General features: G+C 35.9%; 3 protein-coding genes across 5 annotated transcripts; 1 reads left to right on the top strand and 2 right to left on the bottom strand.

The window, feature by feature from the left end:
* Positions 1–3,998: 3,998 nt before the first annotated feature.
* On the bottom strand, positions 3,999–26,676 carry LOC138711038 (uncharacterized). 2 transcript variants are annotated; one of them, XM_069842328.1, is made up of 6 exons: positions 26,494–26,676; positions 20,979–21,026; positions 10,156–10,242; positions 9,959–10,044; positions 7,156–7,319; positions 3,999–5,025 (listed from the first exon to the last, which is right to left on the bottom strand). In XM_069842328.1, exons 2-6 carry the CDS (start codon positions 20,979–20,981, stop codon positions 4,964–4,966), a joined length of 402 nt encoding a protein of 133 aa, XP_069698429.1. In that variant the 5' UTR covers positions 20,982–21,026; positions 26,494–26,676; the 3' UTR covers positions 3,999–4,963. The 2 variants fall into 2 exon arrangements, with proteins under 2 accessions (XP_069698429.1, XP_069698430.1); XM_069842329.1 differs by lacking the exon at positions 20,979–21,026.
* A 129-nt stretch (positions 26,677–26,805) lies between these two features.
* LOC138709990 (uncharacterized) lies at positions 26,806–75,919 on the bottom strand. Its single transcript, XM_069840669.1, has 11 exons — positions 75,736–75,919; positions 61,246–61,528; positions 55,928–56,096; positions 45,370–45,848; positions 41,433–41,568; positions 37,122–37,258; positions 34,917–35,112; positions 30,728–30,893; positions 30,283–30,532; positions 29,862–30,112; positions 26,806–26,929 (listed from the first exon to the last, which is right to left on the bottom strand). Exons 2-11 carry the CDS (start codon positions 61,498–61,500, stop codon positions 26,806–26,808), a joined length of 2,163 nt encoding a protein of 720 aa, XP_069696770.1. The 5' UTR covers positions 61,501–61,528; positions 75,736–75,919.
* A 97-nt stretch (positions 75,920–76,016) lies between these two features.
* Positions 76,017–108,174, top strand: LOC138711037 (la protein homolog). Of its 2 annotated transcripts, none has more exons than XM_069842327.1 (9): positions 76,017–76,118; positions 84,334–84,424; positions 86,456–86,626; positions 89,251–89,433; positions 90,581–90,726; positions 90,963–91,062; positions 92,076–92,252; positions 94,115–94,277; positions 102,997–108,174. In XM_069842327.1, exons 2-9 carry the CDS (start codon positions 84,347–84,349, stop codon positions 103,143–103,145), a joined length of 1,167 nt encoding a protein of 388 aa, XP_069698428.1. In that variant the 5' UTR covers positions 76,017–76,118; positions 84,334–84,346; the 3' UTR covers positions 103,146–108,174. The 2 variants fall into 2 exon arrangements, with proteins under 2 accessions (XP_069698428.1, XP_069698427.1); XM_069842326.1 differs by lacking the exon at positions 76,017–76,118 and adding an exon at positions 83,965–84,138.
* Positions 108,175–121,896: the final 13,722 nt, after the last annotated feature.

Genomic DNA, 121,896 nt, shown 5'->3' with positions numbered 1-121,896 from the left:
ATTTAATAACATTTGAAATAGCATTTAATAACACGTGATTATTTTACAAAAAAAATTATTTTGGACTGCTTTCTTTTCTTTGCTTCTAAGGAATAAACCATCCCTTCAAATTGCGATAACTGTTCCGTAATTCGTTCAGTTACATCGTGGTGTGTTACCAAATGTTTCACTGTTCCTAAAACAGTAACAGCATCATTAAAGGTTTCAAGTTTGGTGGCAGTTGGCCCATCATCTTACTCGCACAACTCCTGCTGAATGTCTTCAACAATTTCGGAGATTGCCATGGCTTCAGTGTTGGTGACGTCTATCGGCATCAGCGTCACAATCATGTACTTTTTTGCATTCATACATTTTCACAGCAAACCTAATTTCGAGTAAAACTGATTTAGAACGCATAAATGACGTTTCAAATCTCCTGGAGTTTATAAGTGTAAAAAAAAAAACGAAAAATGTATATCCGAAATACACTGGTCAAAAAAAGTTAAGCATATTTCCAGTTTACCCAATAATACCTGATATTTATGTTTCTTTTGGTTTTATGTGGCACGTATTATGTTTACCAATTCAAACTCTTTCATTTGTTTTATTCTGCATCACTAGTAACGTCCAAATTGCGGCTAGTAAACAAAGTCTGTAATTCGAGCAAAGTTCAATCAGTGTTGTTTTGCTTCATAGTGCAGTACAATGGCTCGGAACACCCTTACAATGGCAGACCGCATCAAAATCATCACTTTGATGGAACAAATCATGAGACAAGTTGATGTTGCTAACATCCTTCATGTGAATCAGAGTATTGTCTCCAGACTGTGGAGAAAGTTCCAGGAAACCCAGTCAATAGCAGATCGACCTCGCAAGGGCCGTCCATGCAAAACAACACCAGGTCAGGACCGGTATGTAAGGTTATCTGCACGTAGGAACCCTATAGCCTCAGCTACAACTCTGCGCCATGACCTGCGCGAAGCCACTGGTGTTGTTATAAGTAGCCAAACTGTGCACAATAGACTTCATGACATAGGGTTGTATGCTCGAAGACCACTCAAGACTCCAGCACTCCGTCCACATCACAGGGGTGCTCGCGCAAGGTGGGCTAGAGCACATGAGAATTGGACACGAGACCAATGGACCAGAACTTTATTCTCAGACGAAGTGAGAATGGGCCTACACCCTGACAACAACTCTATTCGCATATGGAGACGAACAGGGGAACGAAATCATCCCTCTATGACCGTGGAACGTCACCAACAGTTTGGTGGTTCAATCTTGTTTTGGGCAGGTGTCATGTTTGGCCGCCGCACACCACTGGTTTCAATAGAGGGAAACATGACTGCTGCCGTGTATGAGAACAACATCCTCCAACCCATAGTAAGTGGTTTTGCAGAGACTGTAGGAGAAGGGTTCACTCTACAGGACGATAATGCTCGGCCTCATCGTGCTCCTAGTGTGCAGCAGTATCTGGTAGAACATGGGATCCGAAGAATGGATTGGCCAGCATGCTCACCGGATATGAACTGCATAGAGCATGCATGGAGCTTTCTCAGGAGAGCCATTTCCAATCGTCCACATCACCCATTAACGATTCAAGAACTCAGGAATGCTGCCTTGGAAGAATGGGACAATTTGCCTCAGGAGAGCTTAGATGCGTTGGTACTGAGTATGCCCCGCCGCATACAAGAGTGCCTCAGGGTTCGTGGAGGACCAACACGTTATTAAACAGGGTACTGAAAGCACCATTTCCTTTTCTTTGATGATGTACGAATTTCAACTTCCCTTATCTTTTCCGTTGTTTCCAAACAATGCAACTTTTTCATTTCATATTGAGTCCATTGTTAACAAATAGTGTATTTCTACTTTTAAGTTTATTCTGTGGAACCAAGAAACCCAATTATAATTTATCTATTTTATTTTAATTAATAAAAACCGTTATATGCCTAATTATGCTTAACTTTTTTTGACCAGTGTAAATTAACATGGAAAATGCAGGAATTCTGCCAGAACCTCAGAAAAAACTGAATAGGTGAGAAACATATGACAGAAGTTTCTGTAGTAATTATCTGAGACAACTGTGAGTGGATTTTGTTAAAAATAAACAAAGAAAAAATTGGTTACTTCCTCTCCCACCCTCCCAAGATTTCTTTTTTTAATATTCTGAAAAAGTTGTAAATTTTGTGGTTACCTTGAAGAATGTATTGGTTGGGATGCCTGTCATTAGACCTGAAGTCCACAGGTTGAAACCCAATTGCGAGTGATCCAGTTTTTTAAATAATCCTCAGCTTGGTTTTCTCTTGAAAATAAGTAAAGTTAATACTAGAATCCATGGCTGTGGAGTAATGGTCAGCATGTCTGGCTATGAAACGAGCGGGCCGGGTTCAAATCCTGGTTGGGATTTTTTCCGGGGTTTTCCCTCAACCTCAAGCAGAATTGCTGGGTAATTTTCGGCATTGGACCTCGGACTCATTTCACCATCATTAATTCACATATCATCACACATACAATAGCCTGGGTTAAGTTCACAGTGCGGCGTGCTGTACTTGTACAAGACTGCAGCCGTTCAACTACCCAACCATTCACAGAACAGGAGTGATAAGCACAATAAGCCTCAGGCTGCAGTGCAAGCCTTCGGGTCCCTCCTCCATGCAAAAAGAAAGAAAAAAAAAAGTTGATGCAATGGAAAAAAAATTCGGTCCTTGATTGAGAGGGCCATAAACAAATTACAGTGAAACCTCTCCTTACGGACACCCCCAAGATACGGACAGATTTTTATGTCCCAACTGAAATAAGATAGAAATAATGATAAATTAAACTCTCTTTTTACGGACACTCTCAGACATGGACACGGACAGCTGTTTCACAGTCCTAAAGCTTGCTTTACCTCCTGACTGCGGACAGAACTTGGATTTCAAGATCTAATGTGTTACAAAAATGGAAAATTTAGTTTTGAGAACTGTACAGAAATTCCTTAACATGAAAGAAGACAATGAGGGGCTCGTAGGTTACCACTAGCCCAGCTGGCTATCCCTTCTTAGTTGGAAGCGGGTGGATAAACTAAGTCATAAAATTTAACCTCTCTGATGAGTCCAAGATTTCCGCGATCGTGAAATTGTATTCGACACATGATAGGTTAGTAGGATTACTCACTTCAGTTCAATCAGTTGTTTTGTTTCGAGAGACATGGCACCTGAACGTAAAGGTTAAGTTGAAAACTGTAAATTACAGTATTGCATAACTGTAGACCTAGAATAAAATTCCATCGCACAGTACTATATTTTTCTTTTTCGGTCTTACGTACTGCAGTGCAAAGTTGCAAAGAATTTACTGTAGTACAGTATACTGTATTTAGAATTAAACTACAGTAATACATTTCATTTAAAGCGTGAAGGGATACATAATGCATATTATAAATTTGCTGTTAGATTGGGGAGCCTCCCTCCCAATAAAGGACACCTCCCATTGCGGACAGATTGTTACGTCCCTTCGATGTCCATAAATGAGAGGTTTCACTGTACTAGCCAGCTACTTCTTGCCAAGCTTAATGTTTTGCAGACAGATGACTACACTGGCAAAGATCTGAACTTATTCAGTCTGTTCTGTGTAATGCTCTCCCTTTAACAACAAAGTTATTCTCTTTCTTGCTTCCCAGTATTTTGATATCAGATCATGATGCATCTTAAGAACTCCACAGATTTCTGTGTGAGAATATGGCACAGCACACAGTTTGGTGTGGTTGTTATTCCAATCCTTGCAGGTGTTTGCTTAGACAACCTAAACTTGGCTACGGCTGATTTACGAGGTGCTTCTGGTATCAATCCAAGATCCTAGAGTATTTTCCTACATTTTCATGAATTAATTTGAAATTGAATAATTTCAAGGGAAAAATTGTTCCGGGGCCGGGTATCGATCCCAGGACCTCTGGTTGAACGTACCAGCACTCTACCAACTGAGCTACCCGGGAACTCCACCCGACACCGTCAAAACTTTTCGGGTGGAGTTCCCGGGTAGCTTAGTTGGTAGAGTGCTGGTACGTTCAACCAGAGGTCCCGGGATCGATACCCGGCCCCGGAACAATTTTTCCCTTGAAATTATTCAAATCTGCTTTACAGGGAGCTTTACCTGAAAGACTAGATTTGCATAATTTGAAATTGTAATTACAGGCGATTTGCTTTTTTATGATTTGTTTTATAGATCCATATGAAAACTTAAGTATTATTTGATGACAAATTTTTTAATCTTTTTTTGCTAACATGCCAGCTTTCTCATTTCCATTTATGCCACAATGTACTGGAATCCATCGTAAAGCTATAGTTTTACCTCAATTTTAAATCTGTTTTATTATGTTAAGAATTTCCTTAATTTTTTCCCATTTTTGGACATATGACAGTTGCTATGGCTTGAATCATATAACATTATAACATTACAATTTTCTTGCAATGTTGCAACAACAGAGTTACTGTTTAAGGACGTCCTGTTGTTTGGGCATTTGACGTTATTTGAATTTAAACCATAAAATATAGTAGGGCTTCGTACGTCATTTGCAATGTGAGCATTTTAGTAAGTGTGTGTGTGTGTGTGTGTGTGTGTGTGGACATTTGCATTCTGGAGCTCTGTGTATAACTGACAACACTGTAGTTATCACAGATGCACGATGTTATGGGGACAAGCTAGAATGTTAGCTGTGTTTCTCTTCTGGTAATGGTTGAATGTTCCTTAAAGCTACTTGAATAAGTGTCTTTTAATGCCACAATCAAAGAGAGTTGGAGGGCTGCTGCTCACGAGAGAGGGACGGAAGCGAACACAAAGTAACGAGTTTACACAGCAATTAAATGAACCAGCGTCGGTACAACACAAACATCGAGAAGTGACAGTGACCGGTTTCCACATGGAATGTTAATGAGGGGCAAAGCAGTGCTGACGCGGTGTACTGTGGACATTGCACTCCCTGTTAGCAAGGTACAACGACGAGACGACCTCAGTGACAGTCCTCCAGCTCCAGATCGAAGTCCTCTTCGTCAAATAAAACTTCATCCAGTACTGAAAATAAAAACAAATTGCAGATTATGAAACCAAGCAGATGTGAAGCACTGTCTTTGGGGCTGCTAAGATATTGAACAGCTTACATATGAGGAGGTGGCGAACAAAACGAATTTAGTCACAAAATCTTTTTTGATTTAAGGATATTTTTTCGTTAGGTTGGTATTTCCTACAATGTGTTCACATTAAAGTTGATCAAAAGAAATTTTATCCCATTAAATCTCTATTGTAAAGATTACAAGATTATTAAAAAAGAATTTAGTCCACTACATATGGTCAATCAGAAAAGAACAAGTCACAATCAACCAATCATGAAGCCGCGACCATAGCACATTGTTTGGGGCAGAAACATGGACATTACGACGAAGTGAAGAGAAGTGAATAGAAGCATTTGAAATGTGGATATGGAGAAGAATGGAGCGTGTGCAGTGGACAGACAGAATAAGAAATGAAGCTGTTTTGGAAAGAGTGGGTGAAGAAAGAATGATGCTGAAACTGATCAGGAAGAGGAAACGTGATTGGTCGGGTAACTGATTGAAGAGAAACTGCCTATTGAAGGATGCACTGGAAGGAATGGTGAATGGAAGAAAAGTTCGGGGCAGAAGAAGATATCAGATGATAGACAACATTAAGATATGTGGATCATATGAGGAGACAAAGAGGAAGGCAGAAAATAGGAAAGATTGGAGAATGCTCAGTTTGCAGTGAAGGATCTGCCCTTGGGCTGAAAATTATGAATGAATGAACCACCCAATGTGTAAAAGCCATCTTGAAAGAGAGGGTCATTCTATGAATGACTTTCCTGTTCATGTTGAATCCATCAGATATTTCACTGTAATGAATCCCTTCATATCTCAGCACACACGTCAGCTTAACTGAGTTTTGTTCAGCCATTATTGTTAACATTCTGCAACCAGTTAGGGGACTTAGAGCTTGACTATCAGAAGTACAGGATTATCTTTGTAGTCTTTCATACTACAGAGTGATTTATATAGAACTGACACATTTCTTTCATTAATTGTTTCAAAACGAATTGTGCTAGCGACAACTTATTATACCTAAAATGTAGAGGAATTTTGGGAGATTATTTACCTCTATAGCAAATGTTGTCCGGCGTTGTCAAATCCGGAGATCTCGGTGGCCACAGGTTCCTGGAAATTATTCGGTCGTCACATAATCGGATAAATAGAACCATGCTTAATCTGTGAACTATGTGATGGACAATATGGCAGGATTTTGCACAATGAACGTCTGAAACCAACGACAATAATTCAATCTTTTATCCTTATCTGGTTCCTGTAGCTGATGAACAACCGTAACACTATATGGCTTTGGGCTCTCTGACACATTGAGTAGGTGTACCCTGTCTCCTGCGACAAACATCTTAATGATTTTTTTGGGTGACTGCTCCAGTCGTGCTCTTACGTCAACAACAACCGTGGGAAGCTTAGATGAACGATGCTTGCCCTTTTCACTCAACAGAGATCCAGTTGTTTCCAATTTGTTTACCAGTCCCAGTATTGTGTTTCTTTTGGGAGGATTGCGAACACCAAATTCTCTCTGGTATGCCCTTTGAGTAGCTGTAATTGACGGAGCAGTCACCCAAAAAATCATTCAGACGTTTGTCGCAGGAGACAGGGTACACCTACTCAATGTGTCAGAGAGCCTAAAGCCATATAGGGTTACGGTTGTTCATCAGCTACAGGAACCAGATAAGGGTAAAAGACTGAATTATTGTCGTTGGTTTCAGACGTTCACTGTGCAAAATCCTGCCGTATTGTCCATCACATGGTTCACAGATGAAGCATGGTTCCATTTATCCGGTTATGTGACGACCGAATAATTTCCAGGAACCTGTGGCCACCGAGATCTCCGGATTTGACAACGCCGGACAACATTTGCTATAGAGGTAAATAATCTCCCAAAATTCCTCTACATTTTAGGTATAATAAGTTGTCGTTAGCACAATTCGTTTTGAAACAATTAATGAAAGAAATGTGTCAGTTCTATATAAATCACTCTGTATCTCACGTGAGAGCAGTATTTGCTTTCAAAGCATTCGCAAAATGTTATTTGACACATCGTTGCAAAGCCAACCTAGGTCAGGTTATAATCTGATGCCTTGGTTACCTTTAAACACGTTCTCCATTCGCTTCAAGTTCTTCAGGGTTCCCGACAGCTCTTTGGATGGACTTTTGGTTTGTGGTGAGCTGGGTGTGGCGGACGAGCTCTCCAGCACCTCGATCACAGCAGTCAGCTTGTCCGCCCGCTCACTGTCCTCCTCGTACAGGTATCTGCAGTGTCACAATGCACAAACTGAACGTAATCTTTGGCAAACCACAGGATTTACCTTGTTTACACATAGTGTAAATGTAACAATTTTCTCCTCAATTTCCTATACGAGAGAGAGAGTGAATGTGTGTGTCCAAAATTGTTCGTGTGAGTGAAATTATCATCTACAGAATTTTCTGTCTCATGGAAATGTAAGAGGAACATGTTGAGAATTGTACATGCTCACAGAACTTGACAGCACTCTTCACTGATCTATATCCTTGGAGGAGGAGGAATAGCAGGCAGAAATCTCATAGCAGTGGGGGCTTCGTGACTTTGGTAAAGAAAGAAATCTGTCACAATGTGATTGTGCATCATTTGACAATGCTTCACTTAAAGGGAAATAATGGTGAAAAATTAAGAAAATTCACTTAAAAATTTATTGTGACTCTCTACGATGCGTGTTCTTAAAGTAAGTTCCAAAAGGGTGTAGTAAGTAAACGGGAAGATATTTACAAACCATTTTTGTTGCATTGTATTCCCCACACTTCAATTACTTCTCAACATAATCTCCACCATTATTGAGGCATTTATCGAGTCATGGCACAAGTCTTTCTATCTCCTCATTGTAGAATTCGCGATGCGAACCACTCCTGCACTGTTTTCACTTCATCGTCGCCATCAAAACGTTGACCAACGAGGAACTTCTTGAGGTGCAGGAAGAGATGAAAGTCACTCGGAGCAAACTACGGGCTGTAGGGGGGGATGGTCAATTTGTTCCCAGCCAAATTTCGAGATGAGATTTTGGGTGTCACGAGCTGTGTGGCTGAGCGTTGTCATGAAGCAACACAACTCCGTCGGTCAGCATCCCATGTCTCTTGTTCTGAATTGCTCAACGGAGCTTCTTCAAGGTCTGACAATAGGTTTCTCTATTAATGGTTTCACCCCGAGGTAAGAATTCGATGAGTAGGACTCCTTTTATGTCCCAAAAAACAGTGCACATGATCTTGCATGTTGACATGGTTTGTTTGAAATTTTTTTTCCTTGGCGATGCAGTGTGCCTCCATTCCATGGACTGCTGCTTCGACTCAGGTGTCATGTGAGACACCCAAGTCTCGTCACCTGTCACGATATGGTCAAGAAACTCGTCATCTTTGCTCACTGTAACGTGTGAGAAAGCTCAATGCACTGGAAGATCGTTTGGTTTTGTGTTCCTTGGTGAGCATCTTGGGTACCCATCATGAGCACAATTTTCGATATCGTAATCGATCTGTCATAATTTTGTAGAGAACAGTCCGCAACATTTGTGGAAAATTCAAGGAAAGCGAAGAAATTGTGAACCTCCTGTCCTCATGAATTTTTTCATCGACAGCACGCACCAAATCATCACTGATCAAAGATGGCCGACCGGTACGCTGCTCGTCATGCACAGAGACGCAGCCCTCGTTGAACTTCCTAACCCATCTCCTGACCATTCCATCACTAATGGCATCATCACCATACACCTCACAAAGTTGACGATGAATGTCAGCTGGTTTGATGTTCCTCGCATTCAAGAAACGGATAACAGACCGCATCTCACAGTCGGCAGGGTGCTCGATCATGTTCAACATTTCAACTGATCACAACTAACCACACATGGACTGAAGCTCTGAAACTGCATGCATAGCTTGCCTGAGGACTGAAGAAGAAAACACGCATGCGCAAAATAACGACTGCAGCGATGAGACAGCTATAATTGAAAATGGAACTTACTTTAAGAACACGCCTCGTATTAAAGAGCATTATTCTCTTCTGAACAATTTTCTATAATTTACATACATATTCCGAGAACTTTTGTATTCAATAAATGCATTTATCTGAATCATGGCGCCTTAATTATCAGTAATGTACGCATAATTTTAAATGCTGTTTTCCGAAACCTACATTTTCCAAGTTATTAGTGCACTTCATAGGAAAACCATTTGAGCTAGTCTTACGAAATTTTCAGGCAATCATACCAGATGTATAGTAATGCTACCCTGCCAGATTTATTGAAATACATTACTATTATTCTGACCTACATTTCATTATGTGAGAGAAAAATATATTTTTTAATTATTAAAAATTCAAATATGCCCCAGACCATAATATTTAAAGGATACTTATTATTTCTGCCATCAGTGCCTTCTATTACGTCTAGATGTATATGGTTAAAATTTCTTTAAAATATGAAATGTAGTAAAAGAGAAAATTGTAGCTATTGATGTGCATGTATTGTAATTATTAATGAAAACTTAAGTTATTACTTTTTTTTTCAAGAAGTAAAGCAATGAATTAGAACTTCTAGTACATATTTGAAGACTAAAAATAGGTTATAATTCCCATGGCTGAACAACCCTGAAGTTCTAACATAGGAGATTAAGATGAGGTCTGAATTATTAGTTGAACCTTTGATACCAGCGTCGTGTATCACAATAATAAAATGAAAATGGTAACAAAGAAAAAGGTGATGAGCAAAAAGTATGCATCCACGCAAAGGGTATGGGTGCTGACTGAACAGCTATGTGGACTCCAAGCCCGTGGTTCACTTGTCTCAATAAGAGATACATTGTCCCACTGACGGCATCTTAAGGAAAAGATGGAAAGTGATGAATATTGTTATACAGTTAAGTGTCTTCACCTGAGTTTCTTTAATAAATTGCACGAACTCCCGCGTAATTTATTTGACAAACCACACATGGCTGCCATCACTAGACTATCCAGGGCCTGCAACAAATAATAATAATAATCAGACATTGCAACAACTGGTCAAAAACACACATGGAAGCTTTAAAGCTGTACATGGTAGATAGGTAGCTCAAGACCATAGAAACTAACCTCTAATTTGTTTCTTCCTCTGAGTGATGAGTTTGAAGCATTACTGTAGAGAGAAGCTCGACTTCCAAAAGCACCTTCCATTGACGCCTATGCAAGGAAGAACACTTCACATGAATTGACATGACAATGCAACACATGATAAACCTCTGCACCAGTATGGCTAGTGTTAGTTGTCTGGGAAACTACATGAACAAACGAACATCGGTTAGCAGTGCGACACAACACGAGAGGGCTCCACAGTGCTGAACAGTTACAGGTGGCTATCTTGCTTGCTTTGGAAGGGAAGTAAATCCGGGGAAGACAAGATTTACAGCGTGTGCAAGTAACAGAAATCTCATGACTAGAGCTCGGATTTCTATAACATGGCATATTTTTATCCTGGTTTCTTTTTACAAATTAAAATTAAATTAAACGCATTCCTACCTTCACTGAACAGAAATGATACGGTTTTTAGTGGTCATATAAATGCATATTTATCAAGTCATATTTGATCAAATAAATGGTAGAAAGCATATTTTTGGTCATATTACAATAATGTTAACAATTCTGGAATTATTATTCACATGTTTTGTGTCAGTAATAGCAAGAGATTATGTTTGTGTTTGGTTATTTATTTTGAATTTCCTTTCCTTATAAGTATTTTGTAGTTATAGTCCTGTTGCTCTAATTTCCGGCAGCCAATCACATTGCAGGTCAGCTACATTTAAACGTGTGCGTCTTGTGATTCGCTGATGAAGATGTTAAGCATTTCCTAAGGCTGGATAAATACTTAATATAATCGCCCGCCATTTTGGCTCTTTCGTTTGCGTTCGCAGAAAGGACACGAGGACGTTATTTGCCGCTCAATTATTTGCTGAATTACAGTGCGTTTGATTTATTATCATAGGAGCTACGACATGATAATATTTAACGGTGTGGCAAATAGATTCCTCGTCTGGTAGCTTGGCAACGAAAGAACAAAAATGGCGAACGATACTACCTACCTAGACTTTATAGAGCCTTGACTTCCTCAGACGTAAGCAAAGAGGAGTCACGCTGGGAGTAAGGGAGTAACAGCGTCGCGACTATAGTCACGCAGAGGAGATGTTGACTATACAAGGGAGTTAATGTTCACAAAAACAATTTTGTAAAATGGTGAATAAAAAAAAAGTTTTGTAAGTAACTTTTGGACAAAATTTAGTTTGCTTTGTCTCGTATTTCCATAGCTTTTATGTCATAGAAATCCAAGCCCTACATCTTTAATTGCTGTAAGTTTTGCAGTTGGTGTTTTTAAATATAACATTGCTGCTCAATCGTGATACACTACAGGACATATCGTGTTTTTCTGGATATAGGACTTCATAAGAAACCTATGTATGAAAACAATGTTTTAGACCACACACTGATATTCCTTGGCCACCATTAAGTCGAACCAGCGTGGAGGTAGGAACATCTAATAAGCAGAGTGCAATTGATGTGGCTACTTAAGCGACCGACGATTAAAGCTGATTGGCTTATGATGCCACGTGACTATGCATGTGACAATCACTGTAGTACAGTCCATGAGGATCTTGGTGTAAACAAGCATACATATACACATAATTGTTCAGCCACTGTGAAGCCTTCTTTTATCCCACATACCATTAACCATGTTAGAAGTACAAACATTTCTGTGAGGCATATCTGAATGGCAAGTTGGGCTCAGAATTTAACCAGTCTTGTATTTAAATTTCCATCTCTCTTAAAAAGTTATTAATAGAATACTTTCACGTCAGCTTTTTTTCAACAACATGGAGCAACAGTAAGTAATAAGTTTTCCATTTAACATTTAACGTTCCCCATACTATCCAAACGTATTTTAATTCATGCAGCATTTTACACTTAATAATGTCATGCCAAAAGTGTTGTGCATTTATGTACAGCTATATGTAGACTTGTGTAATAATCAATGTATACCTTTGTACTGAAGTGCTGCGTTAATGTGCCAAATAGCATACATCATTCTATGGGATATTAAGTAATCAAGTACTGTAATTACAATAAACTTCTTTCATATTTAATTTACAATTCATGTTGGAAAATGTCCAGCTAAGCCTCGTGTTAATAACATATATCAAAATATGATTAATTATTTATTCCGTCAATATGGCTTAAGCATTGAATTACATATGAAAGAAAATATTGATGTGTTACATTCTATTTAATCTGTTGTTGTTGTTATCTAATGCCGGGCTTTGGCAACGAAGCCATTAGCGTTCTTGCTCTCCAATATTTCTCTGTGGTGGATCCATCAGGTAGAACTTCACAGATTATGAGATGATCTTCAGTCATTTCTTCTTCTTTGTTGCATAGAGGGCAATTTGGATTTGTGTAAATTCCTATTTTATTCAAGTGTTTGGCCAAATAATCGTGTTCTGTAAGCAGTCTGAATTTTGCTACTGCAGATTTACGTGGGATTTCTGGAATAATTTCTGTTTTTTTTTTATTAAAATGCTCCATTTTTTATCTTTGACTTTGGTACATAGTGCTTGGTTTTGCTTGATTTTATATTTATTTTTAATTAGTCTTTTGATGGATGTAAAAGGTAGGCTTGTATTTGTATTCTGAATTAAATTGGATCCTTTTTTGGCAAGAAAGTCAGCAGTTTCATTTCCAGCAATTCCGCAATGTGCAGGTATCCATTGCAATTGAATTCTTTTCTGTAGTTTTTGAAGTTGTTGGATCATTTTGTGACATTCTTTAATTTGGATTGGCATCATTTTATATGAATTTATTGCATATAATGCTGCTTTAGAATCAGAGAGAATGACAGTATTTTGAAATTTATCTATTCTGTATAGTAGGTGTTGGAGTGAGATATGAATAGCCATTATTTCCGCATCAAAATTTGTTGTATGATGTCCTGCTGGTTGATAAAATGAGAATAACGCACACGTAATTCCTGATCCTGAGTTGTTATCGATAGTAGACCCATCTGTGTAGATATGTAACCATTCTTCTGGTGGGTATCTATTGTTCACAGCTTCTAATGCCAGCGCTTTTAGTACAGGTTTGGAAGTTTCAGATTTTGTAACTGGTTCTTCTAAATCTAGTTGAATGTTAATTGGTTCGAAGTTTAGAGGATTTTCTCTGCTTAAAATGTTTTCTTTAGATTTAGGGAGATTCAATTCTGTTTTTATTTCCGTGACTTTGGACAGGAAACTTGTTTGTGTTTTCAACTTGGTTGGTTGTAACAGTCTTTTTTCCCATTTTGTTGTTGTTAACCATAGCATTTTTTCATGGTGTGTTAGTGCCTGCTCCTCTAGAGTGAGATATATTGGAGGGTTCTGGGTTAGGGCTTGCATTGCCGTGATTGGGGTTGATTTTGCTGCACCAGTTATTAGTCGCAGGGCCTGATTTTGGCATACTTCTAGTCGATTCAGGTTGAAATTATTTGCTGTAATTAATACCTCCGTATTGTAGAGAAGTATTGGCTTGATGAATGTTTTGTACGTAATGTTCAAAGTCTGCCGATTACTACCCCACTTGGCTCCAGCTAATCTCTTTAAAATTGGAAGTCTTTTTGTTGATTTGTTTACTACTGCTTCAATATGATTTTTCCAAGATAATTTTGAATCAAAAATTGCCCATAAATATTTCGTTTCATATGTTTGTCTCAGGTTTGTTTTCTTGAATTGTAGATTTAGTTTTGGCATTTTCAAAATATGTATTGTAATTGATTTTAGATGATACTTATATCTTGTACCTGAAGATGCCCCATCAGGGGCGAAAACGTTAGTATCAAGATTAAATAGGATGTAACACATCAATATTTTCTTTCATATGTAATTCAATGCTTAAGCCATATTGACGGAATAAATAATTAATCATATTTTGATATATATTATTCTTTCATATGTTTCGCACTTACGCAGTTTTCACACTTATTCGCTTTTTTTTCTAAGGTTACAGCAAGATTCCTATACTTTCCATGTTAATTGATTCTGGATATACTTTTTTCTGTTTATTCGTTATTTTACATTTATGTGATCATATTTCAAACCCTAGGAGATACGAAATGTCATACGTTCTAAATCAATTTTGTTCGAAATTAGGTTTGCCACGAAAATGTAAGAACGTGAAAATACAACACGTGTTCATTGTTAAGATGCGGCCCACTTTGAAATCCGTGGAAATTCGAAACTGTTCATGCTTTTCTGGCACATGTTAGCTTCAGTCAACTAGTTATGCATGAATGGGAGAATCCATTCAGAAGGGGAGAGAAGTATGTGAGCGAACTTTCACTTCACAGCTTGTTGGAGTCACACAGAGGGAAGAAACGGAGCATTTTAAACAATAAGGATCTGGTGCCAAAGCTATGATGACATTGAATACAGCTACCCTAATACCTGCCAAACTGAAAATATTTCGACAGTAGAGTCAACCTGGTATGACGAGAAGGTTGCTGATTGATTTTTGAATTCTGATTTCTTTGTTTCATTTCACTCCAGTGTTACCATATTTAGCGATAAGACGCTAAATCTAGGGAATTTTGAATCAGTCTCGGCGACAAATTTTGTAAAATACGATTAGTGACTTTTCTGCTGATTTTCATATTCTTCCACCTTTTTCTTTGTTTTAAGTTAAAACATTCTACTGAAATCATACACTTCTTAGTTTTAGCAGAGGCATGGGTGCATGACTGAGTAGTCTAATGATTCATACGTGAAAGCCCATCTCATATATTTGTGATCAGGGATGAAAGATGCTGATTCAATGATTCTCACGGGTTAGATTTCGCTCTCAATGCTACTGCTCCAACACAGATAAACGGTGGCAACTTTGATTGACACTGACGAGTCGTGAGCTGCAGCTGATGTAATTTTGGTTCTTCTCCGCAATGCGGAGATTTTCCACTCCGAACCGACCCGAGGGAATTGAGTTTTGGAATTTTGTGCCGACAGTTTGTTGAAGCAAATGAGACTGTAGTTTTTGCTGGTTTTAATATAATGTACTATATATATTTAAAAAGTGTCAAATTTCACAAAACAATTTGTGGTCAAATGCTTAAGTGTAAATTTTCACATTTACAATTTGCCAGAAAGTGTAGTGTCAATGATTGGATCAAGTGCAGTGTATTCACAATCAGCTGTTCCCACACCTTTCACCTCAACATCACAGCTGTCAACAACACAACCAGATTCCGTGGAAGAGGGCGATGACGAGGAAAATATATTTTTATCCGCATATGTATGTTTTTCTTATTTTTATTTGGTGATATTTATTATTAATTTTTAGCGACATTTCTAGGGATTTTTTAACAAACATTGAAGAGATTTAGCTACTTTTTGTTGAAAAGTTAGTGAGATTGGAGGGCGATATGTAGGCAACAGTGTTTCACTCTCACTGTAAGGTATGATCAGTCATCACTGGATTGTTGCTTCTGATGTACTGAAGTTTGTGACTATGCAAAATGGGGGAAAAAGAAGAAAGAGAGTTACATTGCCCAGGGTGGGTGGGGGACTAAAATACTGATGGTTATAAAAGAAAGCAGCAATAAGAAACGAGTTGATATTGCCAAAGCAGCAAGTTTCAAATGTAATATGTCAGCCAGCTTTGGCTCTAGGCACCTAAGATTTCCTACAATTTTGTGTACTTTATTCAAATACAGATCAGTTATATCTCACGTGCACCTTTCCTCAATAAATTGGCTCGTACATACAAGGAGAGGACACGCTCTGTATATCACCGAATTAAATCAGATTTTGTGATATGAAAGTACAAGACACACTGTTTAAAGTCATACCTGGTATGGGTGGCCAATGACCCCTCGTTTTGGAAATATTGGCTATTGTTTGTGACATACTTCTGTTAGGTGCCTAATAGGGAAGCATTAGACTGTGTAACGGCATAGCTCATGTGGTTGGATGCTGAGTTGTCATCCAGGCAACCCGAGTTCAAATCCTAATGCCTTCTCATTTTTTAAAGCTTTATTAGTATTATTATTATTATTATTATTATTATTATTTTAATGGGGCCAAGGGAGTAGAAGAGGTAGTACCTTTGTTTGAGTTGAATTAAACACTGGTCCTCGCTACTACCAGGGTTTGAGCTGAAGAGATATGCAAGACCTTTATCTCTGATGAAGCTGCAAACCAAGACCGTCCGTACGTGGCGAAAAACCACACCCTGCACGAGGTGGCCCTGCTAATACGAAATACGGCGGATCTAGACTTGGCAGTCGATAAAATACCCCAACACATATTACCCAATATGTGAGATCTTGGTGAGGGCGTAGGAGAAGGAAATCTCCGAAAATCAACCCGGGAAGAGGACTCTCGTTAGCCATGTAAGGCAACCATCTAAGGGAAGGAGACCCTAACAGAAAATCTCCCTCTCCTGAGGATAATAGGTTGCTCGGAGGGTTGGTAGCCCACCAGTGTAAAAAAAAATCTTACTCATAATCTCCATAGCGAATATAGCCGGACTGATTTTCCCACTATCACAGAATATAGGAATAAATGGCATGAACATATATGTAGGATGGAACCAACTCGCATTCCATACCGACTACACCATTATAAACCCCAAGGGAGAAGACGAATCGGACGCTCTAGAAAACGCTGGAAAGACCAATTTTAATATTGCTATGGAGACGAAACGGGCCAATGGGCCCAAATCGTATTGTTGATGATGATGATGATTATTATTTTAATTCACTTTCAGTTGTCAGTTCCTATATTCAAAGCCATGTTGAAATATGCGTGGTATGCATTAAAATTGATAAACGAACGAGAAGTGTTTGTGAATGTGAAGGATATCTGTTTCGCAGCAGAAGTGCGGAAAAATGTATGTGACTGTGGACAACCTTCTTTCATTTGCTGTGCATGGTGCAGGAAATATGTATGTTTTGTGTGTTTTTATGACATGATAATGAATCAGGTACAAAATGAAATGGAATAGCTGCTACAGAAATGGAACAGACACCAGTGATACATCTTACCTTCCTACGTAAGCAGTATTTCATTGTTTATCCTTTACAATATAATGTTAGTTAATTAGTAATTTGTTTAAAACATGATGAAGCATTCAATACATTGAGGAATATGATACAGATATGTAAATAGATAACTGTGATCACAATATTAATCATTATTAAAAGAAAAAAATATAGAACCAATTAAGATTCGAACTCAGGTTGCCTGGATAACAACTTAGCATCCAACCATATGGGCTACGCTGTTACACAGTCTAATGCTTCTCTATTGAGCACCTAACAGAAGTATGTCACAAACAATAGCCAATATTTCCAAAACGAGGGGTCATTGGCCACCCATACCAGGTATGACTTTAAACAGTACGTCTTGTACTTTCATCTCACACAATCTTATTCCATTCGGTGATATACAGAGCGTGTCCTCTCCTTGTTAGTATAAACAAAATTCCCCAATAGCTTTAGATAAATATTGCTTCACACTGAAAAACATGCCAAAATAATTTTTTCATTATCCAGGATATTAAAAACGTGAATTATTTCCGTGAATGTCTCGAAATCTGTTATATTTTATATAATAACAGTCTTACTAATAAAAACTCTATATACAGACGTTTAACTGTCTTATACTTATACAATAAGTAGCTCGTTTATAAGTCGTGTGTAAATTCCTTACTAATAATCACTACATACGTCGTGTATAACAGTATAACTGTTACACAGCTACGTCATAGTTTCGTCATTACTTCGTTACGAAAGGTAATAGAATATCTGAGGTTCTCTATTGCATCCGTTAGAGCGCTCTAGTGTGGCGTGTTAAATATCGATAGTACAACTGGCTCTAATCGATTACCATACATTTTGGTCAAAGAGTACAAGCTACAGCAATATTATTCTAATAATTCTATGATCTTTGGTTTGTTCTTCTGTGGTTACAAGGCATCCATCATCATAAAATGACAGTCGATACGAACAGCTGTTAGAGGGGCGGCCATTTTTTCGCTATATACAACGCTTAAACAAGGGGTTTCGTGTATATAACTACTGCAGAGCAATTCCCATTGTATAGTTACAGCCTGTTTATACATCCATAGCTTATTCACGGTTTATTAGTAACGTTTTCTGTCTCAACTCTGCATAAGTCTCGTATAAAAACTATACACTGTTTATTAGTAAGACTGTAAGAAATTACAAACATACAATGGAATGTAAAATAATGAAAACTTGTACAGTCAGCACTCATGGACATAACAAACAGAAACTTCCTCTTGCGCCATATAATCCAGTTGCAATATCTGTCAGATCAAAGGTTTTAAAAACTGATAGCAATGCAGCAAACGCTCATTGATTGCAGGAACTGAATTCACATGATATGTGCATGCAGCAAATAATCTGAATTTCTGTAATATTTCTTAAAAATGCTTCCAGCCTTAACCCAAGTGATCGCTCTCACATGCAGATTTGCAGCATTCAGTTGTCGCATGTTCTCTCAGAGATCCGGACCAGTTGCCATCAGATAGCCTTGCATTACTCTACTTGCTGCTAAGCGGTGTGTGGCTCTATTCAGACTGTACAGCAGTTCACAGCCTGGCTTTCATTTCAAATTTCCTAGTCTAACTAACTATTCATTTCCATTAAATTTAATTTAAACAAAAAAAGCGTCAATGAGATATTGAGGGTGAAGTTTAAAACCACATTGCACCCTATGGTTCACCTCCATCTCCTTTGAAATTTCAAATGGCACACCTATATTACTATACTTAAATTTGAAACAGTATTCACTTGTTCATACAGCTCATTTGTTTCACATCTTTTGTTTTCTATCGTCGCCTGGCAACCTGATTGTTGTTATTGATGATTACAGTTTATTTCAGGCAGTAACACAATAGTACATTATGCAACGAGCCTATAATGGTAGTAATTAAGACGCGAGTATGTTTATGAAACGAGCCTCGTTTCATAATTTTCATACGAGCGTCTCAATTACCATTATAGTCAAGTTTCATACGACTTTTTATGCTAACCTGAAATTATTCATAAGTATTCATGTTATTCTTATCTGACTGGGGAGCGGAGCTGACCTTGTGCAATACCTCGTAAATTGTGAGATGTGCGCAGTCGCGAAAGTATTGATTTTTTCCAGGAAACAAATGTCGACATTGACCTTGATATAATCTAGAGAGTAAAATAAACATTAATCTTGATATAACCTTGAAATTGAATTAGACATTGAAAAACGAGATGACAAATTGAATTTATTTGAATATTATTTACAATTAACACTAATTATTATAGTAACAGAACTAGTTGTCTTTCGATTGCATATCCAAGAATAATCGATATTTGCGCTTTCATATTGCTTCAGTGGTATTTTCTGATTGGTGGAACACCTGAACTTTAATGAATAGGTGTACTTTAATGAGGTCCATTAAAGGGCTGCTATCAGGTGTATAATTACTACATTTCGGCATGGTCGAGCATAAACGTTATTTATGTATGGTCAGTGCTGCATGCAAATCAAACAGCAAGACGGTATTAAACTTTTTAATTAAATTAATTGGAAGCTTTGTTTTTCGTGGTGTGGTAGTCTGTAAATAAATTTTTAACAGAAAAAAAGCTAGTATGTAAAATATGCTATACTTCTCACTATAAGCATTTCTTGCTTTTATATGGTTGTCACTCTACATATACTGGATTCAGACATAAAATGACTTAAGTTGACAATAGTGGCTTCCTCACACATCCTGCTTCAGTATTGTGAACTGAATGGAGTTAGGTGCAATACCTAGGAAACTGTCCTACAAATTCATGCCAGTTTATACTAACGTCTATATAACTATAGGTGAGGAAAGAATGGCACAAACAAATATCCAAATGTGTTTAGAGACTACTGTTACGTCATTCTGAAGAAATAATAATATGCGTTACAAGAGCGGTATGTTGAAGTTCTCATGTTCGAGGAAAAGTTTGAAAAAGCAAAACGTAGTTGAGCTTTTTCAATTTCCGGGAATTGAAAGAAAACATACCGCTCGTGTATTGTATATTATTTTATGCGAAAATCATTTATTACATACCTGAAAGAGGAATTTCTAATTGCAATGAAATCTCCATCTTGGTTTCTGTTCAATGACGGCAAATTTGCAAAACAAAAATATCTATCTTCAACATTGTTGCTTTAAAATGTTTTCTGTGTTTACTATACTCCAGCAGGCCATGATATACGTCTGTCTTTTTTTCCCCCCCAGTCTATGATGAGTCTGGAATCTTGTTGATTTTTTCACGGCTTCCTTAATGTTACTTGCATCACAAATGCAGTAACTTTAGTGGAGTTGTAGAGTTTACTTAATTTTTGCAAATATTTAAAAAAAATAATTAACAGTGCAATTTAGGTCAAATTGCAATGGTAAGTTTCCAATTTATAATTATTACTATACTGAACGTCTCTAAAAATAATATGTTAAAAGCCTAAAGCAGTAAAATCAATATGTCACTTAAGCGGTGAGAAGAGGGAAATTGTTATGTGTGTTAGGTTGGGAATACTGAATGTGGAATTTTAGACTTTCCGTGGATTGGTTTTGTGCGGAAACCAAGCAAATACGCACGATCTCGCACAAAATAATGTGCAGCCATAGTGTTTGAAGCTATTTATCAAAGCGTGTTTACATTTACTTCTGTTGTATGATGTCAATAACTTGCCTGTAGCTGCCTCACATACCACACTAGTTTGACACAAAAATTACCCTTCCTTTTTGAATTACCCTCGTAAGATAAGGACATGAACTGCGTACAAGTCTGATCACACACTATCGGTTATGTATAGCCAAGCAGCCTACTGAAGACAGATGCGGTGTATATACGTATATCTGGTTACCATGTAATTTCCCCTTGCACGCGTGAAAGTCTGGTACCTCTCTGCTCTCTGGAAAAGGTGCAACATGCTCGTGCGAGCATTACTTGTGTGTGAAACTACAACACATCTTAAAACAACCCAGCAGAGTATCGAATCACTGTTTCCAGTATGAGACTCGAACCTGATCCCTCATACCTTCTCATTATACATGTCAAACTACGTCACTGCAGAAATCATCACGTGTGACACAATCTACAGCCAGCCAGTAAGAGTACAGCTGACACAGTTCCCATCAGAACTTGTGTGCAAACTTGACTCTTATTTACTATTACCAGCTGTACTGGAATCTTTAAGAGTTAGGAAGAGGTTGCAGGCAACATACCGACCGCTACTTTTCTAGCGTCACGAATGTTAAATCGCATGTCGAAATCTACAGCGTGTTCAGTAAAAGCGTGCAAAGATTAAACAGGAAATATGGGATGCTGTACAGAACATTTTGAGATAGGGAACTTTGGGTCTGTGAAGCCAGATTAAGGAAATATGAACTTAAACATGTCTATTGCTATCAATTATTGTTTTCTGTATTATCTATATTTATTTGTATTTTTAAATTCTTTTCTTATTATTTATAAATGTCAGTTAACGTACCATTTTGTACCATACAACAGGTGCACCAAAATGACGGCCACCAATATTTAGTATTTACATTTTTGTTTGTTACATTTAAATTTACTATTTACATTGTTATTTATATATAGGCAATCCATCATGTTTTATTTGTTTACCTATCGTCCACCAGGTGGTTCTGTCCTATCGTATTTACAATAAAACATGATATGAGTTAATGACAGATCCTTTCATACCATCCAAGAGTTAATCACAGTATGTACAGCACGTTGTTAACTCAGATTTGTAAATGATATGAAAATGATTTCAAAGTGAAAATAATAAATATACATAATATGGAAAAACAGTAAGTGATGGTTAAGCTCATATCTCCTTAATCTGGTTTCACAGACCCCAAGTTTCCTATCTGAAAATGTTCTGTAGAGCATCCACTATTTCTTGTGTAATTTTGCATTGTTTTACTGAATCACTCTGTATAAATCGATCTTTGCATAATCACAACACCCTGTATAATGAGAAAGTAAAAGATGACACAAAATCGCCCAAAATTGTAAAAATGTTGATTAATATACATAATCTCATATCAGATAATTCTGATACAGAAATCTAAAATTTAAACACAAGTATGCAATGATAGATCATCAATAGCTCTTACACGTTTTTTATCAGTAGTATGCAATGGTCTGTGCTCACCCAATTTGCTGAAAGTATCGCAAATTTTGTATGATGGAGGAAGATACAATGTGTTAAAAGCAACATTCGGTAGTAAATGTAGTCAAACTGTGTAATCCCCATTATGAAGATTTTTTTTTTTTTCATTTTTTCTTCTGTAGAGTTCACTATTTTTCTCAGGGTGGTACAGAACAATATCCTTAAAGTAAAATCATTTGCGATGAATTTTATTATAATGAAAACAAAATCATCATATAGGGAAAATACAGTTCAGTGTAATGTGATACAATGTTGAGTAGAATTGTGGACTATAATTATTATGTACACTTCCCAGAAAGAACAAGAAGCATAGGATATTAAAAATATGGATACAAGGAATTACAGTAAAACCTCGATAAGACGCGCCCGCTTATTACGCTATCCCGTGTAATACGCTTTTTTTGTCCAGCCCCTGCACATTTCATACATAACGCCTTTATAAAATACCCCATTTTTTGTGCTCAAGTCCTGCTGTTTTTGTAGAATATTTTCGATGTAATTTTCAACAATGTACTGTGAAAGCAATGAAACATCTTGATCATTGAACTCACTGGTGCCATTAACCTGAAAAGTAGTGATATTCGATCCTTTATCTGAGCATTTAAACCTTCATACTATACAATACCCCAACCTCTTGTTACACTCTTCTATTCGACTCTTTACCTGCGCGCTTAAAGCCTACATACAGTTACAATACCCCACCCTCTTGCTAACCCTCTCGCTCAAACAGCATTCCTCACTCGGCCGTAATAAAATTCTGGAAATTTTTGCTGGGCAATTTGTTGTCCTTTAGTGTATTGAAGTGTTTGTGAATGTCATTACAATGAGTGTTAAACGAAAAGCGCTTTCTGTGTCGGAAAAATTGGAAATCTTACAAAAGTACGAAGAGATCAGTACTCTTACTCAGAAACAACTCTCTGATTCATTAGGAATCCCATCATTGATATTAAGAACGATAATAAAAAATCGCGACTCAATCACTACAGTTGCGACGTCTGGAGGAAACTGAAGTGTGGTAAACATGAGGACTTGGAGAACACACAAGGCACACAACTATAAATGACTTTTTTCGAAAGAATTAAGTACAGTACATATTGTAAATGTCTTTGACGTACAGTACAGTAATTACATAATTGAGTAATACTATATTACCTTTCATGACTCGTATATTTCAATAAAGAAAAATGCTAATGGATACTGTATATAAGTCAAAATGAATATACCCGCCTAATACGTGGTTTACACCTGGTCCCTTGCACAGCGTCTCATCAGGGTTTTACTGTATAACATACGAAAGTTTATACAGTGCGAGGCATGTATATACAACTTACTGGCATTATAACCAGTCATAGTGGGTAGATCCGACCACTATGTCACCCGGAAAAAAGATGAATGAGCAATGAGTGGCGGTGATCTAGGCCTATAGTCCCGTACAAATAATGCACTGGTAGGAGTATTAAGAAAACGTTACGTTGATCTTACCTTATATATATATATTTTTTTAATCCAATGCCACCAGGTTGTCTTTTCGACATTTCTGGTCTTCTCTCCTGGCTGTGGCTTAGTTGTAACCCACTTCTGAGGTTGGGGCGCCTGGAAGGCGGAGTTACATTACCCCGATGATGTGATAGGATGATTATGATAATGTGGTGCCAGGAGAGGTCTTAAATCTAAACTTAACCTAAATTCCAGACCATGGACGAACACAGGAATAATCCCCTTATATAATTACCTTATATAAAAGCATATGTTGAAAATGATGTCCACCTTTCTGGATGTAAGAATCACATCAGTATAGAAAATTCTGAAACACCTTCTGCAATACTTTATCTCTAATTTTACTCTGCATTTACCTGGTTTCATTCTCCAGTTCTTCAAGAGCGTGTGGATTGTTCACATGAACTTCCTGTTTTAAATTTCCCCACAGATAAAAATACAAACATTTCAAACTGGAGAACAAGCTGGCCAATGTCCGCGAATAATTATGTGATCATCAAACACTTCTCCTAATGCTTCTACTGATATAGTGGCTGTATGTGCAGTGGTGTTATCCTGCTGGAAGTAAGCATACTGTTTTTCATCTTCAGTTAATACAGTGAAACCTGTTCAAGACGGAAGTGACATGGTCCTAATTTTTTTTCCGTTGTGGACAGGTTTCCGTATTATTCAGGTGTGACATTAAAATGGAATATTTTGTCATTCATATACATGAAAAACAAAATGGCATGCCGCAAATTACAAGAAGTACAAATATTCCATTTAACACTAATCACATTAAATCAGCTTTCTGTCGCTTATTACGTTGGTGAATCATCTTGATTAAAATCTCATTTTCTGTTTAAATATTATCGTAACTCACTCATTAGTTATTAAACATTACTAAAGTTTACTAATCTCATTCTATTTAATATCTAACACTATACTCTAATACTATACTGCATATCACTGCACATTATTAATTAATTGGACTAGGAGCCATCTATTAGAAGCCTTGAATTCTGGTTTATTTAATTTCTTTCCCAGTTCAATAGCTTGCTTTGCAGAACAGATCCAGAAATTGGCTTGTTCTTTGAAAGGTCATGAAGAACTCACTCTCACAACAGTTAATTTATTTTCACATAAACAGTTGCTTTCTGGTTTCTTTTTTGTCACCAATATTGGTCTCAAGCCGCTCACTCATTATAATCTTTAATTTTTAAAGTGTTACACCTGAGTTTTCCACTGAACTTCAACATTAATTCACATAGACTTTGTTTCTAATTTTCCTTTATCTCGATAACATTTACTTCATCACTTAATGTAAACGCCACATTTTATGCAACTTTTTTTTTAACTTGAAAATCACTACACTTGCGCTCTATTTAGCTACGACAGTACACGGGTGTGAAGCATTGAAAATTTTTGAAGGGACTCGTCTGCCTAGTCAACAGGGTAATACAATTTATGACCGCCAGGCCAACACACCCTCGTACCCTCTAAAATTTTGCAAAGAAAAGTTGTTTTTATCTTAATGACCTACGTATTTCGTATATTCCTTGAAATTACACGCTGTTTCAAAATATAGTTACAAAATATAGTGTGGTCAAAATATTGTTTCCGTTTTGAAGAGTAGCAGACAGTTTCCCTTTCCGCGTTGGACAGTTTCCGTTTTATTCAGGAAAAATTACACATAATACATACAAATTTCGCCAGGACCAATAAATTGTTCCGAAATAGACAGGATTCCGGATTATTCAGGTTCCGATTTGAACAGGTTTCACTGTATTGGGGAAAAAAAAACCACAGTGTGTCTCGCACATAACATTGTGAGTTGACTGTATTGTAAAAGGAAATGGGGCCAATTATCCTGTGTGCAGTAATGCCACACCACACACTCACTTTCTGATCGTGAAGAGGAATTTCATGCACTAAATGAGGGTATTCATGTCCCAGTGCCTTGTATTCTGAAGCATTTTCAGCCCTCTTCTAGCTGATATTTGTAACATGTCGCATTCTTGTGCTAATTGGGTGAAGATTTCCTTGGACTTAGCTGTATTCCTGCATGAATATCTGCAAAATTTCTCAAATGTGATTCTTGCAGCCAAAAAGGTGGATATCTTTTCAATATATGTCTTGATAAAAGGTAAGATGAACATAACATTTTCTTAATACCTCTTAATCGGATCTCTTCACTAAACACATGCATTGTAACTGGTTATAGTGCCGCGCAGTGTAGCATACTTCTGAACTGTCCGTGGGTGAGGCACATACTGGACCAGATCTTTTCTGGTCGGCAGAAGAAGGAGAATAACATGGAAGAGGAGAAACAGAAGACAAAAAGGAGGGGAAACACATGAAGAGCTGAATGAGCAGGTAACGAAGTAGAGTACAAGAAGAGAATGAGGAGGAAGGCAGAAAATAGGGTAAGGTAAAAAAAGGAAAGGAAGAAGAAACAAAAAAAGAGGAAAGAGAGTATAAGATAATAAACAGGAGAAGAAGAGAAACAATAATTGAACATAAACAAAAACTGTATCATACAAAACTGGATACAATACCAACAGAAGGTTAATATATTAGTGTTGAATTGTATCATTGTCATTCCTCTTACTTAAAAAAAAGTAGCAATATTCGAGTTTTTACACATATTCGAAAATAAAAAAACAAAAACAGGGAGTGAAAGATGAATAACAGAATGTTTGTCAAGTTGTTGTGACAGTACCTTGGAAGGCGAATGTGGTGCGGCAAGCAGCAGGGGCTGTCCAGACACCGGTGAATCCTCGTCTGCAGACAACGTCACTTCCTCTTCTTCCGAGGAGATGTACTTGGGAGTCAAGCCTGCTGTGCCGTGGAAAGAAGCTGACCGCAGCACCGGGTTCTGCAGACTGTAAGTTTACGACATAACGATAATCTGTGATGTGGCATACTGTGTTCATGTTGTGACACAGATATCCTTAAGCTTTACTAGAGACCTGAAAATTTCACATTTGCGAAATCCGCGAATTTTAGATTGTGGGGTACAAAGTATTTTTCTTCATCTGTAAGGTGAATCCTCGTCTGCAGACAACGTCACTTCCTCTTCTTCCGAGGAGATGTACTTGGGAGTCAAGCCTGCTGTGCCGTGGAAAGAAGCTGACCGCAGCACCGGGTTCTGCAGACTGTAAGTTTATGACATAACGATAATCTGTGATGTGGCATACTGTGTTCATGTTGTGACACAGATATCCTTAAGCTTTACTAGAGACCTGAACATTTCACATTTGCGAAATCCGCGAAATTTAGATTGTGGGGTAGAAAGTATTTTTCTTTATCTGTAAGGTGATTTAGCATGATTTTCTAGCAGAACTGAAAGTGCGAAAAATGCGAATTTCCTATCAAATTGCAAAATCACGAGAAAATTGCTATTTAATAGCCATTTATCAGTAAAACGTTATTTTTCACAAGCAAAAAGCACATAGTATGTATAGAAAAATTAAAGGCACTTTTTAAATACTCAAAACATGTCGATCGATTATCTCTATATCAATTATTGTCTGCTTGATTCGATAAATTCATATACTGATAATGAAGGCCAGATGACTGATATACATATTGTAACATTGATTATCAAGTTCTCTATTTGATATGGTCTTGGCTAAAATGCGTTGCGTCGGTTTACTCAGCCATTTGCTTTTGAGATTACAGCAGAGTTGGATAGTTATTCCAATTATATTGAAAGAGTTGGTTGAATTTGTGAGACACGGGCTCCTTCGTAAAATGGGGCAAACAACTATAACTGCTCATGAAAGAGCCCAGCAGTATTCCATTCATGGACTGTATGCTTCAGACGCTAAGACAGTTTTTCGTAAATTTTGCAATTGCCGCATTGGAGAATAAAGCATTTTCAGAATGTTGTTTGCAAGTATTGTGGACACCAACAGTGTTGACAGTGAAAGTGTTTTATCACAGTATAGTGCTGTTGTTTCAGACAGACGTTGTAATCTGAAGGAAGAAAATGCTGAACCGTTCACAATGTTATTGTTTGTGAAATGAAAGGTAGAATGCACAAAGTTTCCTTTGGAAAAAAATTAAATGCTAAAAATTGAGGTCCCTACTGATTACTATTAAAGCTTGATATTACAGACAATAATAGTAGCATTTCAATAAAATGAATGGATTTAAAGTTATTTAGATAATGGGTCTCTCAGAAGTACACCAATGCGATGTCAGTTAAATGCGAGATTTTTTATAAATACGTCATGAGCAGGGTTCGGAAGTTGATGGAATATCATCTTTTTTCTGAGACATCACAGTCAATGCAGGATGCAATATAAACTTGTTTCACTTCAACACGAACTAATATAGCCTACAATATAATATTTTATTACTCAGTCAATGACAAATCAATGTAAAAAATGACTTATTTTATAGTCATTAAGTTTATATACATGAATTACAAAATTGCGAACGTTTTCGCCTATTCAGGCATCCTCAGGCAGAGTTATACAATATCTCAATGTTACATACGTAGCTATTGGTGGTGAGTACTATTTGAATTGATAATGTACAAGCCATCTCCATTATTAAAATGTAATATTACAGGTAGTAAACTTAATAATGTTAAAATGTTAAAAACCATTTAGTAATTAAACTTCATAATATGTGGAACATAACATTTTAACATTATTAAGTTTACTACCTGTAATATTACATTTTAATAATGGAGATGGCTTGTACATTATCAATTCAAATAGTACTCACCACCAATAGCTACGTATGTGACATTGAGATATTGTATAACTCTGCCTGAGGATGCCTGAATAGGCGAAAACGTTCGCAATTTTGTAATTCATGTATATAAACTTAATGACTATAAAATAAGTCATTTTTTACATTGATTTGTCATTGACTGAGTAATAAAATATTATATTGTATTCATTTATAGAAATTGACAATCTGAATATTCCATCATGCTTTCCAAGTTAATATAGCCTACTTTTATTTTGCATCTTTTGTTGCATTTTTCGGTCTTTCATTGTCTACTGGTCATTTTTAGGAAATGTTCTACTTTTTGTTGCATTTTTGCCCTTTTCTGCTTATGAATGGACATTTTTATGGAGTAGTCATAATGTATATTCCATAATTTATTGCAGATTGCTTATGCAATTCAACTGCGTCTTACAAGAATTTTCCTTACAAGTGCATCAGCCTTGACTACCATTCAGTGCAACAGAACAAATACTGCAGCCACAGTGTCCACAGTCAGTATATCGTATCTCCCAAGTGAGTCATCTAGAATCAAACTGCACTTTATCAAAAAATCTGATTTGTCAGAAAATATGAAAAAGTAATGTAGTTAGACTCCACACAGTGATTTTATTACTGAAGTTAAGGCAGATAAATTGCAGTTTGACTCCAGACGAATTACATTCCCTGCAAAATTCTGTTTGTATTTCACTATTAAAGTCACAGTCTTTTTTTGTTAAATTTTAATGTCATATTTTCAGACATTTAAGATCATTTTTCTGTGATTTTTAGGTCATCAACTTCCGAGCCCTAATCATCAGTGGTTTTGTTTTAGGTAAGCCAGTAAATTGTCATAATGGTAGGGCACAATATGGGCACAATATTACGACAGCAACAATAGAGTACAATTTTATTAATATCATGAAAAGCTAAATGCAAACATTTAAAAAAAAATCAAGCAATGAGCAGGACTCGAACACGGTAACTTTTGTTTCGTAGGTAGTCAAACATTTTCAAGCCTTTGCCTGTGTCCATTCTATATGTATGCGTGGTGAACATTATGGCTACCTGAAAACTTATTCATTGTTAAATTCATGTATTTGGAAGTTCCGTGAGTTATATCATTATTTAAATAAGAACAGATAATGACGCAACAGGGTCAGGTTATTCTGAAGTCGTGGGAGGGAAAATATTAGTGGAAACATAAAGATAGTATGAAGAAAAAATGTCGGTTGCTGCATGGCCCTCATGAAAACGTCTCTAAGTTAGTCTTTTTCTTCTTTCCATGTGTGTACAAAGTATTAGGACAGTCACAGTACAGTTGGCAGTTAAATGCGAAGTGGTTGACCTGTACCACATACATACCTTGGAGGAGACACTTCTGAAGGTACAATAGAGGACTGTGTCATGCTGTTGCTCATTGTTGCTTTCTTCGCAGCCTCCTTCTTCTTTCCTTCGGCAGCTGCCTTCATGGGGTCGTAGCTTTTTCTTCGCTTCCAGTTCTGGAATTCTACTTCCCTGGAAGACAGGGTTGAGTTGCTACGTCCACCTGCACCCCCTGGCTTCTTGCTCAGATCCTTTTTCACAGATGTAGGAGGCTTTGGTGCGTGTGATGTCTGAAAAGTGAAATATATTCTCAAGTGTTACACTTGGCATTTCATTACGAGTAGTCACTATACCTGCAGGTTGAAACCCAGCTGAGGGCAATTATATTATTTCCTAAGATCCACAAAAAGGTTCCCATATCACAGTAGCTGCTGAACGCAGGGCAACGCGACGTCCTTACCTGAGAAGTGCCTTTGGGTGCGCGCACGCTGAACCTGCCGCAGTCTGTCCGTGAGAAAGCTTCCGACTTCGGACTCTTCGCCTTGGCAGCATTTCTGGCCTGAACACTTTTGGCGGGCTCCACATTCTTCTTGGCTTTGCCGCTCAGATTTGAAACTGAGGGCGGTGCGGCATCTGATTTCTTTTTCCGAGCGTCTCCTGCAGTTGCAGCTACTGCAGGCTCCTCAGTGTCCAGTCGAGCACGACGCAAGCTGCACAACAAATACAAGATCATTCACTGCTTCTAAATCAGACTGACGAGCTAGATAAACATGAACTGAAAAATGTTGCAAGAGGAAAAATCATCATCACCAGCAACAGCATCACCACCATTACTCATATTATCAGTTACGAGAATCAATAATAAATTACTCGCCAAAAAATACAAGTTACTTTGAAAGTTATACCTGAATGCCCTGTTGTACCTCATTTGAGGTGCAGACGCAGGAACAACTGAAGAAGGGGTGTCCTTGTGCTTTGTTTTGGAGTCAGTGCCCCCACCCCCTGTATCACTGCTGCTATCTGACCTTGCCGTGGTGCTCGGTCTCCTGAATGTGAGGTGCCTGTCTCCACCTGAAAACAAGCAACTCACACACTTCACAATGCGCTCAGTGGAGAAATAACATCTGTACTCTGTGACAGTTATTAACATAAGGTTTCCTGGGATATTTTAAGTTGTGTTGAATTCTCTAAATACTGGGGATACTGCTAAAGAGATGGCTGGAAAATGTGACAGATCACAAAGGGACAGGAGGAGATAAGTGTGTAACCCACCACAAATGGCAGTGGATTTCTTGAGGAACCAAAGTCCGTGGATGTATTAGAGTAGCTAGTTGGTCGCCATTGTTATTCCATTTCAGTGCGCTTGGGATAAGAACATTTAAAATCAAACTGAATTCAGGCCAGTGTCCGTGACCCTTAAAATTTAAAATATTTAACTCTGATTTAGGCTACATTCATTTCTTACACAACTGTATACGGAAAATAGCACACGCTGGAATAACAATGGCTGATTTGTCGGCATTTTCGGCGGTTCTCTGGATATTCACGGACTCTGTGACCAACAGTATCCCTAGTCTTTTATGTTGTCTTTTTGTACTGCTAACAGAAATTTTAAATCTGTAGGTACCGGTACTGTATTACTCTATGCTTGGTGGGTCTGTAAAATATAGAATGCTGAAGAAAAGCAGAAAGGGGTGAAGTGTTGTCTCGACATTATCCAGTATCTTCAGAGAGATGAAACAAAACGTTTGTAGAGATATGTTACTGTGAACAAAACCATTACTCAAATGCTAAGAACGTTGGATTTTCTCAATTTATTTTCTAATATGCCAGTAAACATGTTTGTCTGAAATATTGGTGGCTTTGCAGTTTAGTATGTGCTGCAAGCTCATAACTGAATCTTCTCTGCAGAACCTTTTTTATTATTATTTAATATTAATCACTATTTCAATGCAACAACTCTGTCGGTAAATTGGTCTACATAACTGACTTCATGTGGGTAATGACAAACAGTCAAGTATCCAGCATTAGCAAAGAATAGAAGAATATTGATATGTCTTAAGACTCATTCATATTGCATATTAAGTATTCTGAAAATGTTTTTTTATGATTGAAAATGTTGAACATTACAAATATTTTTTTATATGATGGTAATGAAGATATAAGATCCTCTGTTCCTCAGACTGTAACATCTGCCTCCTAAACATGTGTGAAAAAATATTCACACTTCTGCCTATGATAATTTTTTTAGAAAAGGTACATTAAAAACTAATGCTTTGAGTTATGGAAAAAAAAAGTAATTTAAAAAAAAACTCATCAATACAGGGTGTTTAAAAAATACGGGGCATAATTTCAGGTATGTATTTCCCACATGTAGACAATCAAAATAGTTCATTACAACATGTGTCCAGAAATGCTTTATTTCCGAGTTATGGCCTTCACAACATTGAAATTCACCGGAACGTTTTTCTTTCCGCAGGTCGTTGCCGTCAAAGGAGACATTAAGAGGGCACTCTGACAGTTCATTCCGAGGCGAAGGTTACATTCAGTGTTGTGTAAGTGTTAGACTGTGCGACATGTATTCAAATCAAGAGCTGGCAGAGATACACTTCATGTACGGTAAGGCGGATGGCAATGCCGCGCTGGCTCATTGTTTGTACCAGGAGAGGTACCCACAGCGACAATGTCCAGATCGGAAGACATTTGTACGTCTCCATTACCGTCTGTGCGAGTATGGAAAATTTAACTCTCCTGGTTTGGGAAGGGGATGACCAAGATCTACAACTCCAGAAGTACAGGAGGAGATACTGGAGGCTGTGAACATGACTCCTTCTATCAGCACACGAATGGTAGCGTTGCAAGTCAATGTTCCTCATACGACTGTCTGGAGACTGTTGAAAGAGTATCAATTTGTATCCTTATCATTTGCAACGTGTATAGGCCCTGTCACCAGCAGATTACCCTGCACGAGTTAGGCTCTGTCAGTGGTTCTTGCAGCAGTGTGGTGTAAATCCGAACTTTCCTGCCTTAGTATTATTTACAGACGAAGCACAGTTCACACGAGATGGCATAACAAATTTCCACAATCAGCATGTATGGGCGTATGAAAACCCATGTGCAACTGTTCCATCTCATCACCAGGTGCGGCTCTCCCTCAACATGTGGGCCGGTGTCATTGGTGATCGATTAGTTGGACCCCATGTACTTGTAAACAGACTTACGGGGCAGGCGTACACAAACTTCCTGGAAAACACCATACCTCATGTTTTAGAAGACACTCCACTGATCAATCGTCAACACATTCACTCCTTGCATGATGGCGCTCCTGCACACTTCAGTTGTATGGCTCACCGGTACTTGGATCGAAGGTTTCCTGATCGATGGTTAGGTAGAGGTGGCCCAATTGCTTGGCCTCCATGCTCACCGATCTGAACCCTCTCGATTTCTACTTGTGGAGCCATTTAAAATCATTGGTTTATTCGTCTCCAGTGCCTGATTTGGAATCCCTTCGGAATTGAATTGTGGCATGTTCTGAGGACATACGCAATACTCCTGGAGTTTGGGATCATGTTCGCAGGTCAATGAGACATCGATGTGAGGTCTGTATTCAAGCAGGAGGTGGACATTTTGAACATCTTCTGTAATGACAACGACCTGCGGAAAGAAAAACGTTCCGGCGAATTTCAATGTTGTTGTTGTTGTTTTCTAATGCCAGGCGTTTGACAATAAAGTCATTTGACCTCTTGCACTCCAATATTTTTCAAAGATATTATCATGACCAGCCACTGAAGCACAGATTTTGAGGTGTTCCGAATCCATTTCTTGGTTTGAGTTGCACAATGGACAGTTAGGGGACTGATATATTCCAATTCTATGCAGGTGTTTGGCCAAACAATCATGGCCTGTTGCCAATCTAAATGCAGCTACAGACGATTTTCGTGGTAAATCGGGAATTAACTGTGGATTTTGATGCAGAGAGTTCCATTTTTTCCCTTGGGATTGTGTTATCAAATTTTGTTTGTTGAAGTCTAAGTATGTAGATTTAATAAATCTTTTCACAGAGAAATACATAGATTTATTAACAGGTCTGTAAGTAGCAGTGCTGCCCTTCTTTGCTAAAGCATCCGCATTCTCGTTTCCCAGGATTCCACAATTGGATGGTATCCATTGGAATACAATTATTTTATTGAGTGATATTAATTGAGAGAGCATTTTAGTTATTTCTGCTGTTTGAGATGAAGGTGTGTGTTTAGAGACTATTGATAGAATAGCTGCTTTGGAGTCTGACAATATAACTGCATTTTTAAATTTACTGATGTGGCATAGAAGATTCCTGAGACTTTCACTTATTGCAATGATTTCTCCATCAAAACTTGTTGTTCCATACCCAAGAGATCTATAAAGTGAGAAGAGACAGCACGTAACACCTGCACCGGCACCTTGTTCTCTGGAGATCAAGGATCCGTTGGTGTATAAATGAAGCCAGTTTTGTGGAGAGTATCTAATATTAATTGTCTCTAAAGACAATTGTTTCAGTATTTCAGTGTTTACTTCTGATTTCAGTATTTCTTCTGTTAAACTTAGATTATATTCTATATTTAATAGAGTTAAAGGGTTTGGTTTAATTTGTAGGTTTTCTTTTAAATTCGGGATATTGATTTTCTGTTTTAATTCTTGAATAATGGATATGAAACTTTTTTGAGTTTTCAATCTACAGAGAGGACTGTATGAATGCCAATTGTTTCATGGTAATCTAATAAGTTTTTCATATTGAATCAGTGCTTTTTCTTCTATTGTCATTTTGATGCTGTTAATATTAGCGAGGAATCTCATAGAATCTATTGGAGTTGTTTTGATTCCACCAGTAATGAGTCTGAGAGCTTGGTTTTGAAGCATTTCAATGTTGTGAAGGCCATAACTTGGAAATGAAGCATTTCCGGACACATGTTGTAATGAACTATTTCGATTGTCTACATGTGGGAAATACATACCTGAAATTATGCCCCGTATTTTTTAAACACCCTGTATAGCTAAGCAGTTCATTCAATCAGAAAGAAATTCATGTTACATGTGTAAGGCACGGTCTTGCCATACCTGAGCCGCCAGTCGTGGAGCTCGGGGGTGCCTGGTAACTGTGACTCGTGTCCACGTCTGACTCTCCTCCGGAATCCATCGACAGGCTCATCCGCGCCTGCATGGCCGTGACGACGGATTCCGTAGCCCGGAGGAATGACTCGGTCTCCAGACTGCTGTCGCTGTGCCGCTCAATGTTGCAGACGTCTCCGGCCTCCTGCAACGCACATCAAGCATATAGTAGAACCCCGCTTTTACACTCCCACTATTTACATTTTCCCGCCATTTACACTATTATTTTTCAGTCCCCTGTATTGTAAAAGAAAATCTGTAAACTGCAATATTTATCAACAAGTATAATAAAATGAATGTATCAGCATTTTCACATATCTAGTCAGTGCCATGCGTACCATAGATTGAATACCACTGCCTTAGAGCAAGATGCTATGACACAAGATAGTCTGCTTAAAAATCTATTGATTGCCTTTCTGAACTCATCTTTTCTGAAATTAAAATCAATAAGCTTGAACAATAAAATTATTTTTTTTTTATTTTTTATTATTTTTTTTTTAATCCAATGCCACCAGGTTGTCTTTTCGACATTTCTGGTCTTCTCTCCTGGCCGTGGCTTAGTTGTAACCCACTTCTGAGGTTGGGGCGCCTGGAAGGCGGAGTTACATTACCCCGATGATGTGATAGGATGATTATGATAATGTGGTGCCAGGAGAGGTCTTAAATCTAAACTTAACCTAAATTCCAGACCATGGACGAACACAGGAATAATCCCCTTTAAGGAAAAATTCCTGTGCTCTAACCGGGAATCGAACCCAGGACCTCATGAACTATAGCCAGAAGCTCTGACCACTAGACCATGAGGCTGGTCACAATAAAATTATTGAAATGTTAATTTACCATTAAGACAGCAAAAAATGTTCACAAAGACAAGTTTAAACCATACACAGAATTAGTCTAGGATCCAGATCATATAACTCCATAATCAAATGCACGCTAAATTTTAAATATTTTCTGTTATTAAGTTAAAAAAAAAATCGAACATATGCTTATAAAATGCATTTAAATTGATTTTATATTCAGGGTGTCCGGGAAAGGCCTGACGAAAAATAAATAACTATATCTCTGAAACTATTTCATTTATTGTCGTGAAGTTTTCACACTTACGAAGAGAAACACAATAAGTTTTAATGTACCTCTATATGAGCACTATTTTTGACCAGGGCTATGTCCAGGTGATACTCAATCTCTTGCCACACATACGAAAGCATCTCCGGTGTAACTAGTCTTATTGCTTTGTAGATTCGGCCACGTAACTCACGCCCTTCAAAAAACCCCCAGAGAGAAATCCAGTGGGGTCATGTCCGGCGACCGTGATGGCCATGGTGTAGGTCCACCTCTTCCAATTCAACGGTCAGGAAACGTATCATCGATGGAAGCGCGCACAGCATTAGCATAGTTTGAGGGGGCTCTGTCCTGTTGAAACACGGTTTCTGGTGGTAGTTGTGGGACAGCGTAATTTTGCAGCATATCCAGGTATGTGTTGCCTGTCACTGTGAGCTCTTGTCCGTTTGGAAACGACGTTGTACACGCTTGACTGACTTCAATTAAGCCAGCCATAAAACGCATTCTGCTTTTTCTACTGTGGTGAACATTGTTCGGCTGTTCACTTGGTACACGCACAACTTGCATTTCCAGCTCTGAGAGCAAGGCTGTCTATATACGCTGCGCAGAACGAGCTTTTTCTCGTTTTCTCCTAGCGCGTGTAACATGCTGCTAGATAACAAAGCTTATTGAGTTTCTCTTTCTAACTGTGAAAACATTGAGGTAATAACTGTGACAGTTTCAGATATATAATTACTTCTTTTTCGTCAGTTCTTTCCCGGACACCCTGTATAATTGTTTTTATTTATCTCTTATTTAATTATTATTTACATCTATATTTATTTATTTAGTTATTTATTTATTGTTTTTTGTTTCACGTATATTTCTGTATATTAACTTTCGTACTATTTCTTGTATGTAGATGGAACTTCACCCGAACATGGACTTCGCTCATAACAGCGTTCCTTATTGTTTATATCTCCTACATAATTGAGTATAAATAAACATATAATTTCTGATATATACTTAGTTTTACATCATTACTTCCATCCCAAACAGATCCATCAAATTTGATGATTCTAATGTGCATAAGTGTTACTGTGAACTCACTTGTGCAGGCAATGGATTCAGAGGGGAGTGCATGGTCCTGGAAGCTGTGTGCTGTGGAGACGAGTGCAGCTTGCGTCCCGAAGGCTGACTGAGCACGGGGGATGGTATCCTAGTCAGGATCACCTGCCCCACCTGACCTGTTGGTATGTAATCCATTAGTACCAGGATGGAATACAGCATCTCAGATGGCACAAGTGCATAGAAAATGACGTCGACTTTGTAGAGAAATAAAAGGATGTTTATGAGATGTAGGAATACTTCAGTTAAATGTTATAAGATTAGCAATTAAAGATTTTGAGAAAAAATTAGGAGGCAAAATTTTCGTACCGATGTATTCTTATATTACCATTTCATTTAATAGTACATTATGCAACGAGCTTATAATGGTAGTAATTAAGTCGCGAGTATGTTTGTTTATGAAACGAGCGCAAGAGAGTTTCATAATTTTCATACGAGCGTCTTAATTACCATTATAGGCAAGTTTCATACGACTTTTTATGCTCGACCATATTTCTAACTTGAAATTATTCATAACTATTCATGTTATGGTTATGTAAGTGAGGAACGGAACTGACCTTCTAAATTGTGAGATGTGCGCAGACGCGAAAGTATTGATTTTTTTCGAGGAACGAATGTCATTGACCTTGATATAATCTAGAGAATAACATGAACATTAATTTTGATATAACCTGGAAATTGATTTAGAATTGAAAAACGAGATGACAAATTGAACTTATTTGAATATTATTTACAATTAACACCTTCTGCGACAGTATTGGATTTCCATCCTCCGTGATGTTTCGCTAACTGTCTTTCAATTGCATATCCGAGAATAATCGATACTTGCGCTTTTAAAATGCTACAATAGTGATTTCTCATTGGCTGAACGACTGTACTTTAATGAATAGGTGTACTTTAATGAAGTGCATTAAAGGGCTACTACCAGGTGTATAATTACATTTCGGCATGGTCGAGCATAAAATGTATTTATCGCTTGCACAGGAGAGAGAATAACCGAGATTGTTAAATAAATCAGAAAAATGATGTATACAGAAATTTATAATTAACATCAAAAGACTGATACAGTTTCCAACATTAAAGCAAAACTTTTCAAGTGTATAATCTTTTCGCTGTAAGAAAAATCCTAATGTAAACAATAGCACGTGACTGAAGTGAGGCTTCATTGGCCACTGTTTGGCGCCATAGATTCTCAGTACATGTTCCCGCCTACTGTTGTACATTCTGTTTCATGTTAAACATTTCCCATTACTCGTCAAGTAGGCCTAACCTCACTACTATGCATTCGTTTGCTTAGGAAACATTTACTTTATAATTACTGTAATTAAAACTCACTTAACTTATTATATACATTTAAGACTCTTTGTTTTTCACCGCTTTTCAGAGGATTTCCACTCCTATGTTTAATAACCACACACACCGAGGATGCAGAAGCCATACTTCAGTACCACGTGCTTACGTGACGCCAGCTTGTTACAAGAACAGACTACCTCGGTATTACTATTGGTATTCATCCGCGTTAATAGTACGTAACAAAATATAAAAGTAGCTTTCTTTTACATAGAGTATTACATATGACTGAAGTTATATGTTTCATCGTATTTAACGACTAGAATTCAATTTTTTATTGTCAAATAAAACAAGATTATGGTTTCCAAATACGAACTATATTTTCCTGCGTCATGCGAGTGTTTCGACTGGGAGCCAATCACGGGTATGATAGCAACGTGCTTATGTTTACATTAGGATTTTTCTTACAGCGAAAACAGTATAGTGGTTGTCATGTACAAAAGTATGCGACACCAGTGTGTCCAGCAACTCACACAATATTCCTTGTCGCTTGGTTTAGGATATTTCTACTCTTCTTCAACATCTTGCAGGCATCCTAAATGATTTTAGAGCACCCAAAGGAGAATAATAATAATAATTGTCAAAGAATCAAGTGTTCATATCGGAGCAATGAAAATGCAGGAAGTAAACATTTTGATTTATCAGTAGAAGATATTCTACACATCCACTAAATGAAAGAAGATAATTATATAGAAACTAGTGGCTTGTGCAGCAAATCCTGCAAACTAAGTTCATTAGACGTTCAAATAAACATTTTTCACATTTATTTTAAATGAAGAATACCAGACATTCTGAAAGTTATTTGCTTCCATAATAATGAAACATGCTCCCTCTGAATGGTTTTTTTATGCCAAATACTTTTTCTTGAACCTATCCACCTTCAATTTTTCAGTTTCAACGTGAAAATGCAAGTAACAATGTCAGGACGATCAGTGGGTTTTTCATGTGGGAATAAATAAATAGTTATTTCAGGTCATTGTGGATTATAGGCGAAAGTTAAAAAAAATGTCAGGTTTGCTATGCTTTCGAACAATAGATATAGCATCTTAGTATAGCTGCTGCATGGAGAGCTTGAAATGTAGAGGGTAAAATCATTTTATCCTATCCTGCTAAGTGATCTTGCTGAAATGATCAGGAAACTACAAAATTTTCTAGCGCTCTTATTTTATCAGTAAGTACGAGTAATAGCTTGTGGTCTTTCCTTAGGAACTGAAATTTTTGCACTCTCTCGAGCCAATACTGAAGAGAATGACGCATATAAATATCTACACCACACTGCCATTAAGTATGTAGTCGCCACTCAGTAAATTATAGAAATGAAGATCTAATTTAAGATATTTCTCTCCAAAACGTTTCACTTTCATATCAATATAGCATTAATATGTATAATTAATGAAAAATAATCACATCATGGCATTAACTATAATAATTTCTAATAGTAATAATGTCATCAAACCACCTCAAGTTTTGTAGATTTTAATATCCAATACACAGCTGTACTCAGAAAATTACACACCGCAGAATCACACCTGTAAATTATTTTTTATACGTTATCAAAAAATTACACAAATGAAGATCGACATATTGGCATTATGATGTGAAAAATCTGAGCCATCTGAACTCTATGTCAGCAATCCTGTAGGTCATGGCCTTCGTGTAACAGTCTATTGTTTATTGTAGTGTGTGTGTTTTGTTTTATTCTGAAATGCAATTAATTAGTTCTCAAAACTGACGAAAGATGGATTTTGGAAAATAGGAAAATGATGTAGGAAAATTGACATTTCATTGAAAACTACTATTTTTCTGAAAAACTTTGGGTCCCAAGCTTCAAAATGAGGGTTCATTTATTTAAATCCGTTCAGCCGTTTTCCCGTAATTTCCATTACCAGTTCAAATTATATATATATATATCAGCTACTATGGGTGTAAGGGGTAGTGATGCGCCTCCTATAGCCTTTCCTACCCAATTCTCAGCCTCAACCTGCCCGTGGTACACCCTGCTTTTAACAGATGAGGATCTGGGGACCGAGTCACAGCGGTATAACTGTTTCATCTAAAATGGAGGAAATGCCATTTACATATGTGCTGGCCTATCACAGCACAACAGCGTCCCTCAGCGGCACATGAGGGAAAGGTCGGTGGATCTAAATAACATCTATTTAGTCCTCCCGGCTAGGTCCGAAGGACCCGTTGACCAACGACAGGTGCAGTCCCCCTTGCATAATGGGGGTTTAATCGGGTGATGTAACTGCCACATTGTAAAAACTGGTGCCCGTTAAGAAAACAGTTACATGAAAGCCACAACATACATGAGTATGAGTCCTAAAGATAAACATTCCGGAGTTAAAACTATCCCCCAATCGGATCTCTGGGTGGGGATATCTTTAGGAAAATCTCACCATATTTGTATTGTTGTAGGCTATTTGCTGTTCAAAAGTATTGGAAAGCACGACTGCTAATGGCTTCATTGCCAGATGCAAGGCACTAGACAACAACAACAACAACAACATATCAGCTACTAGGTTCAAGGTTAACATATTCTAAATACTTATAAAGTTGAGCCTATTTCTCATCCCAAAGCTTATCTAGTATAAATCCATTGTGATGTCATTGGTTGTTCTGATCCCATAACGTATCATGAATAAATTTACAACTGATCAATTTGTCAGTATCCATGATAATTAATTTAATATGCCGAAATAATCATAAATCGATTAATACTCGGATATACTGTATTGATAACCACCAGTCATTATACAGATTAATGTGATCTTAATCAGAGATAATATGAATGGTAAGAGCGAAGAAAATGGAATTTTTCTTTTTCGTCACTTTTATCATTACTCCAATATGCACACCTCAATGACAATACATGCTTCAGTTCTCTCTGATACAGCATTGCTGCTTCTTTTACCGCGCCATTACATTTGTGCTTGCTCTCACCTTGATGTTTTGTGATCGGAAGAGGGGGCAGGCCTCCCAGGGATGGCTTCTCCAAGTTGCTCTTGTGGTTATGCTTTGCCACTTGTGTCGCCCACTCATTGATCCAGTTGGAGCCGTCTCGATACAAGCTGCTCATCTGCAACACAGAGTCAGTGGTTCGATGCTTGTCAGTACATCCAAGGTCAGCAGTTCAAATCCGGCACAGGGTATTAAACATCCTTAGCCTCCTTTTGGAAGGAAAATAAAACGAAGGCCTTGTATTTTATATCAGCGCCATGGTGCAATTCAAAGAGTTTAGACTTCATTGTCCAAGAACTAAATTCCTAGCTGAAGGGCTTGTGCTTCATCCTGGCTTAGACGAAATTATCAGTTATTCACATTTTAGGCCAGACAGGAAAGGAAGCTTAAATTAAAAAAATGAAGAATTAAGATCATGGGGGAAAAGGTTGTAGTCACAGGGACTCATATCAGATAATACGGAGAATGCTCTACTCTCCAGTTCCACATGTTAAGTAAATTAACCACTAGGGCAGCCACGTGACAACAAGCACCATCGAGAAGCACAGTGGGGTGGTATTCAAGAGATTTCGGTGCTTCCAATGCCTTGCTGGTCGTAAATGCTGTTCCAAAAAGTGACTAATATGCAGCATCCACGAGCATTCCAATTGAAACAGATTGAGTGATTAATAATAATAATAATAATAATACTGGTTTATTTAACCTGGCAGAGTTAAGGCCATACGGCCTTCTCTAAAGGCTGGTTCACAATAAAGCAGAAACGAGAATTGGAATGGAAACGAAAACGGTAAAATTGTTAAAATGTGTACATTTAAATGTGAGCATTCACAATTAACGAAAAGCTTGCCGAAGCCGGGGATCAGGAACGGAGAGTTGGCCAAGTTTCAACTTTGGCATTCACGTTTTCGATCACAGCCCACTAGATTCATTCTATTGCCATCTGAAAGCTATTTTGTCGTCGTATATTTTGTAGCAAGAAGACCGTGACATAACCTATGCATTATTTTGTTCTGTGCTGTGCATCATGGAGCAAGTTTTATTTGATGAGATTCTAATATTGAGTGTTGAGGAAAATCCTCGCGTTTACGATAAGCGGCGCGCCTCGTATAAAGATGAGAAAATGAAGGAGAATACGTGGCTTTCAATAGCTGCATCTTTGAACACCGATCGTAAGTGAATCATATTTTATTACTGTATTGGTTGTATTACACATTACATATTCATGCTTCAATTCAATGACTACTATTGTGTTCATTTTTGTTCTATTACAAGTGTTTCTTCTCTAATTATTTTACGTTATGGTAGACTTAAAATAGGTTGTGATAATAAAGATGCATGGGCATATTTATAGTACCGTTGAAATTTCGAAGTTGGTTAACCTGCGTTTATGTTGGCTGCCTTGTACTCATGAGAGAACACCATTGGTCAATTATACACAAATAACATCAGAATGCGTAATGTCGACTTTACATATCGTTATTGACATGCATATTGATATGTATAGTTGTCTACGTTCTCGGTTTATTGTGAATCAAAAATTGTCATATTCACGTCCTCTGCTTCTCGTTTTCACTCTGGTTCTCGTTCCCTGTTTATTGTGAACCAGCCTTAACATTCAACCAGGAGTAAAACTGCAATACAAAAACACTACAAATTTACAAAGTACAGAACACACACACACAAAACTGAAGTAGATAATCATAATACAGTGTAAACAAGTCAGTAGAAATAAGATATAACATATAGAAAGAAAGGAAATGACATAATAAAATGCACCTTCATAATCTTAAACGACAATAAACATTTCAGTGGGTCTTGCTCTTGTCTACATTTGTTTAGCCTTAGGGCATAACAGTGTTGTTATTACAATCACTGCATACAGAGTATAAATGAGGTTATTACCCTGGATAACACACATCAGGAACCACTCCTTCTCATACCACTCTGCCAGCTTACATTAGTAACCACTAGGGGAGCTGAAAACTAGCAGTGTTGTCACTAATTTTCGAATGATAACTAGGGCTAGGATTTTGATGAAATTGCATCTTTTTTCTAGTAAGCCAGAAACATAGCTGCTTTAGTATTTATATGTTATGTAATAAACTGAGTGACATATTTGTTAGGGCATTTTTTCACATTTTTTGCATCTTTTGTTTTATTCGGTCATTTTTTAGGCATTTTCATTTAATTTTGGCCATAAATCCCAATTATTAATGTAAAATAATGTATATTTACTTTGATAGTTTCTTTACATATTTTGTCTATTACTTACTTACTTACTTACTTACTTACTTACTTACTTACTTTTAAGGAATCCGGAGGTTCATTGCCACCCTCACATAAGCCCGCCATTGGTCCCTATTCTGAGCAAGATTAATCCAGTCTCTACCATCATATCCCACCTCCCTCAAATCCATTTTAATATTATCTTCCCATCTACATCTCGGCCTCCCCAAAGGTCTTTTTCCCTCCGGCTTCCAACTAACACTCTATATGCATTTCTGGATATGCCCATACGTGCTACATGCCCTGCCCATCTCAAACGTCTGGATTTAATGTTCCTAATTATGTTAGGTGAAGTATACAATGCGTGCAGCTCTGCATTGTGTAACTTTCTCCATTCTCCTGTAACCTCATCCCTCTTAGCCCCAAACATTTTTCTAAGAACCTTATTCTCAAACACCCTTAATCTCTGTTCCTCTCTCAAAGTGAGAGTCCAAGTTTCACAACCATACAGAACAACCGGTAATATAACTGTTTTATAAATTCTAACTTTCAGACTTTTTGACAGAAGACTAGATGACAAAAGCTTCTCAACCAAATAATAACAGGCATTTCCCATATTTAGTCTGCGTTTAATTTCCTCCCGAGTGTCATTTATATTTGTTACTGTTGCTCCAAGATATTTGAATTTTTCCACCTCTTCAAAGGATAAATCTCCAATTTTTATAGTTCCATTTCGTAGAATATTCTGGTCACGAGACATAATCATATACTTAGTCTTTTCGGGATTTACTTCCAACCCTATCGCTTTACTTGCTTCAACTAGAATTTCCGCGTTTTCCCTAATCGTTTGTGGATTTTCTCCTAACATATTCACGTCATCCGCATAGACAAGAAGCTGATGTAACCCGTTCAATTCCAAACCCTCTGTGTTATCCTGAACTTTCCTAATGGCATATACATATTTTGTCCATTAATACTCATTATTTTGTATAATATTTTAATCATTTTTCTACACAAATATTGCCATTTTAACGTAGTACACCCCATGTAATGGATCAGTCCAACCACCCCTTCAATATAGACTCCTCTATACCTGCTAATTCAGGATAAGAGTGGCCTTGTGGTAGACTACACGGAAACTAAAAGTAAAGTAAATCCATGGTGCTACAGCCCATGAAGGGCCAAGACCGACCAGCCGACTGCTGACCTCACGTCCACAAGCCAACGCAGAGGTGAACGATCATACAAGGAAACTACATCAGATAAAATAATTAATTAAAGTGTACTACTTAGAAAAAATTATGTAAAATTTAATTTAATTACTAGTTTAAATATTAAGTAGCACAAAATCTCTTTTCCTACTAAGCCAATTATGTAAGATCAATTTTTAGGGCATTTTTGAAAGATTTTTAGGGCATTTTTTCATGATTTATAGGTCATCAAAATCCTAGCCCTAATGATAAAGATAATGATAACCTACCATGTCCTGTGAAGGGCAAAGGTCTCCTGCTAGAGGAAAAGCTTTAACTATTCCAACGTGGTAAGCTAAGGTATTAAAAACTTCGTATACAGAAAATTCACAAAACTGATACTTAATAACTGTCAGTTTATATGGTGCAAAGAATGCAAGACAAAACCTTAAAAATACAAAAGATGTGAGACATACAAGAGATTCTGCAGCTCACATATTTACCTTGAAGTTGTCTTCCTGACTGTCTTCGGGCACGTCCACCCCCTTCTCCCTCCTCTCTATGACTCTCTCTATCTCCAGCCTCGCCTGCTCCACGTCGGGACACGGAGCATCCTTGTCGATGGTGTACGTGCCCGCTTCACTCACGGTGTCATTGGAGGAATCATTCTTCCCGTCCACCATGTCGAGGTCGTTGAATTCGTCCACCATGTTTTGTGCTTCGAGCTCTTCATCATCGCTCGCTCCAGTGACGAGCCAGTCTTCCTTGGTGAGCACATCTTCAGGCTTCAGTGCGGTCAGGTTGTTCAGTGACGTGTTGTGCCTCTTGCTGTCCACACCGGCCTCGTCGTACGTGATCTTCCTCAGGGCCTCCTCTTCTGGAAAGTCACCAAACTCGTAACTCTCAGCCTGTGTGGAGTTCAGTACTTTGTTTTGATCGGCCATGATCTTCTTTTCTTGTGCTAAATTGGTAGCTCGCAAGCCTTAGGAGAAATACAATCAAGGGTCATTATGACTGTACAAATGTTGGTGCTAGGTTCTTGGAGATGAAGAAACAGCCAACGTTTTGGAGCTCTTTCATCTGTTACAAACAACTATTCAACTGATAGCTTCCTCTGTCCTTGCTTTGCCTTATAACGGAGCAGACATTTATCTCCGAAACGCTGGATCTTTCTTCATACAAAAAGAACTTCGTATGGCACTCAACACCACTAAAGCCTTAAATACTACAAGACAGAACTCAATTTTCTAGTCGTATTCATATAGTGGGGAACAGCCAGTTGATATCTGATGTTCTAAACTCCTGCTAAAGGACACAATTTTACATTACATTATAAACAGGCCATCACGTGTTTACTTGCATTATTTTGCATGTTAAGTCCTACCAGTCAGGTACCAGCTCCCGCTAGCACAAGTTACATTGCAACTTTGAAAAAGAAAATCTTAAGTTGTATTATAAGATCTCGGATTTTAGGTAAAAACTTATTTTGTTCCTCATGCAATAGATGAAAATGAGTTCGTATACACGATTTATGGAAATACATCATCGAAATAGCTGGTCCTACAGTGCCTAAAAATACCCAAATTGATGTTAGAATTTATTTTTACCTATTTTATTTTTTCTTTGCAAAAATTCATATTGGTATGTAAAGTTTATAATAAAATTGTTTTAAAATATGACATAGCCCCAATATAATTATTTATATATAATTTTATATACATGCATACAGTCAACTGTACATTTAGTGAAGTCGGTTATAGTGAACATTCAGCTGTAGTGAACTTAAATTACTGGTCTTGTCAAATTGCAAATTAAAGAATAAATTAAAAATGCAAAATAAATATAAACATTAAAATTTCTAAAAATCATCAAACAAAATTGATTAGCAGTCTTTTAGCTTTCATTTAAGACAATATTTGTGATTCTGTGATACTCTTGAGAGCAGATATAATATAATATTATAATACTGCATTTTTTATATCTGTGACTGTATCATAAAGGACAAAAGTGAAAATATTATATTTGAAAGACTTCATACATTGATATGAAACTATGTTAGGGAAATAGAGGCTCTACTTAAAATAATATGAGAAAAGAGATTTCCTGTAGGACCTTCCCCTTAATAACCATTTGCATCAACATACTTATGTGAGAATGTATTTCCTGCTTTAGTCTTCTTGAAGAACGCATAAAGAAGTTCTAAACTCTAAATTTATTACATTATAGTTAGCTTATCGGAAAATCAAAACAAGATGAAATTTCTAAATTTAATGTTAAGCTAGACTTGCGACTTTGACAATTGAGTCAGGCAGCTGCAGTAACATAACCATCCCGTTGAGACCTTACAGTACGTTTGAAAAAACTGGTTTCATTTTCCACAGCAAAGACATGATAGTTCCTAAAATAAGTCTGTACAGTATTTATGCATTTTTTGAGGTTACATACAAAATGCTAAAGTTAAAATTTAATATCGTTATCAATTTATTGTGCAAATATTTTATCAGTAGAACAAGTTTACAAGCCTTATGCCAAAAATTTAGGGGATTTGCCAAAACGAAGTGAACCCTAAGAGTTCAGTGACAGTCAAAAGGTAGGGAACCACTGCCTTAAGATTTCCTACGTTTTCTTATCTTAATGTTTTTTCTTTTTCTTTCCAAGTGTCACAAAATTGTTTTGTTTACTTATTATTCTTTATGAATTGATTAGTAGGCCGATCTATCGAACCCTTATTTAGGGCGGCTTTTGTTTCTACAAATTATCTGGGAAGGTTAATTGTGCATCTTGCCAGTGTGGCAACCTCTAGTACCGGTTCAAGGGCGCATTTCAGGTCTATGATTACTTAAAAAAGTGTTTATGTTTGTTTCTTCCATCACCCATAGTGACCCTGTAGAGTACTTGTATATTCTGGCACAAACTGTAAGTGTGAAGTTCTCACAGACGTAAGAATATTGCAATAAAGTTTGTAATTACTAGCATTCTTCCTGCAGACGAGTTCATATCAACTTACAATAACATAAATATTTACATTGCATCTGAAGTACAACCAAACAGTTCATGTGAGTTATCTGAAGAAGGATAAGTGAACATGAGTGCCCTTTGATCACTGATAACCAATGCTGTTTTATATCATATTTAATATTTATAGGAATTTGTTTACATTTAGTTATGTTTCAAAATTATTTTATACACACATGTAAAAACGTACGCAGATTATTAAACTAAAATGTAAATATTTACAATCCTGCGTATTATGAGACATTTGGGTGGCATGAGAACATTGGTTGAGTGCAAGGAGATTTCCCCCAGTACCAGACTTTTTACCTGCACCTACTTGTATGTTAATAGCATAACACTTTAATTAATGTTCATGAGCAGATTTCATTTTACCACGTTTTCATAAAATATAACATCTTTGACCGTGACATATTAAGAGATGCATTGCTAATTCCTGTAATAATTTAACTGACTTTAAAAGCCCATATTTGAAATAAAGTTTCCTCAAAGCTTGCTGTGGCCAAAATTGAATATGAAGCTGATATAGTTTAAGTCCGATTTTCTGAGTTGTATAAACAATATCTACACAAGGAAAGCTTGTAACAGGCCTTCACGAGCAAGTCAGTACAAATATAAAAGGTTATTTAACGACGTTGTGTCAACTACTGGGTTATTTAGCATTGATGGAATTGGTGGTAGCGAGAATATTTATGTTTAAGAAGATTTTGTTTGATATTTAACAAGATGAGGCCGAGAATTCGCCATAGATTACCTGACATTTGTCTTACAGTTGGAGAAAACCTCGGAAAAAACCAGCCAGGTAATCTGCTCAAGAAGGAATCGAACCCACGCCCGAGTTAAAATCCAGTTAAGAATAACATCTGTCAAAAACATAATCAGACACACACAATCAAGAAAAGCAGAAAGGCTTTTTTTCCCCTGAAGAGACATGAGTTGAGTGAATCAAATACTTATCAAATAAAGTACGCAATCTTGGCAGACATAGCTTCAGATAATGGTTAAGAAACAAGTACGACAAACTTTGTCATACAATGTCTACAGCCTAAGAGATATATGATATTTCCAAGAATTCGTCGTTGAACAATTCACATCATTTATAGTTCACTTCTGTGAACGATTCCATTATCTATTGTTACACAACATTTTCAAGATGGATGCTAATGCTAATGTTGCGCTATAAATCAATTTTCGGCAACCTAATGTAAAAGACTGCCTACAAATATTTGGAAAGTTTCAGAGAAAATACATAAATTCAATCTTCTAACACGATTTTTTTGTTTTTAAATTAAGTAATTTGCTGGGAGACATCGTTAGATATAGGTCACTCTTACACTAAACCTGGAGTAATATAAGCTTATTAATCAAATAAGTGATTCCACTTACTGTTTTTATATGCTCACCTGTATGTAATTTCTATTTCATACATATTTCATTGTTATTTTCCATCAAAAGATCATTAAGAACGATGAATATTACTTAATATCTCCTATCTTTCTTCAAGTAGTATTTATATGCCATGTTAATTTTCATTTGTTTTCATAAGTTAACAATGATGCACATTAGAAGCAACATATAAGAAATTATTTTCCTACACAATCCACGCTATATTCACGTTGTTTTGAAATGATTAATCGAAGATGGTTTGCTTATTGTTTATTACACGCACATTTGTATGTAATTTCTATTCCATACGTTTTTTTTCTATCCCCCGATCATTAAGAATGGTGAATATTATTCATGCTTGTTTCCTGTATTTCTTAAAATAATGTTATGTGGCATGTTAGTTTTTATTTGTCGTTATTTACGTAAAAATAATGCGCCAAAAAATAAAAAATAATAATAATTTCGTCCTCACTCCACATCCTATTTATTCACATTTGTTTTTCTGTGATTTATTAAAGAATGTACTGGTATTTAAAAGATTCATAATTTAGAAACATGTTACATAAATCATCCTTGTGCCAAAAGAGAATGCTCCCTGGACCAAATTGTCGTATTTTGCAGTGGTCGTCAGTACTCGCTGAAATGGGTAATAATAATATAATAAAATAATGTTGTACGTAGCATTTAGAAACATGTTACATAAATCATCCTTGTGCCAAAAGAGAATGCTCCCTGGACCAAATTGTCGTATTTTGCAATGGTCGTCAGTACTCGCTGAAATGGGTAATAATAATATAATAAAATAATGTTGTACGTAGCATTTAGAAACATGTTACATAAATCATCCTTGTGCCAAAAGAGAATGCTCCCTGGACCAAATTGTCGTATTTTGCAGTGGTCGTCAGCACTCGCTGAAATGGGTAATAATAATATAATAAAATAATGTTGTACGTAGCATTTAGAAACATGTTACATAAATCATCCTTGTGCCAAAAGACAATGCTTCCTGGACCAAATTATCGTATTTTGCAGTGGTCGTCAGTACTCGCTGAAATGGGTAATAATATAATATAATTATGTTGTACGTAGCAAGATCGATTATTCAATTGAAAGGATATTTTATGAGGTTGTCATGACTGAGATATCTATTGTCAATTGCTTTTATTTGTCAGAAGGCCTTGACTGACGGGTATATAAGGACCGGCGCTCTTAGGGATGGAGGTCGGGTTTAGGATGGCCCACAAGTAACAAGGGAGAGAGACACCTAGTATTTTAAAGATTTATATCGTTCACTAGATGAGTTGATTCAACTAACCTGGAAATAATGTGAATCGTTCAGCGACGACTTCTTGGAAATAACCGAAAGTGGTGTCAATTTTAAATTGTACTATACAACACAATATTCTGAACAACGAGTCACTAGTATAACTAATTTCTTGTATCGTTTCAGATGTAGGCCTGTAGTGTTCATTTTATTCCTCTTCCTCCTCTCCCATGGAGAGCATAGAGGAAGTGTTATGATACTTCAAAAATGTCCATTGAGATTCTTGTGGAAAACAACTTCCACAATTCCTGATGTCGATAAATGATTATCGTAAATCAGCTTACTATCATGGTGGCTTTATGTGCTACCAGTTACGAAATTACAATCAATATTGTACAGACGCCATTTCTTGCTGTATCCCCAAAACAGCTAGGCTTGCAATAATTTTCAAAGTAGTTCATGTAAAGGATAAGCCTTAAAATTAATAAGTTTTCAAAATGGCATAACTCAACTTTCCTGACACATTTTTGTATGTGCAGTCTACTATCTACACCATTTTTTTTTTTTTGTATAAGATAAACTTCTCATTGAAAATCGTTTGTAGCTGATTTTCAGTGATCTCCATTTTGTTATTTTTTTCATTCAGTAAAAATTGATTAACTGATTCAGAGACACTGCATATGAATTAAAATTGTCAAATACCCAGTGTTCAATTCTGACATTTGTTTCTACATTCATGATATCATAGGCCTATGTTTGTTTGCTGGGCCTAACCAAAGATAAACGATTTCACTGATTTAATAATCTGTGGTACTTTTGCATGTCTGTAATTTACACTTAATATTTTACATTTTGTAAATCATGTCAGTTTTAAAAACATGTATTATTTTGTCATGTGAACAAGAAGATACTAAATTTACCTGTTACGAAATCTGTCGAAGTTGCTACAATTGTGGTCAATTGGCCAGAAATTCATTTGCACAATGATCAACATCAAAACGATATTGCTTTTCAATTAAAATTCCTGTGTGGAAGTAAGTTTCAAGAATAAATTTGTAATGCTATGTTGTAACATTAATTTCGCACTGAAGAAATATTTTTTAAAATTATTTAAAGTTTGGTTGTAATAATAACATGAATGAAATTTATTTCTTGTTTTTATTACAGGGCTGCATTAATTTGTTTATAGAACAAAACAATATCCAATGTCAACAACAGACATGGCCTACATCGTTTATCTATGCTTTGAGGATTAAATTCTCTCCGTGATGATCTTCTGGATATATACAAGTCAGATTCAGAATTGAACATGGGGTAGTTTAGGAGAAATTGCTGTGTACAGGCAGGTGGTATGCACAAAAAATTGTGTGTTTTTGTGAAAGTCATTACATTGTTTGTTTTTGCACTGTCATAATAATATAATGAATAAGTAAAAACTGAGACACAAAAGTTTACAAAAGTAGATCTTATGTTGGTCCCCTTAACCTGATGGTGGCAGCACTTCTGTGAAAGCTTTATATTAATTGCTCGTGAAGGCTATTAGATAAGTGAATGATGAAAACCGCTGTTGATATATTTTATGTAACCTTACACCAGTCAATGTTCTACAGGCAATCAGATACAAAGGAAAGGCGTGGAGTTTTAATTCCAAGTTATTTTAAATTCTCATATCATTAATGTAAAATACTGTATATACAAAAGCAAGGAAATAATGGTTTTAAACACACATATTACGGCAAGCCTGGAGAGTTAAACCTACGTAATATTGGATAAAGGTTCGTTAAATAATGTAAAATGGTAAACAATGACATACAAAACTTTGGAATGCTTCAAAAGCTTACTTCAGGTATACTATATAATTGGTAGTGAGGAATTTACTTAATTATTATTGTTTAATCTGTAAGCATACCTTCACCTCATGGAAAACTTGCATTGCTTTGCTGGAATCGTCCTCGCCATTATATCTGAAGTTCACAGGTTCAGACCCAACCAAGGCTAATGACTTTTTAAGAAGATAGAGATCCACACTATGATTTTCTTTCCAAGTCAGGGTGTCAACATATTAAACTATCTTTGAGTAAGAGAGAGCTAGGCAAAACTTCCTGGCCAGTTACTTCTCGTTCACTAAATTTCTTGCTCTAGATGTCTCTACACATCAACATCTCGATTAAGACCGCAGATGTCTCTGACAAAATCTTGAGAGATTGCAAAGGCTTCTGACAGATAAAGTTTTAAAATGCTGAGTTGAAAACAGTGAATGGCTCTTTCCGACTGTTTTTACATTTTCAATTTGTGTTCCTCATACACTTATACTGATATACAGTGCTTTTGGGGGGGGGGGGGGAATTGAACATAGGGATTTAACATTGCCTTACGAAACCCATGTATAAAAACAATCGAGCAAGTTGGCTCAGACAGTATCTTTTGAGACTCGTATTTGGAAAGTCCCGGGTTCAAATCCTGCCGATCTCACTGGTTTTTTTTATGATTTCCTTCAGTTAACAAATGCAAATGCCGGATTGAAAATTTACATATCATGATTCGTCACCAATATCATATACATTAATCATAAATCTAAAATCAGTTAAGGCTGGTTCACAATAAACCGGAAACGAGAATCGGAACGAAAACGAAAACAGTAAAATTGTTAAAATGTGTACATTTAAATGTGAGCATTCACAATTAACGAAAAGCTTCCCGGAGCCCAGGATCGTGAACGGAGAGTTGGCAAAGTTTCAACTTTGGCGTTCACGTTTCCGATCATAGCCCACTAGATTCATTCTATTGCCATCTAAAAGCTATTTTGTCGTCGTATATTTTGTAGCAAGAAGGCCGTGACATAACCTATGCATTATTTTGTTCTGTGCTGTGCATCATGGAGCAAGTTTTATTTGATGAGATTCTAATATTGAGTGTTGAGGAAAATCCTCACGTTTACGACAAGCGGCGCACCTCGTATAAAGATGAGAAAATGAAGGAGAATACGTGGCTTTCAATAGCTGCATCTTTGAACACCGATCGTAAGTGAATCATATTTTATTACTGTATTGGTTTTATTACACATTACATGTTCATGCTTCAATTCAACAACTACTGTTGTGTTCATTTTTGTTCTATTACAAATGTTTCTTCTGTAATTATTTTACGTTATGGTAGACTTAAAATAGGTTGTGATAATAAAGATGCATGGGCATATTTATAGTACCGTACCTAATGAAATGTTTCAGTTGAAATTTCGAAGTTGGTTAATCTGTGTTTATGTTGGCTGCCTTGTACTCATGAGAGAACGCCATTGGTCAATTATATACAAATAACTTCAGAATGCGTAATATCGACTTTACATATCGTTATTGACATACATATCGATATGCATAGTCGTCTACGTTCTCGGTTTATTGTGAATCAAAAATTTTCATATTCACGTCCTCTGCTTCTCGTTTTCATTCTGGTTCTCGTTCCCTGTTTATTGTAAACCAGCCTTTAGATGAACACAAGCCATCTACAACACACGACAATAGAAAGAGAAATTCAATAATAGCAAAAATGGTCTACTCTTATACCCAAAGATCCTAAACACGCAATATGACTACAGATGGTAAGGTGTGTATAACTTAACAAAAAAAAAAACCATTGGAGAAATAAGTTAATCAGTGGGTCATGTTTAGAAATTAGCAGGCTTTGACAGTTTATAAAACAAGAGAACGTCATTTATGGTTACTACGTCAAAGCCTGATGTTCTCTTGTTTTACAAATTGTCAAAGCCTGCTAATTTCTAAACATGGCCCACTGATTAAGTTATTTCTTCATTGTTTTTATATATAGGTTTCTTATGACAATATTAAATCCCTGTGTTCCATACCCAGAAAAACACACTGAGTATTGTTACGAAAAAAATAAGTGGAACATTGAGATTTCAAATCGACACTCACTCTTCCTACCAGAGGCCTCTATAAAATGTTATCAGAAGTTTAGACGAGATTTTTGGCGGGTCTGGACATAGAACTTCATCTTTTCCATATTACTCCATAGACATGGAAATCTTTTATCTGCAATAAATATACAGGGACATCATTTTATTTTTACTTCAATTTTTATTGTACCTGAGTTTTTGAATGTACTTCACTCCCACCCCTTCTACTAATGAAGTTCAACCATCTTCCACACAGATCCAAGACCGCATATACAATCATAGTAGCCTTACCGTCACAGTACGTTCCAAAAATATGTTCGAGTTTTCCAATGAGGAAAGAGCTTTCAATATTAAATCATTTTCGCACAGGTACTGTCGTCCATTTACCTACGTCGCATTCCGGTTTTCCCCACCAGCTTCTATTCGCCTCTCTGTAAAGGCTAGTGGCTGGGCTGTCTTAGCTCTTTTCTGAGAACATTAATTTCTGTTAGGAATTGGACATCTACGTAATATTATACCCATACAACTGTTTCAAATAACTTAAATAAAAGGGCCTCGTTAAGTAATTAACTGTCACGTGATTTCCCTCCTTTCTACGATCCTGCGACATAACCACTTGGACGGACTGTAGATAGCATGTCTGAGTAATTTTATCTTTTCAGATCGAGCAGAAGTGAAGATTGAATTTACAGTACGTAAGGTACTCTTTTACAGAGTAGGTACAGAATTAATTCAACATGAGTTACTAGTATGAAGGACGAAACTGGTAATTGGAATTACATACATTAGAACTGAAGCCTGTATCGAAATGAACGGCCACCATTTTGAAAAATGTGTTTCAATATCCATATTATGATTATTTTTCAATTTAACTTCATTCTCTATAGTGTACGCTTATGTGCTGTAGACAGTATAATATACACTGCATAATGAATACGTCCACATGGACAGCTCAGTTCGTGAGTAAAAACACGTACTGTTAATACTGTACTGTATTTTGATTAAACAAAAACCTAATGAAAATGATCAAACTCAAAAGTGTGATATTTCATAGTTTACGTAAATGGATGAATTACTTTTCTTCCCTCCTATACCTAGTAAAGTTATTTGTTTGTATATTACGCCATCGAACTCCAGTCGTGGAAGGGGATAGCAACCGTTGATTCAAAGGTATAGCCAGGTTAATATCAGAAATGTTAGTAAAAATAAAATGATGTCCCTGTACTAACGAGTTTGTGTTTGAAAGAAAATCACAGGACTTTTCTTCCTAAAAGCCATTACCCTCAGCTAGAATTGAGCTCACATACCATGAGCACTAGACCATCAGCTTGAGGTCAATTAGTGCAAGTAGAGAGAAAGAAGATATCTTTTTCCAAAGTAAGATGTTCCTCTCTAACAAAACGGTGCTTATATTTACACTTCTCCAAAAAGTGCTGCCAACCTAGATCACACGATGGATCCAGGATGTGTGCATGCCAACTGTATCTACCTTTCTCAAGGTTCTTGAATTTCTTGACAAAGAAGTCAGTCCTGCCCCTCAAATCCTCTTCCTGATCGCTGGAGAAGTAGCCCTCGGAGTGATAGCCAGCCCGTCGGGCAGCAATACATTTCCTCATGGGCAAGGGGGAGAGACCTACAGCTTGCACTGCATTTGCTTTCTAGCACAAGAAACAACAAACAAGAGTTGCTTGGTCACACTGTAACGGGCTCACTACGACCCAACATGCTCCTGGCCTTGCTCTGGGTACACCTGGTGGCTGCACCACACACTTTCAAGTGGATTTATATATATATAAAAGGAAACTTATAAATTAAACCAAACCCTTTAACTCTATTAAATATATAATATAATCGAAATTTAACAGAAGAAATACTGAAATCAGAAGTAAACACTGAAATAATGAAACAATTGTCTTTAGAGACAATTAATATTAGGTGCCCTCCACAAAACTGGCTTCATTTATACACCGACGGATCCTTGATCTCCAGAGAACAAGGTGCCGGTGCAGGTGTTACGTGCTGTCTCTTCTCACTTTATAGATCTCTTGGGTATGGAACAAGTTTTGATGGAGAAATCATTGCAATAAGTGAAAGTCTCAGGAATCTTCTATGCCACATCAGTAAATTTAAAAATGCAGTTATATTGTCAGACTCTAAAGCAGCTATTCTATCAATAGTCTCTAAACACACACCTTCATCTCAAACAGCAGAAATAACTAAAATGCTCTCTCAATTAATATCACTCAATAATTCCAATGGATACCATCCCATTGTGGAATCCTGGGAAACGAGAATGCGGATGCTTTAGCAAAGAAGGGCAGCACTGCTACTTACAGATCTGTTACTAAATCTACGTATTACTCTGTGAAGAGATTTATTAAATCTACATACTTAGACTTCAACAAACAAAATTTGATAACACAATCCCAAGGGAAAAAATGGAACTCTCTGCATCAAAATCCACAGTTAATTCCCGATTTACCACGAAAATCGTCTGTAGCTGCATTTAGATTGGCAACAGGCCATGATTGTTTGGCCAAACACCTGCATAGAATTGGAATATATCAGTCCTCTAACTGCCCATTGTGCAACTCAAACCAAGAAATGGATTCGGAACACCTCAAAATCTGTGCTTCAGTGGCTGACCATGATAATATCTTTGAAAAATATTGGAGTGCAAGAGTTCAAATGACTTTATTGTCAAACGCCTGGCATTAGAAAACAACATATATATACAAAAGGCAAACCTCAAATTTTGGATGTGTCGTACTAGAGCACTTTATTATACAAGCAGAACAATCCGCCATTTTGAATCCCACAGTCAAGCCGACATAACAATTTTAACATGAGATCGTGTATAAGCACAAGATGCATGTTTGAGGTTGGGAGGCAGTAAGCTTTCACTATAGTTGCCTGTGAAATAAGCAAATTCAATGTTAAAGTAAATCCATGTGAATGAATCAAAGCTCGAAAGAATATTAAAAATATAAAGTAAAGTAAATCCTAAGTGCATTAATTTAAGTGAAAATTAATGACGTAATTAATTAAAAAATATAAAATAAAGTAGACCACATTACTTCAATACCTCGAGGTAACAAGAATTTCAATAAATTTGTGACAACTGGACCAGATTTTCTAAAAAATTCCGTTGATATTCAACAGCTGCTTATTAGCATATAGATAAATTCAGAGACTTCATTTTCATTGTTTGAGTTATCATGGTATTGTGAAGAGAGTATGAAAATTTACTAATTTCTAACCTACAAGTATTCATATACTGTGTTGCAGGTAATGAAGACGTGCTGTTCGGAACAAAAGGGGATCTCCAATCTTCCCTACTGAACCAGAATCCATACACACTGGATTCAGAGCAAGAAAAGATTTTTTTTAGTAGGTTATTTAACGATGCTGTATCAACTGCTAAGTTATTTAGCATCGATGAGATTGGTGATTGCGAGATGGTATTTCGCAACATGAGGCCGAGGATTCGCCATAGATTACCTGGAATCCACCTTAAGGTTGGGGAAAACCTCGGAAAAAGCCCAACCAGGTAACCAGCCCAAGCGGGGATCGAACCTGCGCCGGAGCGCAACTTCAGACCGGCAGGCAAGTGCCTTAACTGACTGAGCCACGCCGGTGGCTAAGAAAAGATTACCTATCTCCTTACGAAATTGTGAAAGGCATCATTACCTCTAGCCTTAGACACAACTTTGCTTTGACAGATGACGGAAAACAATGGATAAAAATTCTTTTGTACAATATGATTTACAGAAAGTGAATCTAACATCAGCACAGGATGTTTCCCTGATAATGCTTTCGAATGACTCTTTGCTTAAAACTGGTGTTTCATGAGACTAGTTTAATCTCATTTTGGATTAAAGTGAGAAGTAAATATCCAAAAATATCGAAAATTGCTTTAAAGTACTTGATGGGGATTGGAACAAAATATTTCGTGTGAGTATCTTTTCAACCTTGGTGTACTTCAAAAATAAAAATATAGACACAAACTGTCGGTAAACAGTGATATGAAATTGAAACTTACTTCCCTCAATCCTGATATATAGCTACAGTAGAACTTGATTATAGCGACCTCGTTTTGTGCGACACCTCGCCTATAACGTCAAATATTCTGTGGTCCCAACTAGTTCCCCATAAGACATATGCTTTCCTACCTTGCTTAATACGACAAACGTATATGCGTCTACCTCGTATATAACGTCATTTTCAACCTCAGTTTGGAATAAAATTTTCTACGTACCAAAGTATTTTAAGAAATATTTTGTTGAAATCTGACCCTGACAAATTCTTTATAGTCTCCTTCTGTCATAGACCTCTGGAATGCAGGCGGATTCCCCACTCCATTATAACCTGCCCAAATTCATGCAGTATTAGATCAGTTTCGACAGGAAGTTTTCACTAAGTACACGCATTTTAACGCAGTATGGCGACTAAAAGAAGTGAGTGACGTTTTAGAAGTCATTAGAATTATGAACATGTTCTATGAAATAACTACTGAAGCTTTCCTGGCGACGTGATAATTCGAAATTTTCTCGGGCTTCCAGCCAGGTCATAAGTTGGTGATCCACCGACGTTTCGAGGATGTTCATCTTCCTCATCTTCAGGGTTAAGTGATATCTGAGGGTACCTAGCTCCTTAATTTATAGTGCCAGAGGGAGTCAGTCCCACCGATGTTTCGAGGATGTTCATCTTCCTCATCTTCAGGGTTAAGTGATATCTGAGGGTACCTAGCTCCTTAATTTATAGTGCCAGAGGGAGTCAGTCCCTCTGGCACTATAAATTAAGGAGCTAGGTACCCTCAGATATCACTTAACCCTGAAGATGAGGAAGATGAACATCCTCGAAACGTCGGTGGATCACCAACTTATGACCTGGCTGGAAGCCCGAGAAAATTTCGAATTATGTTCTATGAAGCTAGGGAAGGGGGCAGTGAAATTGCAACTGAAATTGTGAACATAGAACGTAATTTAGCCCTAGAAAGTGTGTATTGGGCAAGTAGAAGACAACAGAGTAAAATAACTGATTACATCACTTCTATGTAAAGTAGTTTGGTGAGTACTGAACAAACTGTTTTAATACAAAATACTGTATTTATAATTGTAGGCCTACGTGTATTTTATTATGTTCATTGTAGGCTTAAAAGTCAATACATAAATCCAAAATAAGTCTAATTAAGTTTGTTATTTTTCATTTTCCACCTTACTAGATTGATAATATGAATCTCGGTTACTACGACACTCGTTTATAACAACATAATTTTTAAGGTCCCTTGGATGTTGTTATAACCAAGTTCTACTGTACTTACTGATTGAAAGTAGTGTCACAAACCACAATGACATTATTTTATTAGGTTTTGTACAACATTCATAAACACAGCTCTTTCGAGTTCTATGTCTTATGTTTATTATTGAAATATCTTCTTTTTTTTTTGCTTCGTTATTTAATTACTCTTTATCAACTACTAGGTTATTTACCGTCAATGGGATTGGCGATAATGAGATGGTATTTGGCAAAATTAGGTCGAGGATTCGCCACAGATTACCTGACATTTGCCTTTGGCTGAGGAAAACCTCGGAAAAAACCCAACGAGGTAATCAGTCCAAGCAGGAATCGAACCCACGCCCAACTACAGCTCCAGATCATCAGGCAAATGTGCTACTACCTGAGCTACACTGATGGTTATTAAAATATTACTAGTATGCTAGGTCAATAAGTAACTTTTTAATATATATATTATTTTAATGTACCGAAGTACATATGATATTTCCATGCAGATATTCTGCATCATCATACGATGTAAGAGTAATGGAATGGAGAAAAATTCTCTCCGGCGCCGGGATTTGAACCCGGGTTTTCAGCTCTACATGCTGATGCTTTATCCACTACGCCACACCGGATACCACCCCGGCGTCGGACAGAATCGTCTCAGATTAAGCTCCAACTCTTGGGTTCCCTCTAGTGGCCGCCCTCTGCACTACGTCATAGATGTCTATGAACGTAGGACCGAAGTCCACACATGTGCTGAGGTGCACTCACTATGAGTGACTAGTTGGCCGGGATCAGACGGAACTCATAACGAGTGCACCTCAGCACATGTGTGGACTTCGGTCCTACGTTCATAAACATCTATGACGTAGTGTAGAGGGCGGCCACTAGAGGGAACCGAAGAGTTGGAGCTTAATCTGAGACGATTCTGTCCGACGCCGGGGTGGTATCCGGTGTGGTTTAGTGGATAAAGCATCAGCACGTAGAGCTGAAAACCCGGGTTCAAATCCCGGCACCGGAGAGAATTTTTCTCCGTTCCATTACTCTTACATCGTAACTTTTTAATAGCCTAATGTGGAGGAGCTGAAATAATACAAAAGAATAGAGAGTAAAAACTTAAGTAAGTATAAAGTAGTTCGCGAAAAAATGTGGAAGATTTTGGTCGGTTCCATGTTATTAAAGTTTGGGAACTGTTGGTCTACTACATTTCAGAGCGAAAACTTCACTTGCTGCATATGGCTCAACTGCATTCAAGCAACACACTTCTTACCACCTCATAAATGTGTTGCTACACCAGTTACCCAGAGCAACGCCATGTTGTTTAAGCATATGTTTAATGGAGACTCATGGAAATCAATTCTACTATCAAACCACCAATTTTAAGTTTAAAATGTTAGATTCTGTTAAGTAACTACTCTTTACAAGGTTTAGCAATTTGGATAATATCAACTTCCTTCTACACATAAAGGGTTCCTTTACCACCACATGCTTGTAAGGCAATGTAGAATCCTGTGTTACCATTACCTTATTTTCCTCAACGTTTGGTAGTGAAGGAATTCTTCTATGTCTTACAGCATATTTGCTAAAATTCTCTGGCAGTTTTGGTGAAGTAACATCCTTGTTATCAGCGAAATGAATTGTGAAGGCCATAGGTTGCAGCTTTGAAGACTCTGTTGGGGGAGATTCATCACTGTTTTTTTCCGAGACATCACTCGCTTCCATGACAAGAGAACCAAGGATGGGAACAGCGTCCTTGTGGTGGCTGTCCACCGACATCATTCATCCGTGCACGACTCACATACACCACCTGAAAATAAAACAAAACATGATTGTTATTAAATTGTAATTGTTATACTGTGTTAAATAAAGCTTATATCAAGTTATCTGCAAGCAGTTTCTTACAAATTCCTTTCTTTTCCAAACTCACGAGGTTTGCTAGTGTTGCAGACCATTCTTCTCCAGCCCCTGTCCTTGTTTCTGATCTCCACTTCAATTCCAAGTCTCGATTATAAAACACGGACAACCTGCTTCACTATGTCTTTTTTTTAACTACTGTATCAACTACTGGATTATTTCGTATCAATGGAATTGGTGATAGTGAGGTGGTATTTGCCAAGAAGAGGCCGAGGATTCGCTATAGATCACCTGACATTCGCCTCACTGTGGAAGAAAAACCTCGGGAAAAACCCAAGCAGCAACTGAACCCACCCTTTTTTTTTTCGTTTGGAGGAAGCACTTCAGCCTTAGGCTTATTGTACAACCTCCTTATATGGCATGATTTTTTAATCCTTAGGCTTGCTCATCAAGCACGTGATTCATTGTGTGATGCCATCTTATCGAATCAGCCACAGCATCCACGTGAACAAAAACATTCCTCTGCCTCCCTGTGATGTTCCTCTGCTGCATCCTTAACCAGAGGGATATATTGCCGTTGATTCCACGACTCACCAAGCTGCAATCTATCTGAGGGAGTTACACTCCCCCTGTCTGCTGCAGACCAGTAATTGAAGCCCCTGTAGCTTCTCTGGGATATGTGCAGCTCCCGCAGACAGATGCCATCTGTAGGTGAATCCTAGAACGACGTCCGCCATGTCCTCCTGGCAGGATTGCCAGATTCTCTCGTCAGGAATCCAGGACAATTTCCTTTTCCAAGTTACAATTATTGACTCTTTCCATTGTTCTGGTACAATTTTCTTTTCCAAAATAGCAAATACAAGCTCTTGACAAAATATGATCATTTCCTGTTTTGTAGAAAAATATTCCTATTTGTGACGTAGGCCTGTATGTGGCAGTGAGGTTAAAGTTTTATGTTGTCGACCAAAAAACATGAATGTTTAAGCAATGGCTAAAACTCGAACGCAAGTGAACAAAATGAAATCTAATCTACCCTAACTAGAAAAATTAGCATGTTTACAGCAAGAATAATATTAAGTGCACTAGTCCGTATGACGCTATGATGACAATCGACGAATGCTGTCAACAGGGTTGGCCGTGTAAATTACATCATACTTATTTTACGTAAATTAGGTGTAATTACGTATAAAACTATTATTTTACACAATTTTCTATGCAATGTAATAAATTATTTTCATAGAAGTAAATGAATAAGTTACATACTCTACTATTACCTCTGATTGAGGTTTCTGCTAAGCTCTGTGCATCAGTGGTGGATTTTAGGCGACCAGCGAGAGCTGAAAGTTCGTACAAGCCTGATACAATCCGTCACTGACCTTCCTGTCCGCTCGTACCGTACCAAAATATTACTGTCTCAGCCGGGGAAGGTGAAATGAGGAGTTACAGGGTGGTATACTATGACACAATCGAGCTAATAGCACCCAGGACTGTGTAATATGTAGCTAGTCGGCGATGTATGCAATGGAGGGAGAAAGAAACTGGCCACCCTACCCCATTATCTCCTGGTTTAGTTGCCTCATAAGTGGTTCTTTGTTGGTATCACTTGTGAGCTTCAGACATGTCTTCGGACAGTTGACAACAACGTACTTTATGTGCTTGAAGGAGCTGTGTTGTGTTTTTAATCAAAATATGTATTTTGGTCAATTTTTGTTTTGATGTTTTGTGTGAATAAAACCAAGTTCGTCATGTTTGCTATGCAAAAGTCTTCCTGCGTACGATATGTCTTCTTCAACTGTAATACAGGATCTTACTAACTTCACAATCACTGATTATAAACTCTTAGTGAACCCTTCAGAACTATGCTGTGAACTGAAGATGATTGTCATTACATTCTTTTCAACTTCTAGACTATCAGATCACAATATGATCACGAACAATCTAGAAGTGTGTAGTAAAATTCAAATGTGCCGCTTCTAGGAAAGTTCCCACAGAGAATTCTCAAAGGGACAACAAATTTTGTGTTTTCTCTTTTAGTACTGACCTCTGTGAACAGAACTTCTTTGGCCAGCGGATAAAGGAAAATATACGAAGTAATAGTACGCACAAAGACAGTATGCATTACCACAATGATATAAGAAGTTCGACAGAAAATATAAAGACAAAAGATGCCGTGGGAAACAATGACAAAATAATGAAAACTGTCAGCAGCCTTTGATGACTAATAAACACTAGAATCTATTTCTATATCACAGCGAGTAGCTAGACATCATGCAGAAACTGTGTTGTGTCGGCGTATCGTTTCAAAGGATAGAAGAAATGCAGCCTTAATATGAAGAGCTCGAATGAATTACCAGAAGTAATGCACGTTGGTAGTCTGGAAACTGAAATAACGATTTAACACTTTGTTTATGTAATGTATTACATCAAATTTTTAATTTATTGCATTTTTTACATTTATAACATGAACTACGCATTTTATGAGTTGAGACATTGGCTGACCTTTTTCTGATTGGCTGGAACCAGTTATGACTTTCATTAATTTATTAATAAGTAAATCTAATCACACATAAATAATATTAATAGCTGGGTCGATGAAGCAATAAATTATTCTTTTCTCTAACAAAATCATATCCATTTTGCATTGAAAAGGTGAAATATTTATCTGATCGCATCATCGATTAACATAAGTAATGATTTAATAGCATGAAATAATTAGAAAACGGAAAAAAAAAAAGCATACCACCCATCAGAAGTAAAACGATATTATAATATATACATATTAAACAAATTTGATAGATTATTCAACTTAAAGGATGAATTTGCGATACTGGCCAATAACGTTTTGGAACCGCCTTAAAATCAACAAATCACAGTTGTGTTTCTTGATAAGACGCCTCATACAATACTTCAGTGTCAATCACAGAAAATCAAGAAATGCCAACAAAATTTAACTTTGAAAATTGTGTTTTCAATAACTGTAACTTAAAGTAATAAATAAATGTCTGCAAAAACCTTTCGTGTTTTTATTCTATTAATGTAACATTTCAGCTTATCTTACTTTTGAGGTTAAGTATTGTTGTTTCGTATTTCCGCTCTGAGTAGTTGGCAATAGTATTTAGTATGCCGTGATAGATAGCAGTTTATTTTTTAACTTCACTACGGGGAAACATTATAATCGTTCCGATGGCAAACGTCCAGATGGCTTAACTTTAACACCATGGTCCAAAGGCAAATCGCTTTTATGGGCTGCCACTTGTTATAACACCTTCGCTTCTTCTTATTTGCCCAAAACTTCCAAACTCGCTGGGTCAGCCACTGCATCTGCTGTGACAATTAAACGCAATAAGTATCTCGATCTTCTGGATAGATATTATTTTGTTGTTTTCGCCGTAGAATCTATGGGCCCATGGTGTTCCGAGACGAAGTTGTTAACTTCTGATATCGGCAAGTATTTATCAGCACTTAACGGTGACTCTCGCTGTACGGCTTTCCTCCGCCAAAGAATTAGTATTGCTATTCAACGAGGGAACGCTATAAGAGTTATGGGGACTTTTTCACAATCTAAATCGTTGGAAGAAATATTTTATTTCGTGTAGAGCTGTAGAGAGTATTTCGCATCCTTTAGTTTTGTTGCTAATTTTTCGTAATATAGTATATTAAAAACATATTCATGTATCACACCCTTGAGAAATCTATGAGCAATGCATAAACGACCATAAACGATCAGCTGAATCATTACTGTGCCCCATTCTCACGCGTCCCGAACTTTGTTCTTTACAGTTGTTTGTAACTTGGTTTGTAACATTACAGCGACACTACAGGTTGTCAGTGTCTTGTGTTTATTATTAGTGCTTCAAATCAATTTGAAATAGTGATCGATAACATAATAGAAGGTCAGAAAACAGACAACTAGCACTGTAACTTTTCAATATTCTAATGTATATGTACTTATATTTATTGTCATCAAAATCATGTACAATTTGTGTATCATCCGTTATTATATCAGCTATCTATCATAAGTCATAATGATAATAGCAACAATGTAAACAGAGAGGTTTATAATTATATAGGATATTATGTTGTAAAAAAATGATATAAAAAATGTTATACATTATAATGTCTTATTGCTGTGTTTTATAATTATTATCATTTACTTAAGTAATTCGGTTTTGCAAGTTATTTAATTTTATTCGTTGAATAATCTTATTAAATTGCACTCGTGCAATTACTACAGATATTTATGATATATTCTTGTAGAATAAGGAAGCTTTTTAATATAAAAAGGAGCATCTTCTGTGCACTTCTGGAAAAAGAACTAAGGAAGAGACTAGTGAAGTGCTTTGTGTGGAGTGTCATTGTATATGGCAGGAACATGGACATTACGACGAAGTGAAGACAAATGACGGAATCATTTAAAATGTGGATATGAAGAAGAATGGGACGTGTGAAAATGGACAGACAAGATAACAAAAGAGGTGTGCTAGAAAGAGTGGGTGAAGAAAGAATAATGCTGAAACTGATCAGGAAGAGAAAAAGGAATTGGCTGGGTCACTGGCTCTAAGAATGCCTACTGAAGGATGCACTGGAAGGAATGATGAACTGGAGAAGAGTTCAGAGCAGAAGAAGATATCAGATGATTGACTTTAACATACATGATTCGTTTGTGGGGACTAAGAGGAAGACGGAAAAGAGGGAAGATTGGAGAATGCTGGATTTGCAGTGAAAGACCTGTCTTTGAGTAGAAAAATATAAATAATGAATGAATGAAAAAATATTCTCCGCGCACGAAAACTGATAAAGACAGTCGGAGTGACAAAGGGCTGGATGCGAGTACATACTGAAACCTAACTGTTCAGACATCGTCTCCGTTAGCCAGTGGTGTACACGACGTATAAGGATTCAATAGAAGGCAGCGCGCGTATTTGGAATAGAAAAGTCGCACAATCAAGCAGTGACGTAGCTAGCCGCATGTATATGAGCAGAGCCCGGACTGTCTGGTTTTGATCCAGTTCGTTCCTTATCATTACATTTAAATTAGATATTTAAAACTCTTGTACATTTCACATGCAGGGGAGTAAACAAGGTGAATTTTATTGGCTCTAAAAGTGATGTCATACATAAACAATTACTTTTAAACTAAGGGCATATTTTGTTCTTATTTCTCTGAATTAAACAATATCGTACCGGTATTACATTACAAAAATTTCACACAGACAGATGTGTGTAGCAATGCATTCTTGTCACAAAGATTTAACTGTCGATGAAGAGTAGGGAATTAATAAAATTGTTGCGTCGCATCTTCGATTTCATTCCCTGGGTTTGTACACATACGAGAATTTCGGTGGTTTGTACGAGACACGGGAACAGAGTTGTCTTGTGTGCCAAATGTACGAGAATTTCACCCAAACGATAATGTTTGATAATTATAAACTCTGATTACATACACAGCTTTTACTACTTTTAAATATGACAGTAATAGTAATAATAATAATCATAATAATAATAATAATAATAATAATAATTATTATTATTATTATTATTATTATTATTATTATTATTATTATTATTATTATAACCAAAATCCTCAGAGTCCATGTAATTGTTAAAGGTACCGGAATTGATCCGTACGCCACGTTCGGATTTTTATTCTTTGCATTATTTTAAATGGAGCATCGCTCACTTGGCCGTATCGCCTTTTTCCGCATGAATGGATTTCGACCAGAATTCTGAACGAATTTCCGTACGGTCCAAGATCAAAATATAGAATGTCAATTATATCGATTGCAAGGCCTCCAATCGCGGTAATATTGAAGGTATAGGTTATTTTATTAAGTTCAACAGTAAGAAGAGCTTTATGAAATTGGAATTAAAGCAATGTAAATATGGATAAAGAACATATGGGATGAGATTGGGAAAATACTAAATTAACCAGGTATGTCCTTCATAGTTTAAATTACAGAGCTATTCATTTTATTTCCAGGTTCAGTTCAGAATACTACAATGAAATAATGTGCTCTAGCGGTAAATTACAGCACTATTTGATTATTCACAGTTATTCAATCGGAAATGCGGACAATGAGCGATACTATAAACAAAAATCCGAACGCAACAAAAGAATGTTTTCCGGTAAGTGAGCTATAATTAGTAATCATTTGTACCCAACAAAATTTTTATTGTAAATCATTTCCTACGTTTTCTTATCTTAATGTTTTTTTCTTTTTCTTTCCAAGTGTCACAAAATTGTTTTGTTTACTTATTATTCTTTATGAATTGATTAGTAGGCCGATCTATCGAACCCTTATTTAGGGCGGCTTTTGTTTCTACAAATTATCTTCGATCCCTGGTGCACCTCACCGATTTATAATTTCGGCATTAAAAATGTACTGGATCAGCCATAGAGGCATTCTCCGCGTAGCCAACAATAGGTATGTGCATTCATTGCCCATCGTTTTGCTAAGTGATGTTGTTATTAATATTTTTGTCACGATTTTATATACTTTTAAGTATGATCAAAGGTATTTGGTATGGTAGGAGTGAGGAATCTTTTCATGCCGGGACGATATTTCTTACACACAGCTTGGAGGGAATCTAGATTCAAGAAATGTGATAACATTGACTCCATGTGCTCTTAGCATGACTTTTATCACGAAGGGAATGAGTTGGAAGGTCCGTGTCGTAGATGTAGTATTTGTGTATTTCAATAAAACGGAAAAATATTGCAAGATAAATAGGTTAACTATCCAATTGTAAAAATTTGAGGAATTTCAGCATCAAAAACAGCAGTAAAATTAATATATTGGTAATACAAAATTGCCCAGAAAACAGAACTTTTTTTTGTAAAACTAGTATATTAAATCTAATTTATCTGTTCCTATTTAATGTTGTATAACGAAGTATAGGCGTACACTTAAATAATTAAGAAGTATTACCGAAGCTGTGAAATAAATTGATTGATTCACTTCGTTTCTAAGTGATACCAGAATAGAATAGAATGTTTTATTTTCGCTCGCAGAGTTAAGATCATAAGGCCTTCTCTTCCACTCAATCAGCCTTAACCTCCTAAGTCCTAAGAGTAAAGTATACTATACTATGTTTCATACATGATTATGATATAAGATGTATGTGCAGAGACCCAAAGTAATATAGTATAATATACCTGCATTTGTGCCCTAACTGTAACCTGCAGAATTTTTTCAGCAATTTTCCTCATGTCAATGACTTTTGTGCGAGATCGTGCGTATTTGCTTGTTTTCCGCACGGAACCAATACGCGGTAAGTGTGAAATACCACATTCAGTATTCCCAACGTAACACACATAACAATTTCCCTCTTCTTACCGCTTAAGTGACATATTGATTTTACTGCTTTAGGCTTTTAACATATTATTTTTAGAGACGTTTAACATAGTAATAATTATAAATTGGAAACTTACCACTGCAATTTCACCTAAATTGCAATGTTAATTATTCTTTTTAAATATTTGCAAAAATTAAGTAAAGTCTACTACTCCACGAAACTTATTGCATTCCTGATACAAGTAACATTAAGGAAGCCGTGAAAAAATCAACAAGATTCCAGATGCCGATGTTATTACTGCAATATGTTATATAAATAACATTGTTAAAATATTAAAATGAAAAATAAATCATTACATAACCTTACCGTTTGTTTTAAGTTCGCATTTATAGACTGGGGGAGGAAAAAGACAGACGTATATCACGGCCTGCTGGAGTATAGTAAACACAGAAAACATTTTATAGCAACAATGTTGAAGAAAGATATTTTGGTTTTCCGAAGTTGCCGTCATTAAACAGAAACCAACATGGAGATTTCATTGCAACTAATTAGAAATTCGTCTTTCAGGTATGTAATAAACGATCTTCGCACAAAATAATGTACGATACACGAGCGGTATGTTTGTTTTCATGTTCTCGGAAATTAAAAAAGCTCAACTACGTTTCGCTTTTTCAATCTTTTCCTCGACCATGAAAACGTCAACATACCGCTCTTGTAACGTATATTACTATTTTTAATGTAGAATTATACTGAACTTTAAAAATAACAGACGTCTCAAGAGTCGCCAACCAACGTTTACGAACATTCTATCAACCAGCATGACGTGGTCCAAGAAAATCAACTTGTAATTACTAACAGTGTGTGCTATACTATGTCTTGCTCTATTTCTCTAATAGAGTAAACTTAATTTTTCAAAGTACGAATAATCACGCCATGAAAGTTTTGTATGAAGTGTTGCATTGAAGACATAACGCTAAAGTTGTCAATCTCTGACAGAAAACATTTCACGAGACATGCATTCTATACTACTGCATTTAACTCTTCCGTACGAAAGAAAATTTCGAGAACAAATCGTTAAGTCGTTTTTAGTGAAAATGATTAAACCTGCCCTATTCAGAGACAGGCATACATACATCGAGGGATTAATCAATTTATATGAACGATGGGTGCAAAAAACATTAACTAAGTAGATCTTACGTTTTTATATAGCTTCGTAATGGTTGATATAACAAGAACGTGAAAAGTTTATCCTATTGTACACCAAAAGGATATTGAAAAGAACGCGATTTCACGTATGAAGGGATTTTCATATGAATCACTTCGCAGATATGAGTAGGATCTACAGATACGTATGTATACTATTACTCTGTGTATCACGTTATCTGATATCAGATGACAGATTGAAAGCGAAAAAATTAGCAAGTTTTCAAGTGTCAAAACAGATTGCATACACACGAAGGCTCCTATGGTTTCTGTACGTAATAAATCGACAAAGAACATGAATAATACAGTAGTTCTGTAGTAGTTTGTTTATAATGATGCAATCTATTTATCAGGGAATGATGTACATGAAATATAATAATTTTAGTACTAGTCTGTCTGTGTGCAGCGATTTCTACTAAACTATTGGACGGATTTTGTTCATATTCAGTATCTACGAGTCAATTTATCAGGGAATGATGCACATGAAATATAATAATTTTAGTACTAGTCTGTCTGTGTACAGCGATTTCTACTAAACTATTGGACGGATTTTGTTCATATTCAGTATCTACGAGTAAATTTATCAGGGAATGATGTACATGAAATATAATAATTTTAGTACTAGTCTGTCTGTGTACAGCGATTTCTACTAAACTACTGGACGGATTTTGTTCATATTCAGTATCTACGAGTCAATTTATCAGGGAATGATGTACATGAAATATAATAATTTTAGTACTAGTCTGTCTGTGTACAGCGATTTCTACTAAACTATTGGACTGATTTTGTTCATATTCAGTATCTACGAGTAAATTTATCAGGGAATGATGTACATGAAATATAATAATTTTAGTACTAGTCTGTCTGTGTACAGCGATTTCTACTAAACTACTGGACGGATTTTGTTCATATTCAGTATCTATGAGTCAATTTATCAGGGAATGATGTAGCCTACATGAAATAAAATAATTTTAGTACTAGTCTGTCTGTGTACAGCGATTTCTACTAAACTACTGGACGGATTTTGTTCATATTCAGTATCTACGAGTAAATTTATCAGGGAATGATGTACATGAAATATAATAATTTTAGTACTAGTCTGTCTGTGTACAGCGATTTCTACTAAACTATTGGACTGATTTTGTTCATATTCAGTATCTACGAGTAAATTTATCAGGGAATGATGTACATGAAATATAATAATTTTAGTACTAGTCTGTCTGTGTACAGCGATTTCTACTAAACTATTGGACTGATTTTGTTCATATTCATCTACGAGTAAATTTATCAGGGAATGATGTACATGAAATATAATAATTTTAGTACTAGTCTGTCTGTGTACAGCGATTTCTACTAAACTACTGGACGGATTTTGTTCATATTCAGTATCTACGAGTCAGTTTATCAGGGAATGATGTACATGAAATATAATAATTTTAGTGCTAGTCTGTCTGTGTACAGCGATTTCTACTAAACTATTGGATGGATTTTGTTCATATTCAGTATCTACGAGTCAACTTATCAGCACATGAAATATAATAATTTTTATTTAAAAAATATGGGTCTTTATTTGAAATCAAAAACACGTTGCACTCAGCTTCATTTTTCTCGTGATTTTTTTTTATTACGTAGAATAAACTTACATTCTTACACAAGTTTATTTACACTTTACTAGACAATGTAACTGATATATACGTGTAATGTCAATATCAAGCTTTGTTTATACATTTGGTACGCTGTTGCAACGATACAAATAAAATACGTCACCACGCAGTATTTTAGTGAGTGACTACTTCAAAACTAAAATCACGTTTTGTTAGAGTCTATCATCGTGCCCTTTATATCTGATTGTCTTCATATACATAACCTCTCAGAATAATGGGACTCATATCGCGAATTCCTGTTGTCGAAACTATATTTACTTCCTTCCCGGAAACAGCCATGTTAACGATTTTATTGTCCTTGACTGGGTTTGAACCCAGGAACCTAGCCACCGGCGCGTAGCTTACGCGGTAGCGCGTCTGTCTGCTGATCCGGAATTGCGTCGAGCGTGGGTTCGATTCCCGCTTGGACTGAATACCTGGTTGGGTTTTTTCAGAGGTTTTCCACAACCGTAAGGCGAATGTCAGGTAATCTATGACGAATCCTCGGCCTCATCTCGCCAAATATCGTCTCGCTATCGCCAATTCCACCGACGCTAACTAATCGCGAAGTTGATACAGCGTCGTTAAATAACCAAGTAAAGAAAACAAGTGCCTCGGGTCCAACTGTACGATTACTTCGTAAGTTCTTTCCTGAATTAGTTAGCCTACCCCTACTCTAACAGCTTTACTTTAGTTTATTAGTAGCCTACGTGTATGGATAAATAATAATAATAATAATAATAATAATAATATAATAATAATAATAATAATAATAATAAATGAAATTTAAGAACAATAAGTAAGATTGTATAAAGACATGATGCGTATAGACAACAAAATACCTAACAGATATTAAACTGAATGTCACAGGGAAGAATGAAGCCAGCACATGGATGGGAGGACTTAGAGACAGCATGTGACAGAGAAATTTAAATAATGAAAATTATTTTGATATGTTATTATGGATAAGTAAAATTATATCTGTATATCAGGCGTTCAGAAGTCAACATGATTAACTCCTTTTCCAAAGATTTTCAGATATTCAAGGTTAAAGTTAAATACACATAATTAATTCTGTGATGTAATGAAGAAGAATACTGCATTTTGTGGGTTTTTTTTATTGAACTGTATAATACATTTAATACATTGCCAACTTAGAAATAACCAAAAGTGGAGTTAATCATGTTGACTTCTGAACGCCTCATATTATTGTATCTTCATGCTGAGGAAAACCATGCACTGATGAAGAAAATCCTAATATAATAAATAAATAAATAAATAAATAATAATAATAATAATAATAATAATAATAATAACAACAATAATATAGCTAACAATCAAGGGGTAATAGTTAACCGCAGACGATTTGTATTTTTCTAATTTGTCTATATTTTTAAATGTGTATTTTCCATTTTATTCCGATCAGTGTTGAATTTAGGCACTTTCCTTGAGGAGCCAAAGGAATAAATTCACGCAGAATTGATTATGGATTATGAACTAAAATGACTGTACTGAAATATAATGCAATAAACTCGACGCAACATTCACTAATTAATTTTAAGCCAGAACTAAATCTATTAAGACGTGTGCTCAACAGTATTATTACAATAATTTTATAGTCAGTCTCCTTTGTTAATGTTCAGTTAAGAAATACATATCGAGCCAATTTCTGTAGGACATAATAATAATAATAATAATAATAATAATAATAATAATAATAATAATAATAATAATAATAACAATAACAATAACAATAATGTTTTATTTTCGCTGGCAGAGTTAAGGCCATAAGGCCTTCTCTTCCACTCAATCAGCCTTAATCAATACAATACATCAATTTAAATTACAAATATTTACACTACACTTAAAAGGTTCTCCAGCAATATTCTTCACTACATATTTATTTAAATTTAGATAAATCTATAAGGTAAAGTAGTAACTTAATTTATGAGCTAATGGTGGTAGTAGTAGTAGTAGTAATAATAATAATAATAATAATAATAATAATAATAATAATAATGGACAGATGTTAGTTTCATTATAAGTAACAAATATTAATCAGCAATTAATCTGTTAAGTAAGAATTTATGTAATTTTGACCTAAATGAAGTTATTGTCCAACAACATACAGAACTAAACACTCAAAACTTAAACTCTTAGATGTCTTTGCAAGTCATCGTCAAAGTTATACAACACGTAACTGAAAAAGAATACACTTTTTTGTTATCGATACTGAAAGTGGTACCGGTAACAAGAATAATCGAAAGGACACGGTTGTATTGTAAGTGCCATTAGATATATGGCTGTTTATTAGTCCATGTAATTACATATTTTGTAAGTACGGGAAAAAGGATATTTTTATCATAGTTCAATATAATTATTTTTGAGGGTCTTTTAAAGGGGAAGCTCCGAGTTAATTTTATTGTTGACTTCATGATATGCGAATGAATTCATCACTGAACACGTATGAATATCGCCATCCGATACCAAGTTTTTATAGTAGGCTATAACATCTTCTTAAAGTAAAAATTATTCATGTCCAATTTTGTAAACAGATGAGTTAGCTATCTACAGTATGTCTACGACTGCAATCAGTCACGTACAATATAAAATTGTAAAACCTGTTGTGTAATATTAAAAAAAGGTTGAAAAATTCAACACACACATATTGAATATTTCGCGATTATAGTGTGAGTTTTCGTTACTGTGTTTCTCAGTTTTCGCTTCAGAAATGTTTAACAGCGGTCAGTGAGACCCATTTGAATATCACCTCCGAACATCAGACAAGAGATTCCTACCAGTAGCTCAGAAGACAGAGACAGTCTTGTGGATACCGGTATCTACTACTAGCCAAGTGCTAATCACAAGAGGTTCTTATTTCTTCACACCACAACTTGGAGGCGTTTGATAAGGGTTCGACAGAACTGGTGATTGGTGTTTGAAATAAGGACAATTTCTTGATTAAAATAGCCTATTAAATTGTTGTTTCTTCTTGTTATAGTAAACTCCCATTTCTTTACGTACAAATTGGAAAATCTAAAAATGTACCAAAATTACGACCATTTGAAAATGGGAACTTACTTTAGAATAACATTATACATTAGCAACAACTGTATAATATAGGTCTAATATTACTCTAGTTTCTGACAACAGATTTGTATTGTAAATAGACAATCATTTCATGCAGTAAGTATTCTATAAAACAATTAATATTCAGAACATTTCTTCGTGGATTTTCTTGGTATAATATACATCACGATATAGACTAGGGTTATCATATGATTTTTTTCTGGTTGTAACATTGTTCAGTATTTTTAATATAGTGATCGAAGTTCATTAAGGCATATAGCGAATGACGCTGGTTTTCCTTTTTGAAAAAGCATCTAGTCATTCACAGTGGTTTCCTGGAATATTCGGTTTGACTTACTGTAGACTTCTGGTCGTCATTTTTCTCTTTGTCACAATTTCAACACTTTCGCGTTTTAAGTACTTATTCCGAGCCCATCACATATTTCACATAGTCTGTCAGTAAAAACAAGTAATGAACAGTTCGGCAACTTTAGGAATAACCCATTACACGCAATAAAATTTTCCATGCGATTAAATTCATAGCCTATTGGATTAGAAGTGGTCAAATCTGATAGATAATAAAACCACAGTCTTCTCTCATTTATGTCTAGGTTGGAGGAAACCATATTATTAAAGGTTAACATGCAAAAATATATTCCAAGACCAAATAGGGCCTATTGTGACCCACCCTTATGAAGACGTAACATCTGGTTTCGTTGAATACAAGCCTATACGTCAATAATTATTATCATACTAAACATTATTCGCACTATGTTAAAAGACATTACCGACTTAACTCAATTTTATGTAATAAAACGGCACTGCTATAGCACAACAGGAAATTAAAACTAAATAAAAATGCACGCTTCGACAGACGAGTTCAACACACTTCATCGAAACTTCTCTATATTTAATATTCATGAAAGTAAATTTAATATGTAATTCCTACCACATAATAAGGTTTCTTGAACATGCTAAAAACTCAGCTATCCTCTTCACAATCCTGCCATTCTTAAATTTGTGGAAACGGACATGATGCTAAGGACACAACACGATCTATGTCAACACCACTGTCACTTTGATCATGGTTCGCAACAGACGGCCAGCGAGGTGTAACATTCTACACTCGCGTCCGTCACGACATAGCCTTCGGGTAGTGACTCACGCAACCAGCATCCTACACACATGATTGTCATAGTAAGAAGATTCGTAGGTATGATGTATTTTTTATCTGTCCTATAAGGAAGTGTGAAATTGTGCAATCGACTAATGTGGCGCAGTAAACCATCACCTTGAACAGTCTTCTACGGTACTAGACAAGCAGTCTACCAGGTACATGCTGCGGTAATGTTTTTTATCCCAGTCGGTTTAATAAGCACTAGATATAAACACATAATATTGTCAATGATGCGTCTATCCCATTTAACTCAGCCAAATGCTTTCTAATTTATGAGATGTTATTAATACTACTATTCTCAACAAATAGTCCTGTATTATTGTTAGCTATGCTCTGTCTGTAATAGGAGCCTATTTCTTTTAAATTTGTCATATTAATATTTGTAAAATTGTATTGTTAAAACAACCAATTGTTTGTTATCCTCTGTGTTGTAGTGGCAGCCCGTAAATTCGGGGGTAGTTATTGTTCAACACACACACACACACACACACATATATATATATATATATATATATATATATATATATATATACACACACACACACACAAATAACTAATTTATATATTGTAACGCTTGTGCTTCCTTTCAAGAATCTGTCGTTTTTAACACGCGTGGAGGTAAACTTTCAGCGTAGATTATTATTATTATTATTATTATTATTATTATTATTATCATCATCATCATTTGTGTTGGGCAAGCCCATGGTCCAGGCAACAGGGTTTTTTCTCAGAGTATTCCGATTCCCCTATGACATCACAACAGTTCTCTATCATAATACGAGTATAATCCTAGATCATTATATACCCAGACTGCTCGGCCTTATAGGTTTTGACGGTAACAACTTTTGTCAGGTTTCTTATGCTGCCATCCAGTTGTTACATAAGGAATCACGTCATAACTCCCTTTTGAATTGCATTAGCGACTGTACTGCCATCTCGTGTTCGTTTACGGCGGACGAGTGGCGATCCTGGCCAAAATGTCGCCGATTTTAACATAGGGATGAGAAATCTGTTATCTATTTTTATCCTCTCAGGTTTTATATGTGATCTGGGGTACCATAGTAGAAGCCCAGATCACGTATATCAATAACTGATTGCTCATCCCAATGTTAAAATCGGCGGCATTTTGAAGAGAACAACCGCCAGGATCGCCACCGCCGCCGTAAACGAGCACGAGATGGCAGTACAGTCGCTAATGCAATTCAAATGGGACTTATGACGTGACTCCTTACGTAACAACTAGATGGCAGCATAGTAAACCTGACAAAAGTTGTTATCGTCAAAGCCTATAAGGCCGAGCAATCACGACAAATCGCGAAATAGAGTTCTAATAGAGAAATATGAACACATTCGCAAATTATTACTATTGCGTCGTTTTACAGCGAACTTCATTCTGAGGGTTTTTTTTCGGATTTTTTTTTTCACTTGAATTTGTTACATATTCAAGTAGGCTACATTACATGGCATTCCAGGTGTTCACACTAGTGAACTGAAAAGACGGAGAATTCAACATGTCACTAATTATTTGAAAGTGTTAATTTGAGGGCTGCAAGTTTTTTTTTTTTTTTTTCGTTTTTAATCATTGTGTGTTAAATACAGTCTTAACCCAACAAATATTCTCTATTGGCCATACCGTACCTTTACCAGAATCCAACGAACCTTTAATATTAATTATTTGGAAAGTAATATTCATACTGGGGTAATAATCCAATTCCAAAATAATTGTATTTTCCAAAATTTCCATTAATCTCCGCCAAGAGTACAAATCAATCTCCAACGACACCAATATTAAAAAACATAAATGATAAAATTAATCTCCATAAATACCTGCCCCTGGCTATGATTATAATTAAGACTTTGTAGTACTATTAAGATTTTTTTTCGTTTGACATGTTCCATATTCTAGCTGTGAAGCAATGTACAGTACGAATACCATAGAATGTAAATAAAGACAATACAAGTGTCGTGTCAGATTATAGACAAATTTCAAGGACCCTGACATTGCCATGTATGATGACTCCAGTTGTTTTATTGTTAAAGGCACATCCTTAAATTATTGTTGATTAACTGCAAAAGTTCATACAGCTGTGGAGATAGCGATTTTGCAATTTTAATAGCTGAATTTGCTTCAGTATCAAAATGTGATAATCACTTCAACAATCTGGTTGTAGTTCTTAAAGTGGTGCACAGCGGCCATCAACCAAGAACCCCACCGTGTCACAATATTTTTGGGTGGAAAAGGAATTCCTGGTGCTAATGAAGGGTTCAGAGCCATATTGGGCCAAGCGCCATTTATTAAAAACGGAGAAAGCAAGGGTTAAAGTTAAGTGAATACCATAGTTTAATGAAGATTGACATATCATTAAGTTTTGATGTGTATACTTTATATTACTTGCTATATATTTCCTTTGAATTACGGTAATAAATGATTGATTAAAAGGCGATCTTACTCGTGTTAATTGTGTAAGCATGTGTGGCTTACAGCTGTTTCGGTGTTTCTTCACACCATCCTCAGAGCCTGCTAGATCTCGGCGTCATCTCGAACTTCGCTGCCTGTTGTGTGGGTGCGTTCGATTGTTGAAAAGTGTTGAAATGTGGTGTCAAATAGTGTGTGTGTGTTCTGAAATTGATCTGTGTGTTGAGAATTCGATCAGGGTGTGTTTTGGTATGTCTGTATATTTCATATTGTTCTAGTGTGTTGAGTTTTTGGTTCTTGGGTTGTATATGTAGGATTTCCATGTCTCGCCATTTAATCAATTATTTATATTCAAGTGTTAAAAGTAGTGTACGAAAGCTTCAACATGGATTACGGTAATAACTTCATTTTAACCCTTGTTTTCTACGGTTTTAGTATATGGCGCTTGGCCCACTGTGGTTATGAACCCTACAATTCTTTAAATTTCAGTGTCCTAGAAGGAGCTATTAAAATACTTTTTTTCACTTTTGAGATGAAATCATCTACATCAGAAAACTGTTTCCTAATTTGTTCTGCCACCCGGTGAAGGCCATGAGCCAAATATATCAGATTTATCATTCTGGGACAGCGTCCTGAATTTTGGAAGCTGCTTTGATCATATAAAGGGCTGCATCCCTCACAAATAAGTAGTATGTTCTCTGTTTTTATCCCGTTTGGCCGCATTGTTGAACAGTTTGTTTGGTTAACTTCGTTTAACACCTCGGATGTTAAGAATTTTTGACCGGGATGTTCAGGTGATGATATTCCTATGACCACATTAGCTACAGATCTTCCAGTAGCATCTGTAGTTTCATCTATCGAAATCTAAATATTATGATCCGTCACAGAACTTCTGATGTTGTTTATAGTAGAGTCGTCTACAGTGACGTCGCCAGGATCAGGGCAAGGGGGGTGCGGATGGGGTGCGAGATTTAAAAATGGGGTGCGAGTTGTAAAAATGTGGTGCATAAAAAATCCAAAATGTTCTCTCATGCAGTTGCGCGCATACTATACACCTGTTTATTAATATTAGTGTGTGTTATTATTATTATTATTATTATTATTATTATTATTATTATTATTATTGTTGGTCAGCATATCCATAACGATATATTAAGGGACGTAGTTTTTTCACATCCAAGAAATTGTTTGTTTTTGTTCTTCAAAATAACTTATGCCTAGTATTTTTTTTAATAAATTGCCCTTTGAGGTGCGGAAAGGGGTGCTCCGATATTTTATGGGGTGCTTGCGCACTCTTTCGCACCCCCCTAGCGACGTCCCTGGTCGTCTACAATAGGTTACGAAAAATAGAAATGATTATATTGCTACAGAACGCCTGGCACTATAGACAGTATGCGAAGATCTTTCGTCTCGCGGAGTGATCCAATGTTCGGTTTAACGAATGTTCGAGTCTTTCTCGGGTGGACGGCTCTGGGTCATGAAAGACAGACGATATTGAGCCATCCAGGAGTTCCAAGAATCATTGCAAGGACGCGATTATCATCATGTACCTTTCAATTGATATTTCATCCTCTTTCTTCATTCATTCATTCAGCAATCCAAGTATTGCAACAGCACGCATCATGAAGCTACGATCATTAAAGCTTGAAAGTGTTTTTATTTTTGTTAATAACTTTTATCCCCTTAAAAATGATTTATTAGTGAAATAATAATACATCCACTTAGAATAATTAAAAGACATAGGCTGTATTAACAACTATTCTTTTAGAGGTAGCCTATACATTTTGACATTTAAGCAATTATAATTTATTTTATTCCTGTATTTGTTTACATGTCAGATTTCATCTGTGCATTAACTTATTTCCTTTGCTGTTACCGATGTCCATTAGTTGATTTATGTATTAGTTATGAATATAGATGTACCAAAGTGTCCAATCAATTATAGATCTATTTCAAGCTAACACTTTTTTTTTTAATTAGAAAAAGTAAATTTTCTTCAATTGTTACTACATTTGTGTAGTTGGAAAATGTCATCACAGTTCCTGTATGGTGAAGTGCGCCTGGTGTTCTGTCTAGCCAGCAAGACATCAGGTGCAATGTTTGAAAGTCGGATATTCGGTTGGATGCTCAACCTCGCCGGTTGTTCTCCAACCGGTCGAATATAAACTGGTTCTAAGAGCTGTTTTGCAGCTCTCTGTTTTATAGTATCATCATAACACGGAGACATAACAGTTTGCGTAATGTAGACTCACAAGGAAGTTTCATAGCTGTATATTTCTCCAGAAAAGTTGTATGGAAGTCTAGTAAGTATTGCTTTTACTTGCTGCTGAGTAACATCCACAGTGAAATTGTCGTGTTTGATTCTCTGTCGATTTATGTATTGTTTTGTTACAGAGCCTTCTTTAGTTACAAGCCGGGGCCATACGTCGGCAACACTGTAATTATCTGTCACCCGGAGGCTGACCGTACAGTACACGTGTTTGTGCTAATGTCGATTTCCAATGTAAATTAATGTTACAATATAAGTGTGTGTGGATGGAATTATGTTTGCGGTCGTACCAAACGTTAATTGTTGATGTATTATAAACTAAATGCGTGTTGGTTATAAAAAAAAAACAGGACAATAAATGAAAATAAAATGGTTCCAGTCTTTGGGAATTTTTACGGTTATGGATGACAAAGTAATAGACTATTCTATTAAATATTGTATAACCACATTTTTATATTCTTATTTGTGATTTGTGTGTATCGGAATTCTAGTCAAATTGTTGGGTCTCGCGTGCTATATCAATAAAGTTACGCCGTTGGTTTTCAAAGTCATTGTAAACAGCTGTTTTGTGATCCCATAAATGTTGCAGTTTTGTTGAAGATTCGGAATGCCTGCTATACGTCAGAACTATCTATAATTTGTACATGCATATAATCACTTTGTTGGTTTGGTCAGTGTTACTTATGTCCCGCCCACTATAGAGACATAGGCCAATTTTACACATATTTAGTATAACTTGTTGCTTCTTTGACAGGTTAGGTTTGGTTAGTTTAGGTTTTTGTTATAGCCTACCTTGCATATACGATTATAGCGCAACATTGGCAGTGATAAAAGTGAAATATTCGTTCAGTGGGCGTTGGATACTCTACATTCACCGTTGCGTTTTGTTACGTATTATGTTGAAGGGATGTGTTTTCATTTTTTCATAGATTGTTTTACTTGGCTTAACTGTATTTACATCCTCATACTTTTATTATAATAGGAATGTCAATAGTTTCTTCTGTTTACATTTTATTTTAGGCCTATTTGCATAATTCACATTCTTAGCTTGTTTTCTGTAGTTATATTTATTTAAAATTATATTTTAAAAAGTTTATAACAAATAATTTAGGATAACAGTATTGTTATGGTGACTGGCCAGGTTCAAACTAAAACTGGCTTCCTGGACTTCTGAAATATTCATAGAAAAGCACGACATAATCACATGAAATTAAAATGCATATGATATCCTACACCTTTCATGGCAGAGGTGAAACAACATTAAGCGGCAAAACATTGTCAATTTACTAGCCACATAATGGTTAATTGATTGGAATAGGGTATTGCGAAAGTACGTCATTATTTTATTTATTTTTGGTACAAGTAACATTTCTTTAAGTATTTATTTATTTTCCCTTGTACCACCAATAAAAAAACAAGTATGTTTTTTTTTAATTATAAGTGTAGTTGCTACGACACATAGGCACACAGCACTTTCTAGGCATCTGAAATATTTGGAAAAAAACACGATAGATAATCGCAGAAGATAATATTAAAATATATCCTAAACCTTTCACAGATGAAACACCATTAAGTCGCAAAACATTGTCAATTTGCTAGCCACAAATTTGTTAACTGAATGGAACTTAAGAATACTGCGTAGGAACTTACGTCTTTATTGCATTATTGATTTTATTATTTTCGGTGCAAAGAATATCTTTTTTATTTATTTATTTACCTTCGTACTATCAATAAAAACATGTTTTTTTGTAATTATTTTAAGTGGCAGCCTTTGTATGTAAGTAGTCTACTTACGCCGTATTCTGAAGTATAGCTAATTGATTGCAATAAAACACTATTTTCGAACCCGTAATAATTTACATCACTACTCTGAATTTTGATCTTACCTTTGTGCATGAAGTAATATTGAAAAAATACGCGTTACGTATAACGAAAGCAATGAGCATACACAATATCACTCTAAAATCTCCCGCCTCCACTCTGCGTTGCCAAACCTACCCATGCCCCGGCTTGTAACTAAAGATGGCTCTGTTTTGTTACCTTCGCGTCAATTGTCAATGAATGTTTTAGCATCAGCTATCTTAACGTCAATTGCTAGCTTCCATCAGCTGGCAGCATGGTAGTCCATATTGGCAACATAGCACTGTAGTTCCAAGCTCGGCCGCTTAACTGTCATGTCCCATCTTAAAAAAAAAGTATAGTTGCCTCAGAAGTGGTGACATGTTGGTATCACTTGTGAGGTTCAAACCTATTTTCGGACAGTTGACTAAACAACATTTACTTCTTACCATAAATTATTATAAATTTGCCTTTTCCATGGAAATTTTAATTGGTTTTTGATGGAAAATTGTTCCTAATTTATTTGATTTCGAGGGCAGATTTTGTGGTACCTACGTAATTTAGTCTGAATTCTGATTATAACGAATTTATCTTATTTTACTGTGAATGTGAAACCCGTAAATTATTATTACTGGATTAATCATCTTCCTGTCATTTTCTCTACCGAGCTTGAGCAACAGATTGTCTTTGTTATTGCTAAATATTATTATCACCATTATCTAGGTTCTAGACGTTTCAGCTGAACTGAAGTCATAGCATGTGGAACAGAAATAACTGGTGTCTGACATATGAGTAGACGGACGAGGAGGAAATGCGATACTGCGCAAGCAAGCTCTCGTTCCCCGCTGGCAAGCCAAGCTGTGCTCGTTCAGTTGCGTCGTTAACTCTGTTGCGAGAACATGTTTTCAGTTGAACAGCGTGTGTTTATATACGACACTTTTGCTAAGCGTGAAAATTGGAGAAGATGTCAAAGACATTTTCGTAGAAAATTTCCAAATTCCCCTATACCTAGTAGGTCAACGATTTACAAATTAGTGACAAAACTTCGTGCATCGGGGTCACTGCTAAATAGAAAGAAAACTAAACGTAGACATGTTCTTACTGAAGACAAATTGGACGAGATAGGTACCTATTTAGAAGCCAATCCCAAAGAATCTATTCGTAAGTTGGCACAACAAACAGGGGTATCAATAGCGTCTGCACATATGGCAATGAAGCTGTTAAAATGGAAGCCGTACGAAACAGCCGTGATTCAGCGCCGCCTTCTGCCAGTAAGGTGAGTGGAGATTTTTGTGTCAGCAATCTGTCGACCGTGATCATGACCGTGGTCGTGGTGGTCAGCATTGTGATCTGTGGTGGTCAGGACTGTCGGCACGACATTGGGATATTCTTAGCCAGTATATTGGTGAGCCTGTACAGTTTACACATATCGTGTTGTATCTCTTTTGTCATATCGTTTCGATCTATCGAAACCTTTTGCTGTGATTTGTAGCGGTTGCAGCACCGCGTTGCTTTCTATTTCGTTCAACGGAGAGCTCGTGTATGGAATTGACTAGAGCACGTGTGATATAAAATTTGCTGCAACTTTACACATATTCTATTTGCTTTCTCCACCTTTGAACATATAAGAACAGTTTGTTTTTCCTAGTTTGTAAGTAAACCAAGTTAATTTATTACATGGTGATGTGTGTTAAAATTTTATGCAAAAGAGTGTACAGGCTGGTGAAGTGTGAGTTGCCGGCGTGGATAGGTTATGATAGTGAAATATAGCTATTTATTGTGTAACATCCTGAGTAAAATTAGAATGTCTTGGCATTTGTTATAACGAGTTGTTTTTACTTTGTAGTGAGTCAGTCATAATGGCAGAAGGAGACGCTAATGGTGTTCGAGAAGAAAAGATCCCCACGTTAAACAGCCAGATTGTGCGTCAGATTGAGGTAAGAGAGAGAAACCCTGCGAAATAATATTACTGAAATGTAACTGTCGTTATAATTAATTTTGGGTTTAGGATGACTTTAGTTGGTTTACGTGGGATTGGGTAATTTTTGCGTTAGTGAACTAATTTTAGATTGGTTTAGGTAACTTGGGGTAGCTGCGGTTTACTTTGGTTTAGGTAGTTTTGGGAATTGTTTACAGCAGTTTACGTAGGTTGAAATAGGCTGCGTAGGTTAGGTTAAATGTTAGTTTCGACAGGCTTCTTGAGTTTACAGTAGCGTGGCATAGATAGTGTAAGTTAGGAAGGATATCTCAGGTTAGGTATCTTCTTCATGTAGACTCGTGTCCCTGGTTGTGGGGTCAAGTAAGATTAATTAAAGTGGGCTATATTATGTCGTGTAGGTTACTCTAAGGCAAAACAGATTTAAGTTACATTGAGGGCTAAACTAGCGCTGAGGTAGTTCCCTTCCCACCTTGCATAGGCTATGCGAAAAAATCCTTTATAAATTCAACGATTTTCACTTCGAAATCACCGGAACTACTTCAGCTCTAGTTTCATCTCTTCTTGTATGAATTTTCGGAAATTGATGTTTTTCCAATAAGCCTCTTGCAGTGGAGTGACTGCCAACAGTGAATTTAATATATGGAAGGATCGGAGTGAAACCAAGTGTTAAGATACATAATTATTTATTACGAACTTATATTGTTACTAAGTATAACAACTCAAATTTTTTGGGTAGGTTAAGCGTCGGAAGTCTCTTAAGAGCTTCGCCATTGGTACGGAATTGAAGAGGTGGATTTCAAAGTGTCACAGATTTTAACTTGCTTAATTCACGTTTTAATTTATCCTTTTCAAGCCTATCCCCAAAGCGTTAAGTACGTAATTATGACCGCGTTGCCGTTTTATTTGTGGTCTAGAGAAAATACCTCGTCTTCTACGAAGAAAACTTTTAGCGGCCATGAAATTATTCACCTCTTCCATCATATTATTGTTTATCAACATTGCGAAATAAAAACTATCATAAGGGCCATGACTGACAGGCTCATCTTGGCTGCCTGTACATTCGCGGACTTGGTTAATTAAAACCTAAACTAACCAAACCTAACCTTCGTATAATATGCAAGGTGTGTAACCGGAGCAAGAAGGAATCTTCTTCATTTGATTTGAAATGTGCACATGAAAATAAATTCAAGTAAGGATCATGCTGTCACTGCATGAGAGATCCGCGCATGCACCACAGCAAAACTGTTCTTGTCGTAAGCCCGTCATCTAAACCACGTAATCTAGGCCTACTCGCAATATTTACGCAAATACATATTGTCGCTAACAGTGGTGCCATCTTTCAGTAATGTTCAGAACGAAGGAAGTAGAGAGAAAAAAAAACAAATTTCTCCTTCTAACAATGTCACAGACCAACCTCATGTCCTTATGTTGGCGACATTGTGTATTTAGTTCAATTTGGTCGTAACCGTAATGGCACGGTTCAAAGCTACAGTAGCAAATTCTCCAGTTTAGCGGTTTTTTTCAAACAGATCTAAGGACGTCAAATTTATTTGATCAATTTTTGTCATTTTTCTCATATTTGGACTTAGGTCAGTTTGAAATCCACCTCTTCAATTGATAAAGAAAAAATGGCGCCTCCTTTGGTTAGTTCTAATGTAGAATTACCGTACTATTAAAACTTTAAACTATAATTACATACAGTATTTCAAATTAATATAATTTATTTCACAAATTCCCGACAAGATTTGCACTGGGACATAAATATTATTTCAGGAACTCTCTTAGAAAATGGAGAGATGGAAAAATGATACAACAAAATGACTCTATTTGTCTGGAATGTGTCAGAACATGAATTCGCTGGAATTTGATCGTTTTTGTCATACTAGAACAGACTAACGCTGTCATTGCAGTGTAATTATTACCAAATTACCTATTTATATATTTCTACACTTTCTTCTACATAAACATTGGACTGAGGTGCGAGCGACTTGATACCTCTCACTGGCATACATCACGTTTTTTCTTGCAGTACTATTTCGGAGATATAAACCTTCCAAGGGACAAATTTCTTCAGGAACAAATAAAGTTGGACGATGGCTGGGTGCCCCTTGATGTTATGTTGAAGTTCAAACGTCTGTCGAATCTCACCACAGACTGTGACGTCATTGTGTCTGCCCTGAAAGCTTCTGAACTCATGGAGGTAATGACTTATGGTACCATTTTAATGCATGGCCAAACTCTGACCACCAGAGGCCTCAGGTTATAAAGGGTCTCAGAATGATGACATGATAATAGTAATAATGATAATAACAAATATAAGATCAAATTAAGTATTAATTTTTAGAGCAAAACTTTACTCTTTGAACTTTATTGGTATTGAGAAAATATTATGCAATGTGGTCACTATTCAATAATGTTCATGAATTTAAATTATTACAATACAATAAATAATGATCTGGTGAGTCAGACTAGATTGCATCACTGTCCATTCTACTTTATGCAATATTACTGTACTTAGGACAAATTCATAATATCGATGGTGTTCAGATAAAAGGGCTTATCCCACAAAATAAAATGTTTTCAGAAAGAACTATAATTAAATTTTAACACATTATTAGTTACTTTATAAGAAGGAATGTGAACATAATTAAATTAAATTAAATTGTAACGAATTACACTAATTACAGCAAAAAGTTACATTTATAAAAATGAGGGTTAAGCCCTTTTACCTAAACACCATCGAATTATTTAAATAAGATGAGAAATTTTAAATTGAGGTGGTGGCTGAAAAAAAGGACACATAAACAGAAGATGCTGGGTCATTCCATGCAAAAAAGTATGTTTTTGAACCATGATGTCTCAAAAGTTAAAAATATTGTAATAGGTTATTTTGTATGTTCTAAATATGAATTTCACGCAATATTATATATATATATATCCTTCATAGTTTGGCAGCAATCAGAATTTAAAATATTAGTTTAACAAAGAACACGATTTCATTCATTGAAGTTTTCTTACTATGTAAAGGAAGATGGAAAAATCATTTCACTGCAATTCGAAAATGGAGAGCCTTGTTTATAAATGCCCTTAAAATGAAAAAATATATAATTTTTAAATAGTTACCCACCGTAAAATAATTAAAAAAATATAGAACACAAAATGCACCTCATTTTTATAGACGAAAAAAACAGGTGTTTAATTCTTTAGGGTATATTGATTCCACTGTGAAAATTTCAGAATGGTGACTTAAATATCATGTCAGTTTTTAATAAAAGTAACTCACCGGAACAAAGGAGCTCAGCAGGTAGGCTCTTCCGTCGTACAGAATGTTGCACGATCAAGATCAGGGAGACGAACGTTTGAGATTACTCATCATTATGAAGTCTCACGAATGCTGCGATCGCCAGATATAGCAAGCTATTATCGACTGTCGGAACAAAGATTAATAATTTTATTAATTTAATTATTCACAGGTTTTTTGAGATTATGTCATAAAACTTGGGAGATGGATTAGGAATAAGATTTTCTTTAATACGAATGAAATTCGCATGAATTTAAATTGGTGCATTTGAATATAAAACTATTTCTTTTTTTTCAATGAGGCGTTTTTATGAGCATGCTTTAATATTATTCGGATTAGTCTTTAAGGTATTAAAATATGGTTATTCAGGTTTACAATGACGTCTGTTTAATTTCGATGAGACTTCATATAGGATGCCTAGAATATTTTAATTGATGGATAACATGTAACTGACTAAAATATTAATGATATGGTGGTCATAGTTGGCAGTTTAATTTATTTTCATAATAACATTATTATATTAAACGCCCAAAAAAATTCATGACATCGATGGTATATTCTTAAAATTTTGTATGGAATGACCCTGCTCCTTTTTCTATTAAAAGGTTTCTTTGCCATTGTTATCCTCCTTTTGACTTCCTGGCTTCACGGACTGGCAGACAATGGCAGTACAAGAAGAATAGACATGATTGCCATCCCGCCAAATAACAACAATGGCTACATCATCGATCCCACCGTTAGATTTGAAAAACAAAAGAGCCAACCTGAAGATGTAAATAGGGAAAAAAACGACATCTATGTACGTACCGTTCCATATTTCATGGACAAATACGGTCTACAACAAATTGAAGTAATAGGCCTTATGGTTGGAGCGCGCGGAACTATTCCCGGTTTCTTCTTCCGGACCTGGCAACGTTTCGGCCTACAGAGGAAGGCAATTGATGACATCGTTCTTGCAGCTCTGAGAGGATCAATATTTATATTCCGCAACCATCTCTACGGTCAGCAGTGATCTTCAACTAATTAATTAGTAGCTACTTATTTATTCAGTCATTTCCTGTTGTTGTTGTAAGACGCCCTTCAACTTAAACATATGTATATTATTTATACTTCCAACTGCCTATTGCTCAATATGCTCTGTCTCTGTGGCAGCCTGTTAATACAGGGAGCTGTTATCGTTTAGATAAATGAATAAAATTCCTGGTAATAGTATACTCCAAGTACAGACCCAAGCCAGCATGTAGGCATATTCTGCACGTGGCGTAGTAGATCACAGTGTTTTCGATTTGGGAGGGAAAGATGCAAATTTTATTTATTGCAATCCATTCAGGGATGTGACTGTCCCTACCAGTCTGTTAGATCTGAACAACAAAGATCTACATTGTGCAAGGACTGTAAGAAGAATAAATTGGTTTCAGGAAAAGATTGACTGTATGATAGGGTAATGTAACAAAGAAATGTAAGACTATATTGGTAGGCTGGAATGAGAATGGCGTTCTTACTTGCGGTTTTTTTGTCTACAGGTTAGTGAAGACAAGAAGAAAATACGTCGCAATCCAGGTGCCCCGTTGCCCGTCTTCAACGAGGAGCGACGCAAGGAACTTATGACTCGCACAGTTTATTGCAAGGGCTTCCCTCTCGAAACAACCACTTTGGACAAGTTGTTGGAATTCTTTAATGCTTATGGGCCAATAGACAATGTCCAGGTAATTATCTTGTCACGAACACTTCCCTGAGGTTTTAACTAACATTTGAGAAAGGTCTAGCTTAATTATTCATAATTGGACATTCATAATGAGATGGGTAAGCAGAGTCCGTATAGCCCAGTTTATCTGATGCGTTTCCAATTCACTGCGGGCTAAAGCAGGGAGATGCACTGTCATCTTTACTTTTTAACTTTGCTCTAGAATATGCCATTAGGAAAGTCCAGAAAAACAAAGAGGGTTTGGAATTGAACGGGTTATATCAGCTGCTTGTGTATGCTGATGATGTGAATATGTTAGGAGAAAATCCACAAACGATTACAGGAAACACGGGAATTTTACTTGAAGCAAGTAAAGCGATAGGTTTGGAAGTAAACCCCGGAAAAACAAATTATATGATTATGTCTCGTGACCAGAACATAGTACGAAATGGAAATATAAAAATTGGAAATTTACCCTTTGAAGAGGTTGAAAAATTCAAATATCTTGGAGTAACAGTAACAGATATATATGACATTGGGGAGGAAATTAAACGCAGACTAAATATGGGAAATGCCTGTTATTATTCGGTTGAGAAGCTTTTGTCATCCAATCTGCTACAAAAATACTGAAAGTTAGAATTTATAAAACAGTTACATTACCGGTTGTTCTGTATGGTTGCGAAACTTAGACCCTCACTTTGAGAAACAGAGGTTTGAGAATTTAGGAAAATATTTGGGGCTAAGAGGGATGAGGTTACAGGAGAATGGAGAAAGTTACACAATGGAGAATTGGACACATTGTATTCTTCACCTGACATAGGCCTAATTAGAAATATTAAATCCAGACATTTGACACAGGCAGGGTATGTAGCACGTATGGTCGAATCCAAAAATGAATATAGTGTTAGTTGGGAGGCTGGAGGAAAAAAGACCTTTGGGGAGACAGAGACATACGTAGATGGCAGGATAATATTAAAATTGATTTGAGGGAGGTGGGATTGGATACTAGGGACTGGATTAATCTTGCTCAGGACAGGGACCGATGGCGGGCTTTTGTGAGGGTGGCAATGAACCTCCGGCTTCTCTAAAAGCAATTTGTAAGTAAGTATATATGTGTTGTTGAAAGGAGCCAACCATATTTTAATGCTAACCTTTTTCTTTGTTTTAAGATGAGATCATACAAAGACAAGAAAGAAAATAAATTCGTGTTCAAAGGATCGGTATTTGTAATTTTCAAGACCAAGGAACTGGCAACAAAGTTTTTGGACCAAGATGTTGTGAAGTACGAAGACATAGATCTACTCAAGAAATGGCAGTAAGTATTTATTTTAGTGACCTGTGAATGTATGGTAGGGGGAAGTTCCATGAGTAATATTTAAGATTTCCACAATAAGGTAGCATCTTGTTCCTAAAACCTCTTTTCCTCCATTTTCGGATCTTTTTTAAAAGAACTGTTCCATTGCCTTTTCCATCCTCGGTCACATTGTATAATGAAGGTTGTTTTGTATTACTATGAAGCAGTAATTGAAGAATGTAATCTTTCATTTTCAGATCTATCTATATTGAAGACAAGAGAAAAGAACGAATGGAAAAAAAGATGAATTCAAAGAAGCCTTCAAATTCCCATAATGTAAAACAAGAAAGGAAGCAGGTTTGTATTTGGTTTCATATCAATTTTTGCTAGTTTTGAAGCTACCTCATTTTTATATTTCACTTTCAGCCACATAGTTTGAAACAAATGAGAGAACTGAATGTGTTTGCCACTTTATTGTACTGGCAAAAAGCCTGCATATACAGGGAGGAAGTGAAATAACCCTGTAGATTTTCAGGGCGAATAGCTCATGTTGTATGTAACTAGAAAGTGTAATATCATATTGGTGGAAAGTTAATAGTTTTTCAGAAAAATATGTTTTCTCTCAAATGTTTAACAATCTCTTATTCGGTAACTATCGCGAGTAGGATCATGATTTTTGCCCATAGCGATAGAAAATCTAATAAGGAATCATCATTTATCCCTCTTGCGTATTTCAATAGCGTGGACAGTTTTCTTGTAAATGTAATTTAAAAACCACTAATTTGAAGCCACTGACTAATGCAACCAGCTTGCAACATTGTAGCCAGAAAGGGAGAAGAGAGGTAGTTCACTAAGGCAAACAGACCCGAGTTTGTTGACTGGTTATTACTCATATTCTTAAAATTCGTAGTTACGAGATATTATCTTGCTAACCTTTTATTCTGTAAAATTAAAATATATCTCCTGGTGTTATAAAACTTTATAAGAGTTACACTGTAATATATTTTTCTCATTTACGACATTTGACTCTGTGTTGGCTATCTTGCTTATCCACTAGTTCCGATACTGTCCACTAGAGCGCAGGTGTGTTGCAGAAATTGGTTAGCCCATTGAGGTTATAAAAGAGCCATATCGTGAAATACAAGAACTTCAGCTCACTGTATTTAACCTCATATGATTGTTGGAAGATAGCCCAATGTCAAAAATGATACCTCTTATAACTAACAACAGATTGCAGCACTTAACTTGAAAATGTTAGTTTTGAGGGTCAATTGTCGGTGACCCATTCTTTTTGCCACAAAGTACATAGATTTATATCGAAGTGAATGGGCTACTTGCTTGTATATAATAACAGAACATTTTGGTTGCAGAAAGACGAGCTGCCTAAAGGAGCTATTTTGCATCTGAAAGGAATGAATGGTGAGACCACGATGGAAGATATCAGGGAGAAGCTGATGAACGAAGGACTAGATGTTGCTTATGTAGATTTCAAGAAGGGTGACAATGATGCATGGATTAGACTCATAGGAGAGAATTCTTCAAAAGAGGTAATGCCCCTGCGTTTGGGGTAAACAAAACATTTGTAAACAGTTGTACATCATTTATACTTTCCCTGTTCATGTACAGAATGTTCAGTTCGTGGTCTTGACTGAGAACTATTTTCAGCTGTTGAGGATTGGTTCGATATCAGTTCTGAAGCTTGTTGGAACAGAACAATATCGTGCGTGTTGGAACAAACATGTTGTGAGTTCACAAATCTTGTAATATCCGTGATGGAACCTTTTCTTTATTTTCTGCAATAATAATACATTTTATTCAAACAACTTCTTTTCTGTAAAATGATTCTGATCTTCTAAATTGATTCTAATTGTAGAAGTTGACAAAAGTTATTTCATTTTCCATATAAAGTTTTTAAAAATAGTAAAAACTAGCCGTACCCATGCGCTCTGCTGCACCCGTTAGAAATAAATATAAAGTAATTACATTTAAAATAGGACGTTTGATCCAGGGAACATTCGTGTTTGATAGAAAGATAAATCGTGTAATATGTTACTTAATTTAAATTGTATTCAAATAATTAAAATGCGATCATTTTGGTCCAGAGAGTACTCATTTGGTGCAATGACAATTCCTTTAACATGTTTCTTAATTTTTATTACATGCAACCATAGTTTAATGAACATTGACATCATTTAGATTTAATGTGTATACTTTATATTACTTTCTATATGTTTCCATTGAATTATGGTAATAACTTAATTTTAACCCTTGTTTTCCATGTATTCAGTAAATGGCGCTTGGCCCACTATGGTTTTCAATTGAGCATAGTTAAAATTTGGATTATAAAATAATGGAATGCTAAGCTAACATACTATTACTGCGTACTAAATCAATACACTCTCGTTCGTTAATTCTCTGAGATTTAAATGAATGTGTACATAAACATTATTTTAAGAAATACAGGAAACGAATATACAGAATAGCCTATCAAGTTTTCTGTACATAAGAAGCTATTTTAATCTTACCTGTCCTCAATTCACTCAGAAGTTACTCTAATAACATTATAGCAGTGTGTCCATCTAGAGAAACTACACTTTCCAATGGTGAAATAATAATTAATTATACAAATCAGTTAATTTAGCTTGCGATATTACTTCATACAAACACAGAAACATTCTCTGTAGCTATCTTTCATAGCTTTCGATTGTTGGTGTCCAAGGCCCCTTATAGACGAAGTAATTTGTTTTTTATTTCATCACACGGCCTTAGATGGCAGTTATTTTAATTAAAAAAAAATTATATCATTAAATATCAGTCCTATCAAAATTTTTCAAAGAATAAAACTTATCGGAAATGATTTTTAAAGAAACTTTTGTTATGTAACATTTTTCACAAAAAATCAATAATAAGCGAGATATTTCGATTTATTTAATTCAGGCCCCTTATAACCCCCCTTTTAAATAATGTATTTTGAATGGCATATAGCCTAAAATCTAAGTTACAACGAACTTAATTTATATTCCAATTTTCATCGAAATCCGTTAAGCCATTATCGTGTGAAAAGGTAACAAACATCCAGACAGACATACAAACAAAAATTTCAAAAAAGCGATTTTCGGTTTCAATGTGGTTAATTATATATGTTAGGACCAATTATTTTTGGAAAATCAAAAATTACCAGAAAAATTTCGGCTACAGATTTATTATTAGTATAGATGTAACATCCGTGACAACGGGAATGGCTGAAATGTCACTGACAACAGATGAAAGAACTGTCGTCTTGGTAACGCATACTTTTTATTTGTGTAGACTGCTGCCTTTTTTTTTTTTTTTTTTTTTTTTGTGAGGTTAATTAATGCACCATTATGCACAGGTTGAACATGATTTTTTCCTCCATACTTCGTTGTAGTTTGTGGAGAAGCTGGAGGATAAGAAGTTGGAGATCTGTGGATCAGAAGTTGAAGCAAGGGCGCTGGAGGGTGAAGAAGAAACCAAGTTCTTAGAGAAGGCCAAGGAAGACATGGAGAAGAGGAGGCAGCAAGCTAGTATAAGGAGCAGGAAAGGACGCAGAGGTAGGGACACACCATGTTCATGGTTTAGTGCACCATTAAAGTGCAGTATCTGCAATAGGACATATGCCATTAAAATTATAATGATCCTTAATTCGCAAGGGTGAAAATAGGATTTTTTTTACAATGTGCCAACTGAACAAATTATGATATTGATAACACAGGGTTGCGAAATTAAATTTTGGTTCAAGGTTTTTAATATCGAAGGTTGATTTCGATTAATTGTTGACTTCTGTTGAAGGATCTGAAGTCAGATTTTGCCTATCACGTATGAGAAAATTTTTATGATGATTTGAAGAATTGCCATATTTATAGCTCCATTCATGCAATATTATCAAGTAATCTTTGAAAATGTCTATACAGCAAACAAAATCAAACAGCACTATCTTGTTCATATTCACAATTTAAGTTCAACTGATTCCAAGTCTCATGCAGACCTTCATTTTTCAATACCGCTTCCTCTTCATATAGAAGTTCTGTCTTCGAGATTGTCTTCTATGTTGCAGCTCCGCATTGTCTCTTTTCATAGACCAACAGCAGTCAGCCATCATCACTCCATCCCACCTGCCTTGATAACGCTTTTCTATTTCTTTCATGTCTTGATGAACCCTTTCTCCGTGTTCTTCGCTGTAATCTCCAAGGCAATCAGGGAAGAAGTCTTGATAGCTATGAAGGAAATGGATTTTAATGTTCATATTGCATCCTAAATTTTTCATAGCTACCAAAATATTTTCTACAATGTTTTTGAAATCTGGGTGTTTCCTAAGCTCTAAGAAATTATCAACCGCATTCTTAAATCCTGTCCAAGCCAGTCGTTCTTCATGTTTCGTTAAATTTTCAAAGTATTCATCTTTCATCAAACTTCTTATGTTGGGTCCCACAAATATTCTTTCTTAAAGTTCACTCTCAGAAAGGAAGAAAAATTTAAAACTTATGTATTTAAAACAATGACCATTTTTATGCAATTCTTACACAAACTGTCTCGTTATTCCCAATTTAATGTGAAGAGATGGCAAGATCTTATGTTGTTTTACCAGATGTTCTCTAATGATACAGCAAAACCCCGATAAGACGCTGTTCAAGGGACCAGTGTAAACCCTGTATTAACCGGGACCGCGTATTAGGCGGGTATAATAATTTTGACTTAACATACAGTATCTATTAGCATTTTTCTTTATTGAAATACATGATTCATGAAAGGTAATACAGTATTACTCCATTATGTAATTACTGTACTGTACATCAAAGAAATTTACAATATGTACTGTATTCTTTTGGGAAAAAAGTTATTTATAGTTGTTTGCCATGTGCGTGTTCTCCAAGTCCTCATGTTTACCACACTTCAGTTTCCTACGATTATATCCTCCCGACGACGTCGCAACTGTAGTGATTGAGTCGCGTTTTTTTATTATTCTTAATATCGATGATGGGATTCCTAATGCATCAGAGAGTTGTTTCTGAGTAAGAGTACTGTTCTCATCGTACTTTCGTAAGATTTCCAATTTTTCCGACACAGAAAGCGCTTTTCGTTTAACACTTATTGTAGAGCCCGGACGAGAAGTTATGGCATCGGCGCGAGGGACGCATTTTAGTTCGTTTGCTTGGACTCGCCCTCACACTCAACTGGAGGGGTGTTGGGTTAGTTGGTTACTAGCATTCCGAGTGTTCAGATCGTTCTGCTACTACCGCTATTGCTAATACTGAAAACATTGTCCTTCTGAGCACCCTCATTATGGCATTGTCTAAGGTGTGAAATCATAGAGTAGTTCATAGTCAAGGACATGAAATAGCATACAATGTATGGAAATTCATGTCAGAAGAGGCTGTAAACGGAATACCAATTCCATTGCAAAGCGTGTGTGCAAGAGTACTGGCTGCCACTGGTATTTCAAAGCGAACCTTGGCAAGAATAAGGAAAGAAGGGAAAAATATTGAGGCAGGAACAGCAGATCTTTCCCCAGTCCGGAAAAATCACGGCCGAAGAAGAAGACTGTTGCAGCTGTAGACAGTTTTGATGAGGAAGTTCTAAGAAGACTCATTTATAATTTCTACGCTACGCATAAGCAGAGGCCGACTCTGCAATCGCTTCTTCCAAGAATGGATATCAGTGTATGATTATGTGAAGAAAGTAGAGATTAATTACATTGAAATTGAGCACGTGATGGACAGTATTTTTTAGAACATTTCCAAAACTTAGGGACGTCTGATTCCAGCACAGATCAGTCGTCTGATTCGGACGGAGAATAAGAATATAAAGATGGAATAGCGGGTGTAATTCCATTAGGTACCTTCAGACTCTTGAGTAGGAAAGTGGTGATACTAAGGTAAGACGAATGTTTTTAGAAAGAGATGAAACGGATATGCCTGCCGCTCTGAGCTTGAGAACCGTAACTCAAACAACCCCCACTCCTGTACCCTGCTGGGCGACAATTTAAAACTTCGCGCATGTTGGTGCCATAACATCTCGTCTCAGCTCTAATGACATTCACAGACACTTCAATACACTAAAGGACAACAAATTGCCCAGCAAAAATTTCCAGAATTTTATTACGGCAGAGTGAGGAATGCTGTTTAAAAGAGAGGGTTAGCAAGAGGGTGAGGTATTGTGACTGTATGTAGGCTTTAACCACGCAGATAAGGAGTCGAATAGGAGAGCGTAACAAGAGGCTGGGGTATACTAAGGTATGAAGTATGAAGGTTTAAATGTGCAGGTAAAGGGTCGAATACCAATACTTTTCAGGTTAATGGCACCAGTGAGTTCAGTGACCAAGATGTTTCACTGCTGAAAATTACATCGAAAATATTCCCCAAAAACAGCGTATTATGCAGGACTTGAGCGCAACAAACGGGGTATTTTATAAAGACGTTATATATGAAATGTGCAGGGACCGGACAAAAAAAGCGTATTACATGGGATAGCATAATAAGCGGGCGTGTCTTATCGAGGTTTTACTGTATTTTTCTTCTGTGCACTTCTAGACAACTTGAGAAGTAATGATTATTTCACAGTCGATAGTGTTCATTTACTTTATGATAGATTATATTAATTGCAGTATAAGATTACGCGCGAAATTTAAATGTAGCGCACTTAAGGAATTACATTCAAAATGACCCTTCGTCATGTGAGGTGCAAAAACATGGCAGCCCTGTGTAATTAATTTCACAAGATGACCTACATTACACACCATTTGCTCTTAATTTAGCAGTTTGGTGCATCATTGAAGTCAAACTACACTGAGAAATAAAGTAAAACTTCATTTATACGTTTTATGGGGTCTGAAGAAGAAAACATATAAGTGAGAAAATGACATTTAATAACATCTGAAATAGCATTTGAAGACTATATGGGGGCAACGAGTTACGTTAATGTAGTAACATCTTAACAAGAGAAATTTAGAACTTCACACATTTGAGTCTATAATATAGTACTCAAATTTATAACACATATTCTTGAAGAATGTAAGATTATTTGTAGGAAATCTTAGCTGCTTAGAGCCAAACTTGGCTGATATATTACATTTCAAACTCTACTCCACACCATCGAATAATCCAAGCATTCTAATTTTAGGAGAGAAAAAAAAATTGGCTGTAATTTGTGTTTTATTTACAATTCTACATAATGATGTACTCCAAAACTAAATAAAATATCAATTTATTTTAATAAACGCGTCATAATCTCCAGGTGCTGTTGTAGAAGCATCTGGGACTCTACCTATACTAGCAAAAAAAATTGCGAGTTACAGTTTTTATCAATTTAATGCCAATATGTGCAGTAAAATATTAAAGTCAGTAATTATATGATCCCTTATATCTCTTCATTACTTTCATTATTATCACTGCGGAAGACTCATTGTTGTCATCTTCCCATAGAGCGCTATCCTCAGTTCCATTCAAATGAATTCATAATACCGCAAAGCGGTAACCAATCTTATTTCAAATAATCCACACTCCTCAGTTTTTCTTCACTAAATTCCGGAAAAAATGTGTGGAGTATTCATGTATACAAGATGAACCATAAGTAATATATTTAATTAATTTCAGGGGTTATTCTTTGAGATATTTCAAACAAAAAAGTTTAATACAATTTTGCTCGTTTTTGCTTGCATTTTCGAGATAAAAACTGTTTTATATGGAACATTTCATAGCGTGTTTTGGGAAAGCCACGGATTTAATTCCCAATATGCTCAGTCAATTTAAGAGAGCAGTGTATTATGATAATAAATGATTAAAAGAATTTTATTTTTGTCCTTTAAATGTGCAGAAATTTCATCCAAACAAATGTAACATTTAAAATTCATTTTCAGAACGAAAATTTGCAATATAGAATGTTTTCTTAAGATTAAATAAAATTTTAAAGTTCAATTTTCTCAGAAAATGCTAGTTTCAAAATTCAAAGAAAAAAAAATACAAAACTACTTTATAGTATCATCTTACACTTCGCAAAGTTTCCATGAGAGAATGTTGAGAATGGACAACATTAAACAACAGCATAAACTTTTGTTCCACACCTTGAGCGAATGAAAACTTGGAGATTTCCAGTTTCTGCATTTGCTATAACTATTGCATAGAAAATTGTATAAAATATTAGCTTTTGTATGCGAAGTAAATTGCGTGTAATTTGCGTAAAGTATATATCATGTAAATTATGCGCCTATCTCTGGTAGGTCCACACCTGTGGAGTAACGGTCAGCGAGTCTGGCTGTGAAACCAGGTGGTCCGGGTTCGAATCCCGGTCAGGGCAAGTTACCTGGTTGAGGTTTTTTCCGGGGTTTTCCCTCAACCCAATATGAGCAAATGCTGGGTAACTTTCGGTGCTGGACCCCGGACTCATTTCACCGGCATTATCACCTTCATATCATTCAGACGCTAAATAACCTAGATGTTGATATAGCGTCGTAAAATAACCCAATAAAATAAAAAAAAATCTCTGGTAGAACATTATATTGTATTGTATTTATTTACATTCCATTGTATTCGTACATCGCTTCACATCTAGAATATGGAACATGTCAAAAAAATCTTAATAGTACTACAAAGTCTTAATTATAGTCACAGTCTAGTTGAAATATATGCAGAAGAGTTTTACAATATAGTCTACTAGTACAACACAAGGGGTTAGTATCGATACTTAATAGAAGACAGAAATATTCATGAAGCGTTGTTGAATGTTATGAATTAACCTACAGAATAAAAGGCGTGAGATATTAGGTACTTCTTTAATTTGGCCCCAAATAATCTTATGTTTTGAGTTTGATTTTTTATATCCATAGGGAGGCTATTAAAAATTTTTACTGCCATGTAACGCACTCCTTTTTGATAGCACGATAGACTTGCTGATGGAGTATGGAAGTAATTTTTTACGAGTATTTATGCTATGAACTGTTGAATTAGTTACAAAGTCTTCACGATTACATATGAGTAAGTTTATTAATGAAAAGATATACTGACAAGCCATGGGCATTATTTGTAGTTTTTTTAAAATAATCCTACACGATTCCCTAGATTTGGCACCTACTATTATTCTAATTACTCTTTTTTGTTACTATCTGTGGAATTTCCCCAGAATATTATTCCAGAACTCATTACCGAGTGGAAATATGCAAAGTGTATTGTTTTTAAGGTATTGATATTTACTATCTTTTATTAAATAAGTATATAATAAATTTTCAATCTTAAGACATATCAACTTGCAAATGTTTATTTGCTATTTAATAAGATTAATGAACGTTTTCGCCGTTTGGGGCATCTTCATGTATAACAAAAACATATAATCTGAACCTATAATAATAATAAATTATGCAAATAACAAGAATAAAGAACAATGTATGTATGCAATGCATGAGATTCATGAGCTTTATGTAAAATGTGAAATAATACAGGATAATTGTTGATATAATCTTTAGATTTGAAATTGAATTGGACGGATATTTTATACATATAGCTCGTGTTACAAATAAAATATACAATTATGATTAAAATTTGTCAATAATGTTAAAATTTATAATGATGATTGATAAAATAGATTTTAAGAATAGTCATTAGTTGAGGATTGTCGTAGGGTATACAATAATTTGCGTAGATGATGTTCGTGTGTTATGTATGTATTTCATCTGAAAATTGAGATGGAGAAATAATAATAAGTGCAAAATATATGCAAGTTATTATATAGAGACACAGATAATTATTATAAGACTACTTACTGAAAAACGTTCGTTAATGAACTAAATGTTATTTTATGTCGGAGATTATTGTTTCAATTTATTATCCGACTTGATGACATCTTATTGATTATAAATGACTGTTACGTGCAATCAGATTTGTTGAGATGTTATTTGAAATGAATGCTCGTTGGTTATGGATGTCGTAGAGTATACAATGATTTTCGTAGTAGATAAATTGTAAGTTAAGTATGAATTTCAATCATTCACTGAAAGTTAAGTAGAGAAAATCAACATGATAAATTCGTAATAATTAGATGAGCTATAATACCAAATATATGCAAGTGATTTAAGGCAGCGATAATAATTATTATAAGATTACTTACAGAAATCGTTCGCTTATGAAATGTTGTTTGACGTTGGTGATTACTCTGATTTGATGACATCCTATTGATCATAACTGTTGTGCGTCATCAGATTTCTGAAGTATATAAATGAAGATATTATATAAATAAATAAATAAAATATTAATTATTAATTTATTTTACAATTTGATGTAAGGGAAAGATGTAATTGTTTTAATTAATTTAACGGCATTTGAATACTTACATATGTATGTGTTGGTGTTGGTGGTTTTAAGTCGGATAATAAATTGAAACAATAATCTCCGACATAAAATAACATTTAGTTCATTAACGTTTTTCAGTAAGTAGTCTTATAATAATTATCTGTGTCTCTATATAATAATCTGCATATATTTTGCACTTATTATTATTTCTCCATCTCAGTTTTCAGATGAAATACATACATAACACACAAACATCATCTACGCAAATTATTGTATACCCTACGACATCCTCAACTAATGACTAATCTTAAAATCTATTTTATCAATCATCACTATAAATTTTAACATTATTGACAAATTTTAATCATAATTGTATATTTTATTTGTAACATGAGCTATAGCCTATGTATAAAATATCCGTCCAATTCAATTTCAAATCTAAAGATTATATCAACAGTTATCCTATATTATTTCACATTTTACATAAAGCTCATGAATCTCATGCATTGCATACATACATTGTTCTTTATTCTTGTTATTTGCATAATTTATTATTATTATAGGTTCAGATTATATGTTTTTGTTATACATGAAGATGCCCCAAACGGCGAAAACGTTCATATATCTTATTAAATAGCAAATAAACATTTGCAAGTTGATGAAAATTTATTATATACTTATTTAATAATTCACTAGCGGTCTTACTAATCATCATCATCATCAATAACTTCAAGGTTTAGGCCGATGGCCTGTTCCGCCTCCAGAATTTTATCCATCAAACTGGTCTCTCCAACGTCTCTTTGGTCTTCCCACTCGTCTTCTTCTTCGTGTAGGTCTATAACACCATGTTCTGAAAGGTATCCTGTCGTTGGGCATTCTTGTTATATGGTCGTACCAATTATTTCTATATTTTTCAATTATAGTTATTACACTCTCGATATTCAGTTCTCGACGTATATCTTCGTTTCTCTTATGGTCCTGTAGTCTAAATCCTGCTAGTGGCCTTAAGAGTCTCATCTCAGTGGCCTCAATTCTTCTCTGTTGGGCTCTAGTCAGAATCCACGTTTCTGAACCATATAACAATGTCGGAATTGCCAGTGTCTTGTATAATTTGAGTACAGTTTTTCTGTCGACTTTATTTATGAGTGTACGTTTAATTGTACCAATAAGTCTTAAAAATTTATTTAACTTGTTTTCTACGTCTGGTCTTACTAATAAAAACTCTATATACAGACGTTTAACTGTCTTATACTTATACAATGAGTAGCTCGTTTATAAGTCGTGTGTAAATTCCTTACTAATAATCACTACATACGTCGTGTATAACAGTATAACTGTTACACAGCTACGCCATAGTTTCGTCATTACTTCGTTACGAAAGGTAATAGAATATCTGAGGTTCTCTATTGCATCCGGTAGAGCGCTCTAGTGTAGTGTGTTAAATATCGATAGTACAACTGGCTCTAATCGATTACCACACTACATTTTGGTCAAAGAGTTGAAGCTACAGCAATATTATTCTAATAATTCTATGATCTTTGGTTTGTTCTTCTGTGGTTACAAGGTAACCATCATGATAAAATGACAGTCGATACGAACAGCTGTTGGAGGGGTGGCCATTTTTTCCCTATATACAACGTTTAAACAAGGGGTTTCGTGTATATAACTACTGCAAAGCAATCCCCATTGTATAGTTACAGCCTGTTTATACGTCCATAGCTTATTCACGGTTTATTAGTAACGTTTTCTGTCTCAACTCTGCATAAGTCTCGTATAAAAACTATACACGGTTTATTGGTAAGACTGTAGGCATATTGAAATATAAAAATGAATTGTAAATTACTGTCTTTTGCATAGATCTAATAGCAAAACAAGCTGTGATTGGTGAGGTGCCTGTGAACATGTTGTATTGGCACATGCGTTTTGAAAAGCTTATGTCTATCTTATGAAGCTACACAGGTATAAACAATGTTAATATATTAATTGATGTTGTCAGGTGGCCGAGGTGGTGGTCGTGGAGGCAGGGGTGGCTACACGGGTAAGAGGAAGGGAAGCCCAGTGCGAGGAGGTCCACCCACCAAGCAGGCAGTGAAAGAAGGAGAAAATGAAGCAGAAGCTGCAGAAGATGCAGCAGATTCAGACTAAAATCTCATTGCGAAGAAGTGCTTTATTACATAATATAACCAGCAGCTTCTGTACAAAATCTTAAAGTTGAACTACTTTTCCAAAAGAATTGAACTGCAGATAATCCTTCTATGTGACAAAATGTAAATATTGTTTCTTAATACGTCAGGAGGGATTTGAAGAAAGAAAGCATTTTGAATTATACAAGCACAGATGCCCACCAGAGGAGTGAAAATTGGTGCGTTTGATTTTGAAATAGGAGATGGTACATTAAAATTTTTTTTTATACTGTGAGTAATTTATGTGACGTATTTTTATTTATGAGCGTTTTAGCACATTAATAACTGTAATAACATCTGGTTTGTAATGGAAATATCATGATTTCTGTGGTTCTCCTTCAGGAAAATTGTGTTTATTCATGCACTCGTGTTTCTTCATCTGGAACATAGGTCTGTGATATGGTAGGAAAAAGATCCGGAGTATATCAAATCCTTTTAAAAAAAAAAAAAATCTTTCTCGCTGTTAGTCCTAATGTCAGTCTACAGAAATTTGTTAAGTATTCATTATTATTTATAATATTTTCGCAGATTAGGAGTTCAATTGTATTTTCGTAATCCAAAGGTGCATTTTGGAGTTAATTTTATAAATATCTGAAGGGGAAAAAAAATTCATGCTGTTTAGAAACAGTTGTGTTACTTTCACAGATTTTGTAATACAGTGTTAAGGAATATCTCTTTGAGTTAATTTAGGAGTATCTGAAAAATTATACTATTCAGAAACACTTCAGTGTCTTTCTAATACTGTTACAGATTTTGTAATATTAGGAAAATTTTTAAGTTAATGTAGGAGATTCTGAAAAATTGAAAGAAAATTTAAGAAACAGTACAGTATATTTTTTTCATTACCTTCACAGACTAGAAACATTTTAAGCTAATTTAGTAGTTTGACAAAATAAGTAATTTTACTTAGAAACAATAAAGTTCACTGCATTTCCAATACTTTGACAAATGTTGTAATATACATAAGAGCTAATATTGTAACAACTGAAAGTGTAAATTCTTCCTGTGAATTTAGTAACCTAGGAGACTGAGAAATGAAACGGTGAGAATCATAGTCCTATGCCACACAGACAAAATTTTACAGGAAAGTGTGTTGAAGTTTTAGGGTCGATTTCTAAAACGAGGTCTAGACCACGGTCATGGCTTTAAATCGCGTTTGGATTTATAAAACGAGGTCTTTTTCATTTTTCTGAGCCGTGGCTCGAAACCATGGTCTGAAGCAGAGACCACGGCTGGGGCAGGTTTAAAACCAAGGTTCCATGTATGCAAGATGGAGGCAGTAGATCAGCTGGATGATTATCTGTAGTAATGTCACGAGTATCCCTAAAATTCGATCACAAAATATTAATAATTGTATATTTACGAATACTTAACCTATTCAGACATTGTGAAGTTGAAATAGATGAATATCGATTACTGCAATAAAGAAATTCGATGTTATTATTCAGTAATGCCAATTGCAAAAAGCGAAATACAGGTTTAACAATGTTCATTACATCTACTGCACTTTTCTCTTATTATTATAATATAAATACATTTTCATTATCTGCTGAAATCATGATTTAATTTAAAATTTTATAATATAATTACAGTAACCTGATTAATACAGTAATTAAATGAAGAATTGTTGAAAATGCAGTTATCTAATCTGAATGAAGGAATGTAATTTTTTTCAGATAGCCTACAATGGACATGGAATTGGAAGATGAAGATGTATTTTATAGGCTACAGTTATAGGTTAGATTACCTGTGTGAGCACGACCAGTGTCAGCTGTGCCTTATTTCAACCGTTAACTACGTGCTACAGGAAAGCATTTTTTATAGCTCGACAAACGCATTCTCGCTGTAGTGTGTAACGGAACTAAGGCTGCATCTACACAGTTCAATATTCTAATCGCGTATGCATGCAATCTGGGAAGAATATTGAAAGAATCAAGTTTAAAACTTACGTTAAATTAAGATGCATGAAGATTTTATGTCTACATGGTGCGCCTTTTTGAACGTCGTCTTCACTGCGTAAATATATTAATTAATATTAATATCAATCTTGCATTCATTGCTTTAAAGTTGAAAGAAATGTTTAACCGTATAGTTGCATCTTAATGTATTCATGATCATCAATTTACGGGGAAACAGTTGGCGACGACTAAACAAAAAACGACCATGCGATAAATTGATAGCGATAAATCTAGCTGCAAAAATTATCGCAAAGTGTGACTGTGATTGGTTGGAATTCAAAATTTCATTACACTTCATTGGTCGAAAATGGAATGACGTCATATAAACGAAATAGTCAAAGGAAAATTTGAGTCTACGAGTATTAAATCCCGGATTAGAGTGATGAGGGACAGGAATAATTCTTTGTAACTATATAACGACGATAATTTCAGGTAAATATTTCGATTTTCGAAGTAATCAACGCAAAATTTAACAAGAATGCTAAATAATAATCTGCAACGAAATGCAAGAGGCGACAGGTTGACAATTATTTTACACCTTGTTGCTTTGAGGGAAGTAAGCTATAATATATTATATTAATAATTATACCTTTATGCCTATAAGACGATGATATAACTTAATTCTTAGTCTTTACAATAATTTTGGACATTTTATTTAATACTCGAAAATGATGTGGGCCTATAAGACTATGAAGCAAACGTGATTTTGTCTTCTTGTTTTAAGTTTTATGCTACTAGGGCTTTCCACGTAGTATTAACCTATTATGCGTGAAAATAGAACCATACTACGTTTTAGTTTCAATTGAAATTTTCATCCAGTCAATATTTAGGTTATTAATTCCTTAGAACCGGGCTTCCAGGTAGTTAATGTTAGTACTTGTTCTGAACAAATGATAAACTACAATATAAACGCTCGATTTGTCCTAATTATTTGGGCAATATCATTCTGATACCTAAAAATCCGTTCCCTATTAAATACTAAGTAATGCTAGTATTTTAAATCACATATATTCTGTAAATTATTAAATATAATAATAACTTAGCTAAGAACAATAAAAATATTAATCCCGATGTTCATTTCTTTGTAATATCGACTGTTAACAAGACTAAAAATCGATTCTTAGCTGCATTGCCATATATAAAACACACGAACCTCGGTTTCTTCTCAAGCCGCGTCTCGACTTCGTTTTAGAAATCGCATAAGGATTCAGACCTTGATCGCGGTTTAAAAGCCGAGGATTGGAACCACGATTTCGTCCGTGTTTTAGAAATCGACCCTTAGAGTCCAATTCTATTATGTGCGGTATCATAATTTCTTCGGCGTATACTTACGTCATTTGTTGAGTAATTTCTATAATCCATTTTGCACAATCATGCTCTGACTCATACTTACCATCACTGTTGCATACTGTGTAACTTGAAGATACAATACGTTGAATGGTTACTATGGAAACGCTGAAAATAGCAGTGCAGTAAGTAAATTCTTTACAAACTTGTAAATTGAAAAAGAACAATAACTCTGAAAAACAAGCTGTAACTTTAACTATTAATATTAAAATTGAACATAAAGTTTGAACAATATTATTATATGTTATGGGATAAAGACTGCCATTCAATTTCGTATATATCAATAGCTTTCTATTTATTTGAACAATGCATACACATAAAAGATAGTCGTATCCAACAAATAAAACAAAAGAATATAAAAACACGGCCACCTAGAAAATTACACATTGCCATTAACAAGATGACTAACGTTCAGTTCATAATTAATACATAACTAAAATACATACGGTCTTACTAATAAAAACTCTATATACAGACGTTTAACTGTCTTATACTTATACAATGAGTAGCTCGTTTATAAGTCGTGTGTAAATTCCTTACTAATAATCACTACATACGTCGTGTATAACAGTATAACTGTTACACAGCTACGTCATAGTTTCGTCATTACTTCGTTACGAAAGATAATAGAATATCTGAGGTTCTCTATTGCATCCGGTAGAGCGCTCTAGTGTGGTGTGTTAAGTATCGATAGTACAACTGGCTCTAATCGATTACCACACTATATTTTGGTCAAAGAGTACAAGCTGCAGCAATATTATTCTAATTTTTCTGTGCTCTTTGATTTGTTCTTCTGTGGTTACAAGGCCACCATCATCATAAAATGACAGTCGATACGAACAGCTGTTAGAGGGGCGGCCATTTTTTCTCTATATACAACACTTAAACAAGGAGTTTCGTGTATATAACTACTGCAAAGGCATTCCCATTGTATAGTTACAGCCTGTTTATACATCCATCGCTTATTCACTGTTTATTAGTAACGTTTTCTGTCTCAACTCTGCATAAGTCTGGTATAAAAAGTATACACGGTTTATTAGTAAGACTGATAATGAATAAAATAAGGAAATAAAATATGATTGGTCAAAAAAAAAAAGTGCAATACATGGGCGTTAAGTGCGTGACAAGTCTCTTTATTTTTTTCCAAACTTTCTCTCGCCTCTGTTATAGAGCACTTACCAATCTAATATCGCACTATACTATAGTAGTACTTTCCCCATATGTGTAAGAAATGAATTCGCACAAAAAACATTTTTGTTAAAAGTGTGGCTTTGGACTATCTCATTCTCACGCCTGCAAATAACTGATAACAATTGAGGACGTCACGAAACCATTTGTCTTTCCCTTTCACCCCGACTTGGTTTCATAGTTGTGATTTGCAGCAATGCAATTTTTACTCCTGCTGTGTAGGCAACAGTCTTTCCTGGAAGCATCGCCTGATTTTTTTTATATAAATATATATAAATGAAAGAGCCGTAATCTATTATGTTTGACATTTGTTAAGATGAGTGAATGCTGATGTGAGCTGTCGCAGTGTTGTTGAATTATATATCTCAAATGTTTCCTGTTTCCTGATAACATTTCATGTAGTCAATCATTGCCTTGCGTTTTATTTATCAAACGTTGATAAGATTGTATACAACACTGTATTATAGTGACGACAAATAAGGTGTTATTTTTAATTAATGTTGAGTGATTGGTTTTTGCTTCACAATACATATTTCCTTACAAATGGCTTTTAAGGAACCTGGAGGTTCATTTCCGCCTTCACGTAAGCCCGTCGTTGGTCCCTATCCTGAGCAAGATTAATCCAGTCCCTACCATCATATTCCACCTCCCTCAAATCCATTTTAATATTCTCCCATCTACGTCTCGGCCTCCCCAAAGGTCTTTTCCCCTCCGGTCTCCCAACTAACACTCTATATGCATTTCTGGATTCGCCCATACGTGCTACATGCCCTGCCCATCTCATACATCTGGATTTAATGTTCCTAATTATGTCAGGTGAAGAATACAATGCGTGCAGTTCTGCGTTCAGTAATTTCTCCATTGTCCTGTAACTTCATCCTTTTTAGCCCCAAATATTTTCCTAAGCACCTTATTCTCAAACACTCTTAATCTCTGCATATCTAGCTTTCAGGTAAAGCTCCCCATGTAGCAGACTTGAATAATTTCAAGGGAAAAATTGTTCTGGAGTCTGGTATTGATCCCAGGACCTTTGGCTGAATACACCAATGCTCTTACCAACTGAGCTACCCAGGAACTTCACCCGACATAGTGTTGGTGCGTTCGGACAGAGGTCCTGGGATCGATACCCGACCCTAGAACAATTTTTTCCTTGAAATTACTCTTAACCTCTGTTCCTCTCTCAAAGTGAGAATCCAAGTTTCACAGCCTTACAGAACACCCAGTAATATAACTGTTTTATAAATTCTAACTTTCAGATTTTTTTGAGAGGAGACTGGATGACAAAAGCTTCTCAACCAAATAATAGCAGGCATTTTCCATATTTATTCTGTGTTTAATTTCCTCCTGAGTGTCATTTATATTTGTTACTGTTGCTCCAAGATGTTTGAATTAGAAGAAAATAAACCTATAAATTCAATTAGGCGTATTAAATCTGTTATATCAGTGAAGAATTTTATTCTTTTATGATTCATGACCTCTGCCGTATTGTTACTATGGTAATAATTAATTATAAAATGATTCATAACACGTTGCTATGTAAGTAAAATAATATAGCAACTTGTTTCCCATTTTATTTAACTATAAAGGCAAACTTTTGCAGTACTGCACAAAAGTGTCAAATAATGGCTGACTTTTCCTACATTAGTGGATAAAGAAAATCATTTAAATCTTACAAAACCGACATTACTTATAAGATGACCTAATAAACACTACTGCACTACTTACGTGAATTGCAATGACTCGTGTAGTTAATTTTACTAGACTTCAAATATTTCAAAAGATGGTATCGAGTAAGTTTGAATTTCATGTGAGGTTTCAGGTAACTTATAGTTCATTGGTTTGTTTACAATACGAAAGATAATGAGTTCAAATCCATCTCAAGTAAGTTTTATTTGTAATGAAAGTAATATTGTGAAATAAGTTTTAAGAAGTGTGTAAATTATAATTATCATGATACAATAGTTGAACATGGATTATAAGTAATGAAAATAAAATAAGAAGAGAATAGACTGTGTGATGAGAGGATAGAAGGTGAATATGAAAAGAGAGAGTGTTTTATGATAGTATAAATGCAGTGCATTTTTGCTATGTAAAAGGTGCCGCTATTCACCCAAATTTATAATAGCTACAGATGTATTGTTACGGGCAACTTCTTCATGGAATCATGGCTTGTTGTTTGTGTCGATTGTTCAATTAATTTTGCCATTCCATTAGAGAAATTTTAGCAAGTTCAAAGAAAAAACAGCACTAGTCATAAAGTAAAAGGCTGGCAGATTGTTTGTAATTACAGAAGATTGTGATTAAATCAACATGCAATTCTATACAGTGTGTCCCAGAAACCCGTACGAATTAAATTTAATGGATAAGTAGTAGAGACCATAACAAACATTTTTGTCAGACAACTTTAGATTGGCATTGCAACTTTAGCCCACTAGACAGCATTATAATTTGAGTGCTGTTTATTCAATTGGTGTGCGGTTGGTCCCATATTCTTCCCAACCTGTCTCAGTGGCAAAACCTACCTGCACCTTATGCAAGAAACCCTTCTTCCTGCCATTGTTTGCAATGCAAGTGGTTGCAGCATGGGTATCACCCAGCATATTTCACAAATGTCTTCTCAGACAGGTGGATTGGTCGTAGAAGATGTGTTGTTTGGCCACTAAGAGCTCCTGACCTCACCAGTCTGGAGTTTTTATTATAATGTCAGATGAGTATGTTAATGTACGCTACTCTTGTAAATGAAGAGGAGGACCTAACAAACAGGATTTCGGCCACAGTTGTCTCGGTAGTGCTATCCCTGGGATCTTTGAGTGTCTCGCTGTGAGCTCTGTTCAGACATGCTCTATGTGACGCAGCGCTCCCAGGTTAGTGGTTAAGGGCACAGATCCAAATTTGTCTAACAGAAAAATGTTTGAACAATTTCAAGAAAAAATTGTTCCTGTGCCAAGTATCGATTTGTGTGCACTCAAAGTTGGGTTCTGGCGTCTTGTCAGCCCATTTGAGGTGTGTGAATATAAAGGAAAAATTGTGACTCTTGTATAGTTCCTGGATAGCTCAGTCGGTAGAGCATTCGTGCGCTAAGCGAAGGGTCCTGGGATCGATACCAGGCCCCGGAACAATTTTTCCTTGAAATTGTTCAAACCTGTTTCACAGGGAGCTACTACCTGAAAGCCAGATTTGCATAATATATTCGTTACTGGAGATACATTAACAGAAAGCCACAATTTAAGTCACATTTGTGTGCACTCAAAGTTGGGTTCTGGAATTTTGTCAGTCCATTTGAGTTGTGTGGATATAAAGGAAAAATTGTGACGTGTCGTATATAGTTCCTGGGTAGCTCAGTCAGTAGAGCATTCATGCGCTAAGCGAAGGGTCCTGGGATCGATACCCGGCCCCAGAACAATTTTTCCTTCAAATTGTTCAAACCTGCTTTACAGGGAGCTACTACCTGAAAGCCAGATTTCCAGAAAAATGTTTATTTTAGCCTTTATACCATCCTTTAAATTTAATGCATGGTCTTTTGGGACACTCAATATTTGTAAATTTTATATTAAAAACTAGCCTAAGTATTTTGATGACCTATGTGGTGAATATATCGCTTTCGGCTGCTAGAAAGCAATCCAGCTAGGTCTCAACTTTGAAGGAACTCATTTATGGAGTTAAATAACTAGATTGATTTCTATGAACGATATTTCTTTTCACGCGACTTAGTTCATGGAACTCGTGGCTTTTTAGCTGCCTAGAACCATTTGCGCTTAAGCAACATTGCCTAGTTGTGATGTTAAGACACAGTCGCTGTTAGTTACGGTAAATTAAATATTATATAGTCCACCGCTGTGGAGTCTGACCTTGAAATGAGCGGCCCGGGTTCAAAACCCAGTTAGGGATTTTCCGGGGTTTTCCCTCAACCAATTTAAGCAGAATTGCTAGGTAACTTTCTGACTCATTTCGCCATCATGAATTCACATATCATCCATACAATAGTCTGGGTTAAGTTCATTGTGCAGTGGTCCATACCTGTGGAGTAACGTTCAGCGCGTCTGGCCACAAAACCAGGTGGCCCGGGTTCGAATCCCGGTCGGGGCAAGTTGCCTGGTTGAGGTTTTTTCCGGGGTTTTCCCTTAACCCAATACGAGTAAATGCTGGGTAACTTTAGGTGCTGGACCTCGGACTCATTTCACCGGCATTATCACCTTCATTTCATTCAGACGCTAAATAACCTGAGATGATACAGCGTCGTAAAATAACCCAATAAAATAAAATAGTGCAGTGTGTTGTACTTGTACAAAAGCGCGGTCTTTCGGCTACCCAATCATTCACAGAATAGGAGTGGTAAGCACAATAAGCTTTCGGGTTCCTCCTCCGTACAAGAGAAAAAATAATAGCAACTGTAATAAAAAATCTCCCTGTGCAGTGATTCTGAATTGCCTATGTAACACGACTATGAAGAAAGAAAGCAGTGTCAGTTACCATGACAACATGGAGGACTTCAACACCGCAGATGTATAGCTAGAGAGTAAAAAGTTCTGTTACGTTTTAATCTTGATTTTGACTTAATATTACATTCTTCGGAAATCATAGTAAAGTATAAATACACTTATGCCCTCAGTCTCCCCCCCTTTATGACGCAATGTATTGTATAATTGATCATTATTACGTTCAGAAAATCATTTTTATTGTTAATTAATTTGCCTCTGATTGGTCTTAAATTATTAATATTGATGATTTTGACTTAATATTATAATCTTTGGAAATAACATAGCAATACGTATTTTTTTTTTATTTATGCGCTCAGCATCTCTCTACCGATAGATGCTCGATTTCAAGACACCAAGAATTAAATTACGAAACAAGAAAACAAATGAACATCAACATAGAAGGCGCTGCTGTATGAATTTTTTTTGCAGTATTAATTTGGCTCTTGTGTGATATGGTGGATAATGGAGGAGATACAGCATTTCTATCTTCTGGCATCCTGTTTCAGAATTATTCAACATACCGGTATTTATTTTTGTTATATCTTTTTCGTGTGTCTGAGCATCAGAGTCAATGTTTTATTGTGTAATACTCATATTACAAAAGAAGGTACGTATTTTGAATCTCTGTGCCGAATTATTATTTTGTCTATCAAGTAAATTTTTAACAGCCTACATGGAACAATTATGGTTTCTATTGCAAGATAATACAAATTTCTGTTTACTTTTTAATTTTTCCTGCTGACTGACGTGAACTTGAACGTAAACAGTAGTTTACGTGTAGTCTAGTGAACTTTCATCCACCACTTTAAGTTCAATTTGATTAGTCTCGAAGACCGTTCCTACTTTTATAGAAATCTAAAATTCAAGCTGTAACCTACAGCAAATATTCAATACTTTTAATGATCTGAAATGAAACATTCTTAAGAAAAATTAACTCCATTCACAATGAAAATTAAACATAACCGTAACATAAACAGAAGTTTGCGCCCAGGCTACCAAATGGGATCATTCACAATGATTCACATAAACATTACCGTAAGACGTTAACATGAAAGTTTGGAGTTTGCAAACTTTCATGCTTATGCTTACGTGATTTGCAAACAGGACACAATCGGAGCGCTGAAGTATACGGCAGAATATGAGGAAATGGCGTCGTTCTGTTTCCATGGTTACCAAGTATGTTTGCGGTTATGTTTATGTTCCCATCGTGAATGATGGTATGACTTCTAGATTTTACCGTAACGTTTATATTCTTAAGTTAACGCTTACGTTATGTTTAATTTTCATTGTGAATGAACCTTTAGACTTATAGGTGAACTACAGAATGTGTTACAATATTAGGCCTATTTAAACTTCCCAGATATTTGTTTGGTATCTCAAAGAGATACGTTTTGAATGTCAACTTTCCGTGAGTTATGTAACACACGCAAGAAGTTCGAAAAATGCATGCGTAGAAGCATAATACGAGGTAAAGACGATCAAGAAGATAAAAATCACGATTGAATCTTACGTACTCAGTCACCATTTTACCCGAAAGTCAAATGGGGAACATTGTATTGTGTTTTTGTAGATTAACGTAATATTTGTCAATTTCACTCAAAATTTAGTTATAAATTAATTTTAGAGAACCCGGAGGTCCATTGCCGCCCTCACATAAGCCCGCCATCGGTCCCTAGCCCGAGCAAGATTAATCTAGTCTCTATCATATCCCATCTCCCTCAAATCCATTTTAATGTTATCCTTTTATCCACGCCTCGGCCTCCCCAAAGATCTTTTTTCGTTAGGTCTCCCAACTAATACACTATATGCATTTTTGGATTCACCCATACGTGCTACATGATCTGCCCATCTCAGACGTCTGGATTTAATGTTCCTAATTATGTCAGGTGAAGAATACAATGCGTGCAGTTCTGCTTTGTGTAACTTGCTCCATTCTCCTGTAACTACATCCCTCTTAGCCCCAAATCTTTTCGGTGAATATTACTTATGTCCCAGCCACTATAGGAACTTGATAAAATATCTTGAAAATGTCTTGGATTTATAGTATTGATTATTAGAAATTGATGTGATCACTGGGAGAGCTGGAAGTCCACCCAACCCGCCCTAAATTTGTACCTTATATACGAAAATCGTGGATAAAGAATACGGCCATATTTCGTTAATGTAACAGTGGGTTTCAGTATCGCCAACATAGTAATAATACCACATATAATCAAACCTAACTTAACCTCATAATACTACACACCTAATCTAACCTAATCTGCACATAGTACACACCTGTAGTAACATTCTTCACATTTAACATAATTTCGTTTTCATATATTGCCGCCCCTGCCAATCGTGTTGGTTGCCATCTAGTGGAAGTGGATCGTACCAATTCCAGGAAGAATATATGGCGACTTTCATAATAACTACATTTCACATGTTTCGTGATATATTAAATGTGTTAATGTAGTAATAATTCTATATAAATAGTACAATAACAATTGAAATGTGTTGTGGCTGTGATAAAAGGTAAAAATTGGTTTATAGCGCCACATTGGCAGTGATAAAAGTGCGCAATATTCGTTCAGTGGCTGGTGGATGCTCTATATTGACCTAATAGTATCCTCCCACCTACGTCTCGGCCTCCCCAAAGGTCTTTTTCCTTTAGGTCTCCCAACTAACACACTATATGCATTTCTGGATTCGCCCATACGTGCTACATGCCCTGCCCATCTCAAACGTCTGGATTTAATGTTGCTAATTGTGTCAGGTGAAGAATACAATGCGTACAGTTCTACGTTGTGTAACTTTCTCCATTCTCCTGTAACTTCATCCTTCTTAGCCCCAAATATTTTCATAAGCACCTTATTTTCGAACTATTTTCATAAGCACCTTATTCTCGAACACCCTTAACCTCTGTTCCTCTCTTAAAGTGAGAGTCCAAGTTTCACAACTATAAAGAACAACCGGTAATATAACTGTTTTATAAATTCTAACTTTCAGCTTTTTTGAGAGTAGATTGGATGATAAAAGCTTCTCAATCGGATAATAACAGGCATTTTCATATTATTTTATTCTGCGTTTAATTTCCTCCCGAGTATCATTTATATTTGTTACTGTTGCTCCAAGATACTTGAATTTTTCCACCTCTTCAAGGGATAAATTTCCAATTTTTATATTTACATTTCGTACAATGTTGTGGTCATATAGCCTACTTTGTCTTTTCGGGATTTACTTCCAAACATATTTCTTTACTTGCTTCAAGTCTATGGCGAGTCCTTGGCATCAACCCCTTTTGATTTTGATTACCCCCCTTTGATTTGATTACCTAGTTGGGTTTTTCCGAGGTTTTCCCTAACCAAAAGGCAAATGCCGGGTAATATTTTGGCGAATCCTCGGATCTCACCTCATCTCACAACATCTCGCCAAAATATTGTAAAAAATTGCACAAAATTGTAAAAATTGTAGAAAATTACTAAATTGTAAAACTATAAAAATTTGTAAAAATTGTAATTGTAATATTGTAAAATATTTTACTTGTTCCACATCTTAAAGCTTCATTGCGCATGTAAGATCTATGGAATAAGATAAATGAATGAATATTCCCTTGTTTTTCCACTACATTGTAGGAACCAGAAGAGCAGCATATAGGAGAGTGCTGCAGGATCGGCCCGTCTTTACCCACAACGAGATTCTGTGCAGAAAGGTACGTAACCAGTACGTCACCATAGACGATAAGTGGCACAGGCCTGCATATAGTATTGAAACTTTTTGATATGTTTTGACAATATGCCCTGTTTGATCAGATGATCTCTATCTCGGAAACGAATGTCGCGGAATGTTGGTTGCTACGCTTAAAGTAGCGAGGTTTAGGAGTCTTTAAAGCCCAGTGGGAAGCTTACCTTCAGCATTTAAATATTTGCCAAAGACTTTTACACGTTGACAACGCTCATGTAGCAGCCACTCGGAATCTTCCAAACGAAATTGAACATTACATTAAATATAGAATATAATCTAAATTTAACAGAAGAAATACTGAAGTCAGAAGTAAACACTGAAATATTGAAACAATTGTCTTTAGAGACAATTAATATTAGGTACCCTCCACAAAACTGGCTTCATTTAAACACAGACGGATCCTTGATCTCCAGAGAACAAGGTGCCGGTGCAGGTGTTACGTGCTGTCTCTTCTCACTTTATAGATCTATTGGATATGGAACAACAAGTTTTGATGGAGAAATCATTGAAATAAGTGAAAGTCTCAGGAATCTTATATGCCACATCAATAAATTTAAGAATGCAGTTATATTGTCAGACTCCAAAGCAGCTATTCTATCAATAGTCTCTAAACACACACCTTCATCTCAAACAGCAGAAATAACTAAAATGCTCTCTCAATTAATATCACTCAATAAAAGAATTGTATTCCAATGGATACCATCCCATTGTGGAATCCTGGGAAACGAGAATGCGGATGCTTTAGCAAAGAAAGGCAGCACTGCTACTTACAGACCTGTTACTAAATCTACGTATTACTCTGTGAAAAGATTTATTAAATCTACATACTTAGACTTCAACAAACAAAATTTGATAACACAATCCCAAGGGAAAAAATGGAACTCTCTGCATCAAAATCCACAGTTAATTCCCGATTTACCACGAAAATCGTCTGTAGCTGCATTTAGATTGGCAACAGGCCATGATTGTTTGGCCAAACACCTGCATAGAATTGGAATATATCAGTCCCCTAACTGCCCATTGTGCAACTCAAACCAAGAAATGGATTCGGAACACCTCAAAATCTGTGCTTCATTGGCTGGCCATGATAATATCTTTGAAAAATATTGGAGTGCAAGAGGTCAAATGACTTTATTGTCAAACGCCTGGCATTAGAAAACAACAACAACAACGTTACATCAAACAATTACCAATTACCTTGGATTGCTCTGAACGTATTTCTTCTCAAAAACTAAGAAAAACATCGCGTGAAGATTCTTTTCATCAATGGAGCAAATTGAAAAGTAAAGGTTTGGGAGTTGTTTTCTATTCTCACTGGAAGAAAGGTAATTCGTGGATCTCAACCAAAAAGGGACTTTCGAGCAGTCAGTGGACGCAAGCCATTAAGATGAACTGTAATACAATACCTGTAAGTACTCTCCCTGGTAGAACTCTTGACTCAACCCGTTGCAGAAGATGCGACGAGCAAGAAACGCTTCCTCACGTCTTGGGTTTCTGCCATCATGGAGAATTGCTCCAAATCAACAGACATAATACGGTTCGTTCTCTCATCGCAGCTTCAATCCGTCAGAATGCTTCCTATGAGGATTATGAGGAGGCTGGTTTCGTCTCTTCTGATGGCTCTACTAGACGGGCTGATATCATCATAATTGATCGGCAGAAGGATAAGGGTGTCATTCTTGATCCCATAATCCGTTTCGAGATGCACGAGCAACAGCCACAAGAGGTGTGTCGTGAAAAACAAGTCATATATGAACCTTGTTGTCAGCATCTCGGAGCACAATACCACATTACACATTGGACAGTTTTTGGGCTCATGTTCGGTGCCCGTGGCACGATCCCACGTGAAACTTTAAATCAACTTAAACAATATAAAATTTCTGATGCAACGATTGATGCCATAGGATCTCATGTGTTAAAATCATCCTTAGCTATAATTAGTAATCATTTGTACCCAACAAACTTTTATTGTAAATGCTTTCCTATGTTTTCATATCATTTATCTTAATTTTTTCTTTTTCCTTTCAAATTGTCACACAATTGGTTTTAATGATTATTCTTTATGAATTGATTAGTAGCCCGATGTATTCGTACCCTTATTTAGGGCGGCTTTTTTATTAAAAAATTAGTCATGGTAAAACTGTCTTCCTCACAGTTACATGACTGATCTGTTCCATCTCAGTCCTACAGTGGATCATTTTCGTGATAGGCTGGGACATTGTTTGGCTGTGAATGGTTCTCATTTTGAGCATCTGTTGTAAACTTTGGTTAGTGATAGTGTTTTGTTAACTTTTATGGCCTACTCAACATGATTTTACATAGGCTTACAACTTATTTGTCTCAAATTTAATAGGCCTAAATAGTTAAAAGACACGAAATGGGTGAATGAGTATCGTCGCCATCTTTGTTTCATCAGTGGGGTGTAGGTCTAATATGGCTAATATTGTATTCTTCAGTAATCCCAAAATTTCTACACATTCATAGTACATAAAATTTAATGGAGATTCGAAATATGTAGATTTTAGTATAGGGTACCATTAAAAAAATAAAGTTTGTCACAGCCAGTATGCCTGAATAACTTTTTTCGAATACTGATATCATATGGTATGGTTTGTCTCCAGCTTTTGTATAAAACTTTTTTTTTTTTTTTTTTTTTTGTAAAATTAAAATTTAAGAAGTTATTAGCAATATTCCATACTTACTGTTCACTCTGTAGAAAATAATCATAACACAAGTCGTTGCAGAATCTGTGATACTGCTACTGTCTTTATGTAGAATTTCATAAATGTTTTTTTTTTTATTTTTTTTTTATTTATTTTTTTTTTATTAAAGCCGTAGAATTTACGCAACTCTGTGCCTAGCTATTTATCTAGTTACTGATGTTGGTAAATTACTGAAGTTTCATTCGACACTGTTTATATTATTTATATATTGTCGACCAATTTTATTTACAGTACTGATTTATCTGTTCGTTTTCTCCATTTGACAAGATATCATTTCTATGCATTCTATCAGAGCCTTCTTTAGTTAACTGAAGATTGCTCTGATTCTATGCGTGACGGATCTCTGAACTCACGTGCCCGGAATCAAGAGGACAAAGAATGAATATATAATAACCTGGCTTGGAATAGAACTTAAAGCAAGGGCCACAATACTGAGCTATTTTCGATTGTTTCTGCTTGAAAGATTTAAGAGATTGGTCTACGTATGAACACGCAAGACTGAGACATTGCTTTTTTATGTACGTGACACAGATCTTCAGCTGTTACAACAAAAGACAGTCGCTTGTGAACATAGCAACACACGAATAACAGCTTCTGTAAATAGATGCTCGTCTGTTTTCAGATTTGAACGACCACGTACCACGTATTGTAAAATACAGACACGTTTTTACGCTAAAGCCATTTTTCGATGCTCAACAAAATTCGATTTTTTAGAGAAGATTCTTCTTATTAACTATTAGACATAAAATGAGAAGTGAAGAAGTTTGGAAACTGTTACAATATTATCTAAAGATAAAAAATTAGCGTTATGAAAATGACACAGTCTTTCTAATTATTTGTTTCACGAGTTTCTTGACAAGTCATTTTGTTGTTGTGTTGCTATTCATGTTATTTTTTGTAGTTTTTCTTAAACTGATTTATTAATGTATAAAATTGCAATGTACAGTATACACATCTATCTGTACCTACAGTTTTACCTTCCTTTTCCACTCGTACTGTACGTACCTAACCATCCTGTCCAGTTCTTTCAGCCCTTTTTTTCTCATACATATTCTGAACTCTCGCATCCATTTATTTATTTTCGAGGACTGCTTCAATTATTTTTTCAGGTGGACATCATTCCAAAACCTTCCTCCATTCTTCTCAAATGTATTTGCTAATTAAATCGCGTATACTTTACATAGTCCGAATTATTCCGATCCGGCAAGATTTGTACGAATCGTCTCGAGCCACAATCCATAATTGTTCAGGAAATGTTCGAAACTTACGACTGTATTGAGCGTTTTTCCAATGCCTCCTAGAACACAAAGTCAGTGTATAAAAATGTGACGTCATACATCTTCGTCAAATAATTTTAGAAGAATCCCAGCAATATTAATTTCCACCGAGCATGTTTCATTTTATCGATTACACATTATTATCAGTTCCATTATTTCAACACTGGAATTGTTAATCTTTATTTACATAATATTGACTACCTCCCATGATTAATAAAACTACGCAAGAAATTTTAATTTGAACATTGGTTATTGAGGTAAAAGTTTTCATGTAAATCATAATTTTTGCTTGATAATTGTCTTTAAATTTTAAAGTTAAAAATTCATATCATGAAAAGTTTTCAATGAAGAGCTGATGTCATGCACAACTTTGTGTGTTAGGGTATGCCAAGTATTATTGCAATGTTTCATGTAAATCGGAGCGAATGGAAGCCGCTAGAGACTTTTTTTTTTTTAACAAAAAACGTAGTTTTGAGAAAACGCAATTTTGAGAGGGTGTGGTAGGTTTAAAAGAGGTAAGCATAGCAGTGTAAAAATGGCCGCCAGGCATTTAAAATGGAGGGGGCTAAATATAGGACAAAATGTTAAACAAAATGTGTTAGATAGGCCAAATTATTTATGTAAAAAAACAAGAACAAAGAAATATATATATTTTTTTCCATTTTGGGAAGAAAAAAATTCAGTCTAGTGTCCCATAAGTATGCCTTAGATATAACATTTCTTCTAATAATTTATAGGCTAGTAACATTTCATTTATTCGCATATCTATAAAGTAGCAAACATTAACAAGGTCTAGGCCAGGCTTGCACAAACAGCGCTCAACGAGCTCGCGCGCTCTTTCGGAGCGGGAGAGCGGTGTTTACGGAACATAACATATAACATTTAACGATTTACAGCTCGAACTTACTGATCTTCAATGTGACCTAAGGGCTAAAAATCGTTTGAATAATACTACTAGCCTGGTTGAGTTTTATAAGACTAAACATTAGCAATAATATCCACGACTACACAGGCTGCTGTGAAAATGATTGTTATGTTCGGCTCAACATTTATATTTGTGAGCAACTTTTTTTTTTTCTACAATCAACTTTAATAAAGGCAGTCATCGAACATCTGTAACTGATATTTCATTAAGATCAGTAGGCTACTGTTCCTTTCAGCTGCCAACAGCATAAAACTTCGTTTTGATGTACTGATAAATAAAAATATAACAAAATGATATTCTACATTTAAGTAGCTATAGAATTTCTATTACTTCTGTAAAATAAATATTTCTTTATTAATTAATAATAGTCCAAGATAGTTTTGCAGACACTGAACGGGAATTCATTTCATAAGCATTCGTAATAGTACTTCCTTTTGCGTTTATTTCGTACGAAATTCACCCCTTCTTCCAGTCCACCCTTATACAGAGCGCAGCTAATAGCCGGCTCGGAGAGCGCAAACCTTGTGCAATCCTGGTCTAGGCAATAGAGGTACGCGCTTTTACTTACATGATTATTTTGTCTCGGTTGGTTGTTTGTGTTCTTAACGTTTCAATAATCAATATGTGTTTGAAGTTTTCGCTTGTTGCATCTATTTGCTTTGCTTTGATCGTTTTGTTTTTTCACATAGTTGATCAATAACATGTTGCCAGAGTACATTACGAGTATAATCAGATGTAAAATGTCAGCAGTATCATGTTTCCGTTATGATCATCAAATAGATTGCCGACTTTAACAGTTCAGTATAACAGCATAAGATTTGATCGCTGAAAAATGACATTGAATTTGAAAATAATGTACAAATTTAGCTTATGATGGCAGTTAGAAATTTGAGAATATTACAGCTTTCCAGTCCTCCGCTGTGGAGTAACGGTTAGCATATCTAACCGTGAAAGCTGTCCCGGGTTCGAATCCTGGTTGAGACAAGTTACCTCAGTGAGTTTTTTCCGGGGTTTTCCCTCAATCCATTAAGGGGAGAGGATGGTATTTTTTTAGTGAAAAATGAGTAAATTAAAAAAAAAAATCTTTAAAATAC

This window comes from Periplaneta americana, chromosome 12, assembly GCF_040183065.1.
Source record: "Periplaneta americana isolate PAMFEO1 chromosome 12, P.americana_PAMFEO1_priV1, whole genome shotgun sequence".
Classification (NCBI taxonomy): Eukaryota; Metazoa; Arthropoda; class Insecta; order Blattodea; family Blattidae; genus Periplaneta; species Periplaneta americana.
This window is presented reverse-complemented; position numbering and strand designations above follow the sequence as displayed.

Coding starts and splice junctions, on each gene's coding strand:
- LOC138711038 (XM_069842328.1), bottom strand. Junction 10,045..10,155: donor GAGGAAGAAACAAATTAGAG/GTTAGTTTCTAT, acceptor TATTTGTTGCAG/GCCCTGGATAGTCTAGTGAT. Junction 7,320..9,958: donor AATTTATTAAAGAAACTCAG/GTGAAGACACTT, acceptor GTGACACTGCAG/ATACCTGTACGAGGAGGACA.
- LOC138709990 (XM_069840669.1), bottom strand. CDS start 61,500: ATGATGTCGGTGGACAGCCACCACAAGGACGCTGTTCCCATCCTTGGT. Junction 30,894..34,916: donor CTCCACGACTGGCGGCTCAG/GTATGGCAAGAC, acceptor GCTTGTTTTCAG/GTGGAGACAGGCACCTCACA. Junction 30,113..30,282: donor CACCCAAAGGCACTTCTCAG/GTAAGGACGTCG, acceptor TTCACTTTTCAG/ACATCACACGCACCAAAGCC.
- LOC138711037 (XM_069842327.1), top strand. CDS start 84,347: ATGGCAGAAGGAGACGCTAATGGTGTTCGAGAAGAAAAGATCCCCACG. Junction 91,063..92,075: donor TAAAACAAGAAAGGAAGCAG/GTTTGTATTTGG, acceptor TTTTGGTTGCAG/AAAGACGAGCTGCCTAAAGG. Junction 94,278..102,996: donor GAGCAGGAAAGGACGCAGAG/GTAGGGACACAC, acceptor TGATGTTGTCAG/GTGGCCGAGGTGGTGGTCGT.